The 124,498-nt window shown below is 40.2% G+C and overlaps 2 protein-coding genes across 4 annotated transcripts; both read left to right on the plus strand.

Annotated features, from left to right (window-relative positions):
• Window positions 1-27,313: 27,313 nt before the first annotated feature.
• Window positions 27,314-87,093, plus strand: map2k5 (mitogen-activated protein kinase kinase 5). 2 transcript variants are annotated; one of them, XM_085349635.1, is made up of 22 exons: window positions 27,314-27,748; window positions 27,921-27,969; window positions 28,786-28,853; window positions 35,623-35,692; window positions 36,456-36,496; window positions 37,798-37,865; window positions 37,973-38,021; window positions 39,521-39,585; window positions 45,305-45,344; window positions 45,485-45,553; window positions 46,049-46,130; window positions 47,084-47,145; window positions 50,698-50,746; window positions 50,856-50,929; window positions 51,881-51,931; window positions 52,039-52,110; window positions 53,340-53,369; window positions 58,281-58,307; window positions 58,656-58,688; window positions 66,929-66,990; window positions 67,930-67,975; window positions 86,267-87,093. In XM_085349635.1, the coding sequence occupies exons 1-22, from the start codon at window positions 27,650-27,652 to the stop codon at window positions 86,375-86,377; spliced, it is 1,317 nt and encodes a 438-aa protein (XP_085205761.1). In that variant the 5' UTR covers window positions 27,314-27,649; the 3' UTR covers window positions 86,378-87,093. The 2 variants fall into 2 exon arrangements, with proteins under 2 accessions (XP_085205761.1, XP_085205770.1); XM_085349644.1 differs by lacking the exons at window positions 66,929-66,990; window positions 67,930-67,975; window positions 86,267-87,093 and adding an exon at window positions 62,103-62,360.
• Window positions 87,094-103,970: 16,877 nt separating this feature from the next.
• Window positions 103,971-109,941, plus strand: skor1a (SKI family transcriptional corepressor 1a). 2 transcript variants are annotated; one of them, XM_085357074.1, is made up of 8 exons: window positions 103,971-105,740; window positions 106,327-106,417; window positions 106,503-106,571; window positions 106,734-106,796; window positions 107,585-107,659; window positions 107,895-107,969; window positions 108,617-108,682; window positions 109,844-109,941. In XM_085357074.1, the coding sequence occupies exons 1-8, from the start codon at window positions 103,971-103,973 to the stop codon at window positions 109,939-109,941; spliced, it is 2,307 nt and encodes a 768-aa protein (XP_085213200.1). The 2 variants fall into 2 exon arrangements, with proteins under 2 accessions (XP_085213200.1, XP_085213205.1); XM_085357079.1 differs by lacking the exon at window positions 108,617-108,682.
• Window positions 109,942-124,498: the final 14,557 nt, after the last annotated feature.

Genomic DNA, 124,498 nt, shown 5'->3' on the forward strand with positions numbered 1-124,498 from the left:
ATCTGATTCTGGAACAAGTCATTTAAAAAGAAATGAATATGTGTGAGCGTAACTTAGAAAGCTTTTTTGTTTGTTTTTAATAGTAAATTTGCTGATTGTACAGAACATACAGTTGAATGGAAAGACATTGAAAGGACATTCAAGAGACGATATAAAAATCAAAGGTATGTACAATAGAGGCAGTATTGCAAATATAGTAAGACATGGGCATATAATATAGATATAAATAGAGCAGTTTGTGACATGTACATGGACAGTGGTGCGAATGCTTGTAGCAAAATGCCAAAAACAGTCGGCAGCATTAAAAGATTTGAATGTACTGGGTCCTTGTGTGGAACCAGCTAACACAGAGTTGTGGTAGTGTGTTATAGGAGCAAGCCATCAACACAAGATCCATGGAGGCTGGGGTTTTCCACACCAGGCAAGACCTCAGGTGCAGGCTGTGTAAAGATGCCCCTGAGACAATCCAGCACGTAACAGCAGGGTGTAAGATGCTAGCAGACAGGACATAGAATGAACATCATGACCAAGTATACTTGAACATCTGTGCAGAGTATGGCCGGGAAGGTGAAAATGTGACTACCAAGCTGGGCGAGTGGCTCCAGCAGATCCCAGGAACAACATCCGAGATCTCTGTCCAGAGGAGCGCAGTCCTAGGAATAGCAAAGATACTGCGCAGGACCCTCAAGCTCCCAGGCCACTGGTAGAGCACCTGACAGGGAAATTTACATTTTTTTAATGTGTAAAAAAATAAAGTCTTCACAGGGCTTGCTAACCAAGCACCTCAATAAAAATAAAAACCCTGAAGATCTGTCAGTCTGCTGGTGTAAACATTCAGATGTGTTACCACAGTTATCCCAGGAGTGAAGAGTGAATATCCAAACAAATTCACCCCAAGGTCAGACCATGTTCAGCGAAACTACAATACCCAAGAGCTGCATCTCAGACTCTACAGGGCTGTGTTAAAAGGTTAAAGTTAATGGAATTAAAACTACTGCTTCTTTGAGTCTCGTGGTAGCACGGTTTCAGTTTACAAAAGAGCATCTGAACAAACCACAAAGAAATGTTACCTGTAGCCACCAAGGTTGTGGTGGGACGTTAAGAGAGCTGTGCCCACAAACCTGAATGAGCGACGCTGCAAAGAAGAGCGGGCCAAAATGAGTTTATATGATTTCATCACACACACAGAAGAAGTGCACCCGCAATGAAATGAGTACCCTAACAGATATAATAAGCGGTCACAGACTGGAATATTTTAAGACGTACTCTCGGGTCGGTAATAATAAACAGTTTTAGCTCAACACTGCCACCTATTGCTCGCACAGAATAATAGCAGGCCAGATACATTGTTCTATTGATTTATTTCAATCTTTTCGCCTTTATTTTCCATCTTTCACACGCAATGTAGAAAGAATATTTTTGTCTCGATTTATATAAAACTGATCAGGAGATTTTGCACTTAACTATTAAACCTTTGAACTTAAAACAGCTGGACGCAGTCTGCTCGCGGGGCACGGCAAACCACGTGACTTTATCAGGCGGGAAAACAAAGGGCACTTACTTTGCATGTGATAAAATTAAGACTTATGCTGTGAGACAGCACACACAACATATTCAGGTGTAGATTAGTGCCACACTGAGGTAATTTCATTCAGATGTTGTTAGGGAAATGGATCGTTTGGGGCTGCCTGCTTACAGCTAACAATGATTAAATGAAGATGAATACGTTCAGCAGAGAGAAAGGGCTCGGTACATCGCCCAGCACAGCAGAAATGAGGTGTCCCAGTGATTTAGGGCGCAAAGATGGGAACAGATGAGTGGTGGCTCTAACAGGGACCGCAGATTTAAAAGTAAATAATTTTCCAGTACGTGTACGTTACACATGCTATTTTTAAAAAATTATGATTATTTTGCTAGCTATCAAACTCGCTGGAGAAATGACTGAAATGCACTGAGTGTGATGCAGTATGGCAGCGCTATTATGGAATATGCTGTGAACTTAGCTAACATTACTTAGCAGTGATATCAGTTACTTTGCTCAAGTGAAAGCTTTAAACATTAGCCTGATACATAACTAGCTAACTTAAGGCTTTCTGATTAACCCTCTGGGGTCAACGGACCCAGAGTCTCCATTTCAACTTGGGTGAAACGTGCGGACTTCAAACTATACACCAGTGTTTAAATTGTGTTGATAGGCCACCTAAAACCAGTGATTTTTGTTTTTAATAAAACAGTGGTGTTTACTCCGGGAAGAAACTGTTAAAACGGCATTTTCTAAGGAGAGCGCTAGCAAACACGCTTGAGTGAAAAACAACAGTTGTCACTACCCGATCCGTACCGGAAACCCGATCGGTACCCCGCATGCGCGAAAGGTTTCTACTTCCGGTCGTAGTGTTTTACGATAGTTACAGGTCAGAGTATCTGTTAAGATGTTAAGAATAACAAGTATATCTTAAAATGTTTGCAATAATGAAGCATTTCAGTACAATGTAGACAAAAATAAAAAGATAGTTACGGATCAGGACTCCCCGATCCTTACTGCGCATGTGTAAAGTCTGACCGTACAAATCCAAGAGCACCTGGCTGCAGCCACTGTGGAGCTTGCTCCACTACAGGTCACTCCCCCGGATGTGTTACATTCTTCTCTTGGCAATGTTTGCTTTTCCTCTCATAAGTCTATAAATACCAAAATAAGATCTCTCTTTCAGGATGCAATGGTCTCTGTTCCATCAGCCATATTTTATTGGGCCAATTTTGTAACAGATATTGAATGGAAAAAAGTTTGGACTTTACCACAAAGGTTTTTCTTGACAAACAAAATTAAAGAGATTTCTTTTAAGTTGATTCATAAGTTTTACCCTACCAAACAATATTTGTCCAAATTTATGGCTGAAATAAATGTAAATTGTACTTTCTGTCAAGAGCAACCTGAAACAGTTTCTCATCTGTTTTGGTCATGTAAATTTACGTGTAAATTCTGGAAGGATTTCCACAAGTTTATTACTGACTTTGTTCTCCCTAATCTTCAACTGTACTATAAGGATGTTATCTTTGGCTATTATAATTTTAAAGACAAGGACAATGATGCTTTCTTTTTTATAAATTTGGTTTTATTTTTGGCAAAATTTCATATACACAAAAGCAAAGTCCTCGGCAGAAAGCCTGAACTTCTTGTATTAAAAATGCAACTTGCACAATATATAAGGACAATCTCCTCATCAAAAAACACGAAGGCTCTCAAGACTGTTAACATCTGTAACCGATTGAAACTGCTAACTTGATTTTGGCTCTTGCAAACTTTTGTTTATTTATGTTCCCCTTAATTTATTTTATTTTTTGTACTCACTTTTGTCTCACTGTCTTTGTCACTCTTTCTGTTCCTCATTGTACTACCACAATGTTATCTTTTATGTGATCCCTGTTTTACCTGACTGTATGTCTATAATGTGATAAATAAAGTTTAAGAAAAAAAAAAGACCCATCTCTACAAATCGGGTCTACCCGATCCGTACTGCGCATGTGCAGATGTTTTCTTCTTCTTCTGTTCGTTTAATGGCAGTGTACTCCCCAGTGTACGAGGATACCGCCACCTGCTGACCGAGCGAATAAACCCTATTATAAACTGAATTAGCGTCAGTACAAACGTGTGTTAAATTTGATTTAGCGATAGTCGAGTGTGTTTATGCTTGTCTGTGAGGAGAGGATTGTTGGAATAGTGATGATGATGTGCGCTATCACTGTCAATTGTCAGTAAACACTTCATCTGGCTGATGAATCTACACCTGAGATATTACAAAGTCTGCATTATTAACTCTGTAATTAGGCGCCATTCTTCTTATTTTACGGCGCTGTTGCTCAATCTGGGGACGCTCTCTGTTGAGGAGAAAAGCATGAATTTCTTTGTATACGGATTATCCATTGTTTAAATGTCCCGGGCAGTCGAAAAGGAGGCAGAGCTGTTGAGAAATGCTAGGAGCTAACTGGGCGCTAACCGCATCATTCAAATATATTGAATGTCACAAAGAGAGGAAGTGACGTAAGATTTGCGCATGCGGGGTACCGATCGGGTTTCCGGTACGGATCGGGTAGTGACAACAGTCATTGGTGAAAAAAGAAAAAAACACTCCTTCCCTATTGGTGGAAAAATGTACCATGTCGACCAATCAAAAAAATGATATGGCAACATGTGGCATTTGGTTGTTTGGGAAGAGAGGGACGTTTTAGGAGTGACCGGCGAGAGAGAGAGAGAGAGGCGGTTTTGATATATGAGAAATTTGTGAGGTTTACCGTGTTTGGAGTCTCAAGTTAGTGTGTTGTCTTGTGTAGTTAGTGTGTAGTGTAGTCATTGTTTTGTTTTGTTTTGTGTGTCAGTTCTACTAGTGAATGTGACAGTTGCTGCAAAAAAGCCACCAAAGGCAGATTGCAGTGTAAACGCTGAGTGACACACCTGCTGTCAGACCTGCAGGTTTATCCCTGTGCTGTTCTCATCTGTGTTAGAGTGGACACAAACTATTTTTTGGAGTTGCATCAATAATTTGTGTGCCTTCTTATTTGATGCAGAACACCTGATTGTTCTGTAAATAGTTTTAAATGGTTATGTAAAAAACGTCTGAGCATTTTTAGGTAAATAGTACCATATAACTTTGTTGTTTGCAAAGCTTGTGCATATTTTTAAAAATGTACAATTTCTATTTGCATTTCAAGTTATGAAAATGATTCGTTAAACATGCCTGTGGTTTTTACAGTCAAAAATATCACTTTCTACTCGTATTTTAAATTTTGTCTGAATTTAGATAAATTGTGCTGATACAGTATGTCAAAATGAGAAAATAACAGATTGGCAAGATAAACAGTTTTTAAAGGTGAAATATAGAGGCCAAATCAAAAGTAGTCAAAAACGGCCAATTATACCCTGGACCCCAGCTTTTTGGAGTATTTGAAATAATGGTAATATGAGTGATCCATATGGTCACAAAGGATAGCCACTTGTTTCTGTGCTACCAAAGTTCCCCGGCTTTCATTCAAAATGTGTTTATCTTCAGCATCTGCACATTAAACTACTTAAAACTCATAAATGTCTTCAAGCTCACACTGAGGCCTGTGGGGCACTATCAGCCGCTCAAACGGTACACACATTTATATGTGTATTTGTATATGAATATTTCATACTTTAAGGCTGCCTGTTTATTTAAGGGAGATGAACAAAATACATTGGAATTGTACATAATAATATCACAGATGATGAATTCAATAGATTTTAAGTAGATGCTTGTGCATTCTTAAAGTCTTATATGTTGAATTGAACTATGTGATCTATTCAAAGCCTCCCAGTCAGTGCTGTTCTCCATGCCTGTCTGACTGTACATGATGTTATTAGCACAAACACTTTAAAGGTGATTTACTTCAACAATAATACAGACAGCAATGTAGTTAGCAATAAAACAGTTTTATTGGGAATTAACTTAAAAAACAAACAAACATCTGTCTCCTATTTTTTGTCACACAGGAAAAAAGCATCAATTTCTGAGGAGAAGACTTATTTATTTCTTTTTTGGGGGGGTAGTTCGTTTTTCTATTTCTTAACAAAAGGCGAACAAAGGTGTTTAAGTTCACCTAGGATGATTTGTTTTAATTTTCACATGGTCTTACTGAGGTGATGCGAATTGAAACATGCATTCTTTTTTGGGGGGGGGGGCATGTGCTGGAAAAGCTTGAAAGGGGACCTTGAAAGTGCCTAAAAGTGCTTGAATTTGACCCTGAAAAAGGCGTATGAACCCTGTATTATTATTTTTTAATCTTTCATCTAGGGCTGCACGATTAATCGTTAGAAAATCGCGATCTCGATTCATACTTATGTGCGATCTCATTTCCAAATGACAACGATTTAAAAAAAAAAAAAAAAAAAAAAAAAGACGATGACGACGATTGTACCGCATTTTGATCCGGGACGTAATCTGCATGAAAACAAGCGCTCACTCTTCCTGCTCAACAAATGACAAGGGCGGAGCCTTATACCACGTGATACAGAAGCTGTGCCGTGTGATGCTAAAATTAGCAGGGAAAAAACAACGGAGAGCACGTCAGGGATGACGAGAAAGTGACAGGAGAAAATCCGTCCCGGTCAACCACCCAAACGTCAATAACCTTATACAGCGCTTCCCTATACCCGTCGAACTCCCGCAGGCACAAAGAAATTACGGAGGCTATCACTTAACACCTGACCAAAGATATGACTCCCATCAACACTGTGCAAAACGAGGGATTTAGGAAAATGATCAACACCCTAGACAAACGCTACACAGTGCCGTCCCGCAACTATTTTTCTATTGTTGCACTACCTGCTCTATACACGCAGTGTCGAGCAACGGTGGAGACGGAATTTCAAGCAGTACAACATTTTGCGGCAACAACAAAACGTGAGACATTTGTTGTTTTTATGTTTATTTATTGTTTTTATGTTCAGTCTCAACTGTTACGAAGTTGATGTGGAGTTAATAAGTGCAATAAATATTTATACTGGAAAAGAGAATCGTGAGAGAATCGTGATCTCAATTCTAAGCCAAAAAATCGTGATTCTCATTTTATGCAAAATCGTGCAGCCCTACTTTCATCCCCTTCACTGTCATGTACTCACTCTCTCCCATCTCTGGCTCCTGCCCGACTTCTTTCCACACGTTCATTGTCTGCCTCTCTCTGTAAAGAAAAGCGCAGACCGTGCTATTATCAGCGCTCAGACGCCTCCAACCTGATTGCACTTCCATGGGTGGCTACGCTACAGCTGTCTCTGGACAGCAGCAGGTACCCAGAACTGCATGCCAGCAGAGATGGGCACCCATTTCTCCAACTGGCTGCTGTTGGCCCTCTGCCTGCTCGTCACCCTGCGTGCAAAGCTAGCCAGCACTCATCCCCCGCTCCCCCGTCAGCTGTGCCACCCTATGCAGGAGAGGAAACTGTCACACTCCCTCAACTGAGTAGACGGTTCATTCAAAAGCACCTGGCCAACACTTATGTTCAGTGAAGAAAAAAACATGCATATAAAATGTTCAGATGCAAGCTAGCTGTGAGAGAATGTTTGGTGTAGAAGGAAACGAGCGAAAAAAGTTTAATTTTGTGCCTCGAAGCAATTTTCTGCTCCTTGGCACTACTTGCTTTTTCTGCCAATATGCTTCAGTTTGTCTCCCGAAGCCAAACTTTGCACTTAAGAGCACAAATATCTGTTTTTCTGTCTCGTGCGGGGAAGTTTCTTTGTTAAACCCTTTGTTATAATTAATAAAAAGTCAATGTTACACAGCGGAAAAGCGCAGGGGAGAGAGTGGGGAAGAAAAGTGGCGGAAAAGGAGGCGGTGAGGGAAACATATTTACTGACATCCATGGGCTGTCACCGCTCTGATTAATGGTGGCTGGAATCCCTGCCTGGTGAAAAGGTGTTGTTGGGGTGTAGAGAAAGCCCGGGCTCTGACCCAGAACTAATAGCATTCGACTTGAACAAGCTGTCCAACCTGAGAGAGTGAGTTTCTGCTGCTGCCAGTGTGCGCTGCAAAGAAGCTGAAATAACAAAAGTCAGAAATGTGGAGGGGGTAGACACTGCATCTAAGTTTACACTGCAGCCTTTGAACTTGGAACAGCTGGCCTCAATGGCGCGTGCCTGGCCTCACTTTGGTCCTAACTTAATACATGAGGAATAGTTCCTCAAGTTTTGAGCAACAAATAAAAATTTGGGATACTTGGGAATTAATCATTAGACACCATCTGAGGCTGAAAGAAAAGGTGGTTTAAATGCAATAACATGTAAACGTGTAAAGCCTGATTCTGAGAACCAGTATACAAGATTAGTTGAGAACTATACTTTTTATTGCACGGCAAAAATACATTAAGTTCACAGTTTCACAGATAGGCTGTATTGAGACATGGTGCTTAAATGTTGATTCACGTTGATTCACATCAAGTCAATTCTTTTATTATTTATTTAGCCCCAAATCACAACAACAATGGCCTTAATGAGCTTTATACACTAAGATAAAGACCATACAATAATACAGAGAAAGTCCCACGCAATCAGAGGACACCTATGAGCAAGCAATTGGTGACTGTGGGAAGGAAAAACTCTCTTTTGAAAGGAAGAAACCTTCAGCAGGACTAGGCTCAGGGAGGGGGAGTCATCAGCCAGAACTGCTTGGGGGTGAGGGGACAGGACAAAAGACATCGTGGAAGAAATGAAAAAAGTGAGTTTTAACTTTTCCAGTTATGTGATTAGACATCCAATTTTGGTTAAGCCACGACTTTGACTTTGGCCACGAGGGCTCTTTTGTATGCTGTTGACATGAAAGTAGAATGTGGGTTGTCTTGCTTAAATAAGCGAGGCTTTATTTAAGCAAGGTTACATCATCTGCATACATGGTTCAGACCTGTGCCATCCATCCTAAATGGATCATACTAATATCTGGGCTTTTTTGTTTGTTTGTTTTGCATTGTCGATTTTTAACTTATATTTTGGATGCGTTTTTCAGCATTACAGTAACTCCCACTACAGAATTGTATCTGATTTTAATGCAGTGCTCCCTGAAGGGTCACAGCGATTCATTAGTCGTGGTTTTTTTGGCCTTGAAATTTCTCTTCTTTTGATTCTTTTAATGCTGTTATGTACCGTATATAATGAAATCCTCTAACTCTCAGCTCTTTCATGTTGAGACATATTATTCTTAATTTGCTAAACAATTTGCCCTCACAATCTTCAGACTGACAAACCCCCTCCCTGTGACAGTCTTTTTGCTTGAGAAGATTCCCTACCAATTGAAATGACGTGAAAGTAGCAGCTGTGTCCTGGTTGAATTCTCTAAATGCTGAGAAATTGTGCTTCATTGCTTCCTTTCTTATGTCCTTAAGATCCTGATGAATGGGTCATCCTTTAAGAAAGAAAAGGAGATAATTAAGTTTGCCAGACTAACAAATACTGTACTTGTATTCTCTTAGTTACAAAGGCTACAATGTATTTTCCTGCAGTTGCAGTCCTGAATTCTCTTTCCTTGACCTCAGCGAGTAACATACAATGTGGAGTGTTTAGGAAAAGACAGAGAATGCAATCATTGTTTGTTTGTTTTGTTTTGTTTTTTTTGGGGGGGGGGGGCTATTTAAATTCAATCTCAGCCTTGCAGGGATATTATTTTACAGTTAGATCGATGTGTTTTGAACAATGACAGCACCACAGAGTATTTTAAGTCAAACAATCTGCATGGGATTTTAGTACCTTCAGCTTTTATTTGAGGATCTTCTGTTCTTTTTCATCCTTAGATTTACTATGTTGAATCACTGCCATGTTTGCATTTCTACTTGTGTGCTGTGTGAAATTGAACTGTTCATGTTGGTCTTGGAGTTTCTTTTGCTGAGAAGCAGGAACAGAAGACTTGAGAACCGAATCAGAGTCTGTGCACGGGCTCTAAGAGCTGCGGAAATGAGAAAAACGGCAGCTGAGCTATTATATAAGGAAAATAAGTGAGCTGGTTACAGTTACAATCAATTTATGTTTGTTTAGTCCTATATTACTATCAAACTGATCCATCACCATTGTTGAAGTCTGATTTGAACGTTAGATTACAGTGTAAGGTAACGCAGTACTATATGAGGCATGACTGTGGCCAGATCTTTGACCCCAAACCCAGAACCAGTGCAGACCGCTCCTGATTTTTTCCACAAAGAAGTATTTCACACAAAGGTAACTTAACAAAGGGCATTAACAGAGCTCTGGGAGAATGCATGGGTCGTGGAGAATTGTCCACAAAGATGAGAAGCGACTGGTCCAGATTGCTTGATTTTACAGAAGCAGATGTCCAGGAGCGGTTTGGGTCCACAGGGTTATGACTGGAGTAGTGAGTATTCAGTGAGGGTCCAGATTATGAGGTTGTGGGAACAGGTGAGCATTCAGCAGCAGGTCCACTTCCACAGCCAACGAGGAGATGGAAGTGGAAGAAGAAGGAATGTTAAATTACATAATACACAAATCCTAAACAGTCAATGTGATATTTTTGTCAATCCCTTTAATTAAAACCAAAATCTGCACTTCGGTTACATGTTGATTGTTTGACCTGTCATTAAACCTGTTGCCTGTTAATCTAACCAGCTGTTGTGAGGTGTCTCACCATGATTAGGGTTTAAGGACTTGATATGGGTTAGTGTCATGAAATTTAAATTGAGCTTATAGTATTTTTTTAAAGATATTTTTGAAATTTTTACAGTAATATGAGGTAATGGGGTTGCATTTACTGTTTTTAGGAAATAGGTGAGTATTTCAGTCAGTACTATTATGTGGGGTATGATGCCACTGCCACCCCTACAGTGTAATGTTTTTGAACAAAGCACTGGGACTGTTCCATTTCTGCATTTTGTCTGAAGGCATTAAGTGAGGATTAGGACTTGGGAAGTGAAAGTAGCCGTAGCTACCTCCCTGTTCTCCTCTTAAAAAATGCCACATAAAAAGGGTCTTCGCTTCAAATAATCTGCAGCATACTTGCCAGGAACATCATCCTGCCGAGGCTGTTTCTTTGCTGAGGGTAACAGCAAGCCCAACAGCTGGGACATAATGAAGCTTTCAGGCACTTGTTCTCCCATCGTGTAGCACCAGCCCCTGTCTGCTTCCACCAGATGTTCCCTGCTTTCCTTCCAAAAGGCTCTGCTGCCAAAATGGGTACGGAAACCAGCTAACTCCACAGTCAGTTCATGATTGTAGGGTGATAGTTGGGTTAATTGCTTGTTTCGTGTCTACTGGGCGATGCCCTGCCACTTTGTTGTCATCTTGTATGTAGCTGGGAAAATTAGTTTGATGGTAACCCGAGCTGCTGTTGTCGGGCTCTTTGGTCCGGAGTCAGCTGGGAGCAGATAAACCCGATGCTATTGACTTACTTTCGGGGGAGCTGCCATTATGAATGACTATTGTCTGAGTTTTGATGGAGGACGTGTCACTGTGTGTCCTAAAAAGCACACAGTCCTCTTTGCCACCAAATCAAATGAAGATGTTAGGGGGACATGGGTGTGACTGAGCACTGATCAGATGCTGCTCACCTCCTCGGAAAACTCGGGAATATCTCTTCACCAACCGCACAGTTGTATGCTCAGGAATCTACCTGCAATGAAAAAGAGGCCTCTGAAACCTTATTAGAGGTTCAAACAAGTTTATATCTGCATGTGTTTGGACATTAGCAAGCTCTATATGCAAACAACCAAATTTCAGGTTGAAGAATTGGTCGAAATGTATGGCTAGTTTCAACTCAATGCCTTCTGAAGTAACAAAAACACAATTCTGTTCCCTTTTGTGCCTGGGTGTGCCGTTCTGCAGTGCATTTCCTGTTAATTGCTTCGTCTGATGTAACCCTTGCCAGTGGAATCATGTTGCAGGCTCACAGAATTAATTGAGACTAGATGTTACATATGTAATTAAATGAACTCGTATCATTTATGCTTCGCTCGGTTCCTGTTAAACCGGTAGCACTCGAACCTCGCTTTTCTTTGGGGCAAATGAAGAAATCTCTATGGGCCATCCTGTCACTGATCAATGCACATTTAGATGTTTAACATCTGGCAAGCCACTGGAAAGTGGCTTCTATGGCAACACTGCGTTGCCATCATCCTCCCATCATTAGCTTTCACCATTGCCCCAGGGTTCATAATGTCGTTAGAGATGCAGAAAAGTGGCGTTACATGGCGTTTCCCAGCTCCTTTTATTGAAGAAGCCTGCTATGCAGCCTGCTTGTCCTATTCCACGGACACCACAGGGAAATAAGACATGACGAGAGCGCACAGACGCGAGGTTTAAAATTTCCTGCATCAAATCTATTTTTTGGGGTGGGGGTGGTGGATTTGGCAAACAAACGGGGTCACACAAGCTCGTGGAAAAAGCTTTTACTGCAATGCTGTAATTTCTGAGGGTGCTTATGGAAAGTGGACTATAAAGGATTTGATGTTGTTGACCCTGTTGGCGCGTGCAAAGATCAGTTCTGTAGATTTTCGGTCCCTCTTTTACACCCAGAGCCTCGGTCCTCTACATTTCCTACTATCTGCCCATCGCTGCACTAGTTTTAATCGAATGTGCAGTCAAAATGATCAGCCACAACGACTGAAATTATGTAGTTGTAATTACAAACAGATGGGAGGCTTTATTTGCACTTAAGGCGGTGGTGTGCATGGGAAATGCAGTGTGAACAAGAATAATTAAGAAGTTAAAGTCCTGTTTTTGTTTTTTTTGTGGGGGTTTTTCCCCAAGTTGTGTTTAAATATCAACACTACGATGTACATTTGTTTTAAATTAACAGTATATTAATGCTTGGCCTGGAGCAGCCCTCACCTTCAAGCCTTTACTGAGAAGATATAGATTTTTATTCTATTTATATATTTATTTTCTGAGACTTCAGTGTGTTTATTTGTTTTGGAGGAAAGCAGTGTGTTAAAGTTGTGGTGCCCCATGCAGGAGATGCTTCCTGATACCTGAGGACTCACTGGGGAGGAGAAAGCAACTCATCAATCGAGTCACATATCACTTTCTGCTTTGTGGCCTCTTTGTGGCGCATATAAAACACTGTCACACAATGGGCACTGCTAACATTTAATATAACGACAAGTTAGACAAATGCATGCTCATTTTGCTCCTTTATGTGGAACTCTCAGGGTTGGCCTTATCTTATGCGGTGTAAAGAACACTGCAAACTCTAGAGGCTGCTAGTGGACTTCAGACTGCATTCAACCTATTAATGAGAGCAATTATCAATTAACTTAAAACGGGCCATTTTTAATCGTTAATTTGGATTATGTGCACACATGTTTTGTGGAGCCATATGGAGCACTTCGTATTTTCTAAACATTCGGATATCTTAATTATGCAGCTTTGTTTCGGAGTGCTTTAGAGTAGCTGCTTCATTGCTCAGACTCCAACTGTTTGCAGTTCACTTGCTGTCTGTGTACAACAGAGGTCACCAGAGGCTGCTCCTGCACGTGAAACCGGCACATCTGCTACGTCTTGAGCTGTGAACCGAAGTTCCCAAAATGTGTCGCAGTTGTGTTTGTTTGTTGTGTAGTGTGTGGGGTTTTTTCCCCCTTCAGCTACCATTCTGATTCAGCAAACCTGCAAGCGCAAGACTGCTTTATTTACGATGCTTGATTTTTATGTATGACAGTTTTGCTGAGAAGAAGAAGAAGAAGAGGAAGAAGGGAAAATGTTCCTCCTCCCCGTCACCCCCGTGTTTCCCCCTATTGATTTTGGAGCTTGGTTGATGTGACTCCGCGCCAGAAGTGTCACTTAGATGAATCACTGTTAGCCCAAGCTGGCACAGCTCAGCACTGGTGACAGAAGGAAGAATTCCACGTGGATCAAATAAATACAGATGTGAAGTAATTAGATGTATTCCCAAGAAGACCATCGCGGGGATGTTAAAGATGGTAGGGATCAGCATTCCCACCATGGTAGCTTTTATCAGTTTAAACAGGAGCAGGAACTAATTGGGTCACAGCCCAGGAGCTGACTTTTATGTTGGAGGGTTGAGCAATAGAGGTGGGCGGATCCATCCTATTATCGATACTAATGCTGCTATTGGTACTGAATCGATAATAATAACGCGATAGGATCAATACTGTTTTTATCCTCTAATTTCAATCTTTAGCCCAATGAACTGTGTTAAAATAATTATTGAAAATGACAAAATATACCCCGAGATCATAATTTAGAGTAGCACAGCACTGGTTAGCAACGAACGGGCTTTCAAATTTGTCATATTAAGCAAACATTATGTTAACAAATCAAAAAGTTTGTTATGGAAAAAGTATAAAAGCATAACTACAGCTCACGAATTAGTATTGTATTGTATTGCTAAACCTGGCTTTATATTGAGTTTTTTTCACTGATGGCTACATTTAACCTTGATTCAAATAATATGAGACAGACTCTTATATTTAATTTTTTTTTTTTTTAACAGAGTCATCCTGCAGGGCCTGACAGAAAGGAACAAAACACATTAAAACGCGTCAAACTCTAGGAAATGTCATTGCAAAGAGAAAGATATGGACCTGTACCCAGCCTACGTATGGCATTTCTATAAAGTCAAACAAAGGCCGTAATCAATTAGATTCCAAGAATGAAGCAAAGTACAGTATCCTGATGGCCCTGAACAGATTGGATTTAGAGGAAAAATGCTATTGCTTTGGTGCGCTGTAATATTGTGAACGGGGCACCGCATCTGGGGTCGGGTGGGGGCCCTCCACCAATTTATGTAAAACACACTTTGATCTTCAACCTAAAAACACATTTGAGAAAATCGCTGCTTTTAGTGCAGCATCTCATAACAAAGGCGGTGTACATTTGCCACATAATACTGCCATTACAATTAATGCCACATCCCTGTGAAATTGAACCCCACTTTTTTTTTCTTTTTTTATTCCTCCTCTCGCAATTATAGGCCCCTTCAGGAGGGGACGTATTTATGTCCGGCAGTTAGCAATGCATTGATTTAATACGTTTCTAATCAGGACATGCAGCTCCGGGGCCTAAAATGTTAATTTTTCCTGCTGCTTACAAAGTAGCCTTTGATTTTCTGTCATGCCAGTAATTACAGCATTTTGCCACTAGACAGGGGGAGAGCTTTGTCTCGTCTAATTATGAGGTAATCATTGCTGTAGTGCCAGCATGTTGTTCTCACCTTTTTTTTTTTTTTGTTAATACTATTTTGATTTTATTTTTACAGCTTCCAGCTATTACCTTCCCTTCACTGTGACACAGTTAAGACTGTGTGTGTGTGTGTGTGTGAGTGAGAGAGTGTATATCTGGAGTGTAGTAGCCTAGTGACTGTAATTGTTGTGGTATGGGTGCTGTTAATTACTGGAGTAAACGGTTGAATCACGGCCAGGGCCCTTTGTGGCTGCAGAGTGGCGGGCAGCAGAGGAGAGAGACAGAGGGCTGGAAAATTGTTTTTACCATCTGGGGACCGAGGGATAGAGAAGGGGAAGCAGAAAGGAGGAAAGTGGGAACAGCAGCAGACAGAAAGGCCCAATTGGTGGCCAGAGCCTAAGGGTCTGGGGGTCCATATGGAAGGCAACACTTTGCCTTGCACTTTATTGCACACCTTGCTGTTTTAATCAATGGCAAGCCTGTTCACAGAGCCTAAAGCTGCAGTGGTTGTTTCTCATTGTCATAGCACTGCTTCCACTTTTCCTGCTCCACTACGCCCCAGCACGCCTTACCAAATCTCCGAGGAGCTGTGCGGCAGCACTTTCCAGGTCTCTCTCTCTCTCCAGAAGTGAGAAATGTTTGCACTTTGTGTGAGGTTAAAGCTCCTCTTTGGTAATGATGATTTGATACGCTTTAGGCTCCTGCCTGTGCAGCTCTAATTTCCCAGCAAAGCGGGATAAGAACGGAGACGCCCGCTGCGCTTGGAGTCGTTTCTTAAAATGGACGACACCATTCCATCTGAATTCCATTTGAGTGCTGAACATAATGGGATTAGGCTACAAAAGGCGGCGAGACAGTGGGATATGTGCTAATAACGCCATAAAAGTGCCAGTCAGCAGTGGGCTGGCTCCCTTGAAACCCCACACTGGTTGGAGGCAGTTTAAGCACGTGGTGAGAGATAAAGGCCTGCGTGGGGGGTTGAGTGTTTTATTTTATTACAGAACTCTTGCAGGAACATCAATATTGTATTAAATTAGTTCACTTTTGTGAAAAAAAAAACAAAACCCCAGCACACACAGAAAACAGGTGAAAGGTGTTTCTCTAAAGTAGACCCAGTGTGTTACCAGGAGCATCTGATATTGTATAATTACTGTAAAGGACATTCAAATGCAGATTCCCTCTGTTTGAGCTGAGCAACTCCACACTTCAGCATATATCCCTGCATAATACTGGAGTCTAGAAAACCTCAGCTGGTCAGTAAACTGGTCGGGTTAGATTTCTTTTTTTCAAATATAATGTCGCGTTACTGTAATATAATCACTTAAATCAGGTAATGAGTAAAGTAACAGATTACTATTAAAAAGAGAAATTAGATAACTGACAGGACTTAGTGCTGCTGAATCTTTGATTTGATTTTATTTTTTGCTGTGTTTTACTTGCATCTATTTGTGAGTGTAAACAAAAAAAATGTTATTTTATTTTATATGCTGGAATATGCAGAAAATAGGTTTAAATGTTAAACAATTTCTTCAATCAAAGACTGTTGCACATAATTTAATTTTTGCTTGATGTAATGTGCATACAGTTAAAAGATTAAAACTAATAAAACAAGTTTTTAAAAAGAGACTTTTTCATTTGATTATTTGATTTTATATGATGGATTATGCAGAAAAAATACAATATTGATTTGTAACTATTCAGCTTGTGTATCATGTTGTTAAAAAGTAACTAAGTAATAAAGTAACTAATTACTTTTGAAAATAAGTAATCAGTAAAGTAACTGGAGAAGTAATCATTAATTAGTAACTAATTACTGTTTTCAAGTAACTTGACCAACACTGGTTGTCAGTTTATTTTGTTTTAACGTTGTAAACTCATGAAAGGGAATCACACTAATGACTCCAAACTTTTGAAAATGGCAGCAAAAACATGTAGAGCCTGGATCCTGTTCAGCTGTCAACACGTTTCCTCTGCAGCAACAAAAGAGACTGCAACAAGGGGAGGTGTTTGTGGCAAAAACACCTATTCAACTTTCCAAAACTGCGTTGGTGGGAGATGCATTAACAACATTTTAGCTTAAAACTGATTCCATTGGTGTGGGTAACTGAGACCCTGTTTACATGTAGATGATGAGGTCACAAGTTGAAAGTTAAGTTAAGAAACTGGCAGCCTTTTACTTTAAGACAGGGATGCCAAACACATGGCCTGGGGGCCAGAATCGGCCCGGCAAAGACTCCAATCCAACCCAGTGCACCACTTTGGAAAATGTGAAGGAGGGCAAGGAGGACTTTTGACTTTTAACTCTAACTCTACTCTTTTCTGTTAAATGTAAATGTCTTCATGCGGACAGAAAAGGAGAGTTTCACTGTTCTGGCTCACCTCAGAGCGGTGTGCTGTATGTGGCCCATGATGTTAAATGAGTTTGATATCCCAGCTTTAAGTCTTTAAGGATTTACCCCCATATAATTTCAATAATAGGATAAACTAACAGAGTTTACGTAGAGGTAAAAAAAACAACAACATTTTTTGTAACCAGGCTGTAAACATGCTTGCAATATTAACATGAGAGTGTGAGGAGACCGACTGTGTTTTGAGAGCTCGAATCGCGCTGGATCTTTCACTCTTGATCATATTACCTGGGAGGCATCTTAAAATTAAACATCAGAGATAGAAGTTTTATTGAGGCTTAGCTTTTAAAAATGTTTGAAATAACCTACATTTTATCTACCCTGTGGAGAGACTGCCTTTTTTGCGCACAACAAACCAAATCATCCCTAAGAATGCTGACTGGCGTGTGCCGACACAGCTGCATGATATCATCCAGATGTCTGCATTGTGCAATTAACAGCATGTTCAATGGAAACAGTCCCGCATTATGTTTTCCCTACAGAAGTCAGACTGCAACAGGCTGCACTGACACCATTGCTGCTGTTTGGCTCTTTCTATTACACCCTCTGTCGTTACTTGGATTTGTGATTAAATTTAGCAAAGTGCTGCCGATAGCCGAATTGTCCAGCCACTCTCAATTACTGTCTGGGGAAGGTACCTGAGAAAGCTTAACACAGCAATTAACAACTTAATTAAGTGCCACAGCCATTGTGGCATTTCTGGAGCCATGCAACAAGGGGCATATTGATTGCAGGGGATTGCCAGTTGGTCCCCAATTGATCGCCCAATCGATTGGCTTGGATAGGCACTCCTCAGTGACTCAGGGAAAGGAGTTGGTGTGTGTTGTGTGTTTTGTCTCAGAGGAAGTAGCCGTCATGCCACTGCATGACACACTGATAATGACCTGCCAGACTGGCTGCGTGGCCCCTACCGATCCCCCTGAGTGCAACACATGTGTCTGGTGTCAATCATTCACTCGCTCACTCACTGTCTCTCTCGCTCTTTCACATAAACACACACAAACCGAGGCCTCGGGTCTCTGCCTGAATCCTAAGTAACATCTGCAGTCTATTCATTCTAAATACACCTGACAGGGATGCAGTGACACAAGCGCAGGCATAGCAGAATGGATTGAAAACACTAGATACAGGTATGATACCTGAAATCACAGATACATGTTACTATTAATTTCTATTGGGATGTTCAGATTATGATTAAAATTAGGTCAGAATATCAGAGGCTTTTCAGTAAAAAAAAAAAAGATCCAATGGATTCTGTTGGAAGAGTAAAAACAAGCAAAAAATGACTGAACAAGGATGCACCAGCCAGCCTGCACACATTCACACAGATCCAGTGCTCCCCGGGGAGCAGTTGGGATGCAGGATGGGGGCTGGATGTTAGTGAGGGGTGAGGGGGAGGGTGAAGTGGTGGTAAGATGTCAAATAAAATGTCATCTCTTATTGTGTCAATGAAGTAATTCCCTTTTAAAGGCTTGACCCTTCGACCCTGGAGGAGCTCGGCCAATTGCCCAGTGCAGCCATGAGGTGATAACAAATGACTCAAGCGAAGGGGGATGGAGGGGGGTGCACGGTGCGCAATGCTGGACTCACCCCGGGCCGGTCTCGCCAAAGAGAGGATGTGTCCGAATCAATTACAAACCACTTACTCTTTCAGAATCACTCATCCTACAATTTGGTTAATCTACAGAATGTAAAATGCCTTTTTATTATTATTATTATTTTTAAATGATTATTGAACCATTTTATTTTCTTGGGTAACTCTTGGGTAAGGTCCTACTAATTAGCAAGCACCCTTTCAGTTGAACCTCATAACACTCTGTGCATTAGTAGTTTCTCATTTTGCCACTGGGGGGCAGTATTATATGGATGAACTTGAAGGCTGCAACCATTGAAAAACTCTAATTCCTGCTTTGGGACTATGCAGCCATGCTCTGTGGATGGTCGTACAACACGCGCTGTAATGTTACTCGATTTTGAGTGAAAAAAGTGTGTGTGTGTGTGTGTGTGTGTGTGTGTGTGTGTGTGTGTATTTGTGCATGTCAGAGTGGTTGACAGGCTCAGCTCTGCCCGTACCCGCTGCGGTTCCGAGGTGCTCAACTTATGACCTGTAATTACATTGCTACTTTGCTCTCAAATCTCAATAGAGCAGGTTGGTCTCAGACACTTCAATTACCAGTCCTCAATACCTTGCTCTCACATTCCCAGCAAAATCATAATGATAATCCAGGGAATGGACTGATCCAAAGTTTATTGCACATAACATGGAGAGAAAGAGACAAAAGATATGTTGCAATTAAACAGCAAAGAAAAAAAAGGATATAGGTGTTATTCTTATTGTACGGTTTTCCTAGTTATTGTTAAGCATGATTTTCAGGGGGGGAAAAAGACCTGTAACCCGTCTTCACAGATTTGTAAATTCTAGTATCCATTTAAACAGGAAGACTTTTCAATACTTAAAGAAGCGCTTGTGAAAACAGCACGGCAAGGCCAACAACAATACCCCCCACATGTCCCACAGATTCTTTGGAAGCGGTCTGCATCAATTTGCATTCAAACTTGTTGTAAAATAGAGAAGAGCAAAAGATCTATCTATTGGGGCACATTTGAAGGTTGGGTCCAGGTCGCATATGTTTGCCCTTGCATAGTTCTGGCACATTGTGGTGTAACGGAGCCTCAGCTGCAGGATTGCAATTTTTAATGAAAAAGTGGGGGCCCCCCACATCCAGGTAAGACCCCTGGAGGTTGTATTTCCAGGGCTTTGTTGTAACCCACAATGAGGCTGTGTGGACGAGCGCACGCATGTACACACACAGACACACGCGTTCGCGCTCACGCACGCAGATTTAACCCAACAATGATGATGGCTACAGCAGTGGCTGATAAACACTCATGTATTTCCCTGAAAAAAAGCACATTTTGGATGTATCCTTGATCATCTGAAAGACTCTATCAGACATTAAATATTAAATGTCTCCAAACTTTCATTAAGTATATGAGGAAACAGCTGAGGTTATTAAATGCCCACCAAATACAACTTTAGAAATGAAAGAATCGCTGTATTTTTTATTTTTTGGTGAAAACATGAAACAGGCAGTCAGATATTTTAAGGTTCTTTGTGGGCATTCTTTGCAGATCAAGGACAGTCTTATTGCTATTACCTATAAAATATTTAAATATTTTCTCAGTGGCATAATTATAGTCATTTTTTGTACTCATTTAGGCTTAGTTCAAACATCTTCAGTGGATTTCATCTGTTATGGTGAATGGTACAAAATGAATCTGTGTTACTGAGCACTGATTTAAGCTTACAGATAGACGTACTTTACCGTATGTATGCGATCACATGTATCCAAGACGCATCTCTGAGTTTCACCTGCAATAGAAAAAAAAAATGCAAGGAAGCTCATCAGTCAATGAGCCATTGAAAGTGTTTGCTCAGCTGTTCAACTGGACGGCTGATCCTAACGGCCTGAAATAGTCTGCCTGGAAAAAAAAAGTGCAAATTACTGGCAAGCATAGCAGTGGTATAATCTGTCTTGCGTCTTATAAGAAACTGAGCTCAAATCTGTGCTCTTGTTTCCAGCCAGCTGTTTATTACCATGCGGGACTTACACACACACACAGAAACACACAGAAACAAACACAGATCTTATCTCAGCAGAAAGATTATATTCCTATCATGAGCCAACTCCCCCCCAAACAAACAAACACAAATCTGCTGTTAGCAGTAGTACCACAGGGCGTACTGTACCTGGTGTTATACCTATCAAACTATAAATATGATTAAAAAAACATTGCAAATCAGTTTACAGTAAGGACAGCAGGCAGCAAGCTAACAGTCATCAGAGACCTATTACAAAATGTACTAGCAGGATATAGTTTAAAAAAAAAAGATGTAAGTGATAAATAATTAAGAGTGTGAATGCTATCCTCTTTTGTTCACTTCATTTCATTTCAATGCAGTTTTACTCACACAATGCCAAATCACAACAACAATCACCCAAAGCACTTTACATTGTAAGATAAAGACTACTATAATAGAGAGAAACCCCCAACAATCAAACAACCCCGTATGAGCAAGTTTAGTGACAGTGGAAAGAAAAAACGTCCTTTTAACAGGAAGAAACCTCTGACAGAACCAGGCTCAGGGACGAGAAGCTCTCTAGTTATTGAGGACCTTTTACATGAGGAGAAAGATCTTTCTAGTCCCTGTCAGGACTCTTGCTGCAGCATTTTGGATCAATTGAATGTTTTTCAGGGAGTTTTTTGGACATCCTGATACTAAGGAATTACAGTAATCCAGAAGCAATAAATGCATAACTAGTATATGTACGATTGTGCAAGACAGCAATCGTACATATTTATTTTTACACATGAATCTCCCCTTTGCACATCGGAAGCCACGATGGGCCAGAAAACACACAGAAATGTTTTTAAGGATGGTAACACTGAACACTTTCACTCACAATAACAGAGCAGACGTCCCTCTTTATGTGGGACAGCACAGCATTTGTATTGCTTGTCCCTTCCGTCCCACTTCTAGAGACTATGTCCCACATTTTTGCCGGCTCTCAAGGACGTGCACTTTTCTAAAGTCTGGATTGCATCAAATGCATGCAAAGGGACGGCTTTTTATTAGCCTGTGTAATGCTATGACCATTTGTGAAATTTAAGAGTTACCAAAGAATCACAAGCTTTGCAGATTTTGGCAAATATGATGAAAATTACCACAAAGAAAATAACTCAGCAGTATATGTGCATAGTAATAATGTTTTTCTCTTTTTTTGCTAGTTATTTTTATTTGTTATTTTTCAGTTTTGCACAGGAAAAGAATGTGTGACACACAGTGCATGTGTGCCACAACTATAACCTGATATTTATGGTCATAGTTATTGCGTAGAATTAGTAGAACAATAGAATTCATAAAATAATCAGATATGGTTCATAAAAGTTGTACTAACATCTGGATGAAACACAAAGACTGTCAATAAAAACGATAGTGAAATGAGAAAATATGAAGACTAATAAAACCATGAGAACAAACTTCAGCTTCATTGTATTCTTATTGTATTTACTTAGCAAAAGAATTATGAAGCTACATTCAGATATAACATATTTAACCACCTGTAGCACAGTTAATGCATGCTACTTTGTCCCCAGTCAAATAATGTTAAAGATGTTTATTAATTTTTATGTTACAGGCAGTAATGCATTAGTCACCTGGCAGGAAGGGCCAGCACACACACCAATGTCACTACAGCTTTCCACTGATTCACCACAGTATTGGGTTTGTCATCTGCTGTGAACGACTAGTATTAAGTGAGTGACAATGGCCCACTTGACATGTTGTCAGTGCACATACTGTTAGCACAATAACATGTTAATATGAATTTGATTTGATTCTACCAAGAAATGTTTTCCAATCGTGGCAGGTCATAAGTCAGGTTAGAGACTATTTTTGAAAATTAAATTAATTACTGAGCTTTCAATTGCTCATACACAGACAGTAAAGGCACTTAGAGATATTATTCAGTGTGAGCACAAAACCAAACCAATGAATTTATCATTTTCATCGTAGCATTTATTTCCTTTGTTACTTTCATTGCTTAGTTCAATGCGTCGGTCTTTATATGACACATGCTCGCTCGCCGTGATGAGTTCTTTCACACAACAAAGGTCAGAGGCATCACTTACAGAAAGAGAAGGACCCCCACAAACACTCAGTTGCTCCTCTATCAATTATTGAGCCGCAGTTGTCAGTTGAAAAGCCAGCCAGACTTTCCGTTGATCTGTTTGATGAATATTTCAGCTGACAAACCGGCCACCTGACACTCCTCACCAGAGCAATGTGTGGTTAGAGAGAGGTCACGCGTTCTGGCCACAGTCATGCACATGTGCATGCACATGTATATACAGTTACAGTGTAGCTGTTGTTGCTATTCTATTGTGAATGCTTTTAGTTACTGTTTGTTTACATTACTTTCCCCCCAGAACTCTCTGTGGTGGTATCTGTGTTGACTACAAACAAACAAAAATAACATGTTTCCTTAATATATATGTGGACACTACACGTTGGAGGAAAATGCTACTATAGCCTGAACGATATAGGATTTTTCGGCCCGATACCAACATTTGCAAATATTTATTTACTTTTTCACACTCCCCTCGACTCTGCTTGAATCAGCTAGTTATTTTTTAGCATTCCCAAAAGGAAAGTTTCAATGTACAATGTACTCCGGTGGACTAACTATGCAAAGTAAACTTTATGCAATGTCGACACTTAACATGATGAAGGGTGTCATCTAGACTGGCAAACAGCTAATATTGGCCAATATTATCATCATTATCAGACGATATCCATCCATCCTCAAGTTCCTCTCTCAGCCCTTGGTATTTTTCCAGCTTTTCTTGTTTTTTCTTGTTAATTTTGCTATCACTTGGTATATCTGCATCTGATATGGCCGTCTGCCTCTGCTTGTCTACCACTACCACGTCAGGTTGTTCTTCCAGGCCATACTTGGCACAAATGTTCCGATGCCGGCCACTTGGTTATGGCATTCCATGTATGCCCTTCCTGCTAGCATCTTGCACCCTGCTGTTATATAGTGGATTGACTCAGGGGCATCTTTACACAGCCTGCCAGGTGTGATAGACCCCAGCCTCTATGGATCTTGTGCTGAGAGCTTGTTCTGCCATGATTTGTTCCTCTGTGTTGTCTTTCAGTCCAGCTTTGTCCAGCCACTGGTAGGACTTCTGGATGTCAGCCACGTCTTCTGTCTGCTGATCACACTGTACACACTGTGCAGGAGCCTGTCCTTCCATGATGCTTCTTCTCTTGCTCCTCTTCTACTGGCTCTGACACTCACTAGTCCCCGGCCACCTTTCTGCTTAGGGTACGGTCTCAGGGTGCTGGATTTTCGGTGAAACCCTCCATGCATGGTAAGGAGCTTCCTTGTCTTGACATTAGTGGCTTCTATCTCTTCCTTTGGTCAGCTTCTTATCCCATCGGGGTATCTGTGTTGATTGATCAGGTCTTGTTGTTTCCATTCTGCTGATTTCTCAGGACTTGCCTTAATCTCTGCAGGTACTTGGTAGTTGCAGCTTTCCTAGCGGCCTCCTCGTAATTCCCAGATATTCGTAGCTGTCCTCAGTGTCCCCTCTGACTACCTTCCCTCTTTTTGTTACTTTCCGATCACACTTCTCCAGTTCAAACGGCATTCCCATCCATATGGACTTTTATTTTAGACTTCACCAACCACTGCTTTATTATTCAATGCAGAACACAGATATCTCTTTGCTTGAAGGAAGATACTGATCATTGTAAATAAAATAACATTATAGGTAATCCATGCTGATATTTTATTTTGAGGTTTACTGAAGAACAGAGTAAAATAGTGATGGGTTTCCTGGTGAGTTTGCACAGGGAACACTCAGGATATTTTCATCTAAAATTTTGGGACAATCAAATTCCTAGGATGAAACTGCCAGCTCACTACAAGAATGTTACATGAAAGGGAAACGATTCACCACTTTGAGCATTTTTAATTAAAAAAAGAAAAGTCATATTTTGCATTCAATATAATGATTTGACCACAGCATGAAAGAAAAGCCAAGAGAGCTTGGATGAACTAGTGATGTGTTATTTATGTGGGGCTCAGCTCAGATGCTACCTCACTAAAGGAGACATACCCCATAAATTTTTCTGTGGCCACTATGAGCAGGTCAGGAAGGCACCAATATTTCCTCTTTATTAGAAACAACAGAAACAACATACAGCCATAAAAGGGGCCCTCTGAGGTGAATCTGAAAGACTGGAAATGGCAAGAAAAGTATGCAGTTCGAGGAGCTGAAAGGTAGTCACACAACCCATTTCTCTCCAGTCAGTTCATACGCATCTTGGTGCATTTCCTCATAACTCTTCCACCAGTGACTCACAAAGTCCTCGTGCTTCATCACAGGTCAACTTGGAGATGAACTTTAAAGGAAGAGGTAACAAATGATCACAGCCTCTCGGGCAATTCATATCTGCTGAAGTGCCATAACCGTCTACGTATCCTGACCTCAATTTGGAGGCTGCGTGTTGTGAAGGCCCATCTGAGTGAGATGGTATCGATCTGAGCGGGGGCTCTGGCAGCATCAATAAACAACAGGCTTCAGGCTTCAAGGCTGAGGAGACACATCTCTATTTCAGCTGGAGGGTTTGCATCTGGATACCTGAGTTGGGACGTGGCCCTGGAACAGATGGTGGGACATGTTTTTCTTGCTGAGCTCACAGCTCACATTTGTGAGACCAAGCCAGTGATATTTAGCCCACCCTGCTGGATCTATGAAGGTAAATAAGGCCCCAAACTACAAGCTCACATTTTTTACTCTAAATAATTACGAATTAAGTTTAAGGGGCACATTAGATATAGAAAGATACCAAGTAGCAGCCAATATAGCAGAGAACGATCAATGCTTAACGGGTAGACAAATAGCATTTCAAGATCTTCTATATCAGCATTACAGCGAGAGACGATGGTGCTGACTTTGGCTCGTTAATCAATAAACACAACGAGCCGCCCAATATGTTTGACACGGACTAATGAAATAATAATCATCAAGAGAAAAAGAGGATGTGAACAAAGGCTGCATTTCTTAATAAACAGAAGAAAACAAAACTAAAGTGAAAGGAATTTGGCGGTCCTGCCAGGCAGTTTTGTTGCTGTCTTGTTTACTTGCTTTTCCCTCTTTGCTGAGAAAGTTAAATAAGTGTGCTTCATATATTTAGAGTCAAACTGAGCTCTCTTTGCGCTAAGCAGCTTGTCAATAGCAAGAAAAGAGGCATGGAGCGAAAGAGGAGGCCTGATAAAACGGCTTTTAATTACCAGACAGTGAATGTTGGCCTTCCTCGTCCACTTTCCCCTCCCAGCTAAGCCAGGAGTTTGATTTCTGATAATGCGGATTGCTGACTGGGCTTCATCCTAGTTGTCCCTAAAGCAGAAGGATCTAACGTCACGTCCTGGGAGAGCACGTCTGACAAAGTGCCATATAGATCCTCTGCTTTTCATCAGAAGTCAGTGCTGGTCGAGGCATTAATCCGAGTGCTTGATGGCCTTGCTTGTGTTTCCCCTTTTGTATCCAGTTGCAATTAGGCGGAGTAATAATTTCAAGCATTGCATGGAAATCAGTGGGTCTTTAACCTAATTGTTGGTACAGGTGTAAGATCAGGAAGGATCAATGCAATGAACTCGTAACATCCCTCTGGGAGTGTTTTTTAAAGGTTCAAGTACAGACAATTAAATAAATATATGGTAGATTCAGTGTTTTACATTTCCTTTTCTTTTTAAGTGAGATGGTAATCACTGATAGAGGAGTTCATCCTCAGGCCAATATGGGATGGAGACATTTTTTGTAAGAGCCAATGAAACCCAGCCTAGTGCAATGGCCGGCACAGCACACACACCACCACTGAAATTGTTTTCAACTGGCACATGTATTGTATAGCCAAATTTGAGCCATGGGGAGACAGAGCAGGCTTTAACAACTTCTTATCATTACACAGAACCCAGGTGAACAGACTTAGGTATCAGGTCTGTGGGTAGAGCAATGTAAATGAACAGGATAGAGACTTCACTTTACTCAGGGATCAATGTCTTTTTTCCATGAACTGCAATCAGAGCTGTTTATAGAGTGGACAGAGCAGCTGTTCACTCACAGGGCCGCGATCAACACAGGTTTTAAGAGCCCTTTTGTTTTACACTCAATTATATGCTAATGGCGAGCGCAGAGTGGAAACCTTTAAATACTAATGCTGTTTTAATGTCAAGTGAAAGAGGGGGAAAAAAAAACACTTTTTAAAAAACTGTGGTGGTTTTCATCTCAACAGCAGTACATTTCCGTGTAAGTGAGGGCCATTTACGAAACATTTACAATTGTGATCTAAGGTCATGTTTTTAAAGGAATATTTATCCATAATACCTCAGAAATCTATTGTATTCTCAGTATTGTACTCAACTTATCAACCTTGATCTCAGGTCAGTGTTATCTACAGCAAAAGCGGTAATAATTCCTTTTCAGTGCAGAAACAAAAACTTTTTAAACCGTATGTATATTTCATTTTATAACATAGGAAAAAAAAAACCCCAAAATAAGATCCATAAGAATAGCAGCGTTCTCTCAAACTTCGCCTTTTAGAATTTGACAGATTGATATAGATAGTGCAAGTCTTTTATTTTGAAAAGGCAACGAGCGGATGTTGATTCGGAAGCGCTGTTGTAGCAGTTTCCTCAAAACTAGCTATACAGCTAAACACCTACGTTAGTACAGTGTAAACTTTGTCTCGTGGAGCAGTGGTGTACACGTTCACACTTCGGGATAAGCCTTTCATACGGTTATGACTTGACTGTGGTGTCGGCGGCGACCGACCTCAAAACCTTTTTGTTTTTTAAAAAGGCTCCGCATCACTTAAATCAAGAATCCGGACTGAGCAGGATGCTAGCATGTATCGTTAGCAAACTGCTGCAGGGAATTAGCTGGTTAGCTTCCACATCCAGTCAACTATTATGAGGCTGAAGCTTCCCTCTTATTGCTCTCACTTAGGTTAAATACTGACAGCGCAATGAACACCGAGGCGATAGTGATCCGAATAAAAACGCCGACAGGAGACATGGACTCGTCCGTGGACTGTCCGTCTCTTCTGAACTTCAATGACTTGCTCGTGAGTCTGCCTCATGCCAACTATCACTTTTCACTCACAGACACACTGCACAAGTCAAAAACACACGGACTGTTTCTGACTCAGCGTGTCGTAACCCTGCCTCATTAATATCTGTCAGTCTAATAACCATCCTTAGCTGTCTGGTCCTAATTCACCCTGTCAAACATTACAGGTCGCAATCAGAGATGTCATGCCTGAAGCCACTGTCACGGCCTTTGAATGTAAGTACCTGCTTTAGAGTTGGACTGCTGTAATGCTGCAAGAGGAAGCTTTGAATGACTGTGTTTACACACCAAAACAATAGCCCTGTAATGTAGGGACTTGTAATCAGTTATCAGATTGGTCTGAAGGAGAGGAGATCTCATGCAGCTGTGTGAGAGTAAGAACCGATCCCTGCTGTCATGGGCTAGACTCTAGCCCTCTTGAACGGGCTTCATCTATCTGAGAGAGTAAAAAGCTTCACACATTTTCATTGTGTTAGCTTCTCTCTTCTCTGTTCCCTTTTTTTACTACTCGTGTTAACCTCTAGCATGCGTTTTATCCAGACATGCCATAGCTACTGTACTAACTGATTGATTGACAGGAACAGTTGAAGTTTCTCTCATTCAATCAAATTAAGATTTAGCCTCTTGGTATAGGCACCATTCAAGCCTGTTTACGGGTAGAGTGCAAAGAGTTTGATTGACATACAAACATAAATACTGCTTACTGAGTGCTTTTATACATTATATTTTATTGTATGATTTTGATTGTATGTTTTGGCTCCCCAAATTTTGCTATTGCATTAATACTTAATATGGAATGATATGCTTTTTTGTTTGCATGCCTTGATTCTATTAAATGTTTATTATACGTAAAAGTGTTGTTTTACAGTGTCTTCTGTTTATATTTATTATACCACACTTGTTACTGCAAAAAAAATCTGTTTTGAATTTTCTCTGTGATTTCCCCCCTTCCCCATTATTAGTATTTTATTTTTTACAGTTGTACTGTTTTTGTTTTTGTGTTGTTGTGTTGTTGTTTTTTGTTTTTTTTAGACGAAGATGAGGTGGGAGACAGAATCACAGTAAGAAGTGATGAAGAACTCAAAGCCATGTTGTCATATGTGAGTACATAAATGTTGCATGCAGTACTTTGACCAAGTCAGGCATAATATCCACAAATTAGAATACTGTGCGAAAGTCTTGAGCGACCCTTGCTTCCTCTTTATATTTTGTTTCCAACAAGCTGGACTTTGTAAGTCTTTAAAGTGCTCTTGAGCATAATTCTCTAGGCTATCTGAAGGTCAGGATATTGGCTGATTTTTTATTTTTTTTAACTAGTTTTCAGTTCAGTCTTCCTACCTGACCATTTTAAGAGGACTGATGTTTGTTGTTTTGAGCTATTAGTCAAAAATCACATATCTCAGCAAGGTGTGTCAAGAAATCTGAAGAAACTAAACAAGTGGAGAACAAAAGAAGATGTGGTAGGCCTAAAAGTATTATTTACAGTAGATGAAAAGTACCTGAAAGTCCACAGAAAGTCATTAAGGCATGGGAAAGCGAGGGTCAGATTAACATGAAGAAAGGTAAAGCAAAAAAGAGACAGAGAATTTTTTTTAAAAGGGTGGGAAAAAAGACACAAAGGACAATAGGTCACCAACTGCTGCATCTGTAACAAAACGCATTCAGCAAATAAAAAGCACCTGATAGAGGATAGATACGCAAACGTACAGTCTTTCTGTGTGTATGAGTAATAACACTCATACACACAGAGTGTGATTGTGTGGTTTTCATGAAAGTTACTTGATTATGAGTTTGATAAACAACAACAACAGCCACTGGTAGCCAGAGGTGACAACCTAAATTACACAAGAAATGGACTGAAAATATGTGGCAACAGGTCTTATGGAGTGATGAAGCTAAATTTGTTTAAAGTTTGTTGAGTTTAGGTTAAAGGTAGAACAGTGAGTGTCTACAGCTATCTGTTAAACACTGTGAAGGCTCCGTCATGGTTTGGGGCTGCAGTTAAGCCTGTGGTGTTGGAGGTCTTGTCAAAGCTGATGGATTCTGAGTGCAGAAAAGTGTGGCCAGACTTTGATACACCATGCAATCTCATCTGGAAAGTGTGTGCCTGGCAACAGCTTTATTATTCAGCATGACAATGATCCTAAACACACTGCCACTGCGCAGAAAAACACACAATTGAACACAGTCAGTCATGGATTGGCCTCCCCAGAGCCCAGACGTCTGTAGCTTTTCAGCTCACAGCCCGACACACACCAACACAACAGCACAGATAGCACAGACGTTAAGGCGGCGAGGCGCGATTGCGGGTGCCGCTCAGGTGCAGCGTCGCTGCAGACCACGCCCCGCCACACACATTAACCAGGTAAAATACATATTTAGGCAGAATTTTGCAAATATCTATTTTTCATTTTTCAGCAGCGTAGTGCTTTTTTTTCCAATTATTATTTTTTTTAAAAGTCAGGTCAAGGCTCCAAAAGCCCAAAGGTGATTTAAGGGCGGCGGCTCACAACAGTTTTTCTTTGCTACATGGGTCATTTTAGTTCAGCTGGGTGTCTTTCCTTTTGTTATATTTCTTTAAGAGTTCAAAATGTGTTAATTACATGAATAAAATGTAATTTTCTCTGTAGCACTTCATGGATTTAAGCAACACCTTAGTTGTTTACACAAAGCATAAAGGTAAAAAAAAACAATATATACAGTGTTATCTTCATTTTAGATGTCAAAAAGTACTTGCGGCTCCAGTGTTTTCTTTTGCATGGAAATTGCGTCCAAATGTCTTTTTGGGTGTTAAAGGTTGCTGACCCCTGGTGTAAGAGAATTCACACTGTTTAAGAATAAATATGGTCACACCAAATATTGAATTTCAGACTTGTTAGAATTATACAAGCTCTATACATATGCTGTATTTCTAAGTATGTCTGCACATGTGTCAATAAATCACTGCACCTATTTCCTAATTTCCTAGCAAAATATAAAGAAATGAGGGGTTGATCAAGGCTTTTGCACAGCACTGTACATGCCAGGGTTATGTTTTCCAGTTATGCTGCTGCATTGTAGCATTCTTACTGTGTGCCGATTCCTCATTGGAAAGTAGTTCTGACAGAAACTGTTCACATTCAATCCTTTGTGCAGTTTAGATGACATGGCCAAGAGCATGTCTGAACTACATTTGAGCATTTTGAAAGGTCCTCCTCCTTTATGTGTTCTGCACTATTTTGGTTAATTTTTTTTGTGCAGCTTTTTAGAGCCATTTAAGTGTCTGGGGTTTTGTATATTGTATCGTTTGGAAAGCTTTTGAGGCACGTCAAATTGACATGACACAGTAACAAGGACGTTGTTCAGATTTTCTGTATTTTTTAAGTGCTTTGCTCAGCGCCATAATAAAGCCACTCACCTCTCTTTTTATTAAGCAAAACCTTAGACCCAGTCAATCCTCAACAATCCTGAACTCTCAGTTTGAGTGTTTACCTTTCTAGCTCGCATGGACTTAAGGTGTAAATAAGTCATTTTAAGAATGGTTTGAAAAAACCTTTAGTATTAAATATGCTACACCAAAGTTTTTAATGTTAAATTAAAAGGCGTTCTTCGATAGCCACCAAAGCCTTGGTTGAATTCAAAATGACCTCATCAATCTGGTGAGTTACATCAAATACTATAAAATACTTGGCCTAGAACGAGAAGCACAATTCTTCAGGTAGCAAAACATGAGACGGCAAGATGCTGATTTGATGGCAATCTCCACTGACGTAGTTATTTATAATATAACATGAAGAAATTGAAGCCATATAGCCTCATCTAGTAGCAGTTAAGCTATGGCAATATTCAGCAGCACACATGCAGACACGTCCCACATCCCCTTCAGCTCCCTCAAATACTGCAGTATATTTTCATATTCGACCATACTTACTGTTCATGCCGCGGACAGTAAGAGTAATGGCGTGTAATGGGTTTTCTGTATGAAGTACACTGTAAACTAAATGAACTGTCAATTTTTATTATTTATTATTCAGTACTTAAAGTTTTGCCTCATTAAAGAGCAGCCCCCCTGGGCTGCAGAGTTGTTCAAAATCTACTTTCATCTGTGGATGTCTTTTACCCCCCATCAGCTCACAATGATGCTACTAGAGCCACAGGCACAATTTACACTCCCTGCTTCTTTTTTTTTTTTTGTCCATTTTTGTCATGCATTCACTTGTGGTTGCTTTTTAATCATTAAGTAGCATAGGGTAGCAGGGTGATTAAGCAAAAAGAGACAGATGTTGTGCCAAGAAGTGTTGTTAGACAGACGTGGAAAAGGCTTTGACCTAAGCAAGTTTTGTTTTCCACAGATCCAGCGGATGTTGTTCTGTGCACTGTCCTGTTAAAGCTGGAGTAATGGTTGAGAAAGGGGCAGTGTTTACAGTGGGACAAATTATGATTTGATCTCCTGCTGAATTTGTACGTTTGCTCACTTACAGTGAAATCAACAGTCTCTAATTTTTATGGCAGTTTAATTTTAATGGAGAGAGACCAAAATTCAACCAAAATCCAGAAAAAAAATCCTGTTGCATAAAACTTCTAAACTGATTTGCATGTCATTGAATGAAAAAACCATTTGATCTCCAAGCAAAACAGGACTTAGTACTTGGTAGAAAAACCCTTGTTGGAGAGTAGAGCAGTAAGAGGTTTCTTGTAGCTGGTCTTCAGGTTTGCACACATCTCAGGAGGGACTTTTGCCCACTCCTCTTTACAGAAACTCTCTAAATCCTGTAGGTTTCTTGGCTGCCTCCTGGCAACTCAAAACTTCAGCTCGCTCCACAGATTTTCTGTAGGACTGAGGTGTGAAGATTGACGAGGTCACTCCATGACCATAATGTGGTTCTTCTTTAGCCACTCATGTGTTGCCTTGGTGGTCATCGTCATGCTGGAAGACCCATCCAGCACCCACTACCCATCTTCAGTTTTCAGGGAAGTAGATTCTCGTCCAGGAGTTTAAGGGTGCATGGCCCCGTCCGTTGTCATCTTGATGCGATGAAGTTGTCTTTTACCCTTAACAAAAAAACAGCCCCAAGACATAATGTTTCCACCTTCGTGCTTGACATTGGGGATGTCGTTCTTTGGGTCATACCCAACATTTCTCTTTCTTCAGACACGGTAGGTCGATGCCAAAGAGCTCAATTTTGGTTTCCACAAAATTCCACAGCAGCTTCAGACTTCCATGATGCTGACCAACGTTGACTTGATGGTCATTTTTTATATTTCTTTCATTATATGTCTGTGTGTGCACACAGCCAGTCTGTAGGAGGTGTAATTCTGGCTGGGTTGAAGGGGATTAAATACTTTTTTGTAATAATTCTGTCTTGCTCCATTAAAACCACGAACTTGCATTAACATTAGAGACTCTTAATTTCTATGTAAATTTTGGTTGTTTCTATTTTGATGTCAGCCCAAGAAGTCATACGTCTGTGATTTCAACAAAAAAGAAAAGTTGTCATTTATCATGGGCTAAATGTTTAGTTGTATGTTACATGGAAAATATCGCAATTAATTACAGAACCGTGCAGACTTGTTTTACTTGTTAGATAAAATTAGGCCTACACTGTGGTTTGTTTTTATTGCATTTTTATTTGTCTGAAAAAATGCATGTCCAAAAACCTTGAGTTCCTTGTAATTTGTTGCAGATGAAATGAAAATGAAATGAAAAAATTGATATTTTGTTAAAGAAACATTGAAACGTGTATTGTTTTTGCTGGCAGTTACACTTTTTGTCTTTATTCTGACATGCCTTAGGTGTATATAAATTTATGACTGACCCCTGCCTCTTTCTACAGCGCCCAATAGAAATATTAAGTATCCACAACAGTGCACAGCTTTTCCCACAGATTTCAGACCCCATTTGTTCAGTGAATTTTTGGCAAACAAATCTCGGAGCCTCATAATGGCTTTCTACTCATGGGACTGCCAGCTGTACAAAAAGCTGCTGATCACCTGGAAATACTGGGCTCACTAGACTATAATTTACGCTAGCCGTGTACTTTGAATGTTTTATGCAAGTGTTATGCATTTCAGCTCTGGATTGCATTTGTATTTAGGGTTTTTTTTTCCCTGTTGTTTGCTGCCTTTTGGCCTCCGTGGAGACTAGTGGGTTTTTGCTTGAGTGTTATTAATTCCAGGTGAGCAGACAGCCATTATATGAAATTAATAGGAATTAAGGGAAGCAGCATGTTAGGTGAAATGTGGGATAATTCAGTTTCTTCACGGTTGCTTTGTGTGTGTCTGTGTGTGTGCGTTTGGGAGGGTGTGTATATTTTTATTAGGAAATGTATAATCAGGCTTTTAAATACGCTGTCAGTGCACGATGTTTGCTTTCTTTCTTTCTTCTTCTTTTTTTTTTTTTTTGTCTTGTTCAAGATCTTTGCTTTAACATTGCCCTGCGAAAAATTCACGCTCGTGATTACTGAGCAAAATTAATGCTCAAATTCAGCACTTAATTAACATCAGTCTACAGAGGGCATTTATTGTGAGAAGTATCCCCCAGCACTAAGAACATTGATTGCTACATGCTCCTGCGAGACCCGCTAGACTTCCAGGCATTTCTAATCATTGTTCGACACCTTGAAAGACAGACGCCCCCTGTTCAAAGTTAAAGACCAGCCTATGTCAGGTGCTTAAAAAAAACAAAAAAACATGTGACCTCATCCCTTCCTCACTCAGCTCCCCCTGGAGGTAGTGGCGCTAATTCCACCATTCCCATTTGCTCTTGGTCTGCTAATGATGATGAGACTCACACTTTCTCTCTCTTGCACTCTGGCTTGTCCCTTAAGGCTGAGCGATGGTATTTGGGATCGGACACTGTTTAGTTATTGGCCAACAATGGAGAATGTCTTTTAATAACACACCTACTACAGATTAGGTGGTAATTGCAGCCTTAATCAATAAGCTAGCTGAGCGGAAAATTAAAGGTACGTGAAGCCCGAACACCCCCAATTCCCCCCCCCCCAACACACACACAAACACACACACACACCATGTTTTTTTGCTATTAAGACCCATTGTTCAGATGCGGCCTATTGAGAATGCTGGAGGGCGAAAGCAGAGGGCTAGGAGCGAGGAGGGGATCTGACAGTGATAAATAGGCCTTTTAATAACAGCTGTGCCACATGGGTAGCCATTCTGATCCATTCCAATCCAAGCCGTGCCCATCGTCCTCCCTCCTGCCTCCTCAGTGAAAGAGCATTTACATTTTGCTGCGATCACTCAGTACTAGTTTGTAAATGAATTACAATAAACTTGTGTATGTGTGCACAATATAAAGACATCGTCTCAAACTCAACCCCTGCAAAAGCAGAAGACATTAACAAAACGCACATAAGTAAACACACACACACACTCTCTCTCTCCCATGCTCACACACACTTGCGGTTTAACAGATGGTTTGGTTAACTGAAACATCAATTATTGCATTGCCTTGGCAAGCAACCGAGAGGCTCCAGAGTGCGTGCATGCACGTGTTAGTCCTGTAGGATATGAGTGTTTGGTGAGCTGTTGACCTGGAGGAGAAAAGGGTTAATGCTACACTCCTTCAGAACAAGCCCACAGGGCATTGGTCCTCGTCTGCAACAGATTTCCGCACAGCATGCTCACGTTTTTTTACAAAAGACTGTGGATTAATTCTGGTGGCAGTTAAATAAACATTTTGTGTGTGTGTAATACTCTAAAATTAGGCCATGTAGTGTAGGGTCAGATCTTCAAATTTAAGGTTTTTCTACCTCTGTCGTGTGCTGATAACATTCTTGTACAGATATTATCTGTGAACTTAAATGCATGTAAAGTCATTTCAATTTAGTGTCACACTCGACTGTTTGTCATTTGCTTTTCCCCTTTTAGTACTGCAACACAATGAATGAACAACGCATGAATGGACTGCTGCCGGACCCTCTGCAGATTTTTCCAAGAGGTACAAAAGTGAGATGTTCTATTTTTATCACGGGCTAGGCGATGCTAACGGCTGCTTTGTAATTAACGTGGTGACAATTAATCACCAGCACCATTTAAATATATAAAAATATTCACACTTTATTTGTAAACGCCTATTTTACTAAAATTAGTGTACATGACCTGCGCTGTTTTCACAAAAATGTGAGCATTTGGTGAGTAGGAGTAACAGTGGAGCCTCTGGATAACATTAAAATTCAGCGGCTGGCTTTGTTGTTGGATGTCATTCATAAATCTACATTTCTTTTGCTCCAAGGGCATTCAAAGTGCATGCTTGTGTTCAGCTCAGGCTAAGCCTTGCCTGCATCTCTGGCATTGTGCAGTTTCTGTTCCTAAACTGGTTTTCATAATGAGGGCCTTTTCATAACATAGTTTTTCTATATTTTCAGCTAGTTTTCACAACGCTCAAAGACATACATAATCTCTAACAGGCCCTAGGGGAGATGTGATGAAACATTTTATTGTCTCCCTTTAGCTCTCTGGCTCACTCTGTTTCTCTCTCTATCTGCCCCTCTTTCCTCTAACGCTGTGATTGTTTTCTTTCTACCTAACTACCAACCAACCATCTCAAGAGACCAACAGCTCAATCACTCTCTTGTCCACAACTAATTTTTTAGTAACTCTCATTTCATCATTTTTTTCCTTCATGAAGAACTGATTCCTTTTCACCACATTTGTAAATGGCCCAGTGATGTGTTCTACAATCTAGTCAATTACTGTTTCAGCCGGCAAGACTCCAGGGATCCGGAACATACATGGCCTGAAGGTACCTATCTCAATAATTGTTTCGGCTGCCTTACACAGAGAATGAGGGGAGGGTGAGAAGTTGAGTCAAATGGATTGATAATGCTGTGTTCCACTTATTGAAATGTCAATTGAAGTCAAGGCTCTCCTTCTCTTTCACTCATTGTCTTGCTCCCCTCGACTATGTTTATGCATTAGCATATCTGGCTGCGGCTGTAGCAGGGCCTGTCTCTCTGCTTTTCCATCCGTCTCTCTGTATTCTTGATTCTCATGCTGCGATAGTCATTTAAGAACAAGGTGTTATCTCCCCTCCAGAGTATTATGATCCTCTCATTCCCTATGATAGAAAGAGTGTCGGCGTTGGTTAGAGAAAAAACTAAATCGGGCAATAAGAAGATGTCATTGTTCAACCATGAAATTGTCATTACAAGCCCCCAAATGGCCTCTCGCAGACCTTCCCATTTTATGTTAGGCATATGTTGCTATTGAAACTCACTGCTAATTACCATGGGTTAAATGACTTGACACCTCCTCCATCTCTCCAGATGATCCATATTATATCCATCTGCATTTCAATGATAAAATCACCCCCCCCCCCCCCCCCCCCCCCCACACACACACACACACACACTCACAAATACTACTTTATGTATCCTCTGAGGAGCTTTGAGAAGTGCTACTGAACCAAGTCAGTTTTTTTTTTTTAAAGGTCAAGAGTCTGTTTTGAGAATACGATGTTCTTTCCAGAAAACCTTTAGTCTTTTGCTAATCTTTCCCTGCTTTTCTCCTGCTTTAATACAAAAGTAATTGGCCGAGGGAAGCCCTGTGTGCCTTTTTAAATGAGGTTTTCTTGGGCACTAATTAAAGAGACATTCCCTGTGCTTTAGTGGACCCAACGCATTGGCCTTTTGATCTCAATTAATATGCTATTTTTAGTATCTCCTTTAAAGGGTCTTGTCTCTCCTTTTGTGTTCATATCTAGGTTGAGCCTGGAGGTCTTTGGAGTAAACATAGATGCAGATGAATAGATGTAAAGAAAAAGTCTCCCACGAGGCACGAAAATGGGAATGTCTTAAGTTTTCGTCTGGACTCTCCCAGCTGATTTTTGCTGTCTTTCTTCCTGTGCTTTTATGCAAATAAAAATTTTCTTCTTCTTCATTTGGCTCTTTTTTTTTTTTCTTTTTTTTTAAACAGTCAATTGACTTCACAAGCTGAAACGAGAGGCTTGTGTTTTATTGTCCATGTGACCATGTGCTGTTTTTTTTTGTGTGTGTGTGTGTGTGTTTTTTTTACATTCTTATGCCTGTCTTTGCACACCTTCAGGTTAATACAAGGCCTAATCCAGCAAATGACTGCAGTCACGCTGTCCCAGACTCTATAGCTAACAACAGGTGAGCTTTCTGGGGCACAAGGATCATGTTACACTACCTGGAATAAACAACTAAACCTCTGGTTGGTAAATGTGGTGAAGTCTGATATACTGTTTTCTGTCCTCCAGCTTAAAAAAGTCATCTGCAGAGCTGAAGAGGATCTTGACAAATGGCCAGGTTAGTGTGTGCTTTGGGGTTTCTGTACGATTCCAGCCTGTAATCTTACTGCTGTTGCTCTGAGACCTACTGAGGGGCTGTGGGCATGTCATACAGGGTGTGTATTTGGATGTTGTCTCGTCACGCTGACTGCACCCAATATATAGACTTGCTCTCTCCTTTCTCACTCACACGCACTCTGACTCTGTAACTAGTGTATGCATTCAGACACAGTGGCTATCATGTAGGAAGAAAATTAGACATACAGCCTTCCTGGTTTCTACCTGATTGTTGGGGTTTCACTGTATTACTGTGGGGTCTTTATCTTAAAATATACAGTGCCTTGAGGTGACAGTTGTTGTGATTTGGCACTGCATGAATAAAATTGGAATTGAAACCATCATTTCTCTTTACCTCCATCTTCTCACCTTGCTATCACATTAGTTGTGGTTAAATTAGGGAGGGTCCATTATCACGTGTTGTGTGCAGGCATGTTTACATGTTTACTGCACAGCCTGACCCTTATCAGTACTCATCCACAGTCTAAATATCAAAATAAAGGAACTTTTTAAACTAATGTATTGTTAGTCTGCAGCCTCAGTGAACATCACACACACTGAGGTCATGTTGAACGGAGGCAATAATTAGAAATTAAAAATATTCACTTTATTTTGTTAATTAAAAAATTATACACGCAAATAAAAGTACTTTTAAAAATAATGACAAATAAAAAAATGTATTTTTGGCACAAATTTTAAGTTGTGTAGTTACCAAAACGTGTAGTGGATTTATTTTGCTTTTATATTTTTATTTTGCATTATTAAGGGACATATTTTAATATTGAATAGTGATGTTTTGAGTAATTTTCACCCTAAAATCTTAGACCAGGACAAACGTTACATAATGAACTGTAAAATGTATTTATGAATTGAATACATGATGGCTGTCTTACATAAAAGTATGCTGATATTATACAAAACAACAACATACAACTCTTACTTTTTTTTCATGGATTTTATTCTGCCTTCTTCAATGCTTAGTTGATATTTATATTTACATAAGCTTTGCCTCAATCAATTATTTCATCGTCCTGGTTGGAAAAATCTACAAAATGTACAAGAGGAGGAAGCTACATGATCACACCCTGACTTAAAAAAATGAATAAATTATGAAATGATTGAAAACAACTCATCATTAAATCCTACAACATTCAGCGTCCCACTCGCCCAAACACAGTATTGTTTCTTTGTTTTAAATTGGACAGCAAAACCTTGTATTGATCTCTTCTCCTCCTTCTCTTATTTTGTTTTTCACTCCTTACGTCGCTGAACTTGGACTGACCTGAATTCTTGTCTTGTTTATAGCCTTCAATTACAGTGCAGTCCCATCTCCCTCACGTGCTCACATCTCTGTCTCTCTGCCAGTTTAGTTACACATGTAATTCAGTGGTTGTATTGCTTCTCATGTTATAACATCCACTTACAATCAGTGTAATCCTGGGTGTATTTCCTTCTCTGCAGATAAATGCCCAAGATATCCACTATCAGGAGCAACTTGGCCATGGAAATGGAGGCACAGTTTACAAGTAAGTGTTTGTTGGCTCTCACGATGAGGCACCAGCATTGCAAGGCCAAAGCACTGTAATGGATAGTGACACTGAAGAGATTATGGTGCATTCAGTAAGCCTGAAAAAACTGTACCTGGCAGATATTCAACAAGAGTGGGTACTTTTAGATTGAGTGTGACTTCTATCATTTTTCTGTCCACTTTTTCTAACAAAATAGGACTCAAAACTGCATTTTGTGTGAAGGGGTTTCATTCCTCACAGCACTCTTTCTGTTCAATTGTGTCTCCATCTATCACTCACTGTTTGGTGGGGCATCTGTCAGGCTGATTTTCATCTGTACCTTCATTTTTTTTTTTTTTTATTCTGGGTTGAAGGTTGCAAACATATATGATATCGATTTGGGGCTGTAAGGTATGACAGCTATTGACTTAATTGGCCTATAGTAAAGCACATAACCTACCACCAAGAAGACTTCCATCCTTTCTGGCTAGACAAATGTATGACTGACCTGATAACGTTGTGACAAGGTTGGCATTTGTGTCGCTCCTTCTATCTTTCTTTCCCCTACCTTGTGCTTTCTCTTTCCCATCAATCCTCAGCTATTGAGCTGTTTTATTGAGATTGAAGTATTGATCACTGCTCAGACTAACCTTGGCTTGACGGAGTGCTCTGCTTCTGATAGTCCAACAAATCCAAACGTCTATCTTTTTTATTTCTTCATCCTTTTCTTTCCAAACACCTTTTACTCTTTTATGATTTTTCTGAGGTTTTTTTTTTTAATATATATATTTATAAAGCTGCAGTTTCTTATAGTTGTCATAGAATAAGATTGTTCATCAGTTTGGCACCAGAAGTGGTTACACTGCACAGGGGAAGGCCAATACTGCAAACCCAACAACTTTTCAGTCAATTTAGCCCAGCAAAAAATCTATATGCAATGCTGCTGAACTTTCTAAGGTTGAAAGGAGACGATTTTGAAAAAACAAAACAAGTAATGTTTGTTATTTGTGTTCTATTTATGTGTTTATCTAATTTTAATTTGGCTTTTATTAGTATTTAATGAACATGCTTTAATTATTTGACAGATACTTTTGCAGGTCAGAATCATTTAGACAAGCAAAGGAAACCAAGTGTACTGAAAAATGTGCATGTTGACCGCTCACTCTCATGCCATCTTTACTATGTGTGATGCTAATTCCATTTAGCAAATTTTGTGACATAGAAATGAGGCGATGCTGTGCCCTCTTCAGGACCTGCTGTTCATTCCAGCTTATATTGGGCCTATCACTTGTGAAGAGCACTACGATAAGCTCCCCACCTTTTAACCTCTTAGCCCATTTATGACCTAGAGCCATTTAGACTCAATTGGATGTTACCAACATCTCAGCTCTCCATAGCCACATACTGACCTAACCATCCATCAATGTCAGCCTTTGTTTTTTATTACACACTCTTTCAGAAGTCCATCTTGTCCGCCACTCCTACTGACTCTACGCCTTATAAATACAATAACAAGGACACACAGGCTGTACTTGTGACTCGTGGCGGTGCAATTAAAAGAAGCACATTTGCCTGGCTGTGGTGACATCTACTTAGACATCCACGGCTGCTCCTTTAGTGTCTCAGCCCATTTTCTCCATTGATTTTATTTTTCCTTTATATTGATCATTGCGTTTCAAATGGCTGTGCTTCACTGGTTGATTGCTCTTAGATTTTCTAGTTGTCTGAAGAACCAGAGGCATTGTGTTTCCATATATGTGTCTTTTTTTTTCAATTTTTTGTTTCCTTTATTAAATTTGGTCCAATATATGAATTTGTGCAGTGATGGGTAAGAACTAGAGCCTTAACAGGTATACATTTTGGGGATGGATAACTTCACCCATAAATGCTCAAGCCTTCTCTGAGTGAAACTGTTTCCAGCTATGCTGCAGTGTTTGGTGTGATACATGGATGTCCCACTCTAAACACTTGATCTGCATTTTTACCAAACTTGAGAACAGTGTTGGTCAAATAAAGCTATTTAAACCTATTTTCTGCATATTCCAGCATATAAAATAAAAGGCGGAGGTTTGCCCTGGTGCAGGTGTGTCGCAGCGGACAGTGGAAGGATCCAGCAGTTTCTCTGTGAATTTCACATTTCCGTGGCAGCGTACTCGGTGCTTGCTCGGACGTTTAGGGGGTTTTTCGTTGTAAAAAGAAGTTTTCTTCCCACACAGTGAGCAGCGGACGCTAATGTTTTTGTCACTTTTTACGGAATCAAACTCAAAGTAACGTCAGTATTTCCTCGCTTTAAACGCTGCACGGTCATATGCTCTCCCGCACTCGTTATATTATCCATTGTTGATCTGTTGCCACGAACGTCGCACTCGCTTACGTCACTGTCACGAGACACTCTTGCAAAAAAAATCACGGTTTTAGTAACGCCCTAACGCAGCGTGCTTACGGGAAAGTAACGATAATCGAATTGCCTTTTTTTGCAATAGTAATCTCTTACTTTACTCGTTACTTGAAAAAAGTAATTGGATTACGCGTTACTGCCCATCTCTGCTTGAGAATAAATAGCACCTTTTGCACCAATCTTAATGTTGAGGATGTTGATCCAAAGACCAAATGGCAGTGTCCATTGGAGGAGTCAACAGTGGCTCATAAAGTGTGCTCAACACTCTTTTTAAGCATTCAAGGTGAGGATCAGACTGTTGGTCGTGCTATAACTTCCTGAATCATCTAAATCGGATAATTTCCCGCATTTGACCTCAACTTTAGTGCCTGCAATCATACCCGGACCTACTGCACATTAAAAGCACAGGCGTACTTTTTGACTATACCAATACATTTCTCACTCATCGCCTAACCTTCCTTCAGGTTTAGCTTCCTATCATCACATCCTCTGTCCTAAAATCAAATTCAACTTAATGGGTTGCCTGCGTACTTTGTGCATGTGCTCAGCCCAGGACTTCTATGGAGCAATGTACAAGGCTGATTTTGAAGTGGTGAATATAATTTAGATGAGTTATGGTTTTTGATATTTGTATATGAAGACCTGTTAAGCTAACTTGGGTCTCATTAATGCACATCTATATCTGTTTCATCCACAAGAGGCCTGTTCACAAAAATATTGAGCGTTTTTCATACAGTGGTAAAGAAACCTTTAAACGCTTTTTATTTGAACTCTGGATTTCTGCTCATAATGTTTTGGATTATTAGGGAGCCTTTTATGTCTCTGTGTTTGGGTTTCTGTCAGTCTGTGGCACTTGGGTGACCGGTGAAAGCAGTATCAGGTGAGGGAGTCAGGGAGAGAGAAAGGCAGCTCGTCGTCCATGTGGCAGTGTAAGCATAGCACGTTAGCCCTGATCCAGGAGGCCGATCTCTAACCCACGGCCCCAACTTCAGAGACATAGAGAGAGGCCCTATGAATACTGCATGATGAAGCTTTTATTACAGAGCGAGCTAGAGTGTAAATAAGATCCAGGCAATGGGGCACGTTTACTGGGGTCAGATCAGGGGGAAGTGGCAGGGGGTGGCTATGTAACCTTGTCCCCATGTCTCCTGCTGTCACAAGCCTGTCACTGTAACTCATACAGGGATGTTCGGCCCTGAGGCAGTCAAGGACAACCTCAGAATAAAGCTTCAGTGCAGTAGAGGTCCTATTGCATCTCCACCCCTAAAACATGCCCTGAACATGCATTTCTTTAAACTTGGAGATTAAGAAGCTAGTCACTGTTTCTTTTGTGGCCTCCTTTAGCTGCAGAAACCGCCATCAGATGTTTCCTATAGTTGAGATGTTTGTAACTTGAGACTTGCATGACAAGGAAATAACTTGCAGAGGACCGCTCTTCCTCCAAAACCATGCAAGTCCATCAATATTTCCAGACTTCATAGAACAGCTTATAGCTTGCTATGCTTCATAATTGGCTGAGGTTAAGATCATTGTAGAATTTGTACTTCCTTTATTCCTGAAAAGCAGTGTTCAGTTTTTCAACATTCTTAGCCTCCTCAGTGAGAACAATAAGTTGTTTAGCACGGTGAAGACGTGGTTTAATCTCCTTTCAGGCTGCCACACTTACACAGCCTGCCCAGTCAGTATTTAACATGTCTACCCCTGCAATCTTGCCTCAATTAACATCTTTGTCTTAATTAAGAAGCAGCAGTCATGCTTAATTGATATTGATTGTAGCTTAAAGGAAGACCGAGACATCAAAATGAAAACAAGGCTATCAGCCTTCGTGTTCAAAGAGCTCTGGTCTAGAAAGATGACGCTTAAATTCTTAAACACTGTATCTGTCTTGAGGCAAAAAGAAATGACAGTGTGAAATCAGAAGAAGCTAATGGAAAAAATATTTAACAAAAAACAACAAAAAAAAATCTGGCCTTCTTGTTTTATCTGTAAAATTTGGCTCATGGCAGACCTTTGTCATGGGTCCTGACACAAATTGAAGTTGCAAGTAATTCAGAGGATTATTTAAGCAATACTGACTCTACTACCTGTAGATTCAAGGAGGGCATAGAAGCTGAGACCCTGTAGCTATCAGTGAATTTAATAAATTGTTTAATATGTGAGGTTACTGTTTCTTCTCTGGACACCTTGAAATAAATGACAATCACTTAAATGTCTGAAGTTTGTCTTTAATTAGGGGAAAAAGAGAAATGTGGCATGGCTGTAGTCAGAAAGCCAGAGCCAAAGTTAGCTCTAACTGTGGGTAAAAACCTGAAAGGCACTAATAGGTACCATTAATTAAAGGCCTGGGACAGTTTAGAGGTATCTGTCCGAAGAGAAATGCGATCCTCCAATCTTAGACACATTAATCACACCTTGTGCAATGCACATTCTCTCTGGATGACCCACAGACGGTTGAGTAGCCAGGTATCACATTTACTAAGCCTGTTTGTGAGCTAACCAGCCTGTGTGACGTACACTGAAGCCAGCTCATCCCCATCACCTGACAGCTGTTGGACAGTATTTGTCCTTGAGGATTGTATGCTGAGAGGTCACCGGTCCCGTAAACTAACCTTCAAGGGCTGTAACTAAAGCCGATGTTTGGCATTAAGGAGTTTGATAATTAAATCATTATGGGGCCAGGTCGGTGGCTGCTGCTTTACTTGCAACTCAAAACTCTGTCTGGAGCAACTAGACAGAGGCTGACTGCATCAGGTTTTGCGTGATGCTCTCTGACCTTGAAGAGAAATAACAGCAGGATTTTGTCAGTCTGGTTTAGACTCTGCTCAAAAAGTCCGATGTGGATGATTTATAGTCAGTTCTTTTGGTCAATAAAACATTATTGAACTAACTGTAGCATTACTCGCATCATCACAGCTTGTGGTGGTTTTAATCAGATAGTGTTGCATGTTTTTGTTTCAGAACAGAGTCTAGAGCAGCTTCATGTAATAGAAGTGTTAAAGGGAGTAAACTTTAATGGCAAAATATGAATTTATGAGCAAAGTATGGCCCTCACATTCACCAGATATGAACATCATTGAGACTCTATGAAAAATGCTGTAGAAGAATAAGAAGCTACTTTCAGCTGCTCCCTTATTCATAAGGGGTGAATATGGGACTATTTGTATGAGGCAGGTTTATTAAATACTGAGTAACGAGGGTGCTCAAACTTGTATAAATGCCATATTTCTTTCATTTTGTAAGTTCATTAAATAAAAAGTAACAACATATTACTGTCTGAGACGGCATTCCCTTTTTTCAGTTTTGTTTTAACCTTATTGTCTTCTCTTTTGACCCATCCAGAGCGTACCACGTTCACGGCAAACGGGTTTTAGCTGTCAAGGTGAGAATTCCTTCCATTTACATGACGATCATAGTGCTTACTTTTTCATTTAGTCCGTCCCTTTGAAACATCAGCGGAATTTGTTGGTGTCGAGTTTATAATTTTGCTGCCCCTTTTGTCTCGCCCATGTCTGATTGCAGGTCATTCCCCTGGATATCACGGTGGAGTTACAGAAGCAAATCATGTCAGAATTAGAAATTCTCTACAAGGTTAGTTTTGAACGACTAATTCGCCTCCTGTTCTTCACCAAAACATTTTTTTCTCCACTGATGTCTGATGTCGTACCGCACCTACATTTTTAATTAATCATGAGTCTAACTAATGAAATGCCATTTATCACCTCTGGTCTTACTTACTAAGCCAGGGATCAGTGATACATGAATGAACAGGCACACAAATGTGTGTGTGATCTGAGAAAGAATATATACATAGTCTGTGTGTGTGTGTTTGTGTAATTAAATGATAAATGTAGTACTTCTTTCAGCAGTTAGACTTGCAATGGATGCTTCAGTGATGCTTTTGAATCATGGACTGAAATCTTAAAATCTGATCACAAAAAGCTTTTGTGCAGTTCATTCCTGATAATTTTTCTTTTTTTCTTTTCAAATTTATTTATTTTTATTTATTTATTTTTTTCGTAATCCTGAATAAATATTTTTGGCATGCTCTTATATGATCACATTTTCTGTGCTCTTAAATTGCAGTGTGATTCTCCCTACATCATCACTTTCTTCAGTGCCTTTTTTGTAGAGAACAGGATATCAATATGCACAGAATTTATGGACGGTGAGTTTCTTTGCGACTTAAGCAAGTAGCTTGTTTTTTTCCCTTTGCTAGCTACAGTTGTATAAAAGAGACTTTGGGGGAAAAGTCCTCTTTCTCTCTGCCGTGTACCCATTTACACTTCTGCAGATCAAGAGAATGTCTGATCGCTGTAAGTTGTTTAGCATGCCTGTGTGCTAAAAGCTACAAGGGCGTGATAAATCTTGACTTAAGTGCAGTTGTAGGTGTATTTGTGTGTGCCTTTACTGGTGTGAGATGGAGAACTGTGGGGTTTTTTTGTTTTTTGGGGGGAGGTGGGGGAAAGCTGTATATGTTTGTCAAAATGTGTGTTAATGCAGTGATTTCCCTCGATTCACACATTTTCTAGCTTGTCAGCAGTCTGTATAACTTCTGAGTACTCTGTTAGTTCATGAAACATCATGAAATTTCTGGACGTATGTGTACAAATGTAAACCGGTTCACATATAGCAAACACTGAATGATGATTGGGTATAATTGTGTATAGTCGCTATAATTTTGCAGAATACTTGGATGATATCCTCAGTATCACTTTATCTTAAATTAACTGGGTAGCGTTTTGATGATGTTATAAAAAAATGACTGATTAGACTTTTATTTGTATTATTACTACTACTATTATTATTATTACTTTTATTATTTCATTTTTATTTATTGATTATTTATGTATTTAAATTAGTTTTGTGTACTTTTTGCAGTGTATATGTAGATCAGCATTGCTCTCTTGGCAATGATGTCAGTTCAGGATCTGTGGGCTAGATAAGTAATATAAAACCTGGATTAAGATGAAATGAGCATTTCTTCTTTTTTTTTTTAATCTGAATTGTGCAACATGTCTGTATTACTGTAACGCTCTAAATATACATACGCACATACACTTATACATGCATACATTGACACTGACTAACCTGTGTCAATGGGAAATCTGTGTTGTGCAGGTGGCTCATTGGACGTCTACAAAAGAATTCCAGAGCACGTGCTTGGAAGGATTGCTGTGGCGGTAAGTGTTCATAAAGTATGCAGAGTTTCCCTGCTGTAAAGTTAAAACCTTTTTTTACTCCATATACAGAGCTCTAGCTGCGAGCACAACAGACCCCACCTACCTGCTATTCAAACTTTCTGTTTGCAAGAAATCAGCCAATCAGATAAAAGTTGGTTTAAAGGGATTTGGTGCAGCATTAAAAACATTTTTTCAAATTGCCGATGAATAGAGGCTAAACAATTGTCTAATATAATATAAATATACAATATTTTAAATAGTGAAGTCAAAATTCAGGACTTTTTATTGCCCCTCTGTTAGCCTGGTTCTTCCAGAGGTTTCTACCTGTTAAAAGGGAGTTTTTCCTTCCCGCTGTTGCCAAGTGATTGCTCTGATTGCTGGGTTTTCTTTGTATTATTGTAGGGGTTTTATCGTAAAGTATAAAGTGCTTTGAAGTGACTGTTGTTGTTGTGATTTGGCACTACATGAATAAAACTGAACTGAAGCAAATTACAAAATTACAGTTATACTACCAATACTAAAGGAGTTATATATGTTGACATGTATAAAAAGTATAGCATCAACAAATTGTGTATATACATATCTAAGCATATATAATATGTTATGGCAAAGCCCTAGGGAGACGGTTAATTTGTACTTAGTATAGTAGTAGTATTTATTTTATTGTCATTGTCAAGAACTTCTTGTACTTTTTAAGATAGCGCTGTCGACCCTCTATAGCACATATGTTTCAAAGTTGTGGCCCAAATACAACAGTGGTCCCACTTCCTCCATGGGCAGACTATAACAGCAGGAAACCCTTGGTTACTAATTTGTCAGCAGATATAGACTACTGACAAATTGTAGCATTTGCCTAGCTCTAGCTGCTTTCTACATCCCCATTCATATAACTGCTAAAAGGTTAAGATAAGCTTTATTATCATTGTAAGCACAAATAAACAACAAAATTGGAGGCACTGCTGATGTTGGTGTATACAGACAGACAAACATAAATAATCATACTTTTCAAATAAAAGAGTAATAAAAATATTCTCTGTACTATCATCAATAGAAATAATAAATAAATAGATAATAATGCTACGGATTGCAGCTTTAATGGCTCAGGTAGGCAGTTGAATAGATGGATATTATAGAGGTATTTTAACTATTGTATTTTGCACTTAAGGTAGATATTGCATAGAGATCAAACATGAACTTGTTTGTGCATGCGTACCAGAGCATGAAACTTAAGTGATGTCACTCAGTATAATTAAATATTCATATTATTTTAATGCATTATTATGAAAAAATGTTTAAAAAAAATGGTTTTCTGACCACTGTTGATGTCTGGGATCATCGTCATTCATCAGGATTGGGTATTGATAACATTTTTATATCAATGCCAAATGAATAAATAATATAAAATTCTGCTTGTAAACATGAAACCATCGCTAAAAGCTTGGAGGCTTACCGTTACAATGAATTGGACATTTTGTAACTGTTTCTCAGTCCCACCTGGCTCTCGATTCCCTTTTCTAGTCGGTGGTTTTACCTCTTGAATTTAATTGCCCATGCGTGCGTGGCAGTCACAGTTTCAGTGTGACCTGTTATTTGTTTGCTGCAAACAAAACAGACCTGAGACAAAAACTCATTTAATGTATTAAAGAAATAAAGACAGGAGAACCACAGGTGTGAATTTTTCAATTAGCCCTTATTAGGTGAATGATGGACAAAGTGAGTGTTGTTTTCCTCGTACTCGCCCCGTGCCCATTTCTCCCTCATGTTCTCCTCTCAGTTAAAACTCACATTCTGATCGTATTTGGCCTTGATGTTGATTAATGCATGCCTCTGTTCCACACTCATTACCCTTCTCCTGTCTCCACCTCCTCTTTTCTGTCTCTCTCCTTTAACTTTGTCCGTAATCAAACAATGACAGCTATTTAGTCAGTGTTAATTCTAATTCACAGCTTTCCTTCCTTTCCACTGTCACAGTTGTTAATTATCACAGAAGGAAAAGCACCCAAGAGGGTGCGAGTGGAGCTGCAGACGCCAGTTGTTGCGCTTGCACCACAACCTTTCAAAGCAGCAGGACTTCAGAGAGCTTTTGTGATTTCTTAATTTATCACAGAGGTTGTTTTGCACGAGTGCTGGATGACGGGAGCCTTGAAGCTAAAATCTGCTGTCACACCCCGTAAATGAAGAAACCACCACAAAGCAACATTACACGTTTGCAAATGACTTTAATACTTACTTCTTACTTTTCTAGGTGCCCTAAACTGCCTCCTTCCTAATTCTTCAGTTATTTTCTCTTTTCTCTAGAGAGAAAGTCAGCTTGTTCAGAAAGAGTTTCTTGTGTCCGTATTCACTTCCTGTTGGTTGCTTCCTGATTCTCCGTTTGTCACCAGAGACTTGTAGACATTTTACTCGAATGCACCTCATAATTTTAGCCAATTTGATGTCCATGTTTCCTCAAATGACTTCATAGCTTAACATTGTTGTTGGGATAGACTGTAGAACTTGCCTACAGTATTGTGCAGAAGTCTTCTCCCATTTCTCTGTGTATTGGGAAATAACAGTTTATTGAAATGTGTGCAAGCATAAACTGGAGTTTGTAAAATTAGAAAGAGTTAAAAGTCAGTATTTTGTGTGAACACCTTTACTCTTAACCACAGCCTGAACTCTCCGAAACCTCTTTTCCACTTGCATCTACTCAGCTCGACTCTACTGGATTCTACTTGGTTTTTAGGGTTTTTCATTAGGTGCTCGTTTTTAAAGTACAAAGTTGGCTGGGGTTGCAAGCGAGCCGAGTCTAGCCAAAAATGTGATATCAACAGACTTCCAGGAAGTGATGTCACTGGATGAGTCATGATAGTGACTCTGTCACAAGAATCAAGCCGAAGCAGAAGTAGATAAGTACTTTTGGGCAGCTCTGTTCCTCACAGTTTAATTATTTGACGAATTCTGTGAAAAGTGAAACCACGGCTCTCGTCCCATTCACTCATAGGAATGGACTGAAAGCACTCAATGAGCCTTTGAGCAACACGCTTTTAAGCCGTTTTACAGATCTAAAAGCCCATAGACTAGGGAGACAGATATTTCACTGCCTTATTCACCTGCAGGTCTATAATTTAAATGCTCTGTTACTTAAATATGGGAACTAATATTCACTGAAACAAGGCAGCAACTCCATACTTGTCTTTAAAATGATGTAATTCACAAGTTGTTTGGCTAATACCATCACGCCATACTACTCCTTGAGGTTAGTCTGGTACAAACGTGACAGATTGTGCAAGCTGGTCTTAGTTGAATCTCCTGTAATCACCACTTTATTATACAGCGACAGTTACTCTGAAGGAGTCCTTCCATCATGCCGCATGCTGGGATCCTGGAGCCTGTTCACCTGCTGCTAAATTTTGTTCTTTAAAATGTGTCACTTTATAACTGAACTCTTTCAAAACAGAGGTGGCGATAAACCTGAGTTAATGTGAAGTAGTTGTTATTCACCAGGGTGTGCTGGTTACACGCCTCATGCTGTCAGAATTGATAGTTGTTCTCTGCCGCTTGTGTCTCTAGGTAGTCAAAGGCCTGACGTATCTGTGGAGCCTGAAGATACTTCACAGAGGTGAGTAAGGTAGTGCACGGCCTCCGTGTTATTAAAAAAGAGCAGGGTTGATAAAGACAAGCCGCGGTGTGCTGATGTTGCAGTTCTATGAAGCAGTTTGTCTCCACAGATGTCAAGCCTTCCAATATGCTGGTGAACACCCGAGGACGAGTCAAGCTCTGTGACTTTGGTGTCAGCACACAGGTACACTGATTTGTTTGTGCGAGCATGAGTGAGAGAGGAAAAGAGAATGGGAGATAGAGGAGAGAAGAAAAAGAACAGTTGTCTGTGGCTTCAAAAACCTCAGTCCTGTGCTCTCAGCGTGTCTGTGTGCGCGTGCATATGGTCAGCTTGTCAATCACCACATTCATTTTCCAACTCAAGACATCAGCGCTGTCCCAGGGGTCTTCCTCTCACATTAACCCCCCACCTCCATTGTTCTGCAGCCTCTCAGAAAAATCACTTGTTATAATTATGACCCACACACACACAACGCCAAGCCTCATTGATATGTATTCAGTAGATTGGGGGAAAGCGTGGGTGACGGACAATGGAGTGCGTGTGTGCAAGTCTGTGTGTGCATCAGTGTGCGTTTTGTAGTGTAATCATCAGGGACAGACCTTCACCGCTCCCCAAAACATCAACCCGAGGTCTGCTTTTTTAACACACATCGCTTCTGTGGTAAATTGTTATTCATTTTTAACCTCCACTTCCTTGCTCAACTCCAAGGTGAATTTACACCCTCACTGACTTGTCTTTTTAACTATATTTTTCTGTTAAAGTCTTTTCCACTCATGTACATGCTTCCTCACTCGTTCACGCTCCAGAGGGCATGCTCACAAAAAAAGGAGAGAGAAAAACAGCCTTAAGGGAACAGACACTCATTATCACAGTCCTGTCATTGATGGCATGTGCCATTGTGTCCACATGCACAAACTCACTAATGTCTCCTTGTCTCACTCCTGTTCCTTTGTGCGATGGTTTAGTGCAGCCCAAGATATCGACCTGACATGTCAGTAGGTTTACGTAAAGAAACTTAATCCCCCTTGTTTTTCTTTATTCCTTGACATGACCTTAGTTATATCAAGTTATTTATGCTGTGATCATTTTAATACTTTTTAACGTTTACTCACTTAAATGCTGTTTTATTTGCAGCTGGTGAATTCCATCGCCAAAACATACGTGGGAACTAATGCATACATGGCGGTGAGACACCACTTGATTTTATTCTCTGATACTTTTGAATTTGTTTTAATGCAGTTATACGTTGGTCTCTGACTTTGTTTTTACACTTGTTTGTTTTTGCTTCATAGCCGGAAAGGATATCAGGAGAACAGTATGGGATCCATGCAGATGTCTGGAGTGCGGGCATCTCTTTCATGGAGGTATAACAGTTTTTAAGTGACTTTATGATACACTTAACTGTTACATGAGCGGTCCATTTAATGGCAGATTTAGCTGCAGTGTAATTAAAATGTAATGGGTGGTATCGCATGTGTTAAGTCTTGTCTGTTGCTCATTGTGTGTGGAGGTTTATCAGTGTCACTGTTCTTCTCTCCACATAGCATCGATAAAGTGCTTAACTGACAGTGTGTGTTCAAATAACATTTTAATTTCAGCATCCACCTCCCCGGTCTTTTGTCCTCCTGCTGACATTATTGATTCTCCATCTGTTTCTGTCTCCAGCTCTCCTTCAGCACTATAATAAACGATTGTGGCTTCTGCCTCACCTTTGTTGGTCAATAAATTTGATATCATTACAATTATAACTATAATGGAGTTTGCAGTGATGTCAAACTTATTGACGTAAGTTTGCGTGATTAAGACATATAGTCGTTTTATAAGAGTCTGGTCTCTTTGTTTCTAGCTGTGGGCGTGCACATTAAGCCAAATGAATTGGGTTGCAGTCCTGCTCCCATCTTTACTAGTTAGTCTGTTTATGTTGAAGGAAAGAGCTGAGCATTTTGACAATTTAATAAAGTAATGTTGCCAATAAGCTGCCCTTGACCAAGATGAAAAATGTCCACCCCCAAGTGAATTGCAAAATGTCAGGGAGAGCTGACACCCAACACCCCAGTGAAAACAACACACACACATATTATACGCAACTGCCCTCCAATGGTGTCCCCCTTCTCTTTATCCCTCTATTCTGTTCTCTGCAGGTGGTAATTGTGCGTGTGGGGGGGTTATTAACTAATGGCTGATGTTGTTTGATGAGGAAGTGTTATCAGCAGGTGGGCACTAAGCTTACCTCAAAGACTGAAAGTCTCAAGTTCTGCACGCTCGAGTAGCTTCAGCTGCATTTTGCTTCCTTGTCTACACTTGAGATTTTATGCTATTAAGACACTGCTGATGGCAAGGTGTTTGTACAGTAACACATAATGATGGATACCCTATCATTGCCCTTTACAGTCTATCTGAATGCAGTCCTGTGGTCATACAGGAAGTTTTACCTTTGTGAAGTTTCATTTGTCAGAAAAAGTATTGCTGTGTGTTTTTGGTTGCATTTTAATCTGAGACTCTCACGCAGGACTTCTTAGATGGATGGATAAAACTAAATTTGTTTATTGTCAGATATACTTGAGAATTAATTGTTATCATCTTGTCTATACAGCTGGCGCTTGGCATGTTCCCGTATCCACAGGTAAGGGCTTTTTTTTTTTTAATGGATTATGGCACTGATGAATAAATGCTGGGAGTTTTGATCTGCTTCAAATAATTTTTCTGGAAGGAGTTCCTGTTGGATGTTTATTCTTGTAATAGTTTTCTTGATAGATAACAGTTTCTCTTCTTGAAATAATTTAGTATGTTAAGACAAAATAAGAAACAAAGAAAAATTGCAAACAACCTGAAGACCGCTCAGCACTGTGCTGATTAGGCTTTTTGTTGGCCAGCTTCTCCCACCCAATTCTAAACTGCTGGATAATTTTCTCTTTATTTTTTTAATTGTAGTTTTCTATTTATAGGAGAAAACTGGAATCATAACCCCCGGGAAACTGATTTCCTCTTGTTATCAATTCATCTAGATCAGTTTTTGATTTACAGTTTCAAGTGTATGAACTGCTTTTTGGGCTTATTTTTTTCCCCTCATTACACTAAGTTAAAATCCTGCTCAAATGTAATTGCTACAGAAGTGGCTTCCCAATCCCATCAAGTCTTAATTAGCCCTTTTAAGATGGGTTTATCTCACTAATCCCTAGCTGAGCAATCTCAATCTGGTTACCTCAGGTTACCTCCTGGCTGTCCACCTTTACAAAATTTGAAGGGGCAGGTCTTATTTAGGAAAATTTGTTTCTGAAGTTAGACTGATTGTGTGAGAGTATTAGTTATTTATAGATGAGCTGGGATTTTCCATTTCTGCCCGTCAGTGCATTTGACAAAAAGTCTTACACGGTGAATCAGTTATTTTATTTTTTTAATGGTTTGTTGTGTGCAACAGTTGGACTGCTCTGTTAGTCAAAACGCGCTTGAAAATAAGTGATTTAAAAGGCAGACTGTTTGGTAACTGCTGCACCATCTGCCCATGGATTGGCGAGTTACTGATTATTTTCAGGAACGCCAGTTATCCTTCCCGAGGAGAGCAGACATTCAATAAATGAACGAGCCGGACAGCTTTTATAAGGCTTAAAAATCTCAGGATGTATGCATGAAAATGTGCTCTTGTATGCCATTGGTCTTTTGGCTGATAATGTCCATTGCCTCTGTTTAATGATGTTCTCCAGTAAAAGCCATTTGTCATGTGTTTTGACAGGAATTTATTCAGCACCTCTTTTTGTGCTTTCACAGTAAACATCTGTCTGCGAGACTGATTAGAGTCGCGATGTAGCTCTTGACTTGTTTTTGGCGTCGATCGTTAATTCTTAAGTACGATGAAAAGCAAGTGCAGGAAAGCAAAGGTGTAGATCGTGTAGTAACGTAAATGTCATACAGTGATCGATCTGTGCGCCTGTAGCCTTGGGTGTGTCTGATTTGCGCGCTCTCCTCTCTTCATTTGATTCCGTCATTATCATGTTAATCGCTAATGTACGAGAGGCACTTTAGTCCTCCCTCGTAGATATAAAAGGGGTGGACAAAATAAAAACACCTCTCTGTTTTTGGTAAGGCTCTCTACCATCACGCAGCTTTCCTCATCTCGGTGTTAATTTTCCCCTAACTCCATATGGCACTGCAGACAGTTCACCTGCAGGCTGTAGCAGAGCAGTGTGGCGAGAGCGCTCGGATCCAGCTCGTCAGGCGCAGCCTGCCAAAGTCCTCGGGCCTAAGCTGTCATTTTTGCAGACGCTGGCACAGCTGTCTGTGCAAAACCCCCTGCTACACTTCACAGAGAACATTTTAGCACAGGCTCAGAAAGAAGTTGTAGAAGATTAAAAGAGGGAGGAAAAATTAGAAGAAAATCTGTGGCGTCTGAATTTTTACTTAGTGAAAAATGCTGGATGACTTATTAAAGCGGTGTGGCGTTTAGATTTCACCCCTTGAAGGAACTAAAGGAAGGGAGCGTGTGCGCGTTCCACTTGCTTTTATTTGTCGGACGTTGTTTAGTTAATGGATTATCCTCCATTCATTGTTGTGTGATTGTGTATGCATGCACAGTGGAGTCATCACCTCATGTTTGTCATGATTAGAGATTGTCTCTTTAATTCCACTTCACCACATGTCGGGATTCATTTGCATTCTTTGTCAGGAGTTAATGGAGTTTTGCACGGCTCGCTCTGAAAGTCTTTGAAGACACCAGACCTGATGTGATGTGTATACAGCCGCCAGCAGTATTGTATCTGATTGATTTGTCTTTTTTGCTTGCTTTATGCTTGCTTTTGTTTCTCTTCATTTTGTCATGTTTTTTTTTCTCCCCCCCTCAAATTTGAATGGATTTGTGGATGAAATGCCGTGTCAATCTTTAGTGTGTCTGTTTCAGGAACTTTCATTACACGTCAGCGCATCCATCAGAGAATATAGATGCTTTCCTTTTGTTGCTTTGTTTTTTCACTCCGAAATGAAACGGAGAGGAAATGGTATCTGTTCCCACAGTGTAGTGTGTGTTGTAAACAATGTTTGCTGTAATTTTTTAGCTCGCTACAACAAATCCAAACTGCTGCATACTTTGTTCGATCACGTGTCCTCCGTCAGCAAGCTAGTTAACATTTTGTTTCAATAGATAAGTAATCAATATGTGAAGTCTTAACATATTACAGGACCTTTTGTTTATTGCAGTGCTAATTATTGTCGCTTGCACATTTTTGGACGTTTCGCTTACAACTCATTTTGGCTCATCTGTGCAGCCGAAAACTGATTTTAATGATCTGTTGTCTTGACTTGATAGCGCTTCCTTTAATCAATCACGTTGCAAATCTAAATTTAACACTTAGAGAATCTAATTTGAGCAGTATTCCTGTGGCTAAGGATGAAAGGCTGGCAGCTGAAGGAGATCAGAGATGAGCTGCTTTCATTGCATGATGTTTCATAGCCTTCATTTTCAGGGAAACGCATCTCAAGCTAATGCAACAGCATGCTTGTTGTTGACCTAACAGCTACGAAAACAGAGGTGCAGACCTCTCATTTTTTTTTATTTATATATATATATATATATATATATATATATATATAAAAGCATATCTTCATTTGGGCCCTTAATCATAATGAAAACATGCCTGTCAGTTTTTGAAAGTGATGTCTTTTTTTCTTTTATTATCTATCTAAAAGAGAGTTTTTTAGATTCATTACCCTTGAAGAAATGTCTTCTTTCAAGAGGGGAAAAGCCATCTGATCTTTTAGACGTGTTTATTGAGCGGCTCTTGAAAGGGACAGAAATCATTTGACATCTAAAAATTGATTTTGTGACTTCTTCTTTTCATGCTGAGCAGACTGTGATGGTTTGAAGTAATGAGAGAAGCTCAAAAACTTGAGTGGGCTCTCCACCTCAAAGACGCGAGAAGCTGGTGTTTATTTCCTACACAGCTACATTTGAATACACACACACAGAGACAGCTTTATGCACTTACATACACAATACAGGTGTTTGTTCATAGCTAACATACAAATAAAAGTCTGAGTCCATCTATTTTCTTCTGTTTATCTAGTTCAGGGTCATGGGGTGGCTGGAGTCTATCCCAGCTGTCATTGGGTAAAAGGTGGGGTACACCCCAGGCAGGTCACTGGTCTGTGTCACGCTGCTTACCAAGAGAGTTTATTTCTGTGCACACTTAAGCAAACATGCATTTTTTTTATGCCTTTGGGATCTAGCTTTTTGATTATTCTTTTTATGGGTTCTATTTTATCTTTTTATTATTATTTTTATTTTTAGGGTGGGATACATCTACAGTCTTCAGCACACATCCAGTCTCGTATTAATTCACTATGAGTCACCGGCACAGAGATTCATTTACATCTTCCGCTAGTAGTTTAGTCAGATTGTGTTTATGACTTAGGAGAAGATTCGACTCATTTCATGATGAAATTCATTGAGAAATGCGGCCCATCCAAAGGTTCACTTCATGGGGAATAACAGGGAGGTATTTTAAAATAAAAAATCTTTTTTTTGATGTGTGGTCAAGCCACACGGTACAAGAGGAACATGCGCTCATTTATGCTTGAATAAGTTGGTCTCCCACTATCCAATTCCAACTCCTGGAGCAGCACGCAATTTTGTTCTAGTAATTATTTCTGAACAAATTAGTTTTCCATAGTTGCCTTTAATGTGTCTGAATCAGGCAAAACTGGATATAGAGGCAGTTTAGGAGTCTCTTGGTATTTACAGAGTGTAAAAACCTGTATTTAATCGAGTGGATCAATAAGTGCTCTAATGCACTGTCAGAAGGCCTGGAGAAATGAGCAATTTATTCACCAAACATTGTTAGACATTTAGCTGAGCCTAGTTTTTGAGCCTTGTATCATTTAGTCTGTGTGATGAAGTTATAAATTTAGATCTTTAGAAATAAAAGCATGGGTTTCCTCATGAATTCAGCCTCGGGGGGTGTTTAAATAAAAAAACTAAATCCTGTCTAGAGTTTTGTTACTGCAGTGTCGTACATTTTAAGACGAAGGCTTTTATTTTTAAGAAAAGTTTCTTTATTTTTGATCCCGATCAAATGAGGTGGCGTGTTAGTAAGTCAAAAAATTGGATTTGTGTTTTTTTTCCTCCTTTTCAAGATCCGCCTTGTTGTTGTCATCGTGTGTTTAGCTCGTTCAGTGTCGGAGTGTCACCTGGGAAACCGCCACAGCGAGCACGCTCTTCTAAAACCTCAACACTGTTTGCGACAGTCACTTTGCATCCCAGCACATCTCGATCACCTGGAGGGCAGGAATGAAGTGCAGCTCTGAAAATTAGCATTAGTGGATCTTTTACCCCCATTCTCCTCAAATGAGAGCGAGGCCATTAACATTTGTGTGTTTTCATTATGTAAATGGTGTTAACACATACTCACAAATTGCCAACAGGAAAGCAATAATTTTCTCCCAGTGATCATAATGTGTCCAAGTGCATCGTCTTGATTATGACACGCTAATTACATATTGCCTAGTCTCTCTCTCTCTCTCTCTCTCTCCCTCTCTCACCCTACAGATTCAGAAAAACCAAGGATCTTTAATGGTAAGTTTTATTGCAGTGGAATAAGAAGCTAGAGGTCTACAACTCTGAAGTCTGTTACTCTTGGTTGACTCTCTCATTTGAAATAATAATAAAAAAAAAAGCCCATCAAATTCCATTTTTGCAGAAAAATATTGGATCATGCTTAAACTGCTAGTATTATATTAGGTGCCATTATGGAATAATAAAAACATTCAGAAGCTGAATGGTGGTTTGCCTGAGCTCACTGAATTTGATTAATCTAGGTAGATACTTTTTTTTTTTTAATATCACACTATTGATTTTCTCCATTGCCAAGAAATTCCATGTAAGCTAACATGTTTTTTTCTCCCTGTGCTTCTCCTTTTCCAGCCTCTCCAGTTACTGCAATGCATTGTTGATGAGGTGAGTCGTCGTCTTATGTGCTTTTGCATCTAAAGTCAGCCCTAATGGCCCGGAAAGCTTATATTTTGTTTCCTAATGAAGCAAACCACTCAGGCGGCTTTGCTCCCCATTCACTCAACCCTTCACCCTACGCGACTGCCTCAGGCAATACACATATGCACATGCACATTACTGTAGAGGTTGGACCTGTCATGAGTAACACGTACACACAAAGCGCAGCTCTCAATTCTGTGTACTAGTGTATGCAAAAATGTGTTTAACCAGGCTTTCTCTCCTTACTGCACTGGGTTTTATTATTGTGTCTTAAAAAAAAAAGTCAGAGAAGACTCACAGGAGCATCAAACCAAAGACTCATAGGACTGATAATGATGCGCGCACACTGCAGACCACAGCGACTGATTAGCCATCCAATAAAGTTTTATTTAATTTTGTAATTTACGTAGAAGCAAAAGGATGTCAAAGATGAAAAAGACATAATAATGACTTTATAAGAATTTATTTAAGCCAACGGATCAATCTCCTCAGTGACAGCGTTCAGGTACCCGTTCTCATCTAATTTCTTTATGCTCTAAGACTTTCCATTTTCTAATACAAAATGCAAGCTTGGACAAAATATCATAGTGAAACCAAACCTTGTTCAAGTCAATCTTGAACAGTTTCTTGATACATTGAGATGCTGCTGTGCACAAAAATATGCATTATATAGAAGCTCACTCTGTGTGCATTTACATCATAAGCAGGAATAATAATCTCCCCTCCCCTCTTCTTCTTTTAAGCTGGCTTCTTTGCTGAACAGTCAAAATGGCTACACAGCATAAAGCATTCCTGCAATGCCCCCATCACCAGCTATATCGCACATTAAACATACAATGTCACTTGTCCTTAACTGCCTATAGATTGGCCGTAATTAATAATTAAATGCTTTCGGTTGTAATGGATTGACCTGGGCTGAACTGTTCATTAGTCAGCTAGACGTAGCCATCACTCAAACTATTTTTCTGTGCCCTTTCTCGTCTCCCCCTTGAGGCAAGAGAGCTCTCATTGTTGTCCGTGCCGTACCGTCCCAGCTAGTGCAGTGCTTTGGAGGAAGAGACAAGAGGATAACCTCTCTCTGGACAGTTGACGCTGCATTGATGAAATCTATCTGTTCCCACTTACGGCCGATTTAGACTTGTGCATTGAGTCTCGGCAGAGCCGATGACATAAGCTACGTAAAGTGGCTGACATTGTTGCCAGCGTTTATGGCTGTATGTGGTGCATTATGTGTTAATTATGTGTTTTACATGCAGTGCCAGCCGATAGAAACAAATGAAATGCCTCGACTTTCTTCCCTCCGGGGTCCTCGCTCTTTGTTGTTTTCTTTTTTCTTTTTTTTCCAAAGGAAAACACATTTATGCATCAAGTTTGTACATTCAGATAGTTTCAGCTCCCTCTCCCTCCAGGAATTTACAGATTTTTTTTGAGTGCTTATGTTGTTACTATCATTATTGTTTCTTATATTGAGGCAATGATTGTAATTCTCTCCCTGTCCTGTTCAAAAACTGCCAAAAAACTCACCAGAAATGAACAGGGGAGAGGACTCGACGGTTGTGAACAGGCCAGGTGCACATCAGGTTACACTGTAGGTTACGTTGTAGAGTTTTAGAGCTATTCGCGGTTACGGTTTACCTACAGTGTAGATCTCCCACTGAAGCATAAATTCCCACTTGGATGTTCAGAGTCTGGCATAACTTGTATAAACCCTTTTTTATTTTTGTTTAAACCCAAATAACTGGGCTGGGACACGTCACATGGAGCAGCTACTCTAATACAAAGGTATTTTTAATTAGTTTAGACACACCTGACTCAACACTATGGCAGGTGTGATAAATTACACCTGACTCCCTGGCATTTTGTAAATATTGCTCATTACTATATACTGTACTGTACATGTGAACCTTTTTTGGATATTGTATGTGACTTAACCCACTGGGAAATTGAAAGTTGCTTTATTGGCTGAATGAATGTGCTCTTGTGAGTGGAGCTTTTAATATTAGGTACAAATGTGTGTGGTTTGGCTTCCATTTCTTTCATTTTGAACCTAAATTGAGGTATGCCCTCAACATATAGGCCAAATAAACAAATGATCAAAATTCAAATTGCTGATTACCGCTGATTCTGTAGTGTGGTGGTTTACACATTTATCCAACACACAAAAGATTTGCTCCCCAGGAGGAGATGCAAATCTCTGAGAAGGTTGCGTGAGGAAGTAGCATGCGGCATAAACATTTTCCAGATCATAAATCTGCTGTCTGAATAAGGGAGCAGCTGAAAGAAGGATTTACTTACACAGAATAGTAGAGGTAGTAAGAACTGTGGTTTCAGCTCAAGTAAAGGAGTTTATTTATTTAGACAAGAAAATGGTTTTGACATTCATGAACAAAGAACATGTAGTCGTTGTTGACAGCTTACACAGTTAATTTGCCAGCATTAGAGAAAACACATTTTTGACTTGCCTAACATAACATTACATCACCTCCACTTTATCTTGATTTTATTTATAAGGTTGTTTTAATGCTTTAAAAAAAAAATTAGGTTGATTTTGGTCAATATTTGGAAAACGCCAAAATTTTCCATAACCCAACAGCTATAAAACACTCGAGGCTGAATCTCATTAGTAACACACTGAATATCTCTTTCTAAGGACTGTTAGTGTTCACTCTCAAAATGACACATTTGTATGTAAGACACTTAAAGGGGCATTTGCACTTCTGCACTGAATCTATGCTGCATTCATGCCATAAATACAAACCTTTCCGATCATCAGCAAAAGTATAAATACCAGTATAAGTAAATTATAAAATTGGGTATAATTCATATTGATCCTGAAGAGTGGTTCTATATACGTGTATACTGCTCAAAGAGGAATCAAAGGAACACTTGAAAAATCTTAACTTTGATGTTTGATCTGATTTCTGAATCCAGCCCTCAGAGCTGTGATGATTTTGTTTTCCACTGATGTTTCATCACTTCATGCTGATCGGATTGCACAATGCATGTTAGTAAAGATATTCTGCTAGAACATGTGTTTTAAGTGTTCCCTTAATTTTTATTTTAACATGCCAGTCCTCCACTTAAATGCATCGTACTTGCATCTTTGGAAATCCTTGTTATGAGTGCATGCTAGAGAAACGGCATGCTCACCCTGCTCAGGCAGGGTCTTGAATTAGAAGTTCTCTGCAGTTGTTTCCACCATCTGTAAGCTGTCCTCCCTCATTAATGCGCCTCTCTCCTCTGTTTGTTGAATAGCAAGTGGCTCCACTAATAAAGAACTCCCACTTTATTTTCAAGCCTGTAATTACTGATCTAATTTTGCCTAATAATTGCTTCATGGCAATGACATGTATATTTACTTGTACCCTTGTACCCTCGTAGTGTGTGTTCTGTCTCCTAGTGGTGCACATTGACAACCAGAGGACTAATTCACGCAGACTAGCCACTTTCATCAGCCTGCCTGTCTTTTGTGCCATCGCCTGCTGCCACATCAAAGCTGCAGCAGTGTTCCTCTCAGGTGGAAACATGAATACATGCATAAATGTGCATGTTTATATCTGCATGCAGATTTGTTTGAAAAGTGCAGACAGGAATTTTGCATCAGATTTAGCCTACATGACACATACATTAGTTGTATAGTCAAGACTTTATGTGTGCGGTGCACCTAATTGATTGTTGCTTTGTGTTTGTGTGTACACCAAAATATAGCGATAGCAAATTATTTGGTGCTCTGTCTCTGTAAACAGTGTATACTAACGTTTGTGGGTTTTCGTGCTCAGGGCATTTGTTTGTGCACGTGTGTTTTTGTGTGTGCGCTATGATATATTGCTCATCCAAGCAGCAGCAGAACTGTGAAGTGCACTGAGATTAGAAGGAATCCATTCCTTTGTTAATTTAAATGGGTTCATGCATCATGCTTTGCGGGAGCCTGCCGATCAGAGCATTAAGGAATGGCGAACACTGCCCAGAGGTGTTTTTAATGGCACAGCAGGGTCTCGGATGTAAAGAGGTTTAATTCTTTGCATTTGAATGAATGCGTGGTCTTGAACCTGGGCTGTATGAGTTTTGTGCATATCTGAGTAGTTGCTTTATTTCATTTTTTAAGACCTCTTTGCATCATCTCTGTATGACGCCGCACTACATGTTTTTAAAACTTGACCTACACCTGCGGCATCTACCGATCTTATTATATCCAAGCACAACACATTTTGTGTATGTAAAATTTTAGAGTTACAGATAACAGCATCTTCCAAATGTATATACAACAACTGCTTGCTGGTATTGTTGGAAACAAAGTAAATACAGATGTTAATTTAGTAAGGTTGCTGCTGTAAAGTGGTTTAGACTTTTCCTCCAAGTATTTCATGTGTAAAAATAATAATATACTGTGTTGGGAGGTTTTCGTGCCAGCAGCCAAAGGCAGGGATAAAGCAAGAGTGGGAAAGTGGATGGAGTAATGAGGTGAAGGGCTGTAATGGAGGGTCAGTCGGGCACAGCTGTTCTACATGACACGGTTCATAGAACTTCGATTGACAACAGGCAGCGGGCCTGACACACTCAGACACACACACAGAGGGATACACACTTAGATGACTTCAAAGTTTTTGACACCCTGTAACATTAACATAACGTTAACTCGATCTTAAATGCATCCTTATACTAATCCTAAAGCATGTCTTTGCTTTTGCTATTGATTATCTCAGTGTAGGTAAAAGATTCATAGGAAATGATATGTTTGAAAAATGGGTAAATAAAGCTCAGACTCTTTATTAAAGACTAATGTAGCCACCTTACGTGACCTATTGGTTTGTTAAGTTTTGTTTTGTAGCCTTAGGCTTAGCATTTTTCTCACCACTGTGTTGCTTTTTTTCAAGCTTGATCGGGTTTAGTTAGGAAACTGCATCTATCGGCTGCAATGCACAAACACACATATTTGCTAATTATTCGTGCACTACTAGTTTCACCTCCGAAACCCACACAGCAAGCCATAATATTTCCCAGATAGCACCATTAAAATACTCCCAAGTAACGAAAAACGCCACACGCACCTTGAAGAGGCTTCATCTCTGCTGACTTTGTGTCATCATCCACCTGTCAGTGAAAGTGGTGTTCTCCTAACTTTAGTCCTTGATCAAACATGTGAGTTATTGAGAAAAAAGAAATCACCACTATACAGTTGTGATGAAGAGGTAACTTGGCTATAGAGACCAGGCTGCTTTAAAGACGACTGTTTTATCAGCCTGTGTGGACTGATTCAGTTTTGTAACAGCTGCAGTTTAGGACACTTATGTGTTTGTTCCATTTTCCAGCCTTGGAGCTTACTGCTTTCAAAGGTGTGTTTAATATCTAAGAATTAAATTAAAAGGGATGTCAAAACATCAAAAGAAGTTTTAGAAAATGTTTGAAGTTAAAAGATTCAAAGATGTTAGATGACATGAGTAATAACCAGAGTGGTTTTTTTTTTTATTAAATAGCAATAATAACACTTCCCAGGTCTATACAACAAAATCCACATTCATATTTTGTATTTAAGAACAAAGTAAAATGAGTTCAGGGACTACTTGGCCACTTTTTTTCTATTTGTCTTTATTTTAGCTTCTTATTTATCTTTTAAGTTACATATTTCCCTGGAACAAAAACCTGCAATGATAAAAGTGAGGTGAACTGCACAAAAGATTTGTGTACACTTTCTCTAAAGTAAAGGAGTGCAAAAAACCACAATGTCAAAAATACTGAATAATCTTTCAGATATTTCTCCTACATAAATTGAATGCTACAAATTTAACATTCATCCTGGTAGCTTCAAAGAGCTTCGTTACCATAACATCTTTGTGTCTGTGTGCACCTTTAGATATCTGCTAATATAATAAAATATAATAACATTTTTGTATTCTATCAGCACCGTAACACACTCCTTTTACTCTTATACTTTAAAGTGGGTTTAAATAGTCCATTTTCCCCACCAGGCTGACTTTAAACATACTGTGTGCCACCAGGTACCTCCACAGCTGTTCACCTGGCAGGCACAAGGAAAATAAAAAGTAGAAAAAGTTTTTGCTTTGCATCATTTGGTTGTTTTAGTAACCATCAAACAGAATTTCTGTCCTGTTAAGAGCACTCGTTTTCAAAAGGTGACTCTTAATTAGTTGTGTGCGTTGTGCTGAGGGCTCCACACCAAATATACAGCTGTTTCCTTTAAAGGTTTTTCCCTTTGGTCTGATGATCTTTTCATTGACATCCAAATCTTGTCTTATTCCACCTCTTTCTCTGCTGGACTGCTTACAATTAAAGAACATGATCCAGGGATGTTGGCATCTAATAAGCGCTCCCTGCATCGACACCTGACCATGTGCCTGCCAATCACAGCTGGTCCTTGCACTGTGCAGCTTAAAGTTTCCCAGACTAGTCTGGATGAGTAGCATTGCATTAAACACAGATGTACAGCTACTTTCAGATGTTTGGCCCAGCAGAAGAGCTTGTCCCTCAAAGCAGAAAAAGGGCCAATTTACTGGACAAGAGACACGTTATCCTCTCAAAACCTGCAGTAAATGCAACGAGCCACAGGAGAAATGAAGCGGCATCAAGTGTCACCTCCATCATGCAGACGCAGTGAATGGCGTGAAAGAATTTATATTTTGCTTCTAGGAGATGCACTTAGGTGAAAAATATCTGGCAGACCTTATTCATGAATGCAGCAGTGCCATGTTGATTTAATTTTTAATTACTTTTTGGTAATAGTTTTTTTTTTTTAATTAGATCTTTTATTTTCTGTTGAAGAGAAGCCCTGAGTTTAGGTTCATGAATAGGATCTGATTTGTTTTGAAAGCAGTGTTGTGTTAACATGAATCTGCACGAAAACATTTTTGGTACTAAAATCAGTGAATAATGATGACAAACAATCTCAATAATCTTGTAGTCCTAAGTATGATGACTTGATCTCATTCAGCTAGAGCAGCGGTGCCCAACCCCCGGGCCACGGACCCATTTGGTTCCGGGCCGCAAGAGTTGAGGCTCGGGTGTGAAATTTATTGTTTTTACGGTTTTTTTAATGTTACTTTTTAACGTTTTTATCGTTAACTCGGTCTCCCTGGGTCTTTTCCCGTGTGTTATGAATAAATCTTCTTTTTTTGGTACCGGTACCGGTTTTATTTTGTTGTATTTATCCGTGACACCTTCAGGTAATAAAATATTGTCTGAAAATATTGTCGGACATACACCGGTCCATGCCGCAAAAAAGGTTGGGGAAGGCTGAGCTCGAGCATCTATGAGACGAAAGCGTGTGGAAACCTTTTTCTAGCAGCACCAGCACTTTCGCCCACGTGGCAGATTTAGTGTTGTTATGCTGTTGTTGGTTATGCTATATATGCCGGACACGGTCAAATTATTTCTTTTTTTTCTCTGTGTTGTGTGTTTTTGTTCTGGTAGACAAAACATTTCTGCTAAAACCTTAGACCGTAACTAGTCCCCTCGCCAGAATTTCAGGAGAGAAATAGAAAAAAAAAAATCCAATCTTATTTCTAAACTCAGACTGCAAGCATTAAGTGTGTGAATATTTTCTGCGTCACACATTGTTAGAGAATAACAATAGCACAATAAAATCAAGGTTGATCTCTGTGTCAGCAGTGCTTTTCAAAAAATGGGGCACGTCATCAAAGTGTAAAATATGTGTTGAGTTGAACCAAAGTTCAGTTTCCTGATGCTATTGTATATAGTTTTTATTTAAGTTCAATTCAACTTGGATTGTCTTTTAACGTCACAAATGTTTAAAACATTGTGAAGTGTAGGGCACGAACCTTCTGAGGTCGGGGGCTTGCCAGTAAAAGTTTGGTAATAAATACAGAGCAGTGTGACATCATCACCCCGAGTTTGATTACTGTTTTTTACATATTTCAAAAATGAAAAAAATAACCTCACAAAACAAAACTTTAATCTAGCCAATGTTTCTGTGGGTACGTGTCATCACTTGGTTGATGTGTAATCGTCAGTCATAACACAAGTCACATTTCAGGATTTTAAAAATTTCCTTTGACAATTTTCAACTTTCATCTCCAGCCTTAAATTTGGTCAGTTTTTTCTTGCTTTAGTAATTTCAGCCAACCTTGACTATGACAACCCTCGTCTTAGTTTTAATGTATCCCTGCTGATGTGAGGTAAATGTTCGGTTTTTTTTCTCCAGTAGGTCAAAAACTGTCCTCCTCTTTTTACAGGATCCTCCAGTTCTTCCTGTCAGCCAGTTTAGCGAAAAGTTTGTTCACTTCATCACTCAATGGTGAGTTATTTGTTTAAATGACCCGTTTATAGAAATTGAAGCACTAGATTAATTATTTAAATAAAAGAGAAACTTTATGTGTATTCAACAGCTATTGACTGTGTAGTCCTTTAATTTGTAAATTTGGTTTGTACGATCTTTAAATGTTTGTCGTGGTCAAATATCGAAGGACTTTTTGTTTCATTCAGATTACTGTAGATGAATATGAAGTATAATGGTATAATAGCGTAATGGAAATAAACTGCATTAGTGTTAATGCGTTGTGGTTGAAATAGCTATTAGCTCTGTTCTCCTGTGTGTTTGAATAGAAAGCTTTTCTTTATTTATGAGGAGTGATTGATTTATCTAATGCGTGAGGACACAGAAAACGTTTACCCTGCATTTGCTTGTGATTAATTTGCCTCTTGTAACCTTTACAGTTAGACAAACATCTACATACACACCCTAACCACATGTGTATATGTGTGTGTTCAGCACTCACAAGCTGATTATACCAGCTGCTGTTTGTCCCCGATGGGTGTTGCATTTACTTAAACAGGGCATTTCTCTCTCAGGACCGAGGTACTCCGCCCTGCCTGCGTTCAGTGGTGGTACTATCCTCTCCCAATCTGTTCCTGGATGTTCATAATGCTTTCAAAGCGATGCTTTAACAAGTTACCTGACTGCACACCTCACAGTATGAAGGACGCTTGCAAAAAAACACACAATACTCCCCATATCTGTCTGAAAGAAATGTACTGGGTTGTAAGGGAATTAAACTCTTGCTTTTAATTTCTGTAGAGCGAAGAGTTTAGTTTCAAGCCTCCCTCCTTTTTTAATATTCGTTTATAAATAAAATTAGGCATGAATTGTAAGTTAGAACTAAAAACCATCTCTTGGGCACTTAGAAACTCAGTTTTAATAGTGTCTGGCTTTAAGCTGTTGTATTTCTCTTTTCAGCATGAGGCGGAACCCCAAGGAGCGACCTGCACCCAATAACCTCATGGTAAATTAAACCAAACCTCCTATTGAACACTTCCAAGGACTTCAAAAATATAGGTTTTGAATAAATGTGTACAGAGAATGATCATATTCATGCATTCCAATAAAAATTCAATTAAAGATAATTTTATTATCTTTGTAGCTTTTGGAATATGCAGTTGTATTTTCCGCAGTGATTGAGGTGTTTCAGGTCAAGGAACCTCCAACTTGGCATTGATGTGTGGAAACGGCAGTAATGAACTTTTTGCTTCGGATAAACAGTGTCAGAAAGAGGTCAGCCAGAAACCTTGAGGAAGGATTGAGACCTACTCCAGGAATAATTCATTCATTTCACTCCACTGGAGTCAGCATGAATAAATCAGGCTGTTGTTCAAGAGTCACATCATTCAGGTTCAAAATCAAGTTTTAAATTTGACCAGCTGACAAAAGAAACTAAGTGTGCGTGCGTGTGTGTGCGCGCGCATAAATCATTAGGACTCCAACACCTTGTAGAATTATCAGCTCAACCATTTTCCAAAATTAAAAACAAATCACTTGGTCAGTTTCACATGTTTTTATAAATTAAATTTTTCTTTCAGTCATCTACATGTACACTTACCATTTTCTGCAATATTATCGCTGCTCATTCAGGCTACATTAGGACACAGATCCCGTTGGGGTTTCATAAGGCAGGCATCCGGCATGAAAATGTGCTAAATTGAAGACTTTGAGCTACCCACTTATGAATAAGGGAGTAGGTAAAGGTAACTTTTTTTCTGGCTGCTTAACTTGCCTTTGGCACATTGTAGCTAATATTTTTACTCTAAAATGTTGAAATTTCTTGAATTCTTTTAGAAATAATTGACATAATCCAGGAATCAAGCTTGGCGGTGAATAACAGCAGCAACAAATTAGTTAATGGCATTTAAATTTAATGCTGAAAGGGCAGTGACCCTGCTGTAGTATATAAATAAGGGACAGGCATACAAGCCAAGTCAAATGGCTCCTTCCATTTGTGAACCTGACGATTGTCTTTAGTTCTAGCATCAGCACACAAAACTGTCAGTTTGTAAAGACTGCCTTTTAAGAGTTTTAACACTCGGGGTTTTCTGTGTGCTCGGATCAAGGACACTGACAGTTATGTCCCGAGAGAGGTGAGGCCTAAAGGTTTGTGTTGTGGGGATGGTGAGCTGGAGAGGGTAAATGCAGAGCTGCTAACAGATTGCATGTTCTCAGTCTCACACTAGAAAGAAGGAATATTGGGAAGTGTTGGCTGTACAGGGACTTCATGCTTCCATCCAAAAATGAAGCTCAACTTGATATTTTTGTGATCTTCTGCTCAGAACATTTTGTTATGTGAACCAAACTTTTATGGTTTTTCTGGCGCAAAGGCAGATGTATTTGTATGTTTTTGATTTATTTTTTCTCTTTACCTGAATGCATAGTTGGCTCATCCTTTGATATGTCATTTCTCATTCACATAAGGAAGATTATAAGTATTTTACAGTCTTTGTGGTTTTCTGACAGGGGTTGCATTAAATATCAGATTCTTGTCAGACATTACCTTTACGTTACTTTACAACCTGCCTGGCTGAACACTCGGTTTTCATTCGCTACAGGGCGTCCGTTAATCTTTGATAAAAAGACGCCTACTGAAGGTGTAGTCGCAGGTTTGACTGTCAAAGTGTAGTTAATTTGACTAGTGTGATCGCTGTGTCTTGCCCAGGTGCGATTAATTGAGTCATGTTTTCCAAGCGTGCCTTTCAATTGTCGGACAGCGTGAGCACAGGCTAGCAGTGGAGCGGGGAGGCGGGTCAGTCGTGCTCGGAGACGCTGCAAGGCGCCCATCGCTCTCTATGAGTACACCCTCAGTAGCTGTTAGTGAAACTGTCTCTTGCTGGCTCAGTCATTAAGTGGATAAGTGTAGCAATAGCAACACAATGCTGGAATTAAAGAGCCAGTTCCTTTGTATATTTTCCTTTTTAATATTTTCAGTTTACCTCAGTTTACCTGTTGTATTTTTCTGTGTAATAATTAAACTAGTCAAAGTATAATAATGTTTTGCTTGGTGAGGGGGGGTTTGATTTGGGCCATTAAGAATGAACTGGAGCTCCAAGGAAGATGCCCTGTGTCTGTATTCTTTACTGTTTAGAGGAAAAACTAAACGGCTCTTTGTTCAGTCGTGTATTTATACATGCGGCGTGTCTTTAAGAAAAATATTATTTGTTTCCTAGTTTAACGAGATTCTCTCCACCCGTGAGGTTAAAGTGCTTTTCTGATTTTTAATTTCAGTTTTTTCTTTTTAATATTTTGCTTTTCAGCAATAACACATTTTTCTATTTTATGATTTCCTTTCTCGGTCACTTTTTTTCCCCATCCTGTGTTTTTTTTTGGAGGTGGTGGTTGTAACTCACTTTCATCCCTTTTCCCATCAGTGTTTCTTTTTTGTCACTCCTCCTATATTCCTACTGTGCCCCACTTCTTTCATATTCATACTGTGATCCTTGTGCTCTTTTTCAAATTTTCACAGTTCTCCGTTTTCTATATTTGTCTCGCTCCATCCCACTCATCTTTCCTTTACCTATATTTTGTCCTCCTGTAGGCCTTCTTTCTGTGCCCATGATGAACTGAGATATAAGGTCATGGTTGCCTGCCTTTGTGACACCAGCCTGCTGATTGTCTTTCTCTTTTCTCTTCTTTAGTCCCTTTTTCCTCCCCATCTCTCATGCTGCCTCTCCATTCCCCAAGCCTCCTGAGTGCATTAAAACTCTTTGCCTATTCTATCTGTATGTTAATGCACCCAGCCATCGGTCCCCCCTTTCTCTTTTCTCTGCTCCACTATTTACTCTCACTTCTTATCTGTGGAAGGTAATGCAGGAAATGCACACAATAGTGTAGACACTGAACAAATAATGTTTTGTGACCATACAAAGTGACATAGTAGCTCCAGTTTGCTCATCAGGTTTCAGCATGTGGTTTCTCTAATCACTGGTGTAGCTTTTACTGACATTATTGTCACTGGGATTTTATCCTATTAGATGTTCTTAAAAAGGCTGCCGTTTGATTGTGTGCCTGCTCGTAGGTTACATCCCTGAAGCTCGGGTTATGTCTGTTATATACTTGACGCTTTGCGCATGAAACGGTCTTCTTCTATTAGGCAGCTTTATCATTGCACAGTGTAAGAAAAAAGCTTTTTAAATGGTTCATGCTATGATCCCAACGTGACCAAAGGAAGCGCAGTGTTTTGATTACACTACCAAAGAAAAAAGGCGAAGTTAACAGAAGCTAATGGGAACAGAAGTAGTATAAGTGTGTCCCTCATTTTTATTATTATCTGGTGAACCGTAGGGCATGTTTTAAACATCAATCCAATTAATCACTGGTCACTTTGTGTTCGACTGCTCATTAATGCAAGTATCTAATCAGCCAACCACTCTGCAGAAACTCATGCATTCAGACATGTAGACATGGTCAAGGCGACCCGCTAAAGTTCAAACTGAGCATCAGAATCGTGTAGATGGTAAATGGACTCGTTCTTATATAGCGCTTCTCTACTCTGCTTGAGGACTCAAAGCGCTTCATATAGCGTGCCTCATTCACCCATTCACATCCACTCATACAACCACTTTTTTTCCAGCATGTAAGTGCTTTCTATCTAATATTCACACACGCTCATTCTCTGATGAAAGGATCAGAGATCTTGCCAAAGGATACTTAGCATGCAGACTGAATACTGGATAACTGCTCTACTGTCCATCACAATGGGCAAGAAACTTGTTTTTAAGTGACCTGGCTGGTAGTGCCAGACAGGATCGTCTGCATATTCTGGAAATCTGCTGGGATTTTCAGCACTTCCTTCTCAAGATTTAGAGATGGCAGTATTTAGACTAAGGTTTGAAAAACATAAAGCATCCAGTAAGCTACAGTTCTCTGGGTAAAAATGCTTCATTGATGTCAGAGAAGAATGGCCAGCGTGCTTCAAGCTGATAGGCTACAACAACTTAAATATCCATTTGTTTCAAAGGCATGCAGAAGAACATAAACAATAAACACATGAAACTTTGAAGCAGATAAGCTACAGTAATAGAATACTGTACCAGGAGACACGTTAGCTAAGAACAGGAAACTGAGGATATAATTCACCAAAATTAGTCAATAAAAGATTGGAAAACTGTTGCCTGGTTTGGCAACAGTCTCACTTTCTGTTGCTATGTTAGTATGGTAGGACTTGGCTTGAACAACATAAAAGCATAGCGCCAACCTGCCTTGTATCAACGGTTCAGGCTGGCATGTCAGTATGGACCAAAATCTGTGAGGAATGTTTCCATTACCTTGTTGGATCTATGCTGTGAACAATTAAAGCAGCTCTGAAGTTAAAACTGGGTCCAACCCAACACTAGCAAAGTGTAACTAATGTAGTGCCCGGTGGGTGTATGTTGAACAATAAGATAAATACTAAACAATATCAGTCTACCCAGTGACATCAGTGGGTTGTAATTTGATACATTTATTTATTAATTAAGACTAATGGACTTGATTTAATAAACTCGGGCTGAGGAATCTTTGTTCTTTAGTTAGAAAATCACACGATGAGCCATCAGAGAGGCAAGTGTGTGTGTTTTTTCTGTCCTCATACTGATGCATCTTTCATTGTGGACACCCAACCCTGTCGTCATAAGCTGAGTCAGTTAAGGAGACTTTCCATTGGCTCACTCCCAGGACTTTGGCTGCCGGTATTTGGTGATGACCTGTGCCGGTCTGGGGTTTCTTGCTTTTGGTTCTGGCCTGGCTATTAAGCTGTGGAGCAAGAAAGAGTTGGTGAGGGTTTTAAGCATTTGCTTATTTCTGGGATTTACATGGACACAATATCATCATGCGTATCTGTTTCCTTGTTTTATGTGGTTAATTTGTGCATATGAGTGAAGAAAAACTAGAGCGATGATCCGGACAACCTTATGTTGTTTTTTCGGGATTTGATGGACATTTCATTTCTCCCTCCCCCTTCTCCCACTCCTTCGTTGTCCCTCGTTCCCCAGCCAGCAGCCTTCACGCAGCCTTTTAGCACCCTTGTCAAAGCAGTCCTCCTATTCTGCTTCTCTATTCATAGATGCACACACACACACGCACACAAATTTCATAGCCCCCTTTCAACCCCAGAGACACCAGATGAGCCCCTCAATTTTTTTCACAAAGAAAACCCCCTCTTGTCTCTGACCATCCTCAAATCTGGTTTGAACTTACACACACACACACACTCACACACACACTCACACAGAACCACAAACGCACCACAAAGACAGGAAGACACTAAATAAACTACGTTAAAATCACAGTTTGACCATTTGAATCAAAAACAGTGGATGTTTGTGATTTACTGTGACTAATTAATGGTAATCTGCCTACATCTACTTTGCTTTTTAGGTCCACTTCCCTCGGTTTTCTCATTGATTTCACTCTATTTTAACTCAGGTTAGACAGCTGGGAAAATGTGTTAACTGTAGTTGCATGCCTTGCACTTATCATGTGTGTTAAAACTTTGGAAACAGTTTTATCCTCCGAGGAATTGGCCTGTTAATGTTTACATTGTTGCATGTGCAAAAAGGATTTTCACATGCCCGCTTGTGTATCAAAGCACCTCTTTTGAGACCATGCCACCAGTGTCTCCTCCTCCCTAAACTTTTCTGTCTCCACCTTCCCCTCCAAATGTTTTCGCATTTCCCCCTTGGGTGTTCACTGATGTAAACTCCATTTACACATACTCGGACTACAGTGCTTCAACTCAAGTCATTCAGACGTCAGCCAAGTCATTTTAAATGGTGGCTGAAGTCAGAGTAACATATAAATCAATATTTGGAGCTTTTATAATAAAAACAAAACATTATCCTTTTTAATATAACATTTCCTGATTTGACCTTTTTGTTTAGGTGTAAAAATAAGTTAGATAATAGTGAATGCTATTGTTTAACTTAATTGAAAGTTAAATGGACGTTTGTATCATTGATGTGAGGATTAGAGAGCAAGCTATCAGTTCAAAATGTAAAGTTAGTCATTCTTCATTCTTTTTCTCCCTTTTCAATATATCCCAGAATACTTCAAACGTTCTGGGAAAGTAATAGATTTTTCCCCTCATTTTCTCCAGTAGTGGACATTTATACTTTTATTTATATATATATATATATACATACACTGAACAAAAATATAAACGCAACACTTTTGTTTTTGCTCCCATTCCCCATGGGATGGACGTAGAGACCTAAAATTCATTCCAGATACACAATATAACCATCCCTCCCAAACAGTGGTCACAAATCAGTCCAAATGTGTGGTAGTGGGCACATCTGCTATATTGAGATAATCCATCCCACCTCACAGGTGTGCCACATCAGGATGCTCTTCTGACATCATGAGTAGTGCACAGGTGTACCTCAGACTGCCCACAACAAAAGGCCACCCTGGAATGTGCAGTTTTGTCTCACAGCAAAATGCCACAGATGCCACAAGCAATGAGGGAGCGTGCAATTGGCATGCTGACAGAAGGAATGTCAACCAGATCTGTCGCCCGTGCATTGAATGTTCATTTCTCAACCATAAGCCGTCTCCACAGGCGTTTCAGAGAATATGGCAGCACATCCAACCGGCCTCACAACCGCAGACCTCGTGTAACCACACCAGCCCAGGACCTCCACATCCAGCAGGTTCACCTCCAAGATCGTCTGAGACCAGCCACCCAGACAGCTGCTGGAACAATTGGTTTGCACAACCAAACAATTTCTGCACAAACTGTCAGAAACCGTCTCAGGGACGCTCAACTGCATGCCCGTCGTCCTCATTAGGGTCTTGACCTGACTCCAGCTCGTCGCCGTAACAGACTTGTGTGGGCAAATGCTCACATTCGATGGCGTCTGGCACGTTGGAGAGGTGTGCGCTTCACGGATGAATCATGGTTCACATTGTTCAGGGCAGATGGCAGCTGAGAATGTCCCAGTTCTTGCATGGCCAGCATACTCACCGGACATGTCACCCATTGAGCATGTTCGGGATGTGCTTGACCGGCGTATACGACAGCGTGTACCAGTTCCCACGAATATCCAACAACCTCGCACAGCCATTGAAGTGGAGTGGACCAACATTCCACAGGCCACAATTGACAATCTGATAGACTCCATGCGACGATGTGTTGCACTGCATGAGGCAAATGGTGGTCACACCAGATACTGACCGGTTCTGGGTCCCCAGACCCCCAATAGCGCAAAAAACTGCACATTCCAGGGTGGCCTTTTGTTGTGGGCAGTCTGAGGTACTGAGTGCACTACTCATGATGTCAGATCAGCATCCTGATGTGGCACATCTGTGAGGTGGGATGGATTATCTCAATATAGCAGATGTGTCCACTACCACACATTTGGACTGATTTGTGACCACTGTTTGGGAGGGATGGTTATATTGTGTATCTGGAATGAATTTTAGGTCTCTACGTCCATCCCATGGGGAATGGGAGCAAAAACAAAAGTGTTGCGTTTATATTTTTGTTCAGTATATATATATATATATATATATATATATATATATATATATATATATTTATATATATATATATATATTTATATATATATATTTATATATATATATTTATATATATATATATATATATTTATATATATATTTATATATATATATTTATATATTTATATATTTATATATATATATATATTTATTTATTTATTTATTTATTTATTTATATTTATTTATTTATATTTATTAGGGGTGCAACGATACACAAAATTCACGGTTCGGTTCGATACTTTGGTGTCACGGTTCGATATTTTTTCGATACAAAAAAATGTTCATGCATTTTTAATTTGTCATTTATTAAAATTATAAATATATATTTTAACTCAAAAGTACAGTTTTTAAATTTAACCCTAACCCTTGTGCGTGTTTTTTATTTTGACAGCGAATGCGCACCTGCGGACCACTTATGTGCAGCCCTGGTTATTTAGCTCGTCATATCGCAGCCACAGAGATTCTTTTGTCCATGAAACCATAAAGCTGCACTTTCTTTTTGCCTTATAGTCTCATTTGTCATAACTTCTCCGTTTTGTGGTAAGCTTTTCTTTGGCTGTCACTTCTTCACCCTGACCTGTCTTATTTGGCTCAGCAGAACTGAAATGCTTTTACACATGCACTCACATAAGCTCAGCGATTCTCTGCGCGATCAACCTCTCACATGTTTAAGCTTGCTGCGGGAGATTTCACTTGTCATGTTTGCATAGTAAGCTAACGATTAATAAGACCATGTCAGAGGAATTGGTGCACAAATTATCATCACTCACAGATCAGTGCTGTCGCTCTCTATACACAGTTCACACGATTGCAAAGTGAAAGCAAAAAACAAGCGCAAATTCAAACGCGACTTCAATATGTCACATATTGACAGTGGCTCACCGATGCCAATGACATAATTACCCAGCTACATTTCTGAAAGAATGCAAAAGCATTGACATATATTTTTCCTACAATAGCCCGACGGGCAGGGAAGAGATAGATTTTGGTAGCCCGACTGAAAAAATCGCTAGCTCCGGGACGTCGGGCTAGCGATATTGCAAGCCCTGTATCTGATTGAGGAATCACTCATCTTTGGAAAAGAGAGTTTATTACAGAGAAATGGCTCTTTCCAAAATAAAAGCTATACTATCCGCTTCTTCTGGGCTATATTCTCAGCAGCATAAGGAGAATCATGTGCTAACAGCTGTCTAAATGACTCGGCTAAAGTTAGTAGCATGCTTGTTGTTTTTGTCTTTGCACTAGGATGATGTCGGCGTAAATGTGCAGTCATATTCGTTGTGTTCCCACTAGTGCTTTCAGGTTAATCTCGTTGAAATGACCTTAACGCCACAACACGGCAAATCTCCGTTAACGAGCTACCGCGGATCGCTCCGTGCATGGGGCTAGACGGCCAACACCTTAACGAGCTAACTGCGCTAACACACTAGTTCACACCAATGTAATTGAGCATTGCATGGCACATCCAACATACTGTTTTACTTTAGTCCATGACTCGCTTACCTTCAGGGTCATACGTCACATGAAAACCAAAATAATTCCAAACGCCAGATCTGAATGAGGTTCAATTTGCTTGTTGCAAGTAGAGCTTAACTTCTGTCTCGCTAGCTTGCCCTGCGCTCTTCCTTCTGACTATGCTGTCTGTGTGGAGCGCTCAGTGGATCTGCGCTCGACAGTGCAGCCTAGGCGGAGTAGTCGAACGCAGATTCACTGAGCGCTCCACACAGACAGCATCGTCAGAAGGAAAGTTGATAAAATAAATTACAAATGTTGTATTGTTCGATACATATGCGTACCGAACCGAAAGCACTGTATCGAACGGTTCAATATCGATACGAATATCGTTGCACCCCTAATATAATATATATATATATATATATATATATATATATATATAAATAAATAAAACTCTGTATATAATGTCTCATAATCCAGTTTATTCATGAAAGTACCTGTGCTTTATTATAACATGTTGATTTGTACTGGACTCTTATTATTAGATTGTATGAGAAATATCCTAGGGAGACCACTCTGGTTTGTAAGTCATAGTACTTCATTTCCCATGCACCTTCAGTTGTATCTGCCTGTTGTACTTAACGGCACTAACAGGTTACTAGCTCTGAGTGTGAATCCTGGCTACTGATTTGGTTACTTAGTTGGAAACTCAGACATGAGACTGACACTGTCACTCTTTTTTTTTTTTTTTTTTTAAACATTATTTGGTGGATATTTGAAGAACAGCAGGTTCTCTTGACAGTAACATTAAATATGTATATTATTGTGTTTTGAGGTCACATGCCACTGTAACAGTGTAGCTTTCTCTGGGAACTAAAATTGGTGCACACATGCCCACACACTGGCCATTCATACACTCACCCAGGCAGTTTCCAAAGGGAGCTAGTGATTAGCATGCAAATCTGTAAAGTCCCAGTTATTCTACCTACCTCTTTACCCTTCTCTCTTACTCACACACACACACACTCACACACACACACACACACACACACAGTGTTTTTTCCAACACTATTCTAATGAGGTGATGACCAGTCTCTTGTTATAATTGCCTCAAACTCCTTTTAATTTCTTCTGAGCGTATTAATCATACATTGAGTTATTTAAAATCGCATAAATTAATCTTAGATTAAACAGACCCTTCAAAGGCTTCAAACAATTAAAGAGTTAGCTAGTATTTCCCCTGGGTGTAGGCCATTTCTTTTTGAGCGGAGCAGTTGCAGGTGATTATCCCAGTTTGATATGGCCAGACGGTGATTAATGCAACTTTTACATGAGTCCTTCCCCCAGCTCACCTCTGTCCATGCTCTGCTACAGCAGAAAGTCAGACACCTTCAGTGACCTGACTAAGAAGCACTTGTTCACTCTGTGTTTAGAAACTCTTCCCTCACAGGTTTCATACTTCGTTTAAGCTGCAGAGTTTTAATTATTAGACAGCCGTGTAGAAGTGCACCAGACCAAGTGCACGTGCAGTACATTCAAAATGACATATGCCAGATTGATATAACGGTCATTAGGTTAATGTAGGGTTTGTTTATTTTCTTAGGCATGTGAGCAGTCTGGCAATAAACATTTTGTCTCCAAAAATATTATATTGAACTTCTTGAAGTCTTGTGCTTTATTTTTACTTCTGCTCACAGCTCATAGATATGCTGCATGTGACAAAGAACTCACTAAAGGCTTTTTAATTAGACTATCTGCTGTGGTTCCTATTGGTTCAGATCCTTTAAATTTGATTGGAGGGGTCTAGTCACTCAAAAATGCTATTATATTTATTTAGGCTGCCTCTGATGATCTCAAGTGCCAGTGACTTAATTTTGATGCTTTAGGCCTAAGATAATGAGAAATATCTCATAATAGACTGAGCACTTCAGCATTTAAACAATGCTACTGCATGTAATATTCAATACTGAACAATAACTTAAGTCTTTTTCAAAGAAGCAATTTTTGTTCAGTTTCCATAAAAGCCTCATTTTTATAGATTTAATACGACTGGGGAGAACATAAGGTTTAAGGCCTGGGCAAGTTTGAAACCACAATGTAAAACTGTGGAGGACAAAAAACAAAAACCATGTATCATTTATCCGGCTCCTAATTTTGTAAATTCTGCACTCAGCTTTGGAGTCTCCAGTGTCATTGAAATGCAACCAGATGCTGCTCGTTTTACATTTTCGCTTTTTCATTTGTTCACTTTTTCCTGACACGCTTGCATTTAAATCGCAATTGCCTGACTCAAACGTATCCGCAGGCAGGATATAATTGTATCCAGCCAGCAGGCTGTACGTTTGACTCCCCTGCTTTACAGTGTGAAGTGTACTCGGAGTACTTATTTTTTGGATTATTGCTGTTTTTAAATATAATAAAGCCAACGAGTATGTTGGTACAGTGGTTAACGTTGTTCCCTCACCGTAAGAAGGTTCTAGACTATATGGGCAAAAGTTCTGGTCCACATACAAATCATACCTACGGTAACGGCTCAGCCATAGAGACCCATGCTATGAAGCTCCTGCTGCACAGTATTTGTGCTGATGTTAATGCCAAGCATTTCTGACTTTAACACACTATGTGCCTCAGCACCCTGCAACATGCTTTGTGCTACATGATGTGCCACTTTGTGTCTGAGTTGCTGTGGTTCCTAAATACTTCCATTTTGCAATAACGCAACATACAGCCGATCATGGGATGTCTAACGGAAAAAAATTCACAAATTGATTTGCAGCGACTTTCTATTACAGTAAACACACTCAAATTCAGTAAGCTCTTCAAAACAAGACTTCTTATTTTCAAAGGATGCAATCAAGCACCCAACCATATCTGCCTGTTTGATTTTATACACCTGTGGCAATGGGACTGAAAACACCTGAAATATAAGGTTAAGAGGTGTGGCCCAATACTCTTATCCATGATGGATCCTGCTGCAGGGCTGGGGCCTGTCTGTGTGAAGTTTGCATGTTCTTGCTTTGTCTTTGTGGTTTCAGTTCAATTCAGTGTTATTTATACAGCACCAAAACACAACAACAGTCGCCTCAAGGAGCTTTATATTGTAAGTTAGACTCTACAATAATACAACAGAGAAAATCCCAAAAATCATATGACCCCCTTTTGAGAAACGCTTTGGCAACAGTGGGAAGGAAAAACTTCCTTTTAACAGGAAGAAACCTACAGCAGAACCAGGCTCAGGGAGGGGCGGCCATCTGCTGGTTGGGGTGAGGGGAAGTAGACGGGACAGAAGACATGCCATGGAAGGGAGCTTGAGATTGATAACAAGTACGATTCAATGCAGAGAGGTCTATTAACACAAGAGTGATAAAGGTGACTGAAGAAGAAACACCTCAATGCGTCATGGGATTCCCACAGTAACCTACGTCTATTGCAGCATAACTAAGGGAGGATTCAGGGTCACCTGATCCAGCCCTAACTATATGCTTTAGCAAAAAGGAAAGTTTTAAGTTGTCTCCCAAATCCAAACTGGAAGCTGGTTCCATATAAGAGGGGCCTGAAAGCTGAAGGGTCTGCCTCCCGTTCTACTTTAAAATACTCTAGGAACCACATGTAAGCCCGCAGTCCAAGAGCGACGTGGGATTTACATGGACACAGGAAGCCAATGAAGGAAAGCCAGTACAGGAGAAATATGCTCTCTCTTTCTAGTCCCTGTCAGTACTCTTTCTGCAGCATTTTGGATGAACTGAAGGCTTTTCAGGGAGTTTTTAGGACATACTGATTATAACAAATCACAGTACTCCAGCGTAGCAGTAATAAATGCATGACTAGTTTGTCAGCGTCAATCTGAGACAGAATATTTCAAATTTTAGAGATATTGTGCAAATGGAAGAAAGCAGTCCTACATATTTGTTTAATATGTGGATTGAAGAACATATCCTGGTCAAAAATGACTCCAATATTTCTCACAGTGTTACTGGAGGCCAAGGTAATGATCCAAGAATCTGGTTAGATATCATATTTCTGAGATTTTTAGGGCCGAGTACAATAACCTCAGTTTTATCTGAATTAAGAAGCAGAAAGTTAGCGGCCATCCAGGTCTTTATGTCTTTAAGACATTCCTGCAGTTTAACTAATTGGTGTGTGTTATCTGGCTGCAAGGATAGATAAAGTTGGGTGTCATCTGCATAGCAGTGAAAATGTATGCTATGTCTTCTGATGATGCTGCCTAAGGGGAGCATGTATAATGTAAACAGAATTGGTCCTAGCACTGAACCCTGTGGAACTCCATAATTAACCTTATTGTGTGAAGAGGACTCTCCATTTACATGTACAAATTGGGCTCTATTAGATAGATTCAAACCATTACAGTGCAGTACCTGTAATACCTACAGTATGCTCTAATTGCTCTAATAATAAAAATATTATGGTTTACAGCATAGGTGTCAAACTCTGGCCCGCGGGCCAAATTTGGCCCGCAGCCTAATTACATTTGGCCCGCAAAGCCATACCAAATTACTATTAGAGCTGGCCTACTGGTAGTATACAGGCAATATATATAATGTTTAGTATTAAGCTTTGCTTGTTCCATATTCAGTTTTTCAGCAAAACGTGTTTGAGTCCATAAGAAGAGATTCGTTCTTATATCTGGAGGAAGATTTTTTTTTTTCAATAAATATTAATGTTAGCCCGCAACTTTGTTCCAGTTTTGAATTTTGGCCCACTGTGTATTTGAGTTTGACACCCCTGGTTTACAGTATTGAACGCTGCCTAAGGTCTAGCAGGACAAGCACAGAGATGAGTCCACTGTCAGAGGCCATGAGAAGATCATTTGTAACCTTCACTCAAGCTGTTTCTGTGCTGTGATGAGCTCCGAAACCTGACTGAAACTCTTCAAATAAACCATTCCTCTGCAGATGATCTGTTGTCTGTTTTACAACTACTCTTTCAAGGATTTTTGATATGAAAGGAAGGTTGGAGATAGGTCTATAATTAGCTAAGACCACTGGGTCAAGAGATGACTTTTTAAGTAACACCAGCTTGGAAGACAGTGGTACATGGCCAATTATTATAGATCAGAAGAAGAAATTTTATTTAAAAGCGCCTTTCAAGAAACCCAAAGACAGTAAATAGTAGAATAAGACACATCGTAGAACAATGATAAAACAAAGAACAATTTAAAAAAAAAAACAAGATAAAATAAACAATGAGTTCACAGATTGTTCAGTTCACAGGTTGATCATATTTAAGATTGAAGGATTAATTAATGGCAGGATTTCTTTGAGCAGTCTTGTAGGAATGGGGTGTAAAAGACACGTTGATGGTTTGGAGGAAGTCATTACTGAAGTTAACTCCGAAAGATCAATTGGAGAAAAAGATTCTAAATAAATATCAGTGGTACTGCATGTACCATAATGTTAGAATGAATGGCTTTTTGTCAGCCTGGCTACAGCGCTGAAGAGAAACCTATGGTTGTTCTTATTTTCTTCAATTAATGAGGAATACAAAGATGTTCTAGCTTTACAGAGGTTTTTTTTTTTTTTTAATCAAGCAGCAAATTAATTTTCCAGGCTAAATGATGATCTTCTAAATTTGTGATACGCCATTTCCTCTCCTGCTTAAGCGTTATCTGTTTCAAGTACTTCCTATTTGAAGGTCTCTTTTTAACAGGAGCTACAGTATCGAGAGTCATATGTAATAAAGAAGTAGAATTTTTAACAAGATAATCGACTTCTATGGGAGTAGCGTTCAGGTAGCTGGTCTGCTCCTTATTCTAAATTTAAACGTTTTCAGGAAAGCATCAGATTCTCACTAGGTGCCCAGTTCAAAGACATGTATGTTAGGTTAATTGGTGTAGGTGTGAATGTGGGAGTTCGTGGTTGTCTGTCTCTGTGTGTGTTAGCCCAGTGTTGGGCGGATGACCTGATCAGGACATTTGTCAGCTGTTTTTTTGTGTAGGATTAAATATTCAGATTTAGGTTCAAACTTGACCATGGAAACAGTTTACTCGCTCTCCTTGAACTTTTGATGTTTAGTTTTATTTTCTGGACTTCCTGTGATGTCTTGTATACACTGTTCAGTTCTTTTTTCCTCATTTTAATCATAATTCATCTATTTCTTGGGTGTGATGGGATGTGATGACAGAAAAGAGGCTAAAAGAGCACTGTGAGAAGTACCTTCATCGAGGTCAAATTCCAGCAGATGTCTCTGGCCTTTAGGGTTAATTTCTAGAGTGGAGGTTGGAGCCTGATTTTAAAAACATTACTCAGGACTTCCTTCTTTATTTCTGTATCACTCCCTCTCTACTGAGGGAAGGAAGAATGATTGATGAGATGGGTATTCAGCACATAGGGGCACCCAGGAGCGTCCACTCCGCCCGTCTCATACTGACACACACACACACACACACGCACGCTTACAATGATATGAGAGTAATTAACCTCAGACTGTGTTAACCCCAGCTGGCCATTAGAAGGACAACAGGATTGATGGGACTCCCCCCTAGTCTTTAACAATCTCTACATTTTGTGCATGATTAAAACACACTGCAAAGTGTTTCCATTTTCTTTGAAGTGTTCACAAAGGAAACCGCAGCGAGCAGAGAAAGCAGAAAAGTCAAAAATCAAACAATTCCTGATACTGTCTTTTTTTTAAGTTATCACTTTATTCCCCCTCGGTGTGATTTTTATTTTTATGAACATAATTGTCACATATTTCCCCGTGTAACCACAAATAGACAAGAAGGCTCTCAGGAGGAAAAAAGTGGACCAGCCTGTCCTACTTTATCACTAATCTTATATTGTCTGCACCAGTTTGGGTGTTGCTGGCGGGTATTAAAGACCCCAGAAGAAACAGCTGACAACAACATTACTCACCTTGGAGTCACTTTCTGCCTCCAATTTGAATCACACTAGTCATGTTCTTTTCATATTGACAAGATTTGCATTTTGCTTTTGACCTGCAGCCCAAGGAAATATAAATGTTAAAGTTTTATTTTTAAAAAAAAATGTTCAGGTTGGCAAAGAAGGTAGAACTCACCTTGATGTTTTAAGGTCAAAATTAATAAGTGGCAGATTAAAATAAAATCACTGTAGCTGGCAATGTGTTCTGTTTATGTAACATTTTACGTAGATTTGGATACAAAGTTTGTGGGTTTGTGATGGTCACAAAGTGCAGTTAAGGACTCAATAACACAACCATAGAGACTCGTTGGCAACCACTTAGCAGCTCCTGGTCACTAGTGAAAGGTGTGTATTCACTGTTTCTTGGATCTGAGATTGGTCACAGATCGGGGTGCTGCAAACCAGTTGTGGGATTCATACTTTTCTCTAGCAACCAAAGGTTGCTAAGGGGATTGCTGACTGGGCTCTAGATGTGCATGACTTGAGAATGCAGGTTTATCCCTCTTGGTTGGTGATTGCCAGATTGGTGCCAGTAGGCCTCTGAGTCTGTGGGACTGATGCTTGAGGCAGACTGGGTCATGTTTTCCTGTGTAGGTATTTATGCTAGAAATCCAATTTGACTTGATGTTGGCCACAGAGACAGGTGGAGATCAATCCTGTTTAATTTCCTCATATATGAATGGGCAGAAGTCTCTTGTCAGCCCTTAGAAACATAGATGAAAGCATCATAGTTGCATTAACTCTTCAACCCTGTAAAGACTGTTGAGATTAACCCTTGAAGCTCTTCTGAATTTGAATTTGAACTTCTAAATTGGTTTCTGTCATATTTCAGGCCTGTTTATTGAACAAAATGACTTGGTTTCCATCAGAAGTTAGTGAGTGTGGTCTCTGCCTATGCAGTTACTCTTGGAAACCCGGAAACTATTCGAATGTTCATCAAATCGTGCCTTTATTGATATATACAGTACTCAGGGCATCAGATGTGGTCTTTATGGGGGAAGGATTGAAAGGTGAATAGATGTTTATACAGACAACATGCTGCTAACATGGCTGAAATCAAACTCTTCAGTAGTGGTACTATATTTAAGTGACGTTAAATATATCTTTTTTTTCTGTTGTTTTGTGTTAATCATTGGCTGATATACGTTATTGTCTCCTGTTATCCCAGATTCATTGACGTAGCTCCGTGAAAAAAAGCTGAGCGTGTGTCTTTGTTTTTTTGCTGAGATTGATCTTCTTACTTTGAACTCCTCCAAACGGCGTGCAACACTGACAGCTTCTTGTTGTTCACGACGGAAATCACTGAGATCAGTGTTGACAAGTTCATTTAAACCGGCCGGCCAGAGCGCTGTTTACCTAATTGGACATCTAGACACTCAAATAAAATTCCTGGTTAGTCCGAGTTGATTTGTCTCATTTGCAGCCTCCTCCCCTCTCACCTCTTGACCCTCTGTGACCTCTGCAACCTCTGGTCCACAGTCCTCCAGATGAGTCTGGTTACTGGGACCGCTGACATGTGACATCTCTGTTTAAGTCCTGCAGCAGTAACAAGTGAATGGTGCTGGAGTCTGACGGCTCGATGGGCTACAGGGTCGTGTTGGTGGGTTTCCCGAAGCACAAGAAGGCTTCAGAATTAGTCTTTATTTTTTTTTTTGGAAAATGTGTTCAGAAGGAGCGTTCATGATTGGGCTGTGTTTCTGCCATGGCTGTCTTTTATTACAAAGCTCATCCCACATCCCGTTATGACTCACGTAGCTCATTAAACTTAAAAGATATTTGTTTGAAATGCTCTGACAAGCCATTACTTAAACGTTCTGTCTTTAAAACCAAATCTGTTGGACATTAATATTTAAGAGGGTTTTATGATGTTCCCGTTTAAGTTGTTTGCATTTTATCATTTTGTGAATCATGACTCAGATGCAAGTAGCTGCTACACCGTACACTTCGCATAAAGATGTAATAATGTTTGTGGCTCCAATCTGTTTGATAATAAAATAATATTGTAGAATGGGTGGAAACATTTGAGTTTTCTTTTCTTTTTTTTATGAGAAAGCTCATTACTTGTGTTTTTACAGCCACTTTAGTTCATTTTTTACCACATAGCAGTTATTATGAAGGTCATATATGTTGTATTTATTTTTATGTTTGTTAAAAAAGTGAAAAGTATGATTTACGATATAATCCAGTAAATTTTGTTGCAAAAAAAAAGTAAATTATTACTAGAACCTTAATTTAATTGTCTCATTTTGATTCCCAGCAGCCTTTATTTACTTACAAATACCTTTTTATTTTTTAAAATTTAACTTTGAGTCTTTAAATGTGCTCGCTTTGTTCTCCACAACCTTTTCTTAGATATTCTAAATAGAATCATTAAGCGCTTGTGTTTTTCCTTCATACAGGATCATCCCTTCATCGTACAGTATAACGATGGAAATGCGGAGGTGGTGTCGATGTGGGTGTGCCGCTGTCTGGAGGAGAGGCGAGCTCAGCTGGCTCAGGGACGCATGTGACTTCTTCCTGTCGGCAAACTGTGGTGGACCCGAACGTTTGATCCCAAACACACATCAAAGGATTCAGGGTCAAATACGTCCACGCACACTGGACAAGTACCTTATTATGAATGGACCGAAATCACTAGATGTTACTTTATCTGAACGATTCTTGATGTAACAGACACCCAGGAGCGCGCTCGCGTCCTTTAAACTGAATATTAATCTCTGCATCGACGGGTCTGCACCTGGAGATCCTTTCCATTTCAAGGGAATCCCAAAAAGCAGTGACCATTAAAGTCGGCTGATTTTAAAGCATCAGAGACGAAAAGAAACTTCAAAGCACAAGACTCGGGCGCGGGCAGAGTTACGCTCTGCGTCGATGATGGCATCCCAAATAGCCGTCTTGTGCTTTACTGTTGACAGCCCTCCCATGAATGTTAAGGTTTTTTGCCTGTGAGTAACTACCCATCTGTGTGCCTATTTTTCCAGTGCTATAATTTCTTACCTCAGCAAACTTGATTTGTCACTGCAATATCAAGACACCCCACCCCTACCCCCGAAAATGTACTTACTTTTAGCTCCTGGAGTTGAACATCTGCATAGAGTTTTTCCTGAACTGGTGAGGCTGAGTGTTATCTGCTATATTCTAGAAGCCATTAAGACTGAAGGAAAATGCAGCTAAAAGCATAATCTCCCCTTATAAAGCACCACTGTTTAAAATGCTCTTTTAGTCACATTGTGACCACTAAGTTACTTTAGAATAAAATGTCATGTATTATTCAGAATTAGACATTTCACTGGGTTGCCTAAGAGATCGCTTTATTTTGCTGTAAAGGGAAAATGTTAATGCAGTGTACTTGACACCAAAGACAATATAGACGGTGAATTATATTGATTTTTCATGAATGAGGCAAATGTAAGAGGCCGAGTGACTAAAATGAATTGTTTCAGAAAGGTTTTTATGAAATGTGTAATGCTTAAGTGCAATTAACCTGCATTGCTTCCCCGTATTCACAGTGAACGTAGCTTACAGTGGCGCAACCTGCACAGCGTGTGAATCGATGGAAACAAATGCAATGGGAAAAAACAAGCAAAACATGAGCCAGTGGTTAATTTTTTTATCAGTTCAACGCGGTTTCATCCTTTAAGTTGTAAATCAACAACCTTTATGAATGATCAGAAACTGAAAGTACATGTTTACTGAAGCGTCACAGATGGGTAATCGTGTTGTTCTTAATGTGGGAAATGCTGAAGGTTGCTGTGTTATTTAGTTTTGATCTGTTTGCACTTCATGTCAAAAATGGACAAACAATTAGCGACCGCAAAGCTCCGAACAGGCTGCTTACCTGTGCGTGGCATTCACGAATCCTCCTTTTTATTTCAGCACCCACGTTAGAGCAGCTGCACAGCCTGCATGAGACCTGCGTCTGATTGAACCTCCTCGTGTAACAAAATTAGGCTAATACTGCTCTTTCTCACTCATGGCGTTTGTGTCCACAGCACAAACGCTGTGGACATGCACAGTTTAAGGTTTGAGTCCATCATGTGGAGATAAGAGTAGCTGAGGTCAATCACAACAAGTCCAAGTACAACAGGTTTTTAAACCCATGTGACTGATGATTTTGTAAGTTTGGTGAAAATGTGCAGAAATCCATACTGGTGCATTTAAACTACAATTTAATTAATATTCATATTTGAGTATTTCTCACACACAAAAAGAATGAAAAAGCTAGAGATGGCACGATACCACTTTTTTATGTCCGATATCTGTCGATACTGATATAAATCCGATATAGCATATTTTATAATCAATAAAACGTTTTTTTTTTAATATCTTGCTGCATTTTAAGTTAAACTCACCGTGGGAATGCTTTACAAACACTCAGAGATGCTTGCTTTACTTCTCTGGGATACCTTTCTCGGAGATTAAATGCCGGTTTGGAAGCACATAGCGAGGCTCCAAATGCTCAACCAGACCGCCTCCAGGTCTCGCACGCCACAGCCGCTCTATCCCGTGACGCATATTCCTCCGACGTGCTACGGTTATGAGCTGGGTTACGCCATGTCGCAAGTTTTGTGAGGTGCTTTTGTGATAGTTAATGGACCGGATTACATTTTTTATTTCTCTCCAATATCTGATCCAGTAATTTAGGTCAGTATCGGACCGATACGTAATATGGGATCAGTCCATCTCTAGAAAAAACCAAAAATGTCTTGAAATACAGTGTAAGCTATGTACTCCATGCTTTCGGTACAGTCGCTGTACCGCAGCCGATGTTCCAGCTGTGAACATCAGACAAACACTGGACGTTTATGGAGTGGAAGTTGTGATTGCGCTCTCTTCTGATTCCCTTGAATTTTGTGTGGTCACACCTTAAATTATGTTTAATATCAGTTTAAATGATCTGGTATGAAAAACATGACATCACAGTGTGGTTTTTATTATTATTATTATTATGTTACAGCAGGTAAATCTTTTTTTAAGACATTTTTCTGCCTTTATTAAATGGAAACAGTTGAGACAGAACAGTTGAGGAATGATATGAAACAGCTGCGGTCAGAGTACTGCTCAGTTATTTTGTCACCATCATGAACTTCACGAGTCCTCCCACCATAAATCATTTATTGCCACTATTTGCCTGAAAAGCCTGCAAAAGGAAGTCCAACCTTTTACAAGTTTATTGTTGTTGTTATTGATGTTGGTTTTTTGTCTAGCTTAGTTTTTTAGAAGGAATGTCTGTGCAAGATGCCATTTATTTTCCTAAAGTCCTCACCACTCTTGTAAGTGGTGAAAAGTATAATATGAAGATGTTCCAGTTGCTGAAATGTCATCAATGGAGATTCTTCAATGGTTTCACAAGGAGTAGTATATGTTCTCTGCATTATAGTCTGTTTTTAAATCAGCACTTAATACTGTACATTGGTGGGACATCCACGTGATACTAGGCTGCCCTGTTGCTCATGAACATTGTTGTGGCATTTCTTGCAAAGCAAATGAAACCATGAAGATGGCAACATTTCATATTTCTGAACAGATGTGCACTGTGATGATTCAGAAATGGTCTCACAGACTTTTAAGCAAGAATATGTCATAAATTAAGAAGAAGGAAAAAAAAGCTCCTCTCTCGCTCCGTTTCTCTTGTTTCCTCCTAAACTTCAGAACATAAAGTCAGTGATGAGCCCAGCAGAGACACTCGTGCTGTGATGTTGCTGTCTGACTATGGCCTTTCTGTAATTATCCATGTTGGCACATATTCCAGCCATAATAAATAAAATGTATTTAAACGGTAACTTGGCTACATGAGACTTTTTATTTGCACTTGACATTTGACTGTTGAAGGCTGCTGCTTCTCAGTCAGGGTTCTATTTTGAAGGAAAAACGAGGTGCATCAGTTTAAAGGTGTAGTTCTGTGTACTTTGATGATTTAACGCTTTAATATAAATATCCTTCTGACTTTTATCCAGCAATTATTTTTGGCAGCTTGTTTTTTTTTTGGTTTTTTACTTTTCTGTTTCTGTGGAGGAATTGTAGATCTTTTCAAGTCTGGCTATGAAATATGAACGAACAAGCTGATCATAAAGTTAATTTGTGCAGCTAAAAAGCTACAGCAGTGGTCCATCTTCATGATGTGTGAAACATTAAGTACACTGAGTGTCTCTTGTTGAATTTAAGCAAACACCTCAACACATACCTTTACAAAGGCTGCAAGACTGTTTCATCACGCTACCGTCACCTGGTTGGACAACATGGCACAATGAAAATTAGTGCGACTGCATGCAATGAGCATCTCAGGGACTAGGCTTGCAATCACTCGCAGTCTGTTGTCTACAAAGCAGATTTGGTGCTTTGGTGCAGGATGCACAAAGTTCAGAAACCTTGCTTTTATAAGAGAATAGAATCAGAAGAGACACGTAGCAGTTGTGCTTATTGGCAACCTGCTTGTATTTATAAATTGGACGACAATTATTTGCCAATCTGTCCCAGAGTGACTGCAGTCACTCCGAGTTGGACCACAGCTGTTTGGAGACAGGTTGCCTCCCACCAGGCAAACTATGCAATGCAACTCCACCTCTGAGCAACCAGCCGTTCACCGCAACTACGTGCAAGAAAAAAAATTTCAATGCAATGCAAAGACCCGGTCATCGCATTATTACTCTAATGTGATCGAGCCATTAGACAGCCTGACGTCCCTAATAAACTGTCAACAGATGATAAAGCATAACTGGCCTGATTGTGTTTTTTATTCCAATTATAATACCTAGACATTAAAAGTCTTTAGGACGCGGCCCAAACTCTTCACGCGGTGTAAAGTATGTAAGAAAATGAGGCTTTCTTCATTAGGAGTTTGACATTTACACGTCTTGCCATAGAGTGACCCAAACCTGAAAGCACCCATCTCTCCTAAGTTCATTTATAATTTGCATTTCATAATTAATCTCAGTCAACCTTTAATTAACATCTGCTTTATTCTTGGTTATTAATTTGTGCCATAGCCTGGGAAAAGCAGCTCGGTGCAGACAAACGCAATCCCACAGAATGACTGTATTTAGATAACGTTTTTATTTTTCCTCTTAAAGCATCAAGGACATCCTCGACTTTCCTTTTCCTCAACTTAAAAAAAAAAACCCACATTCACGAAGGAGACCTTTGGATAACCCGGCACACCTTCTGCTTCTGATGTTAAACTTCATTACCTCCAAAACAAAAAGTTCTTATCTCTGCTGTAATCCCTTTGTAGTTTATTTGATGAGGAAAAGTAAAAACATGGATGTTTGCCGACAGAAGTCAAGACTTCCAACTGATCCTGATAGAACGATGATATTAATTAATTCATAATGTTTTCATAAAGCACACCAGTAAAAACAAAAGCCGGGAAATTTCTATGGTACAGTGCATTCATAAATACATCACTTCTGCCTTATAATGATACAAATGCTTAGATGTGAAGACTCTGGATCTGAAGAATGCGGTCATGAAAGACCTCCAAACAAGAATGTCACAGAATTTAAAATATACTAATGCAACCCAGAGCTCAGATAAATGCAATGCCGGTGGTGTTAGTGTGTTTTATTTCTGTGGTATGTCGTCTTCATGTAGTGACTGAACGAAGAGCAGTCTTCACTTAGACAAAAACCTTTTATGACATAAGAATTTGTATTTCCTTTTAACAGCCTGAAAAATCTGAAAGTGAAACATCTCAGCAACTACATTTATACATTTTTATGTTTGCAGGTGGACAAACCCTTGGACTTTTCTGCCAGTGCCACTGTAAAGTTGGCATGTGTTGTTTATAATGTGCAACCCCAGTTCTAACAAAAGCTAGGGCGCTGTGTAAAATGTCAAAAACAGAATGCAATGATTTGAAAATCTCAATAAACTCATAGTCTAAGGAGCTTGGAAAGACTTCTTTAAGTTTTCTTTAAGATGTTTCACCTCTCATCCGAGAAGCTTCTTCAGTTCTAAGGTCGAATGGTGGAGAGTCCCAGATTTAAACCCAATGGGAGTGTACGCAAGAGGGACATGGACACCCTATTGATCCCCTACCTAATCACACAAGCCAAGGTGTGAAAACGGGTGTAGGTCACAATCAGCCAAGGTTTCAGGTGGACCCATTGTGAAACCTAGCCCAACCCTATCGTGATTTCCTGAGGTCAGACGGCCCAGGATGTAAGTGGGCTTTAAGGTGTCTGGGAAGGGATCTCAAAACTGGTTTATAGATGGCAGACGGTTGGTGTCGTAAGCCACCGCCTCTGTTCAAAGATAGTTGTTCACAGTGGACATAGATGGCTTCTTTCACTCCTCTTTCAAACCATCTGTCTTCTCTTCTAAAATATGAACATTGGCATCCTTAAAAGAGTGACCGTTGTCCTTTAGATGCAGCTGGACAGCTGGGTCTTGTCCCGTGGAGGTGGCTCTTTTATGCTGTGCCATGCGTTTATGAAGTGGCTGTTTGGTCTCTCCAGTGTACTCAATAAACTCATATTTTATTCCCAATAAAAAAAGCAAAAACATCTCATTTAAATAATATTTATCTCATGGTGAATTTGATGTAGCACAATTCTCAAAAAACAAAGGTTGGGACAGGGCCATGCTGACCACTGTGTACCATCCCCCTTCTTTTTAATAACAGTCTATATATGTCAGGGATGTCTAACCCTTAACATTTATGATGGCGCAGTGCTGAGCCCATGCAGTCATCTAAATGCCTGTTTTTAATGCACAAAGGACTGAAGATCACAGGTGTCCGATGCTGATTTTCAGCCTCGTCCTTTGCGCGCAGAGATTTCTCCAGATTCTCTGAACCTTTTTGTCATATTATGCACTGCAGATAATGAATAATGCAAAGTTGAAGTTTCATTCCAACTTTTCTAAGACACGTAGCTCCAATCAAATACAAATTCAGTTAATATTTTTAATGATATATTAAAAAGTCTCAGTTTAAGCGTTTGTTATTTTGTGAATAAATCATTCAAAAGTCATTGCATTCCTTTCTTATTTACCTTTTATACAGGATCCCAACTTTTTTTTTCTTCAATTGTGGTCGCAGCCTTCTGAAAACTATTAAAACTATCTAATTGTGTACACACATTTATTTTAGTTTCTAAGTGAATACAAAAAAAACTGTTAATTATCTGAGTGTCCATCTGGTGCCACGAAAGGTCAAAATCTGATTTGTTTTTCCTCCATCTTTGCTGACAGTTGAACTGTGCCAGACGAGATGTTTCCTCATTTCTATTGTGATGCAAAGTTAACTTAAACCCTGTCAGGGTTTAAGTCAGTAACCCCCTCCCAGACCTCTGAGCTAAAGACTAGCGGCAAAATTGAATGGAAGATGAGACAACTCCTGTGATCACTGAAACAGTAGACAAGGTTGTCTCAATGAAGTGCTCAAATAAGAGTGCAAACAGTGTTATTATTCATGAAAGGTACAGTTTGAGATTACATTGCTTTATCCAGAACCTCAAATAAATGAGACAATTTTGAGATTGGTGTATAATTACAGGGTGCAAATTAGGTGAATTTAGCAGGGGGTGAATAACTGCATATTTTAAAGAGAATTTATTTAAAATTTGCCAGGTTAAAGGTGGGAAATGCTTTGAGCAGGCCGGTGTGATGATGTCTTGGAAGCAGGAGGAGCAGTTCTTTGTTAGACTCCACTCTCACTGAAAATGTAATTGGATGAAACTGTTTAAACGAAGCAGAATTAACACGGGAAATAGAACTCAAAGATCAGGCTGGATGCGGTAACTGTTTCTCCACCTCGTTTACAGAATTAGTGAGAAAGTTTTCAGATAGCTTTGCACTGAGGAAAAGAGGATGAGGGTCCACCAGTAACAGAATCAGTTACTTTAACAACTACTTTTTGATTGAGGTTAGAAAAGTAAACCAATCTTGTGTATTTAACATCAGTCTGATGAGTTTTTAACAGTATAACTTGTGCTGTGTTTTAACTCGTCGCGCTTCATAATTTCTTCATTTAAAGGTTTAATTCTAGTCTTTCAGTCTCGGGAATTTATTGAATTTTTGTTTCTTTTGCAGTTTGGTTGAAGGTGGATATGTACTGACTGTTAAACAGTGTATCTGAACTCAAGTGCAATTTGAAGGATGGTAAATGAAACAAATCATAGCTTTTAAGTGCAAAATAAGTGTTATGAATGTTAGAACTAGATATATAAATACAAAAAAATACAAAAACAGGCAGAGATAAGCCTCAGTTAGAGGCTTAATGCACATAAAAATCAATTCTAAAAAGTCCAAATCATTCAAAACAACAAAATTATTATTAATAAAGGACTTATTGACAAAATATCTTCCATTTATTTGACCCTAGAGAAAAGAAAGAAGAAATGGTCTTACAAGGCTATCCTGCCTGTAGACTTGAGTTGGACTGACAGTATTGACGAAGGAAATGACTTTAAAACATGAATACCGCCAATAAGACGTGCAGCCTGACACTGTGTTTGCATCTTTTTGCCATGTTTAAAATCTTGTACATCTCCACAGTGGGAATTAACAAAACCACTGGAACAAAAGCCAGTGAAGCAGAGAGTTTCTGAATCCAGAAGGGCTCAATTCATATGGAAATATAAATTTCAAATCCACCAATAACTACTAAAACAGCTAATAACTCTGTAAAAAGGGATTAGCCCAGTGAGCAGTCAAGCTAGCACATAGGCGGTCTATTTGGTTAATTCCAGATCCAGATGTCCAATGACTACAATATTTTTCTCTATTTAAATATGTAATTGAAATGTGTATGTGTATGTTTTCGCAACCCCGCCCTCTCCCTGATGCTATCCCTAAATTTAGCTAGCCCCCAGTAGGCCCCCAACCAACTTTCTGCTAAGCTAGCAACCAATCAAACTACCTCCTTCCTGCCCCAACTTTCAGCTAACACCTTCCCACCTAATCCTGGCTTTAAAAGACAGCTGCCTTTTTAAATGTCCTTCAGAAGGAAGTTTGGCTTTGGATAAATTGCGCTTCTCCACAGCTTAGCTTGTAAATCTGTTCCTGAGTCAGGCAATGCCACACCTGTCCACAGGAGGCTACTTCCACCTCACGCGGCTAACCTGTTGCCGTGTACAGAGTTATCCAGTCATCCTGTTCCCATCCTGCCCTGCAGTGCAGAACACAACCCCCCCGCCTCAGGACCTCTATGCACCCACTGCCAGCTTGCACACCTAAGTTCCCCTGACTTACCTCTCTGCTGCTCTGCATTCAGTCTCTTCCTGCACCTCCTGTTTGCCATCTCTTCTGGTTTTATAACATTTGTAAGTAAAATTGTAATTTTTGCTTTACCTTGTGGACTTTTGCTGCATTGAGCTGAACAATGACATTACAAGCATCAAGTGCTTATGATCTCACGAAAAAGAGCTAATGTAAAGATCACATAAGCATTATTTTCGCTGTCACTGTTATATTAAATAAACAGTCTGATTATTCATATCCTCAACAGAGCTGTGGCCTTCACAGCTCTGTTGTGGCACTTAATCTAAGTGATACTTTGCTCCTCGGTCAGAGACCTTGTACGATGCTTTTCATAAAAGTTTCTGTTTCAAAGCAGCTCTACAACTATTGGCAGGCAGCTTAATTTAAGAATTATGCAGCTGTGTGTAATGCAGCAGAGCTATGAAAGCATATCCTGACATAGGTCTAAGCAGCACGCTGTCAGTCAGTGCTGTGTTGTATTGAATGTATAACAGCCCTTTGAAAGAAGTCCCAGAAAGGAAAAGGACAGTGAGAATTTTAAAACCCGTCTATAATTTGGTCATTTAATGAAATCTTTCCTCAGCACAATGATTTTCTGATTGAGGTTACCCGATCCTCAGGAGGTGAGAGATACTATACCTACAATGGTATCTTTAGAAAAAACAACCTTGGACACATTGCTATAAGATCAATGAGAGAGATGTCCTAAAATATGGGACGCATGGTGCCAATGAAGAAACTTCAAAGTTTCTTATAATGTAGTTAATAAACTCTAAATATGCAGCAATAAAAAAAAAAGGAAAACACTTTACTGTGATGAATTTTATAAGCCCAGTGATAAGAAATTTAAAATAACAACTATACTGACTAAATGCTACTAATACTCAATACTGTGTACTGTAGCTAGACTAGAAAATAGAACAAAGATTCTTGAAACAAAAGATGAGAAGACATGCATGTTTTATTAATAAATGGCATTTTTAAATAAATGCATTCCGGGAAAGGGTTTGACCTCCTCTCACGGCTCACACGGACAATTGAATTCAATTAGTCAAAATCAGAATTAATGTGGCCAAAATAAAACCCAGTGACTAATGGAGATATGGCCTTGTCCTCTGGTATCAAGTCAAGGCTCTGCTAAAGGCATGAAATGCATTTTGGACTCAATCGAATTTGTAATTATAGTAAGTGTAACACATTACAATTATCTGTTTAAGTTGAACGATGAGTGAACATAAGTGGAACATGTTTTTCAAACAAAAGGTCAGTATCAAACAGCCGATATAGATTTTATAAATGATGGAAGTAGCTGAAAGGTGAAGCCAGTGTGCAAGTGCCTTGAACCTGCAATCTGTCTTATGTCCAGCAGGGGGCAAATCTTTTGTTTGCCTAAAGCAGTCAAATTGTATAAAAGTCAATGAAAAAAACAAAAAAACAACTTCTTTCTTAATTTGATACGTCAGTAAATGCTTTCCTGATGAAGTCATGGCCTCAGTCGTTAGTTTCAAGTCCTGTTAAACACAACATGATGTCAAGTTCTGGAAACTATGGACTTATTTAGTGAAACAGAAGATAAAGCATGTTGTGCTTAACTATCTGAGATTTCCCTACTGTAAAATAGCTCAGTCACAAATAAATAGCTTCAGCTTCAGGGCAGCTAGTAAGACTTGTAAGGTTGCCCAGTGATTCCAGTAAATTATTTTGTTGTTGGAGACCAATTGTAAGTAGTTTGGAAGATCAACTGGTTCCCTAAAGGACCCTCAACTTTTAGGCAACCCTTTCGATCCCAAGGTGTTTGAGTGAATTGCCTGGTGGAGGCAACCTGTCACCAAACAGTTGCAGTCCGACTCAGACTGACTACAATCACTCTGAGACAAACTGGTGAAGGTTTGTAAAGGATCTCATTTATAATCACAGACAGATTACCAGCATTTTTGACTAATCTGATTCAATCTGCGCTGATGGGCGCAGCTAGTCTGTGATGCATCTCTGCAATGGGGCAATCCACTCAACTGCTTGCCAACTAGTTGTGTTCCTAAAGCCAGGTTGCCAAGCATCGATGTCATTGCAGTTAAATCCCCCTCCTGCAGCAACTACGTGACTATTTAAGGGGTAAATTTTGAAATTCTGCTTCTCATCTATGAAATTCTGCCTGGATATCTGAAGGCTAGTAATTATTGTGACTATATTGTATGTGTTTGGAGATAGGAATAGAATGTGATTTTCAACATTTTATCTCAGTTAGTTGCAGCTTTATCACAAATACCCTAAATGCCAACTTGACCCCATTCAGTCACAAAGTGATAGCTGACTGATTCTGCCTTATTGCCATTTTTCACCATCTTGATGCAACAAAGCTGCTTTGAGGACAGAAACTGACTGTGAGGGATTGCAGACCTGGTCCCCGTTTTCAAAGAAATCATTTCAAAGGCAAATTCATTGCAAGTTCATTGATCGCAGTAATTTTGGTCATGCTGTGGACAACTGTTTTCTTTACTGTGGCTCTAGCATAAGTGTGCTCCACCCTCAGTTTCTCATCACATCCTTGCTCATGACATCTGTTTTCAAAAAGGCCACAATAGCAACTGCCAAAATCCCGAACTCAAGGCTTTAAAATGGTAATCCAACAGCACTGTTGAAAATCAGCAGACACTTGGCTTTTATGCTCTTTGAAATTAAATAATAAGAAATGAAATTGATGGAAATGGCTGAAAAACACTTGCCAATGTCAGTCTTTCAGAGCACTTTAAAGTTCTGGTGTCATTTTTAACCTGTTTGACATTTTACATTGTGGTGGGTTTGTACAGTGGTGCTGTGGTTAAGTTTTCCTGCCACCCAGCAAAAAGGTTCATGGTTCCAACTCCAGCTTGGTCTTTCCGAGTGGGATTTGTATGTTCTCCTTGTGCTTGTGTCAGTTCCCTCTGGGTACTCAAACACTGAGAAGAAGGTCGAAGCTCTAAAGTACATAGAGCTGAAGTGAAACTGAGCGTTAAACAACAATGAAAAGCGTCTACTGCAGCCACTCTCTGTGATCTTTTCCCCTTCATCATGAACTCACTTGTTGCTCTCTTTCCTCCTGAGGCTCACTTTTTCGGCTCATCATCATCCAGCCAACACATGGTGTCATTCATGATCGGACCCTCATCCAGCCAAAGCACTGAAAATCTTATCTCATGGCTCATCTGTCCCTCTGCAATTCACAAGAATCACTACTCCTCGGAGAATACTGGTCAGACTCTAGTGAAACTTTAAGCTTCTGTGATCTACTGCGTCAGACATGTTCTACTCTGGAGACCTGCACGCGAGCCCACCTGTGTAAGTTGCATACCCATAATCCTTAACTCTGCATAAGCAAATACCTGCACAAAAGGACACGAGTGCAGTACCATGAATCCCAGCTGAGTGTCCTTGTTAGTTGTAAGCCATGTTAATGAGCCGTTCATTAAGTCTGGGGATTAGGCTGAGGGAAGGCTGTCTCAGATTGTTAGCTGGTCCCAACTTGAAATATGCAACAACATTTGGATGGACAGTCTAGAGAAGATGGCTGTGTAGACGCACACATCGCAGACACTCTGATGACTCCTACACTATTCTCCCAGCACAGCTATTCCTTAAAATGCTGTAAAATTTGGTGGAAACATCAGTGAACTGTTCAACACTTTGGTGAACTCTTGACTTTTTGTTTCAGATATGAGCACATAAATACTGTTCTGAGTGGTAAAAAGTTGTCACCCTGACCCACAAAGGGCCCCAAACCACTGTTTGCACCTGCATGGGCTCAACCCATGCAACGATTAACTCCGGAGTATTTAAAACTGTGATGTTACATGAACTTCTAACGCACACGTGCTGTCACATCACTGTATTTCCGCAGTCTTCAGCTTGCAGGGAGCTCTGACGGTGATCAGCCAGTCCAGCAGTGTTGCAGCAGCTCTGCCTGTCACAGACGCTTTCTGTCACATGTAAATTGTAGCATCAGATGATCTATGGCTGCTGCTTCGTGTGACCTATAGCGATAATATGTCTGGGATTAATATTTGGACGCTCCATGATCTCATCTGGCGGGCCTCTCTCCGGGATATTGACCGCGCTTTTGTTTGGAGATGCGTCTTCATTTCTGCCACTCCCGGACCTTCATATTCCCAAAATCCCACCGAGCTGCCTCTCCGCTTTTGTACCGGCCGGTGACCTTTTTTCCCCAGAGCAGTCCGACTTGATTAGCACATCAGGCGGGACAATGAGTGGCCGCCATGTACACAGCCATTACCCAGATCCCTTTATCAATGTCCTGTAATTAAAATGTCACCGTTTAATTTTCGAGGCATCGCTTCCCCGCACTCATTCCTCCAATAAAAAAGTGCGATCGAAATGCTCTTTTCACTGGAAACCAAAAAAAAGGATGCGGAGAAAGTGTTTAAGTGAGCCGAGCAGGGAGGGATCAATAGGCCCTTTAGTCCGAGAGGAGGATTGATTGGTCTCTAAAATGGGATTTATAGGGGTCACGCTTTTATAGGGTGCTGATACAACTGTTAATTATAAAACATTTGGCCTCTTATTAAATCTGTCCTGACTGAGGTGGGCTTGATTTATCTCTTTCAATCACGTGACAGGATTCAAGCATAAAAGTATGAATATGCTTCAGCTTCAGTCCCACAAAGGCAGAAAAAACCCCGCAGTGTTTGAACACTGCAGTTTTTTCTAATGCACTTTTTTTCTTTTTTCTTTTTAGACACATTTGTTTCCCCACAGTGGGTGTTTTTGACAAGAGCCTTCAGACATTTCATTTGCTTTTTTGCTTTTTTGCACTGGACATTGCAAAAAGTGGTAAAGAAAAAAGAAAAAAAAGAAAGAAAAAACAGACGATTAAATGGGAGGTTGTTAATAAGGCAATAAATCAATAAAATTAATCAAGCTTAAAAGAAAAAAAAAACAGACATAAATTGTGTCCTAGCTGAAAATGATAGAAATCACTGTCACATTTCTTCAGCACAGAGTTTAAAGGAGGATGACGAAGCGAGGTTTTTGTCTGTGTAATTTTTTTTATTTCAAAGTGCTCGACATAAAGCAGAGAGACGCTTTTTAAGCGCCTAAATACAAAAAAAAATCATAATGAGCCAAAACAAAGAGGATGGAAACTCTCCCAGTGCAGAGTGGGAAAGGTTACATTCTTCGTCACCACTTTAAACTCTGAATAAACTGGAGTAGATAATAAGTGTGAGAAAGACAGAAGACAGTAAAGAGAAAAGGGAGAGAGCCGAGGACCAGGATTTGCCCACGTGGTGTTTCGTGCCCCTGGACTTTTGCGCCAAAGTCTCAAATGTTCCGGTTATAAATTAGCAAAAAGAAAAAAAAATCAAGAGTACAAAGTGAGAACCAAAAGATGATTAGACAGAACAATCAATAAATCAACCAGTCGATAAATAAATAAATAATAAAACGCTGTTGTGTTTAGGCCAAATAGTCCCAGCAGTTCACCTGTGGTGAGCTGAGGCGCATTAATATTTCAGGTTAAAGGTTTGTTTAAACAATTGGGCGCATATCAATGAGGCCCGCTAATTTGTAGGCCATCCAGCAGTAAGAGCTCGCCTAAAATTACCGCTGAAATGTCTAATTAAAAACCCCCCTCGCTACTGAGCCAGCCACGTCAGCTCACGTTTCCCCCGGAATACGCGGCGACAATGGCTGCATTCAAGTCGGCGGTCTAAATAATTAAAAAGAGAGGAATAATTACAGTATAAAATTGTAATTATTGGCGGGGGGCTGCTGGGGGGTGGGGCGGTGGTGTGTGTGTGGAGGGGGGGCTCTTGATGGTGAAAGAGGAGAGGATGCGCTTAGGATCAGGTTCAGCATCAATATTGCAGGGAGGTAAAGCTGGGGAGCTCAGGCTGCACGCGGGCTGATGATACTTCATACACGCTCGTCACTCGCTCTGCACTCCAAGCCACACTTCATACACTCTCCACGCGCAGGCACTCGGCTCGAGAGTGTGAAGCATGTCCCGGTTTTATTCGCCACGAGCTGCTCCGCTTCCTGCCTGCTGTCAGTGCGTGTTTGTGCAGCGGTCGGTGCGATGGCAGAGCCGGGCTTTGCTCGCCCTCCATAAGTGCCCAGTAAAGTTGTCATGCGCGGGGCACTCTGGGGATGTTCTGCAGCTGGTTTGTCTGTGAAATGAGCCAAAGCACCGGCTTTTAACACGTCATCATTTTCAGAGGAAACATCTGAGCTGATCTAAAGAACAGGTCACGCAGGAGCTGTGAGACCTTTCTGACTTTTTTCTGCGAATGTTCCTCAAACAGCATCAGAGAAATTATTTGTATCGAACATAATGAGTCAAATCTGACTCCTCTCTGATTGTTGATTATAAGTTAATGTTTCATCTTCCACAAGTGAACTTTTAGATGAACTTCTGTTTTTTTTAGACAGTGTAAATAATGGAGTCCTGATACTGATTAGTGAGAGCAATAAACATGAGAAATAGTGCGTCAGCATGTCTCTCTCTGTGTGAGTGAAACTGGGACTAAAGGTGTATTGAGTGAGATGTTTTATGGCCGTCTTTATGTGACATCACAATGCTGGATGTAGGAGATGTGTTTTGTTTTTTACTTTAATTTAGCCTCCGAAAGGGTGTAGTCCTGAGACAAAAGTGTGGCTGATGTAGGAAAGCAAATCTGACTTTGTATTATTTACTTGATTTCCAAATATTGCTCTAAAACGGCACGGCATTATCTCAGTGACACTATTATCCATCGATCCGGTTATTACAGGACTGAATCAAATATTCTGTTGATCCGCGTGTGTGTGTGTGTGTGTGTGTGTGTGTGTGTGTGTGTGTGTGTGTGTGTGTGTGTGTGTGTGTGTGTGTGTGTGTGTGTGTGTGTGTGTGAGACAGCCTGAGGCATCATCATCATGAGCTCACTCCAGATTACACGCAAAGACTCTAAACACAGTCACTTCCAGGTCCAAGCGTCTTTCTCTGCTTTCTGTCTTTCAAATCATTTTCTCCTTTCTGACTCCCCCCCCTTTCTGTTTTTTTTTTAATCGCCAAAGCCTGGGATTGATTTGTGTGGCCGGCGTGGAAGCCGAACAGATGGCCGTGTAACTTGATGAGCCCGGGCCTTTAGTCATTCCTGGTGCCCTCCACTGTGCCACTCCGGTTTGTCGGTGAGCTCCAACTTCGGCGGAAATAATACAAGATCTGCGTGATTAGATCGGAGCTTATCATTAATACACACCGAGCCCGATCTGTTAAGACCAGCGGTGATTACCTCCCCGACAACATTATGGGATCCGGGTGGAGGCCCCCTAGAGGGTCCTTGACTGGGTTCAGAAAAGGGTCACGACTGTGGCGTTATATTTTTCCTTTATTTTTGGTATCTTTGTGCAGATATCTCCGATGATGTCACGATGTCTCCTTCTTAATTTATATATAATAGCAAATAAATAAATATATAATCACGAGTCTGAGGGCCAAAATGATTTTCCATCTGGGGTCAGCAGGGGCCTAATTGATATTTTTGTTTCTGATCATGTTTGAGCTGCAGAGAGAGAGAGAGGGTGAGACTCAGAGAGAGAGAGAGCCATTACACACCAGCATGACAAGACACAGAGAGAGAGGGGGGGGGGGGGGGGGGGAGAGAGAGAGAGAGAGAGGTGCCATGTGTTTCCTGTCTGCGCGCCAGTCACCTCCCCTTGCTCCGACAGGATGGAGGTCCCGCGTGCTGCTGCCTGCCCTGAAATGCACTGAAATAAAGGCTCCTCCTCAGCGCTTTCACTGCCAGTGCGCCTTCTTTTCTCCATCCTCTCTCCCTCTCTGGACTCTCTCAATTTTTGTCTGTTTATTTTCATTTTATTTATTGTTAATATTGATTTCCCAGCCTGACTTCCCCTACGGTGTGTTGCTTTTACAGGAGAGAAAGGTATGTCTCTGTTTTTGTTTTCCTTATCACCAAATTCATCCTAAAATTACAACAACAATTTACAACAGCTAATTTAATTTAATTTCTCGCGATTTGACCGTAACTCGGCTGTATCAGTGGCTTCGTAATACTTCAAAATAGTAACAAAATAAAAGCAGGGGTTTGCGTGCGTTTTGGCACAAGAGACGCAGAAAGTTAAGTACGCGCAGGGGAACGTGAGATAGGCCCGCTTCAACCTAATTTCGAGCAGTCGTCTGCGGCTAATCTGCGCAGAAGCTTTAATTATATATGGGCCTGGTCTTTTATTAACAATGCAAAGACGCACGCTTGGACCTGTGTAATTAGCTCGCGGGAAAGCGGCTTATAGTTGTTCTTTTCCTCTCCGCTAAGCGCATTGACGCAGCTCAGGCTGCATTTTCCTTCTGTCCTTATCCACCTATAAGATTCTTATGTGACCCTTAAGTAGTTCCCCCTTAACGGCTGAGCCGATTTCAGGATAAAGAGTAGCGGTAGAAGTAGATCCACCAACGCGCAGGAGCCTGTAGGACAGGAGAGGAGGCAGAGAGCACGGAAATCATGCTGAAATAATAAATACGTCTAATTAATTTCACTTAAAAAGTATTATTATTATTATTATTATTATTATTATTATTATTATTATTATTCAAACAGTTAAAAGACCCTCTGCTATTGCTTCATTTTAATTATGACACAATTGTAATAATTACTTTTATATATATAATTTTGGTCAATGCCGATTATAATAATACGGAAATAATATATATTTAATATTTGCCTTTCAAATGGTTATTATTTAGGCGTTTTAAAGTATTTTTATTCGTTTTCTGTGATGTTTTTCATTTTTCTCGCAGACTTGAGTCATGCGAAGATTCAGAACACGGTAAACATATAGTGCTTGCGTAAACAACCCCACGGGCCTCCGGTTCACTGTCTTGTCTTCTGTTTGACTCACAGGCTTCCAGGGATGGAGTCGATGCCCGGACAGCTTCGAGACGCGGGACGAGACGCTAGCTCTTCCCCAAGTTTAAAGCAGGGCGCGCAGAGCTTTTCCAGCCCCGGCTCTCTCAAACCGAACCAAGTGAGTGAGACATCCCTGTACGGGGTGCCCATCGTGTCTCTTGTCATAGACGGCAAGGAGAGACTGTGTCTGGCGCAGATTTCCAACACCTTGCTGAAAAACTACAGCTACAACGAGATACACAACCGCCGGGTGGCTCTGGGCATCACCTGTGTGCAGTGCACGCCGGTGCAGCTGGAACTCCTGCGCCGGGCCGGGGCTATGCCCATTTCCTCCAGGCGCTGCGGCATGATCACCAAAAGGGAGGCCGAGAGGCTCTGCAAGTCCTTCCTGGGAGCGCACAGCCCGCCAAAGCTACCAGAAAATTTTGCATTTGACGTGTCTCACGAGTGCGCATGGGGCTGCAGGGGCAGCTTTATACCCGCGAGATACAACAGCTCCAGAGCGAAGTGCATCAAGTGCAGCTTTTGCAACATGTATTTCTCTCCCAATAAATTCATTTTCCACTCCCACCGCACCCCAGAGTCCAAGTATCTGCAGCCGGACGCGGCCAACTTCAATTCGTGGAGACGCCATTTGAAACTGACGGAAAAAAAATCCAATGATGATATTTGCCACGCGTGGGAGGATGTGAAGGCCATGTTCAACGGGGGGAGCAGAAAGAGGACTCTGCCCATGAGCGGCTCGGGGATGTCCTCGCCCATGAAATCACAGGCCTCGTCCAGCCTGGTTCAAAGCAGCTCCCCGGAGATCCCCCACAAAACATTGCGCTGCGACGAGGATCAGGGGAGCAACAACCTGAGTCTGGCGAGGGGCGAACGGAGTTACCCGGTCATCCCGGTGCCCAGCAAGAGCTTTGGCATGCTTCAGAAAATCCCCCCACCTCTGTTCCCTCACCACCCCTACGGCTTCCCTAGTTATGGGCTGTGTCAGAAAAAGAGCGACGGGGTGCCTGACGTGAACAAAAACAACATCCCCGGTGTGTTTTGGCCCGGCACAAAGGATCCGATCTACCCGGCCTTCCCCATGTTTTGGCCTGCAGCTGGAGGCCTACCGATGCCGCCCTACCCGGGCTCCCCACCCAAACCTCCCCCAGAGCTGCTAAGCGTCCGGCCGGCCGAACTCGACCTGTCGGACCAGAGCGAGAGGGGCGCAAACACACCAAAAGACACCAACCACCACCCTCACCACCAGCAGGACGGCGGAGAGCGCTGCCCCAGCTCCCAGTCCTCCTCCACCCGGAACGACGAGGACAAGTCCGGGGACGAGACCTCTCAGAGGAAAATCAGCTATATCTCCGCCTTTAGACCCGTCGTCAAAGACGCAGAGACCATTGCCAAACTGTACGGCAACCGGGACTCCTACAGGATACGCCCCGGCTACCTGTCCCCGGATTTTATCAGCGAGAGCTCCAGCTACAGATCGATATCACCGGACAGAGACAGCGTGGTGGACGACGACGACGACGACGACCTGGACGTGGACGTGGAGTCCAACCGGGGACAAGGCGAAGAGGATCCGATCCGGATATCACCGGGAGGAGACCACCGCGACTCCCCTGTACCGGAGCGGGTGTGCTCGGGTGCTGAGGAGAGTCAGGAGCAGGCCGATGCAGCCTCAAGCCCCGAGGCGGTCGCAGCATCACCGGAGGATTCCGCTCACACTGGGTCATCGGATGAGGACAGACAGATGCGTAATGGCTCCCCTCTTCATGAAGTAAGATTAGATTAAATGAAACTTTAATGATCCCCTTGGGGCGAGTTGAATTGTCACAGTTGTAGAAAATAAGATTAGAGAATTAGAGAGTGCATTAACATATTAGCCTCATTCAGACTTTGAGAAAGGAAATTCCAGATGTAGATATGTGTTTATTATTTATTATAGATATTAGTCGTAAGAGTGGTTAGTGGGGAGTGTTTGGACCACCTGCAGTGAAACTGCCTGAGTCCACGATTTTCTCCCAAATTCAGTTACAGCAACATTTTTTAATAGATACAACATAACACGCGCGCGCGCGCGCGCGCGCGCACACACACACACACACACACACACACACACACACACACACACACACACTGTTTTTTCCCGTTTTCAATGTTAATTAAACCACTGTATCCCAATTTGCACAAATCTGCAGAAATATTAATTAAAATCAAAATACTTTAATAACCCCGCTTCTTTCACCATCTTCACATCAAGCCACTCCTTTTATTTTCTTAAAAAAATAAAAGAGCGTAAATTGCGTGCACCAAATGACCAATAATTGCTGTGCCGCTATTAAAGACGATTGTTCCTTTTACAGGTGTATGCTCATGAAAAGGACGGCCACGTGCTTCTGAACGAGCCTTCCACGTTTGGGTCCAAACAATCGAGCAGCCCCCGCAGATCCAACGGTAATTACCGATCCGGGTTATTAATGCGAGCGGGAGCGTCTCCTCGTCCTTTACCTGAAAATGTTTGTGGCTTGTTCGCTTCTAGGTGTTCACCACGTGTCTGAAATACAGACCCAGCGCACTGCAACGTCCTACCAGGAGCAGGACAGACAAGGTCGTTAATCATTCTGTTATCTGCTGTTTTAAAAATCGTCTTTACTTTTAATTATCGCCACATCTGACCACTTTGGGCTGGTTCGATACTTTTATTCAGCAGCTTTTTATAGTGTTACAGTTAATCAGGTTTTTATTGTTAGTTTTTTTTATTTGTGCGCAGCCGATGGAGCTTTACGCATCGACATCAGCGTGCACGAAAGAGACCTGCAGAACATGGCTAAAGGTAGGAGGCCCTTTTCAAGCCCGAATATGGATTAGAATTGAGAAGGAGGTGATATAAAGTGCCAGTAATTGTTACTCCATTTTTTTATTTTATTTGAGTACACACAGGGTGTGTTAAAAGCTGTGCTGGTCACTGCATCTAATCAGGACTAAATTTAAGTGTTATTTTAAATATTAACGAGTTTGCTTAAGCAGTTTGGATTGCATTAAATCTAACAAGACCGCAAACATTTTCAAATATAGTATTTTTTATTAAATGAACATTAAATATTGAGTTCCACCTCATTTTAAACAGAGCTAAATACCCCCAGCCTGTTAAAGATGGCGTGCCAGAATCCAAATGTGCATTTCCATTTTTATTTATTTAAATTTTTTTTAGGCCTAAAGTGTTTCCATAGTTGTTAACCACTTAATCACAAGATGTAGGAGTTTTGACTTATTATTATAAGAGGAAATCGTTTAGAGGCTATTAATATTTTAACGAACAGAGCCATAACCCCGAGGCACGGCAGCTAATTATTTTACAACGCTTGGAAAAACCCTGGGACTCCATTATTATCGTCTCCACCTCCAGGCAATGCATGGCAATTACTGTGGCAGCGAGAAAGGAAAACAGTGAAAATGGTTGTTATCGAGGCTGTGAACGCACCTGAGAGTGCGGCTCGCATAAATCTTTATGTGCTGAAAATTCAAGAATATATCATTGTAAGTGGAAGTGTGTGTGTGTGCGCGCTTTAGGAAAAGCTGCTGATTTGTGGTGATTGGTGATGTTTTTTTGTTTTTGTGCAGAGGAATTACAGAAGCAGCTCGTGGAACAAGTGGAGCTGAGGAAGAAGTTGGAGAGAGAATTCCAGCATTTAAAAGGTGGGAGCATCACGAGCGTGTTTTTGTGAGTGAAAGTGACACAGACAGAGAGAGAGAGACACGCATTTTACATCTCTGTCTGGATTTTTAAAAACAGGCCGTGCTTTACAGCCAAACTATTTGCAGGAGAGGGAGTTTTTATTCTTTTTTTCTCCTTTGAATCCTGGATTGTGTCTTTAAATGTATCCCCACAAAGTCAGAGTTTCCATCTGATGTGGCCTTCGGTACTCTTCAGATAATTTTCAGGATCAAATGAAGCGTGAGCTGTCCTACAGAGAGGAAATGGTCCAGCAGCTGCAGATTGTTCGAGGTTTGTCTCTCTCCTTCTCTCTCTATATATATACACATATATTGTGCGCCTCCATAGACTCTGACTGTAAAGCAGATGTAGATCAATGCTCTTTAAGTTTATGAGGGGGAAAAATGGAGCCACAAAAACGTTTAAATATCATAAAGCATTGTAATCCATCTGAAAACAAAAAAACCATGCACTGAACTAAAAAGGAAAAAAGAAAAAGAAAGGAAAAGTGACACTTGCATATTGAAATATTGGCAATTTGTGTCCAGGCTTTTTCCTGTAAATTTCATACTTTTTTTTTTGTGTCCAGCAGTTCAGTAAATTATTAGATATCAAAAGGTGAAATTGAAACCGCATTGTTTTGTTACCAAAGGTTATTTTCTCCTAAATCATGCTCTGGAAAATTGAATAGACAGACCATTATGTAGTGCTGTATCGGTTACATGCAGTAGACAGCAACTAATGCCGCCCGTTAAAGGATTGGTTTAGTGTTACAGTAGTTTAAATACAGGGTTCAAGTACACAGAGGGGTCACTCTAAATACCACAGGGGCAAACAACATACATTACACTCCTCCACCTCACATCCTCCAACAGCAGTTTACATTTTTACTTATTTTATTTATTTATTTTTTGTATTCATTTCATTTTTTTCGATAGACACTTTGTGCAGCGAGTTGGACCAAGAGAGAAAGGCTCGTTATGCAATACAACAGAAGCTAAAAGGTAATTTTATCTGGTCCAAGAAGGAATACGTGTAATCTTTGCCTTCAATTCTAAATATGCAAGTGGAACTTTTTATTAAACATCTCCTGTGATCAGTGATCAATAGACAATATTTAAATTACCACCACCAACAACAACAAAAAGCAATAAGGGGTAGGTTTACAATTTTCAAAACAGTCTCAAGGCAGTGCTCACATGCACACATTAAAACACTGAAAGCACCGCTGTGTTCCTCCTGGTGGCTCTTCAAGCGATTTCAGTGTAAGTGACCAAAAAGCCACAGCAGGCAGCACTCAAATAAAGTGCCCATCTTCCAAACTGGCACTTATTTACAGCTTATTTTCCCTCTTTTTTTTTTACTGGTCCTCCACCACAGCTCAGCACAGAAACATTGTGTTTTTACAACCTTTCCATCCATCTGATTGTCTGTATACTTAATCTGTGCAAAAAAAACCCAAAAAAATACCCCAGCTGCAAATGCATTTTGCATGAATTTGTACGTAATGGAAAATGCTTATTAATAAAGGTGAGCTGGAAAGAGCATTTGTAAGTCATATGACTTTAACACCCAGTGAAGATAATAAAAATTATGGCCCAATTTGCAAAAAGAAATAAGGAGAATGTGGCCAAATTCAAGCAAACCCCAAAAATGAGTGGAAATGCGCTTTATTTCCTGTCTTCTTTCTATTCCTTTTCACATCGTTGTCCAACGTTTTGAGGTTTTACTGCTGATTTTCTGATTATGTCTCCTTGCTGCTTCCTCTTCTTCTGCAGTGGTTTAATGGCGGCGAACGGGGAGTTAGCTCCACCAACTGTTTCATTTAATTAACAGAAATGTTAATTAATTCTCTTCAAATCTGAACAACATTTGGTGGGAAAGTTCAAATTTGTGGAAACAAAGAGTAAATAGGACTTGGGAGGCGGGGGCGAAGGGATTTTTTTTCCCCCCTGTCACTTACACTGAAGTCATCTTAGGACACGAGGAACATTTACAACAAGTAGAAAGAAAATAAGGGTTGAATATGTGAGTATTGTTACTCTTTACAAGATCAGAGGAGGCATAGATCCAACTCACACTTCATTGTGTCATTGGTAGTTTGTGAGGTTGCATTGTCTGCATTTCCGCTGCATGTTCTCACTGATGGACTCGTTCCTCCCCAGAAGCTCACGACGCCCTTCACCATTTCTCCTGCAAGATGCTCACCCCCCGTCAGTGCACCGGAGCCTGCACCTTCAAACCCCCGCTGCTGCCTCCCTAGTGCCTGGCACAACACAGCACCTGACCCCAGCACAGCCCAAAAAAATAAAGAAAAATAATAATAAAAAAAAGCAACACATATATACACACACGCACATACATAGATATGAACACACAGGCCCGCCTCAAGAGCTCTCACCTCCCACCAAGGAGCACCAACCTGCTGTACAGATGCACTGCTGATTTTAGCACCTGACTTGAGCAAACCCATCGAGACTCAGAGGAGAGGGATTTGACGCCTCCTCAAAATAATAAAAGAAAACGAATAAAACTGAACTCTTGTATTAGAGAGATCAGGGTTTGCTTACACACAGAGTTTATGTTGGGAATCACAGGATTGTAGACGTGAAGCTGCAAAGCTCAAACCAAGGAGTGTCCCCGAGTAAAGCTGTCTGCTCTTGAGCTATTCTGAAAAGAAAGAGAAGAAGAAAAAAACCCAACACTATATACATACAGTATATATATCATGTGACGATGTGCAATGTACATTTGTGATATTAAGTTCAAAATGTATCTCATTGTTTAGATTCTGTTGCTTGTTTGAATATGTTGGATTTTTACATATGTTTGTTATTTATCTGTACTGGATTTAACTTATTGTTTAGATGATTTGTAACACTGTACGTGGTTAAGCACTTTAAATGGGCACAAGTCATGAATTTGACCAAATTCTCTCATCAGAACTACGAGTATGTTTATGGTTTGAATAGAGCACATTATTATTGTTATTACGAGCACTTAACTCAGCAGCCCTTCAGGTTTCACATCAAACAATAAAAGACTTTTCTTTCACCGAGTGTCGCGTCACGCCAGCTCTGAAGTCTTTTTTTGTAATCTCATGTGCATTTTAGACACAAATCCATCACTTTCTCTGTGCCAGGGTTTTCCATGGTGACATTCATCTGTGAGACACAACCAAAAAATCCTTTCTTGTCCACGTGACTGTCTTTTTTATATGGAGAAGACACTGTGGGAAATAGAAACAAATGCCAGTTTCTGACTTGATTTACTCACAATTTACCAGTTTCTGTATGCACTCATGTCCATATGAATAAAATGTGAAGCCACTTTCTGCTCTGTAGCCTTTTACTCCATTGGTTTCTTTCACCGGTGCGAGCCTGACACCTGCTGGCCTCCGCGCAGAATAACTCCTCGTGAGGTGGCTCATATTTCGCCTTATTGTATTTGAGTTCAACATGATCTCTTTCATTAGGCAGCTACATCGGTGCATGACATGTCCAGTCAACTTATAATGTTTGACGTCGAGTCAGGGGAGCAGGCTGATCTAATAGTGAAATCTAATTCTTCTGATGGGAGGACTAATAGATATTGATTACACAGCTCTCGGTCCCTGGATGCTGAGAGAGATACTCACATAATGTCACTGAGACACAATGAATGTTAATTTTCTGTGAACGTAATTGCCCTGCGTGGCAAAGCTCATTCCCTCTGAATACTAACGAGGCCCGCAGAGCTGAGCACAACTACGGCGGGAACGATTGGCTGCTTTACTGTAGTGTTATCCAGCCGCTGTAATATTAAGCAAAAGCTCATTGAGTCTGATATGAATGGATGGATTATGCGACAGCGGGAACCTGGGCACAAAATAACTACAAATGACACAGCAGCGTGTTTTCTCTTCTCCTCTCTGTTAACGTGTGGCATCTATTTAGCCACGTTTTGCTCCGTCTAGTTATTTTTCATGTCCTCGTGGTCATTTTGTAGCTCTTTGTTGAAGGTTTCTATTTCTTCTGTCTCTTTATTGTTATTTTGTATCATTTTTTAAGGCATTTTACATCTCTTTGCCATGGATTTGTTCCTCTCGGCCATTATGTTGCATCTGTTTTTTGGTCATTTTATGTCTCGTCATGGTCATTTTGTCTCATTGGGTGTTTTTCATCTCCTTGTGGTCTTTTTGTGCTTCTTTATTGTTGGTTTGTATCTCTGTGGAGTCCTTGTGCATCCCTTTGTGGTTGTTTTGTGTCTCTTTGGGGAGTCTTTGCACCTCTTTTCTGCCATCGCTCTCTCTCCCTGACCTCTTGACCTCTCTGGGTTGTGCAGGGTAGTCGGATTCATCGGGACATCATCCATGATAACAGGTTGGGAAAATCCTACTAACATATCCTACTATCAAGGATATTTCTAAACTGTAAACTGCACTTGCTGTGATTGTGAAGACCGAGTTGTTGCAGAAATGTTCAATTAGCAGTAACATTTATTGAAGAACTTCATTGTTTCTGATGCGTGTTATATTTGAAAATAAATCACATTCAAATAAAACGGGGGAAAACACGGAACTTTCACACAGCTTAAATTATCAATCGTAGGCTAATACTGTAAATGATACAATAATATGACAAAGATTGAATCTGAGAGATTATTTCATGGAAAATTAACTAAAATAAAAAGGCTAACCAAAGGCATCCCTCCCGCTCACGCAATGCCAGCTAACAAGCAGGAGCCATGTGTGGCTGTAGCGCTTGCTTATATGACTTTTGCATCAAAGTGATGAAGTATATTTATTTGCTGTACATTTAATTAACTGCAATGGTCATCAGTGGAAGATCAACACATGCATAAAGCAGGAAATGAAAACTACTGGTATGTTTGAATGCACTTAAAATGTGAAAGGTGTGCGTGTTACATTATGTAATCAGCATTTCAGTGTCATAGCTACATCGGCCGGACAATTTAATCTGTAACATTTTAACCTTTAGTCTGAAAAGTAAGTAGTAACATTTAATGCAGGAGGGTGAAAAGTATAATATGTATACATTTGTATCCACCTGATTTCTCATAGAGAAGCACGTTGATTTTGGCGAGTGGAGAATGCTGATATGTTTCATACCTGGTGCCGTCATACAGGATGTCACTGTCATGTGCTCACGAGGCTCCACTTTAGATCCATCCAGTCAAAGACTTTAAAAGGAGATTGACGTGTTATCCTCCTGTGGGATGGTTGTCTCGCAGTATTTGCAGTCTGGTCTGCTTATTAATCATTTGCCTGTATAAACATGTGTGGTCAGGGGACACCTGTCCCATCCCCGGCTGGAAACAATGCAACAGATGGCAGCAATCCATAGTAATATAATGAAACCTCTGCTTATTCTCTCCTATATGAAACAAGCAGCGGAACTAGTTTGGTCAATAGATTCTTTGTATGTGGAAAAGAGCCATTTGTGATAATGGATTTGGGCTCAAAGCTTAATGGCTTTGATGTAATACTGATTTTTTTTCTTGTTTTGTTCATGATGGAAATACAGAACCATTACAGCACACACAGGAGGGCCACAGAGGCGGGTTCACTATTTAGATCAGGTTGTTTCAGTTTCAGCTTCATTTCAAATGATAGGGCGCCACCTACTGGCTTTCTCATCAGTGATAAAAGGCTTGGTTATTTCAGGGTATAAATATTAAAGTTCTTCAGATAAAGTTTAAATTATAATTTCTGCAACCAACCAAAAAGTAGAAAAAATTATTTTAGTTTAAAAATGGTAAATTAAGATTTTTGGAGAAGTGTTTCTAGTATTTGGGGGAGGGGAGGGCTTTTTTTTTCTTCTTTTTAACCAACTTGGCAAAAGGCTTTAAATGAAGGGTGTCAAACACAAGGCCTGGGGGCCATAATTGGCCTGTCAAAGAACCCAATCTGGGCCTCTGGATGGCTTTTTAAGATGTGAAGGAGGACTTTTAACTGTGTTTCCATAGCATTTCCTGCTGATAAAGAAATCCACCTTTTACTGCCTTACTTTCAGTTAATGTATTTTGTTTTGCACTATGCATATTTTATATGCCATTAGGTCATTTATTGTGAAAATTCTCATGTAGGAACTATTGTACTGCATTTTGGTTCCACTGGTGCACCTGAGGGAGATGCACGCCCATGTTGATGTGTGAGCATGGCAAGTTGAAGCAAGAGAAGCCAATTTAATTCAGAGAAAGTTGTTTCTTAAAAGTATCTGTAAAGTGCTCATTTCTGCCTCAAAGCATGGGTCAGCCAGCGAGGTATGTTTGTATGTTATATAGATCATTTTATGTCTTTAATTCACTCGTCTTACTATCTCATTGGATTTTATGTTATGTTTTAGTTCGACGGTGGCGTAGTTTGTGATCAAGGTGAAGCTGTAACAACCCCAAGATCTTACAACTAACATTAAAGCCAACTTCATGCCATCAGTAAAAGAACTCTTTATTGACTTTAAGAAGACGTAGAAGTGTTAGTCGAACTCGGACCTGCATGATTCCCGGCCCCCTGGTGGCAACATCGTGCCAGTGCACCAAGGACCAAGCTGCTGCAAATGTTAATGGACACACAAGTTCACAGTTGCTTCTTCATAAAGATGTCCAGAAGCCAGACATTAAAGTTTATGTTTGGAAAGATGACACAAGGAAGGAGAAACAATAAGGAACTGTGTTAAGCCTGACAACAACAGCATCACAAGTTAGCAAGAAGGGAATTAATGCACCCAAGTTCACAATTCATTACTCAAGTCAAGTTAAAGGGAGATTTTGCATCAACAAATAAATGCATTACAAGAAAAACAAAATGTCAGACACAAATGAGACAGAAATTGAAGCTCCCAGTGCAGAACAAGCTGCAAGGCAAGTGGATGAAACCTCTTTAGACCAAACAGTGCAAATAGAGCAACGTAGAAGTGAAAGGTCTCGCATGCTCACAGAAAAAGGAAAAGAATTCCATAATCAAAGGTTACAAGGGTTGCAACGTCGCTTTGACAGTATTTATGACAGATGGAAAGCATTAATCAAGGTGGCAAAAAAATCTGTTATAAAAGGAGATCCACCTGACATTCTTGAAGGTCACATGAACGTTGTACAAAGAGAAGCAGCCGAGCTTAATGATATTTATGATGAATACAGAGCAATGGATGGACCACCTCATGATATGCGTTCCAAGCTAGACAAATGCACATCAGTGACTACAGTAGTTTTGCAAAAGATCAAATGTCACATTAAAGGAGAAACTCAAGAGGAGATTGTATGGCCTGATGCAGGCTCTATATTTACATCCTCTAGCTCTGTTAGTGTCTCAGTTCATAGTCCATTTAAAGCCAATACAGTTCTTTCTAATGGTTCCTCCTCCAAAAGACAAGAAGCTGCAGCAGAGTATGAAGCCACAAAGGCTGTGCTTCAGATAATGACAGAACAAGAGAAGTACAGAGAAAGAATGCAAATGCTTGAAGAAGAAGACAAACGCATATCCGCAGAGCAAGCAGCTGCTGCAATGTCACAACGTCTCCTAGAGGAAAAGGAGGAAACTGAGCGCAAGTTACAAAGAGAAAGGGAGAAAGCGGCCGTGATAAAGAGACAACAAGAGGAAAGTGCTGCAAGGAGGAAGTCAGTTGAGGACTTAAGAAGAGAAATTGAAAGATTGGAAAATCTGAAAGGACTCAAGGCAGCACAGGCAAAACTACAAGTTTATGAGGAAGACTACGTTTCAGTAAAGCAATAAAGAGTCACTCTAAACCCTGCAAACTTACAGGTAACAGAGTCCAAGAATACTGCTAATCAACCCTTACAACCACGAAGAGAGTTAAATGTCACTTATGAGAGCACAGGTGAGCTTGTAAAGGTTTTGGCAGAAGCTATGTCAGCTAATAGACTGCCTATTCCAGAGCCCTCGGTATTTAGTGGGGATCCACTTAAGTTTAAGCATTGGAAGGCGTCCTTTCAGACTCTAATAGAGAGAAAGAACATTCCCACTGCCGAAAAGATATTTTTTCTACAGAAGTATGTTGGTGGCTGTGTTAAGGAAGCCTTAGATGGCTATTTTCTGATTGGCTCTGAAGACTCATATGAGGCAGCATGGAATATGCTCAATGAACGTTATGGAGAGCCTTTTGTCATTGCTAAGGCCTTTAGAGACAAGTTACACACCTGGCCAAAGGTCACAGGAAAGGATAGTGCAGAGCTAAGAAAGTTTGTGGACTTTTTACAAAGCTGCCAATCTGCAATGACTAATAATGAGAATCTGAACATTCTCAATGATGGCATTGAGAATCAAAGACTTGCTGCTAAACTACCAGATTGGTTAAGTAACAGGTGGAACCGAAAGGCTACAGAGTACCAGCTGGAGCACAAAAGATTCCCACGTTTCAGTTACTTTGTAACATTCCTGTCAATGGAGGCAAGTATCGCATGTAATCCCATTACATCATACCAAGCCATAAGACAAAGTGACTTTGACCAACCAAAGACAAAACCTCAACCTACACCCATTCCTAAGAGACAAGATACAGTGAAAATCTTCACAACTAACTCTACTGAAAGAAGCATGGTCTCTTGTGTGTTTTGTAAAAGAGCAGGACACGGCTTACACAAGTGTCGTAAGTTCACTGAGAAACCTGTCGCTAAGAGAGTCAAATTTATTCAAGGCGAAAAATTATGTTTTGGCTGTTTAAATAGTGGCCATCTCTCCAAGAACTGCAGCAACAAGATGACATGCAACACATGCTCAAAACGGCATCCTACATGCCTGCATGAAGAAAGACAAAGACAAGAGGCAAAGAAAGAACCACCTAAAGAGCAACAAGTAAGTGAACTGAAGGAAACCCAGCATCAGGTAACACAGTCACAAGACATAGTCAATGAGACCACATCTAATAGAGTGACTCATGAAAGTAAAAACACACAGACATCTGCAATAGTCCCAGTCTACGTATCCACACAAAATGAGCCAAGTAAAGAAGTACTGATCTACGCTCTGCTGGACACACAGAGTGATTCTTCATTTATTCTTAATGAAGTAGCAAATAACTTGGACACAACCAAAACTCAAGTTAAGCTCAATCTATCTACAATGTCATCCAAGAAAACTACTGTACCATGCACAAAACTTGAAGCTCTGCAAATAAGAGGACTGTTTTCCAAGAAGAAACTCACTGTACCAGTTGTTTACACACGAGACTTTATACCCGCTAATCGTAGTCATATTCCTACTCCAGACACTGCAAGGGCATGGTCACATTTGGAGCATCTCACTGAACATATTGCACCCCCTTTGGACTGTGATATAGGACTCCTTTTAGGGTACAACTGCACACAAGCCTTAATGCCCAGAGAGGTCGTATGTGGTGAAGAAAACCAGCCATACGCTCAGAGAACAGATTTGGGTTGGAGCATCATCAGCTACTGTGATTCATGTGATACAGGTAATGATGTAATTGGAGTAAGTCACCGCATCATTGTAAAACAAGTTATACCAGAGACTGAGTCACCCACAAAACTAAAGAATAAGGTTCATTACATCTGCAAGACACAAGTAAAGGAAGTAACATTTCCAGATGTAATCAAAGCACTTGAATCAGACTTTACAGAGAGAGCAGTGGAAGAGACAAGCATTTCGCAAGAAGATGTCCGCTTTATTACAAAGCTACAAGAAGGAATAAAGCAAAAGCTAGATGGACACTATGAAATGCCACTGCCTTTCAAGGGCGACAGGCCAGATCTTCCCAATAACATGCCAAGTGCAATGCAACGTTTAAGTAGTCTCGAACGCAGATTCAAAAGGGACCAAAGGTACTACACAGACTATGCAAATTTTATGGCGAACATGATAGCATGTGGTGACGCAGAGAAAGTGCCGGAGAAAGAACTCTGTAATACACCTGTTTGGTATATCCCCCACCATGGGGTATACCACCCTCAGAAGCCCGGCAAGATACGTGTAGTCTTTGACTGCTCTGCACAATATCAAGACACTTCGCTGAACATGCACCTGCTTACAGGGCCTGACCTCACAAACACTTTGGTGGGAGTGCTCTGTAGGTTCAGGAAGGGCTCCGTTGCTGTAATGTGTGACGTGGAACGCATGTTTCACCAGTTTCATGTAACACCTCAAGACCAGGACTACTTACGCTTCCTGTGGTGGGAGCATGGTGACCTAAGCGTTCCACCCTCAGTCTTTCGAATGAAGGTTCATCTCTTTGGCGCTGCTTCTTCTCCTGGCTGTGCCAACTTTGGGTTAAAACATCTAGCCACGCAAGGTGAGGGAAAGTTCACTCCAAACACTGTAAGGTTCATTCAAAGGAACTTTTATGTAGATGATGGACTTGTTAGTGTTATGTCAGAGTCAGAAGCCATAAAACTAGTCCAAGAGGCAAGAGAACTGTGTAGCACAGGTAAACTAAGATTACACAAGTTCATATCAAACAGTGAAAATGTGATAAAGTCATTGCCGAGAGAAGAGTGTGCAGAAAGTATTAAGGATTTAGATTTGGCACTTGGAGAGCCATTAATGGAAAGGGCTCTTGGTGTTCAGTGGTGCGTTTCTGCTGATGAATTTCAGTTCAGAATAACTGTAAAAGAGCACCCAATGACAAGAAGAGGAATTCTGCGCACAATAGCATCAGTGTATGACCCACTGGGATTTGTGGCACCGTTCATCCTAAGAGGAAAGCAAATCCTGCAACAGTTATGTCAAGAGAAAGTTGGATGGGACGAGCCACTCTCAAATGATCTCAGCACACAGTGGGAATCCTGGCTCCTAGATCTTCAAACCCTGTCAAAGGTGAAAGTTCAAAGACATGTCTTACCTGCAAACACAGACATTGCACAGTGTGAATTACACCATTTTTCAGACGCTAGTGTGACAGGCTACGGAGAGTGTAGTTATTTAAGAACAGTAACATCAAAGGGTGATGTTCATTGTGCCCTAGTCCTGGGAAAGGCACGTGTAGCCCCAACCAAGGTCACTACTGTCCCTAGACTTGAATTAACGGCTGCAGTAGTTGCCGCAAGAACAAGTGCAATGTTAAGAAATGAACTGGAGATAAGTGATCTTGAAGAACACTTCTGGACAGATTCCAAGGTAGTGTTGGGATACGTGAATAATGATGCAAAGAGATTTCACGTGTTTGTGGCAAATAGGATTCAAAGGATACGGTCACTCACAGACCCACGACAGTGGCATCATGTACCATCTGAAAGTAATCCTGCAGACCATGCATCAAGAGGACTCAGTGTCCAACAGCTACTCAACTCTAACTGGTTTAAAGGTCCAGAGTTTTTGTGGCAAAGCGAGCTACCTGTTGAAAATGGCAAGTTTACGGAAGTCAAGCCCAATGATCCAGAGCTAAAAACAGTACATGTGTTCAACACCAAAGTAGAAGAAAGGAGAACAATACTAGACCGTCTCACCAAATTCTCAGACTGGAGAAGAGCGGTTAAAGCTATTGCTCGTCTACAGAAATTTGTGAAGGATTTTAAAGGACTCACCCAAACAAAAGGTGAAAACACAAGTGTTGAAGACAGACAAAGGGCAGAACTGTTCATAATAAAACTTGCGCAAGAAAACACATTCAGCAAAGAAATCAAGGACTTAACTAGAGGAAAAGGACTGTCAAACCAGTGTACCTTGATAGGCCAGTACACAAAACTGTGTTATTGCTAGAAGCAGAATAAATGCTAAATTGTAAACATGTTCCTATTATGATGTTTAAGTAGAAATCACAATAGTTTTGTGATTTGGTGGGAGTTTTACTGCCTTACTTTCAGTTAATGTATTTTGTTTTGCACTATGCATATTTTATATGCCATTAGGTCATTTATTGTGAAAATTCTCATGTAGGAACTATTGTACTGCATTTTGGTTCCACTGGTGCACCTGAGGGAGATGCACGCCCATGTTGATGTGTGAGCATGGCAAGTTGAAGCAAGAGAAGCCAATTTAATTCAGAGAAAGTTGTTTCTTAAAAGTATCTGTAAAGTGCTCATTTCTGCCTCAAAGCATGGGTCAGCCAGCGAGGTATGTTTGTATGTTATATAGATCATTTTATGTCTTTAATTCACTCGTCTTACTATCTCATTGGATTTTATGTTATGTTTTAGTTCGACGGTGGCGTAGTTTGTGATCAAGGTGAAGCTGTAACAACCCCAAGATCTTACAACTAACATTAAAGCCAACTTCATGCCATCAGTAAAAGAACTCTTTATTGACTTTAAGAAGAGGTAGAAGTGTTACCACCAGTACCATTCACACAAATGGTTAAGTCAGCAAAAAGCTTCTATTCTATTAGCTATCAATAAAGAAGTGTTAAAAAGGGGGTGGGGGGAAAAGGACATTTTCTGGGCAGTGAACTACCTGTTTTTTCTCTGTAATTTTACGTGTTTATTTATTTGTACTGACAGATTTCTTGCGTTTACTATAGCAGTGTTTCTTTATCATGTAGAAAAACTTTGATGTACTGCTGAAGTTGCACTTCTTCTACATTAAATGGGATATACGTGTAGTTAAACATCTTTACGCTGACAGAGAGGGGAGTTTTGCTAGATCGGCCCAATAAGATCAAAGTGTGACCCACAATGGAAAATGAGTTTGACACCCCTGCTTTGAATCAATACTTGCATATACAGCTTGATTTTCTCACTGGTAAATGTGGGTTAATGTGCGTTTTGCTGTCAGTTTCAGAAAGTTTAATGTCCGCTTCAATAATGCACTTGCTAAAGTGTGTGAGAGGCTCAAGTTCAATTCACAGGGTAACACAAAAATGGGCTGAACTGGGCCTTAGTGAGAATAGCATGTGGAGAGAATGGCAGAAGACCTGTTGTTTAAATCCTGCAGGGTCTCTGCGAGAGGATCAGTCTCAGACTGACAGAGAAGTGGTGGTGTGTCCAGGTTGCTTATAATGGATGGCAGAAGTACGACCAAGACAAGGAAGTAGGAACCCTTAAGAACGTGAACTTGTATTTTTGCTCTTTCTGCTGTCCATGCGGTGCCTGATTTTTATGATACGACTGATTGTTTTTATCTGAGGAAGAGGAAAGAGGAAAAGTAGAGCAATGTCTGAGGGGAGTGGCAAGAAAGAATGTAAGGGTGAAGGAAGGAGGAACATGATATAGAGAGGGATGAGAGGGAATCGGGAGAGGGTCTGGGAGAAAGATGAAAGGCAGAGCAATATTACAGGGAACAGAGTGAAAGGGGTGAGCGGAAAAGTGTAGCTGAGCACCCAGCAGCCGCCCCCACCCTCATGTAACCAGCACACTTCCTATTCCACCGGCGCACCGAGCTACAGAAACTCTATTACTATACTATTTTTTCTTCTCTTTTTTCTCTTTTGTCTGGAACAGCTTTCATCTTTGTTTCTTTTTCAGACAGAGCTCTTGAAACTTTGTTTTATTTTCTTTCCAGATTCATTCCTTTACCTCATCAGAGTCCTTATTTTTCCCAGTTCGTTATACTTTTTCTCCCCTTCCTTTTCACTTTGTTTTTTTTTCATACCTCTCAGCCATTTTTTATACCTTTCCTCCATTTCTTTCCTCTTTGCAGTAGCGGTTTCTCTCTTTAAACCACGAATCCTCAGAGGCGCTGGTTCATGTAGTATGCTCCGTCTCTCAGGTATAGACCCTTTGGGCCATGGAAGCAGGACGTAATGCACAGTTACTCCACACAACAACCACACAGAGTCTGAAAATCTCCAATCAGCTAAAACACAGTGATAAATAAACACACACAGTGCATCCTCCAAAAGTCTAACAAGAAGCATGGCATTCCTGAGTGAAACTTTGTGAGATGAGTTGTCTCTGTTGCACGATGGCTGCATGCATCATTGGAGACACATATGAGTTTATGGTAATTAATATTTATCATCTGGTACTTGTACTTTAGGTATTTTAAGTACAATATCTTATATATTTGTTACACACAGTCAGTAAATAGAAACTAATTTCAGACTTTTGTCCTGTGCCACTTTCCTGATCCCAAAAACCTCTACACATTTAGAAAAAAATCTTGCCTTGGTATTGCAATTTTTTATCCACAGACCTCTTACATTTCTTACATTTCCAGAAAAACAGCACCCTTTGGGTATAACACGCTGTTTCCTTGGCCTCTTCCTGATCCTTGATCCTTGTTTTTTTTTCTCCATTGCTTTTACCAACATCCTTCCCTCAACTTACCCTCAAAATGCTGCTGCTCATATGATAGCACACTTCTCATAATCCGGCAGATCTGTACATAAAAGTCTATAAATGGTAACATTTGACTGCTCACCTTGAAGGGCTGTGAGTCATGTCCCTTGAACTCGACTATTTTGCAGGGCAATTTTTAGACTCCATGGAGCAATCCAGTACTGTCTGATGTTTCTTCAAGAAAATTCTGGTCTGCTGAGAGTTTCCATTAAAAAAGGAGAACTCAGTTCAGGAGGAAGGTCTGTGACAGACACGAGCTGGAGCCATCTGTATTTGAAACGGTGACAAAATATTTGAAATCACAGTGAGTCTTTTTAAACATGACAGCACTGCAATAAATGCAGACTAAATTCATTTCAGGTTCATGAAACTGGCCTTTCTTCATTTTAGCCCTTCTCACAGGTCTTTGTTGCTGTGCAGTCTTCACCTAACATGGGCAATAAATCACAGAGCTGATTGTGATGGAGATGCGACCAGCACAGTGAACATTAACTGAGGCTTTAATACCTGTTTCATTTCCATCTTGAGCTCTGACTCTTGTCATATTTGAGTTTTAGTAGCTGTTTAGTGTTTTATGGAGTTCTCTCAGTGGTTTCATACTTCCTCCCTTCAGTTTTTTTTTATTTTTTATTTTTTATCATTTTCTCATTTCCTGTTTTACTTTGAAAGTGAGTTGACTCTCGGGCCTTGCTGTGAGTTTACTTACCCCCTCCTTGTCCTGGTGTGCATTTGGGTTTGTTCTTAAACTGAATCATATAAAACACAGATCCCATTCAGGAACACTGTAATCCAAGTTATTTTGTAGCGTTGCATGCAGGTCATTGGAAGTTATGGAAGCAAAAGAAAAAGCTAGACAAAATATGGTATCACATGTCCACATGTGCTCAGACTGGATCCTGGACTTCCTTAAACTATGAAATTAGAGAAGAAAGGAACAAAAACTGTGATTAAGATATAATGCTCTTGGTAAACGTGATCGAATTAAGTAAGAATAGTCTAAATCGTGAATGTGTGTACACATTTTATATTATATATTTCATATTATATATTACATTTACAGGGAGTGCAGAATTATTAGGCAAATGAGTATTTTGTCCACATCATCCTCTTCATGCATGTTGTCTTACTCCAAGCTGTATAGGCTCGAAAGCCTACTACCAATTAAGCATATTAGGTGATGTGCATCTCTGTAATGATGAGAAGGGGTGTGGTCTAATGACATCAACACCCTATATCAGGTGTGTATAATTATTAGGCAACGTCCTTTCCTTTGGCAAAATGGGTCAAAAGAAGGACTTGACAGGCTCAGAAAAGTCAAAAATAGTGAGATATCTTGCAGAGGGATGCAGCAGTCTCAAAATTGCAAAGCTTCTGAAGCGTGATCATCGAACAATCAAGTGTTTCATTCAAAATAATCAACAGGGTCGCAAGAAGCGTGTGGAAAAACCAAGGCGCAAAATAACTGCCCATGAACTGAGAAAAGTCAAGCGTGCAGCTGCCAAGATGCCACTTGCCACCAGTTTGGCCATATTTCAGAGCTGCAACATCACTGGAGTGCCCAAAAGCACAAGGTGTGCACACAAGCTGAAACGTCAAGACTGGGCCAAGAAATATCTCAAGACTGGTTTTTCTAAGGTTTTATGGACTGATGAAATGACAGTGAGTCTTGATGGGCCAGATGGATGGGCCCGTGGCTGGATTGGTAAAGGGCAGAGAGCTCCAGTCCGACTCAGACGCCAGCAAGGTGGAGGTGGAGTACTGGTTTGGGCTGGTATCATCAAAGATGAGCTTGTGGGGCCTTTTTGGGTTGAGGATGGAGTCAAGCTCAACTCCCAGTCCTACTGCCAGTTTCTGGAAGACACCTTCTTCAAGCAGTGGTACAGGAAGAAGTCTGCATCCTTCAAGAAAAACATGATTTCCATGCAGGACAATGCTCCATCACACGCGTCCAAGTACTCCACAGCGTGGCTGGCAAGAAAGGGTATAAAAGAAGAAAAACTAATGACATGGCCACCTTGTTCACCTGATCTGAACCCCATTGAGAACCTGTGGTCCATCATCAAATGTGAGATTTACAAGGAGGGAAAACAGTACACCTCTCTGAACAGTGTCTGGGAGGCTGTGGTTGCTGCTGCACGCAATGTTGATGGTGAACAGATCAAAACACTGACAGAATCCATGGATGGCAGGCTTTTGAGTGTCTTTGCAAAGAAAGGTGGCTATATTGGTCGCTGATTTGTTTTTGTTTTGTTTTTGAATGTCAGAAATGTATATTTGTGAATGTGGAGATGTTATATTGGTTTCACTGGTAAAAATAAATAATTGAAATGGGTATATATTTGTTTTTTGTTAAGTTGCCTAATAATTATGCACAGTAATAGTCACCTGCACACACAGATATCCCCCTAAAATAGCTAAAACTAAAAACAAACTAAAAACTACTTCCAAAAACATTCAGCTTTGATATCAATGAGTTTTTTGGGTTCATTGAGAACATGGTTGTTGTTCAATAATAAAATTATTCCTCAAAAATACAACTTGCCTAATAATTCTGCACTCCCTGTATTACTTAACTAAGCAGTGTTTTTATGTGGTGGCATACAGAAGAAGTGTGCACAAAAATAAACAAAACATAA

This window comes from Diplotaxodon limnothrissa, linkage group LG1, assembly GCF_057381915.1.
Source record: "Diplotaxodon limnothrissa isolate DT_005_m linkage group LG1, D_limnothrissa_male_GT1.1, whole genome shotgun sequence".
Classification (NCBI taxonomy): domain Eukaryota; kingdom Metazoa; phylum Chordata; class Actinopteri; order Cichliformes; family Cichlidae; genus Diplotaxodon; species Diplotaxodon limnothrissa.

Coding starts and splice junctions, on each gene's coding strand:
- map2k5 (XM_085349644.1), top strand. CDS start 27,650: ATGAACACCGAGGCGATAGTGATCCGAATAAAAACGCCGACAGGAGAC. Junction 38,022..39,520: donor GGATCTTGACAAATGGCCAG/GTTAGTGTGTGC, acceptor CCTTCTCTGCAG/ATAAATGCCCAAGATATCCA. Junction 39,586..45,304: donor AATGGAGGCACAGTTTACAA/GTAAGTGTTTGT, acceptor TGACCCATCCAG/AGCGTACCACGTTCACGGCA.
- skor1a (XM_085357074.1), top strand. CDS start 103,971: ATGGAGTCGATGCCCGGACAGCTTCGAGACGCGGGACGAGACGCTAGC. Junction 106,418..106,502: donor CAGCCCCCGCAGATCCAACG/GTAATTACCGAT, acceptor GTTCGCTTCTAG/GTGTTCACCACGTGTCTGAA. Junction 106,797..107,584: donor CCTGCAGAACATGGCTAAAG/GTAGGAGGCCCT, acceptor GTTTTTGTGCAG/AGGAATTACAGAAGCAGCTC.